Below are 144,179 nucleotides of genomic sequence, written 5' to 3' on the forward strand. Positions count from 1 at the left end.
GGGGATTGAGCCCAAAATCCAGGCATGTGCCCTGAATAAGAATCGAACTGGGACCTTCAGGTTCATAGGGTGATGCTCAACCACACTGGCTGGGCTAAAATCAAATCTAAAAAAAAAGATCCAAGATTTAAAAGTCATTATATTCCAATTCCCTTTAAGTGGAATACTTATTGTTGTTACTATTATTCTGTATGTTTTGCTTTAAAAACATAATTTCTGTAGGGCTTTTTGTTTCCTCTTCATGAAAAAGTCACTTGTCTTCAGTTTTTATGTTTCATAGAGGCAACACCTAACTCATAAAACATGTTGGGGTGTCTGAGTGGCTTTAGTTTTCAAAAGAACTACAGAAAACCAAAGAATACCTTGTATCAATTTTCTTTTGCAATTATTTAAAAAAAAATTTGCTCTATTGTTAAAGTTGTTCGGTTTTCTGTGATAACATTATCTGTTAAGTTGAAGCTGCCAGTAACATCATCAACTAAACTCCCAAAATGAGTCAGCTAATTTTATTTTTACTGCATTTAATTCCCTTCTGAAACTATCAAGAATAATATAAGAACATTTTTAAAGCCTTGATAGCAAAGTTTTGTTATATTAGACCATATAAAAAGGTGGATCAAAGGTTCAGAATTCTCACTCAAGTAATTTCCATGTACTTTTCTTTTAAAACTCAGCTGTAGGGCATGGACAGGTAGTAAAAATTCCTGAGATTTGAGACTTTTCCTAAATTCTTGCTATGACATTCCATGCATATTAAAAGCATTATCTCTGAATTCACAAAGAATCAGTTGGATTTTGGCAACTAATGTGCATAACACTGAAATAGGAAGGAGACCTAGAAGGATTTTGAAAAAATAGTGATTTAGAAATCAGGTATTTGCCTAAGTTAATGTAATTTGTATAGTAACAAAAACCTACCCAGGGGGTTTTGCCAGTGTCAAAGAACAAATATTTCATCCTTGTTTCCAAACATTTTAAGACATTATTTCAATACTTTTTTGAGGTATGTAGGTGGCAAGTCATACCAAGATAAAATTCAAAATGCAGAATAAATACTACTTAGGGAATAAAAGAATTTCTAGTTGATCATGATTTGTTGATTTTTGTGCTTTTCTTGTAAGATACATTGGTGATTTCAGTTTATCATATTTTAAAATATATATATATTTTATTGATTTTTTACAGAGAGGAAGAAAGAAGGATAGAGAGTTAGAAACATCAGTGAGAGAGAAACATTGATCAGCTGCCTCCTGCACACCCCCCACTGGGCATGTGCACACAACCAAGGTAAATGCCCTTGACCAGAATCGAACCTGGGTCCCTTCAGTCAGTAGGCCAACATTCTATCAACTGAACCAAACTGGTTAGGGCAGTTTATCATATTTTGAAGGTTCATCACGCCATACTTGTTTCTTAAAACTTTATGTATATGCTAGAGGCCCAGTGCACCCATGTGTATGGCTGGGGTCCCTCAGAAAGTGTCTACCACTTTCTATTCACACAAGTCTTGGGTAGAGACAACTGAGAGGCTGGCAATCGGGGCTGATTGGGGCCAGCCAGCCAGGGGAAGGGACCACAGGAGGTTGGCCAGCCATGGGAGTTTGGCTGTAGGATGGCAGCTCCTGCATTGAGTGTCTGCCTCCTAGTGGTCAGTGAGTGTCATAGCAACTGGTATTTTGGTCATTTGGTAGCTTAGGCATTTATTTATATATATATATATATTAGAGGCCCAGTGAACGAATTCGTGCATCAGTGGGGTCCCTTTGCCTGGCCTGCGGAATCAGGCCAAAACTAGCTCTCCATCACCCCCCAAGGGTTTCCAGATTGTGAGAGGGCACAGGCCAGGCCGAGGGACCCCACCAGTGCACAATCAGAGCCAGAGAGGGACGAGGGAGGTTGGCCAGTCAGGGAAGGACCATGGGAGGGCTCCAGGGCATGTCTGACATGTCTTGCTCATCCTGATCAGCCAGACCCCAGCAGCAAGCTAACCTACCAGTCATAGCATTGCTCCCTGGTGGCCAGTGCATCTCATAGCAACTGGTAACTGTCCACTGGTGGTCAGTGCATGTGATAGTGAGTGGTTGGGCATCCTTAGCATAGTAATTCTTAGCATATTACACTTTGATTAGTTGAACGGCCAAAGAGCGGACAAGACACTCAGCATATTAAGCTTTTATTATGTAGGAAGATGCATATATATATATATATATATATATATATATATATATGTAGTATTTTTCCATGTATAAGACACCCTCATGCATAAAATGCCCCCCACTTTTCCAACCCAAAATTAAGAAATCAATATTTTAAACATTTTGTTGGTTTTCCTCTTAAGGCCTTCTTCTTTTTTGGCATCTTAAGGAGTTGTTCTTCTTATTTTCTCCACACTCTGAACGCTCTACTCTCTGTTGCATCTGAATACTCTCCACCTCCACTTCCAATTACTGCATCAGCTTATGTAACAATACGGCTCATGATTGCAGGAAGCCTGTTTGACAAGGTATGGGCAGATACATACCTATGATGCTCCCTCCTCGGCTGACTTCTGTATATAAAATGGCCCTCCATTTTCAGTCTAATGGTTTTAGAAAAAAAAAATAGCATCTTATACACACAAAAATTATATATATATATATATATATATATATATATATATATATATATATGTAATTTTTAAATTGATTTTTAGAGAGTGGAAGGGAGAGGGAGACAGAGAGAAGCACTGATGTGAAAATACGTCATTTGGCTGTCTCCTGCACCGAGTCCTCAAGACAGGAATGTGCCCTGACCAGAAATTGAACTGACAGCCTTTTGGTGTACAGGACATCACCCAACCAGCTGAGCCACACTGGCCCGAGCAGGTCATACTTAGAACGGCTACCATGATCTGTAAGAGACTGTGTGTCTACCACTTTCTATTCACACAAGTCTTGGGTAGAGACAACTGAGAGACGAAACTAGTGTTTTTTTCATATCCAGATGGAGGCATTCTACTCTTTTCTCCCCACTCTTTCCCCAGGCCTTCTCAGGCTTCTAATATGACTATGCCTACAATGAAAAGTGAACAGTTAAATCAGGTATCAAATATATAGCTATTAAAGAGGAGAATATATTTGGGCGATTAGCTGAATTTACTCGGTTGTCCTACAAAAGTTGGCATTAATGTTCAACATCTGCTGACTTCCATATCGACGGGGTGTATTGGATGATGTTCAATAGGTCATTAAAACTAGAACATCTCCTGGAAATGGGAAAACACCAAGGAAGATTTCCCTTTAGTGATTCATTGGCAATTTAAACTGCTTCTGGCTGAAAGGAAGGCAGCCTCAGATAAGCTCTTCTGACTAATACTGGTTTCTAGTCTGTGGTTTGTAAAGAAATGGCCTATTCTTCTCTGCAATGTGAAGCTGAAGACAGAACACAGCCTAAACTCTTAGCTAAAGGTAGTTTTATTTGTGCTTTTTATGAAAACTGGGTGCATTCCCATAGTGTTTTTTAAAAGGTGCTTTAAAATATTTCTGATAGCTGAAACCGGTTTGGCTCAATGGATAGAGCGTCAGCCTGTGGACTGAAAGGTCCTGGGTTCGATTCTGGTCAAGGGCATGTACCTTGGTTGCGGGCACATCCCCAGTGGGGAGTGTGCAGGAGGCAGCTAATTGCAGTTTCTCTCTCATTGATGTTTCTAACTCTCTATCCCTCTCTCTCTTCCTCTCTGTAAAAAATCAATAAAATATATTTTTAAAATATTTCTGATATTTGCTGCTCACGTGGTGGTGGAGGAGGAACCTTCAATTCACTTTGAGATAGATTTCAAAATGGAAAGGAGCACAGCATTTTGTTTTGCTTTTAATTTTGTTTATTGTCTCATGAAAGTAAACCTTATAGCGTCAACCAATCCCCGGTAAGTTTAGCAACAGAGCTGGGTTTTAAAAGTACTGCAATAACAACACCCCTGTGAATTGTAAATCTATTAATTTGTTCTAATCTAATTCCAAGCTTCTGAAACTCGGATGAGGAAAGGTTTTTTTAGATAAAAATCTAATGCTAATCACTTTCTTTGATGGGGATAGAGCTCAATAAAGCTGTTGAACTTGATTAGATGTGTCTTTATTCAAGATGAAGGAAGTTTTGGAAAGAGTTCCACATAAGCCAACCATGCTGAAGGGAGGTTGCTCTTACTGCTTAAGATCTGAGGCTGCCAGTTCAAATAATGGCTAATGGCTTGAAATCCCCCACTTCATTTGTTATACAAATGAGAACATCAGCATTATTATTGTTATTTGTGTCCTACCTCTAGACTTCTTTCATTAACATAAACTGAACTGGTTTCAGGCAGAGCTGATTGCTGATATTAATCCTACTTCCCTCAAAAGCTCAAATATCAATTTTCCGGAAAAAAATTGAATCATCAAATTATGTCTGGTTAATTTCTAGTCCTCTAGAAAAATTCCAAATTTAATGGAGGCAGAAAATATAATATTAAATTGAAGATGAGCACTGGATTTTGATAATGGTAACTTCATAATGATTATACTTAGGTATGCTTCTAAGATAAGACTAGGTAAGTTTCTTAGCTCTTTGTGCCTCAGTTTCAATTTCTGTAAAATGTGAATTCTAATGACTCCTAGATTTTTGGGAGTTTTTGGGACTGATTTAGATTGTAACTATATAGTGCTTAGTCTATAGTTACTGTTGAAAAAAACCAACCAGTCATTTTTATTAACAGTGGGCCATAAAGAACTTCAATGTGTATATTCTTATTCTGGGTAAAAAATTATTATTTAGAACTGAAAGCATTTTTTAAACAAGAGATATATATTTATATTTATCAATTTACATGTCATCTTGTTTTAGATGATATATAAATATGGAAAAGTGGAGGAAGGGATCTCACCAAGCCTAGTGTTGGATTGTGGAAAGTTTTTCCAGGTTGGAATCGAGTGCAGGCATGCAAGATAGTTGTCAGAGGTCCTGTTTTCAGTTTGCTGATCAAACACAAAGTTAATTACAGATATGGGAAAATTCAAGTTTTCTTCTAGCACAATGTCAGTGATCAGCTAATTAGAAATTCCATTTTTAAGTGTTAAACCTTAGAATACAGAATATTTCAGTGTGTTTTAAAAGCTGTATTTACCACAAAATAGAAACCTGATATCATGTAAAAACTACTCTCTATTCATCTATGTTTATACTCTCTGACAGTGGACTTTGCATATGGATGGGCCCTGTGAGTCAGCCAAATCTGAAATTTGATAAACTCTTACCTCCTGTTTTTATCCATAACGACACAGGACTGTACCTATCATATTAAAAACACATGTACTCTAACAACACAGTCATTGCCTCCTGTTACTGATTTTTATCAGCAAATGACAAGCAACATGGCTAGTTACTACAAAACGCTAACAGTTTCTTCTTCCTTCATTCTTTCATTACTGAACTCTTAGCGGTTTACAATCACTTTGTACTCCCTTTCCCTAATATAGTATTATGGAAATAGAGTGATTTGATTAAAAAAAAAAACCCACCTGATTAATATTAGTTTTCCAAGTAAATAAAATTCCTTGCTAAACTTCCTTTCTGCCAAAAATGTACTACCATCTGTATTCTACACGGAAGCATTTTTAAGTTTAATACATATGTCCTCCTTTATTGGAAGCATGTGAAGAGCTTCAATATGACATGAAACAGAAATGAAATTGTGAAAACACATCATATTTCAAGCATGGATGGATATTTCAGATTTGTGTCATTCAAAGAATTTGGAATTTCATGTGCCATCCATAAATTTTATAGCAATTCTATGATTCCTTAATGCTAGAAAATATTTAATTGTAATATGTATACAGTTTGGGGTTGCATTATTTTATTGTCTTAAACATAAAGACCTAGTATTTAAAATAGGTTGAATTTTATCAAACCTTCTGAAAAACTCCAGTTAGAAAAGGTAATGTAAAAAGCAATGCAATAGCAGGCAGAGGTTTTCTGAATACCAAGGGGTCTGATTATGATCCCCAGGATCCATTAGCTGAATAGCCTTAAGCAAGCACTTACCAGCGGCTCTATTTTCTTACCTGTACAATGAGGGGGTTTTGTTAGATCAATAACAATCACTCAGATACCAGCACTGTTAACACTTTAGCTAATACCTTACAATCCTTTATGTCATTACAAATGCTTTGTCCACTTTATTTTAAATGACTACATAAGTTTCTATTTTACAGATAAGCCATTATTTATTTAACCATTCTCTATTGTTGGTCATTTAGATGATCTACAAATATATTTTAAAATTCTCATAAAAGACATAGAAGCATGGAACAGACTATTCTATCTCAGAGGGAAGGCAGGAAGAGATTGGGGGAGTTTGGGGGGAGGTTTGTGGGGGGCGGGGAGATTAACCAAAGAACTTGTATGTGCCGAGACCGGTTTGGCTCAAATGGATAGAGCGTCGGCTTGGAGACTGAAGGGTCCCAGGTTCGATTCCGGTCAAGGGCATGTACCTTGGTTGTGGGCACATCCCCAGTAGGAGGTGTGCAAGAGGCAGCTGATGGATGACTCTCTCTCATCGATGTTTCTAACTCTCTATCTCTCTCCCTTCCTCTCTGTACAAAATCAATAAAATATATTAAAAAAAAAAAAAAGAACTTGTATACATATATGCATAACCTCCGAACACAGACAATAGGGTGGTGAAGACCTGGGATGGGGGGTGGGGCTCTGGGGCAGGCTAGAAGGGGTCAATGGGAAGAAAAATGGGACATATGTAATATCTTCAACAATAAAGATTTAAAATAATAATAATAAAATTCCTATAGAGACACACAAGTAGAATCTCACTAACAAAGTGAGGGAAGAGAGTTTATTGAAGCTGAGGAACACTGGCTCTTCGTAACAGAATTGAAAATATTGAATGCCTGAGCCTGGCCGGGTGGCGCAGTTGGTTGGAGCACCCTCCCAACAGGCCAGGGCTGTGGGCTGGATACCTTGGTCAGGGCACATGCAAAAGTCAACCAATGGATCCATGAATGCAAATCAATGTTTCTCTGTTTATCTCTCTGTCCCTCCCACTCTCTCCTTTCTTCTCTAAAATAAAATATTGCATATCTAGTTTATGACTTGCCTAATGCTTCTCCCCAATCACAGATTAGTAAGCATCGTCTTTGTTTGTCATAGACAAATAATATGATGTAGCCTGTGTCTTTTGTCCATTTGGAACAAGATTATCTCAACCCAAGGCTTGGTGGCCAGAGTTCATTCTCCCAATATCTGTGATGACACATTAATTTAGCTTTTTTAAAAAAATATTTTTCTCCAAAATGGTTCAGATGATAATATTTTCCTGTTTTAGCAGCCCTTGTATCCATCCAATTATATATATTTTTATTTCAGAGAGGAAGGGAGAGGGAGAGGGAGAAAGAAGGAGAGAGAGAAACTTTAATGGTAAAAAAGATTCATTGATTGGCTGCCTCCTGCATGCCAGCCACTGGGGATGGAGCCCCCAACAGGGGAGGATCCTTTAGTCTGTAGGTAAACACTCTATCTACTGAGCCAAACCAGCTAGGGCCATTAAATACTTTTTGTGTGTGTAATTCCTTCAAAGAAATATTTCAGTATGTATTGCTGGTCATTTAAGAGCAACATAATCTTAATTCTGACATAAAAGAAAACGAACCTGTTATAACCTCAAGGAATTTACCATCAAAACAATGCACTGCTGGTCCTGGCCAGGTAGCTCAGTTGGTTGGATTGTCATCCCATACACTAAAAGGCTTTGGGTTGAATTTCCATACAGGGCACATATCTAAGTTGCCAGTTCCTTCTCAGAGTTGGGGGTGAGTTTGGCAACAGATCAATGCTTTTCTCTCTTCCTTCTTTCCTCTATAAAAACAAACAAACGTATCTTCAGGTGAGGATTAAAATATACTAAAAAAAACAAAACAAACAAACAAAAACAAACCACAAACACCCCAACAAATGAAAGAACAAAAAACAATGTACTGCCCTGTCCCATGTGGCTCAATTGGTTGGGCATTGTCCCATGCACAAGAGGGTTTAGGATTTAATTCCCAGTTAGGGCACAGGCCTTGTGTCAGTCTTGATTGATGTGTGTGTGTGTGTGTGTGTGTGTGTGTGTGTGTGTGTGTGTTGGGGGGGGGGAGTTTGGGGGGGAAAGGGATGCAGAGGCAGCCTATGGATATTCTGCTCTCATGTCAATGATTCTCTCTCTTTCACTCCCTCTCTCTCAAATCAACAACAAAACATAAAAAAAGAAAAAGTAATGAATACTTCCTTTAAAAAATTTTATGATTGACCGAGTGATTTTAGAGAGAAAGAGGAAAGGGGTAGGAGAGAAACATCGATTTGATGTCCACCTATTTATGCATTCATTGGTTGATTTTATTTTTTAAAATGTTAGAGAGGAAGGTAGAAGGAGAGAGAGATAGAAACATCAATGATGAGAGAGAATTCTTGATTGGCTGCCTCCTGCATGCCACACATTGGGGATAGAGCCTGCAGCCTTGGGATCTCTTAGGAGATTGGGGATATGTGCCCTTGACTGGAATTGAAGCCAGGACTCTTCAGTCTGCAGGCTGATTCTTTATCCACTGAGCCAAACCAGCTAGGGTAAGGCAACTCTTTTTTTTTTTTTTTAAATTTCTTTATTGATTAAGGTATCACATATTTGTCCTCATCCCCCCATTCCCATCCCAAACCCCTCCCCACGAATGCCCCACCCTCCTCTTGTCCGGACCACTGGTTAGGCTTATATGCCTGCATGTAAGTTCTTTGGTTGATCTCTCCCCCTTTTCCCCAAGGGCAACTCTTATGGAGGGCAATTTTGGTACTGTGTTTTAAAATTACAAATGCATTTAACTGCTTTTATAGAAATTCCTTCTATACACTTGGACAGATGCAAACTGAGTTATATAAGGTTATTACAGAATAGCTTGTGCTAGCTAAAGATTGGAAACAAGCACTCCAGAGTTCACCAGCATCCTACAGTTCAATTGATACACACACTCATACACTGGTATGGTAGGCAGCTATAAACAACTTTATATATATATAAAATTTTTTTTTAAACTGTGTGTCAGGGACATTGGTGCTGTAGATATTCTGTGCCTGCTTCAAATCAAAATTTACAAAAGACCAAAATAAAGCAAACTATGACATTCAAAGAAATAATTAGGAAGGATAGCATAGAATGCAAGGATCTGGGCAGTCTATCAGAAAGCTCCCTTAGCCAAACACTCCCAAGACTAAAGCCCTGAAAAACCGGAATTGAAATGAAGGCAAGACCAAATTTGCAGCTGACTTCCTTTGCCAAGAATGATCCCGTAGAGCACAACTGTTTGTAGGGTGTGGCCATCTGGATCCCTGACTGGCTCTGCAGAGTGTAATAGGAAAAAGTTGAGGGTAGCAACAGTTTGACTTTATGACCTTACTTTGAGCTCATCATCAGGATTACTTAGGTCCCCTAGCGGCTGGCAGGGTAGGCCCAGGTGTCCCAATCTGATAGTAAAGGAGAGACCAGAGGAAGAGGGTGTGAACCAACCCTACGCTAAATCCACCGGCCCTTCGTCCCCAGCCCATTTCCCTCAAAATCGGTAAGAAGCTGTGTGATAAGTGGATCATTAAAGAAATAGGAGTCTGTACTAGGGAGATGACAGTGACAATGTAAAGGAAGAAATGAATCTCTAAGACTTTAAACTTTTGTAATAGGCCTAATTTTTTAAAGATGCCATTATTGTGTGTGTGAAAAATAACTATTTAAAAATATTGAGAAGGATGACACTGTTTTATAGATACATATACATTTTAAAATATATTTTTATTGATTTCAGAGAGAAGGGGAGAGGGAGAGAGAAATATCAATGATGAGAATCATTGATTGGCTGCCTCCTGTATGTCCCTTTACTAGAATCAAGTCTGCAACCAGACATGTGCCCCAACAGGGAATCAAACCGTGACCTCCTAGTTCATAGGTCAATGTCCACCAATGAGCTACACTGTCTGGACTGTTTTATATATTTTTAAATTCACTTAATGCTTAATTAATACAGGAGAGCTGAATTTTCCTATCTACTTTTGCATTAAATCTTTTATGACATCACCTATCATGCACTCTGAAAAACTCCACTGCACACTTATGAGAAAATCAGAGTGCAAAAGGTATTGTCTTACTATTGTTATGAGTTATTTTTGCCTTGTGCAGTTTCTGGACCATACTTTGAGAATCATGACCCTATCCTTAGGAATATATAGGGAATTTTCAAAAACCCTCTATGGGAATCTCATTTCCCAAATTTTCTTTTTAACTTTTTTGTTCCACTTTGTTTGCTTCAACTGGTATTGTTCTCAGGCAGTTATGGTGTTATGTTAGACAATAGCCAAGAATTTTTATTTATTTACTAGAGGCCCAGTGTATGAAATTCATGCACTGGGGAGGGGGGTGTCCTCTAGCCCAGCCTGCACCCTCTCCAATCTGGGACTGCTGGCTCTCAGCCACTCACCTGCCTGCCTTCCTGATTGCCCCTAACTGCTTCTGCCTGCCAGCCTGATCACCCCCTAACCACTCCCCTGCCAGCCTGATTGATGCCTAACTGCTCCCCTGCCAGCCTGATTGATGCCTAACTGCTCCCTTGCCAGCCCAATTGCCCCATAGAATGTGTCTTCCCCTGCAGGCCCTGTCATCCTGCCAGTCCAATTGCCCGCAACTGCCCTCCTCTGCAGGAGCTGTCACCCTAACTGTCCTCCCTTGCAGGTCTGATTACCCACAACTGCTCTTCCCTGCAGGCCATCTTGTGCAAGGGCATGATGGTCAATTTGCATATTACCTATTTATTATATGGATTTAATAGAAGCACTAGAGGTAGGGCTTATATAACTGAATGAGCTCTCAAATCTAATAAAGACAAGTGCTGTGAATGGGGCTTTTCTAGGGAACTGCAAGACAAAACAAATAATGACAATTCTCTGAAGATGAGTCCATTTGAGAGCTTCAAATCCATTTTCATCCCTCCAGTGGCTGCTCTACTCCAGGTTTTCACAGCTACCACAGTCGCAAGGTAAGATGTCATTTTTTCAATTGAAGAATTAGCTGTAAGAAAGAGGTTTTATTTATTTATTTTTGTTTGCTTTAGAATTGGGAGCTGTCATTTTGGACAAGACATTTAAAACCCTACTGTCAATCTTCCATCCTAAGAGATCCCATCCCTCTGAAAGGAAATGCCTTCCAATTCCTCCTAAAAAAAAAAAAAAGCAAAGCAAAACAAAACAAAACTTGAAAATTGTTTCTTCTGCTCCGAGACAGAAAGGCCATTGTCTTCCTACATTTGGCCCCACTGACCTCGACAGGACGTCCCGGACCTGGATCCCAGATGGGGAAAGTGGGTGGGTTGATTGACATACTGGCAAGCAGTGTGAATTAGGAATCTGGGGATGGGCAGGGCTGTACCTCAAGACGCTTGAGTTTATACTTCTCAACACCTCATCTCCATTCCAAATAGCAAAGACATCACAGTTAAACTTAACTAGGGGTATGTGATAAAGTGACAAGTTTCTCACTAAATGTTCTCCTCTTCCTTGCCCGCCCTGGACGGACTCCGAAGACCACCTGAAGTCCTTGCCCAGAAGAGGTGTCTGCACAGGGAATGAGGTCTAGGATTTGCGTGTGAAATAGGGGTGTCCTTGCCAGGCCGAGCCCCTTCCCCCGGATTTCTGGCCGTTTAGATCAAGGATGGAGTGAGTGAACATGGCTGGTGGCTGCAGGGCTGGACCACGGCCCCGGCCCAGACGGAGCCGCAGAGGCTCAGCTAGCGGAGCGGACAGGTGTGCTGGGCGGCGGCGGCTGGACGCGCGGGCTCAGCCGTCAGCGCCGGGGGGCGTGCGCGGCCCACTCGCCAGAGGACTTGACAGATCGCGGAGAAAGGAAACAAAAACCAAACCAAAGCCCACCAGCGGCCTCACGTTTCTTTGCAAACAAATCGTGGGTGGAACTCCGAGCTGGATGGTGGAGTAGAATTCCGCGAGCCGCCCCCGCCCACCAGCGCCCCGGCCCCCGGCCCGGCCGGCTTCCCGGCTCTGGGCCGGAGAGGAGGTCCGGGCGAAGCGAGCGCCGTCCGCTCGGCGCTTCCCGGCTCCGCGCCTCCGGAGTAAACAAAGTACCGCCGCCGCCCCACGCGTTAGCCTCCCGCAGCCAGACACCCCGAGGGCAGGGGCGCACAGAACACTCCAGAATCACAGAAAATAACATTCAGAGAGAGAAAAGGAGAGGAGAGGAGGGGAGGGGAGGGAAAGGGAGGGGAGAGGAGGGGAGGGGAGAGGAGAGGAGGGGAGAGAAGGGGAGAAAGGCGAAGAGAGAGGGAGGAAAGGGGGAGAGAGTGAGAAGAGAGAGGAAAGGGAGGAGAAAAAAAAGGGGGGGGTGAGAGCGAAGGGAGGGGAGAGAGAGAGAGAGAGAGAGAGAGAGAGAGAGGGAGAAAGAGAGAGAGAGAGACACCTCACTACCTCCTACCAACCCACTGCCGCCTCTCGGAGGAAAAGCGGCCCCTCCCAGGAGAGAGAGAAAGAGAGAGAGAGAGAAAGAGAGAGAGAAACACCCCATTACCCCCTACCAACCCACTGCCGGCTCCCGGAGGAAAGCCGGCCCCGCCCAGACCGGCGCCCACTGGCTGCCCCGGTGGCGGTGCCGCGCGCTCATTGGCCGCCCTGGTTGTCAGTCATGGGCGGGCCGGCGCGCGCGCCGCCGCGGGAGGGGGAGGCGGCAGATCCCGTAAGTCGGGCGGCCGCGTAGTAGCTGCAGCCGCCGCCGCCGCCGCCGCATTCAACAGGCAGCAGCGCCGCGGCCGCGCCGCCGAGGGGAGCGAGCCGCCCGCGGCGCCCGTCAGCTGTCCGGACCGCGCTTTGTCAGCGGGAGCCCCGCGCCGGCGCTGCCCGAGCCCGGCGACCCTGGCCTGCCGTCCCGTCGGCGCAGCGGACCCGGAGGAGTGTGGTTGTTGATGGACTCGCCAAGTTAAGTTCTGGGCTCGCGCTGCCACTTCGCCGCGCCTTCCTCGCGGTTTCCGTCCGCCCGCGGCAGCGCTCTCGCCCCCAGCCTCGGACCGGCGCCTCGCGCCCCTCCCCCGGGCCCCCGGTCCTGCGCTCTGCCCCTCTCGGCTCTCCCGGCTGGGGGAGGGGCGGGGGTCACCATGGCCGAAGCGCCCCAGGTGGTGGAGATTGACCCGGACTTCGAGCCGCTGCCGCGGCCGCGCTCGTGCACCTGGCCGCTGCCCAGGCCGGAGTTCAGCCAGCCCAGCTCGGCCACCTCCAGCCCGGCGCCGTCGGGCGGCGCGGCCGCCAACTCCGACGCCGCCGCCGGCCTGCCCTCGGCGGCCGCTGTCAGCGCCGACTTCATGGGCAGCCTGAGCCTGCTGGAGGAGCGCGGGGACTTCCCGCCCGCGCCCGGCTCCGTGGCGGCGGCCGCGGCGGCGGCGGCGGCGGTGGCGGCGGCGGCCGCGGCGGCCGCCACCGGGGGGCTGTGCGGGGACTTCCAGGGCCCCGAGGCGGGCTGCCTGCACCCGGCGCCGCCGCAGCCCCCGCCCGCCGGGCCGCTGGCGCAGCACCCGCCCGTGCCCCCCGCCGCGGCCGGGCCGCTGGCCGGGCAGCCGCGCAAGAGCAGCTCGTCCCGGCGCAACGCGTGGGGCAACTTGTCCTACGCCGACCTCATCACCAAGGCCATCGAGAGCTCGGCCGAGAAGCGGCTCACGCTGTCGCAGATCTACGAGTGGATGGTCAAGAGCGTGCCCTACTTCAAGGATAAGGGCGACAGCAACAGTTCGGCGGGCTGGAAGGTGAGCGGCCGCGGGGCGCACGGCGGGACCCGGGGAGGGGGTGGGAAGCCCTCCACCTGCGCCTGAGGTCGCGGGGGGCAGACGAGGCAGTTGTGCGAGTTTGCAGGTCCTGGGAGTGCAGGGCGCGCGTGCCGGGAGCGGACGGAGATGGGCGGATGTGGGTGGCGGACTTGCCCGGGACCTGTGCGGGGACAGGGAGCAGAGTGCGCGCTCCAGGGAGGGCAGGATGGAATAGGGAGCGGGCTGGTTTAAGGGAGTGACTTAAAACTTTAAAAGTGTCCAAGAAGTGGACATCGGAGCAGGGATAAAAGTTTGCCAGTGGAAGGAGAACGGGGTTCCCTGGGAGCTACTCCCTCGCGCACAGCCCGCGCGGACTTTGGGGGCTGCTCTTTCACCCCCAGAATCTCGGGGGCGAGGAAGGCTCCTCACGGGCCTGTGGCGCGCGACCTCCCCGCCCTGGGCCGTGCGGGAGCCGTTTCCGCCGCGCTGGGCGGGCGTGGGCCGGCGAGGGGCTGCGGAGCCCGCCGGCAGGTGGACGGGGGACAGGCAGGCAGGGCGCGAGCCTGTTTCTGAGGATTGGCCCCACACGTTTTTGGAGGATGGTGTGCATGTTGCTTTGTTTTGATTTTATCCGAAATCGCCATGAGTACAGGGAACCGGGCGTGCCGAGCTCGAGGTAGCGCATCCGACGTGTGCAGTGTGTGGGCCGCCGCCTGCGGAGCCGCGGAGCCGGGCCGCACGAGGCGAGTTAAAGTTCAAGTGTGACCCTCGGCGGGGGCGGAGGCGGGAGCCGGCGACAGCCAGGGCGGGGCCGAGAGAGCAGGAAGCGAGAGCCTTTAAAGGGCCAGCGCGGCTTTTGACCCGACTGCGGCCGCGGAATAGCGGGGCCAGCACTTCTCTGTGCGAGGAAGTGCCCGAGGGTCCCGGGCCTTTAAATCGGCTGAAGAGGCTCCCCTGGGTAACCTGCGCTGGGGACTGGGGACGAGTAGACCTTTTCTCTCGCTTTGCCACCTCAGTGTTACCACCAAGCACGGAGGTACAGTTCCGAGGGCCTCATCCCGACTGTGCAGGCACCATAATAAAGAAAAAAATATTTTTTATATACAGCGTAATCCTTGCTGCGTACTTGTTACACCAAGGTGGTTTTACATGCACTGTCACCCCCGTCGTTATTGTGTGTGGTGGTGAAGTTCCTGGAGAAGGAAACAGGATTTTATTTTTTCCAGTGTTTTTTAGAGTAAAACGATCACTTACAACTTCATTATTGGGCACCCATGCAACTTACCAAGTGTTTCAAAAGGTAAAGTGCCTCCCTAAGAGGTTTACATTGTGAGTACGTGAAACACAGAGTTTGTATAATTACTTAATATTTATTGTATTACTTTCTATATGAACAACTGTAAGCCTACTTTTAATCCCTTCCCATTCTTTGAAGTCAGGATTGTCTGCCAAGTCCAATTTTACTTTACATTTGAATCTAACTACTTATCTTGCTCATCTATCTGTTCTACTTGAGCCATGATAAAGCATTTGTCGTTTTTTATTTTATTTTTTGCCATTCGAAGTACAGAATATACTTACACAATTCTTTAACTGGTATGCCCTTGGAAATGGGTACAACCTATTTAAACTTGCTGGAATGCCTTTCTTTAAAGGTAGAGAAAGCCAACATTTTAGGATTATTTTTAGTTTTGTTTCTCAAATGGCCTTAAATCAGGGTGTTATTCTTAAACTAGGAATATAACTTAAAGTTTTAAGATTTAGTGCTTTGTAAAAAAAAATATAGATAATAAAGCCAAATCATCTCTCAACCATTTTTATTAGATTCTTACTTGTTCTATTTTTTTTTCTCAAATGCAATTATAATTTTATTATTTTTAAGAATTTACTTACCCGAGGTAGCGCGTCTATTAATATTAAGTATTAGTTAGGATTATCTGTCTAGACTTGGAGGCCTACTGGTGGGACCTGGTAGAAACCTAGTGGGGCTTTGGAATGAAGCAGGCTGCCATTCTCCAGTAAATGCTTCAGGTGTAATCAAGAGTCAGTTGGTGCAAGTCAGATTACAGCAAGTGCATTTTCACTTTGAGTAAATGGGTATTTTAAGAAGGAAAAAAAACAACATAAGGTGTTCTAACTCATAACTAAGTCTTCTGGTTAGTTTTCATAAAAATGAGTTACTTGTTAAAGCTAAGTTTCACTCAGATCTGAAAGATTTTCCTGTTTTAAAGAATCATAAAAGGAAAAAATTCAGTTGTAAAATGCAAATCAACCCAAACTTAACTGCTTTAGAACTGAAGAGAGGTTGCTTAGGAACACTTAAGTATTTACTGTGATGAATTATTATAAATTAGACTGGTTGTTCAGTTAAATAGTTTCTTGTGTTTTTTCTTCTACGGCCTGCCTGAGAATTTGAAAGTCATTTGCATTGACAAAGTACTTGGGAAGCTGTTAAAGGGCTCAAAAACTTCTAGTTCCTTACATACTGGTTATGTGTTTGGGTCATGCATTTTGTATTTGTAGGGATGGTACCTTAAATCTACTTTACACTAGTTTAACATTTACTAGAACTGTCATAAGTTTACAAAGTAGAAGCTAAACTTTTTGGAAAACTCAAGATCTTTTAAACCATGTACAGTATTTATAAGTAGTAAAACTTCATTCCCATGACCTGTTTTTTTTTTTCCAAATAGAAAGCTTTCTAGAATTTGGGAAGTAGTATTGTGAGTTCTGATTCTTCTTTGTAATGGTAATTTTGAGTTGGCTCTTGTTTTTTTGTTTTGGTATTATTTGCAACACTAAATTTAGGTGAAAAGAACGCGGCAACAAGACTCAACACATACAAAAAATTTAAATTGTTTTATTACTAAGTAGCTCAGATATTCTTTATTTTGGAATGAAGTTTCTTTAATTTGGTTAGTGAACGGAGAGTACATTTTCTTGCATATTAAAATTATATCTACCGGTATTCTGTAATTTGGGTTTTTAAGCTGTAGGTGAGTGATTTATTTAGCTTGGCAGAAGATGGCAGCTTTTTTGCTGCACAGTTACATTTGACGTAAGTAATCCTGGTGAAGCCAACTTCTCGTTGGTTTGCTACTGAAATCCCCGTAAGGAAAATCCTTTTTTACAGTTGGGTGAAAATTGCAATATATGTATTTGAAGAGAGCTTGAGGAAAGAGGATTAAAAGTGGATAATTATGCACTCAAGTATATCTTATTTGCTAAAGATTGAAAATCCTGTGAGACTGATGTAAACATGAACATGTCTTATAACTATTTTGTTCAGAAATTCTAAAATAGATGCCAAGTATACTAGTAAGTATCTTGATTGAGACTCATAGGACTTAATTTTTATTTTACCTATGTTTTTGTGGCAAAAAGGTGAGTTGTGGCAGGAGGGGCTTCTATTTTTGAATGATACTGAGCTTTTAAAAATCTTCCTTTTTAAGTGGCAAACATTTAAATATTGGAAAGGTTTAAAAGTTCTCATGTAAATTTTAAAAAAGGTTAAAGTTTGTGGAGACCTTTTTATAATTACTGAAAGTCTATCACATTGGTGGTGAACACAAATATTGCTAGATAGCATGCACTCTACAGGGAATCTGAGAGTACAGTTGAAGTGAAGATAAGGGGAATAATACTCAGTGGTTAGTTAGAATCCCTAAGAGGCTGGAAAAGTTTTGTCTGTCCTTGAGCTCTTCATCCAGACTCCTAAACTGCAATTCTGCATGACTTACATTCTGTCTATTTGTCTGTCTACCTACCTATCTATCTATCTATCTATCTATCTATCTATCTATATCACGTTGAGAGAGAGAAACATTGATTTATCATTCCACTTATTTCATGCATTCATTAATTGCTTCTTATGTGTATCCTGACCTAGGATACGCCACAACCATGGTGTATTGGGACTGTGCTTTAACCTGGTCAAGGCCTGCATGACTTTCTGAGAGAGCAGCTGTCTGTATTTGTCTGGAATTTCTTTGGGAAATCTGAACTATTTGTATGTTTCTGGAACACTCTGCCCTTGGAAACTACCCAGTACCCTGGCATCATGGGAATTTACTCGGCTGTTTTTTTTTTTTAGCATGTGTGTGCTGTAACTTTGGTGCTTCCTGGAATCCTCTTGGAAAGGCAGTATAAACCCATGGTGACTGGAGAGAGCAAAGGAGTTTGCAAATATAGGGAGCATCAGCGAACACTGTGGTTTTAGTCCTGCTTCTCTGCAGTTTAAAATTTGCCTTGGCCCTCATAGGAACAACTTGCAGAGACTTGCCCAAACCCCTTGGAACCTTTCTTGGGTCAGATAACTATTTTTTTTTTTTTTTCTGTGCATACAAAATTCTGAAGTTGATGTGGTTCTCATTTGTGAAACAGAGGACCAGATGAACTTGAAAAATGTTTATTTTGGTGTTGAAGGGATGCAGGCTTATAATTCAGCGGATATACTGTATACAAATGTGTTAAAAGGTTGGAAGAAGTCTCCCTATTTGCTAATTTGCTAATTCTGATAAAAGTTTGTTAAAAACTTGTCAATGGCACAGAAATTTTTTTGCAGAGAATTACTTGTTATTTGTGGTCTTCTAAGGAACATATGAAACAAGATAATACATTTTTGTATATTGGTGATTTCATATGATTCAACCTTTTAGGAAAACCCTTTTTCCACTGGTACTTCACTTTACTCCATGCAATCTACTTATGGTTTATTAATCTACCTATGGGTTAATGCACTCTAAATACTGAGTCTTGGGTTGAGTTATCTTTGCCACCTGGAAGGTATTGGCTGCCTTCCTTTTTAAAATTTCTTTTTCATCTGTTATATAGCTTTAGTATAGGCTAAAGGAAATTAAAAAAAGTAGTTTTGATGTTAAGGTGAATAAAATTAGGATGCCATATCTGCAACAACTTTTCAAGTTGTTATTTAGTGAATTTTCACCATAATGCATTACTGAAGGACATATATTCAATATGTGTCCTTTACTAGGTGTACCTGTTGATATGGATTTTTTTTTCAATAGATGGAGTTACACACATGTTGAGATATAAATGATTTGATATGTATGCTATTTTGTTGTATTGACAACAAGCTTTGAAACATATGTCAACTTTGCTGAAGGTGTTAACATCATAGATATTTTTATGCTTAAAAATGTCGAATTTCATGCCAAAAGAAGAGCATTTGTGAGAAGTTTTATTTCATTACTTTATTTTGAAGAAAAGTGCTGTTGAAAGTTATATACTTTGGGAAGCTTATGGTGAACATGCTCCATCTCAAGATACTTGTGAACACTGGTTAAAACACTTTAAAAGTGATGATTTTGATTTGAAAGACAAAGAACGTCCAGGTCAACCAAAAAAGTTTGAAGACCAACAATTATAAGCATTTTTGGATGAAGATGCATGTCAAACTCAAAAATAATTTGCAGAAAGATTAAACATTGCTCAGCAAACAATTTCCGATTGTTTACAAGCAATGGGAAAGATTTTAAAGGAAGGAAAATGGGTGCCACGTCAAATGAACGAAAGACTAAGTGAAAACCAACATGTCATCAGTAAATTGTTGCTTCAATGGCATGAAAGAAGGTCTTCTTTTGCATCAAATTGTGACTTGCGTTGAAAAGTGGATTTTTTTGGAGAATCACAAATGCACAAAATCATGGGTTGATGCATAATCCTCAACATCGACTGCAAAGCCAAGTCACTTTGGAAAGAAGACAATGCTTTGGGTTTGGTGGGATCAGGAAGGTGTGGTATATTATGAGCTTCTAAAACCAGGTGAAACCGTTAATACTGATTGCTGCCGACAACAAATAACCCATTTGAACCATGCTTTGATCGTGAAAGGACCAGAATGTGCCAGAAGACAGCAAAGTAATTTTGCTTCATGATAACATATCATCACATACTTCAAAACCAGTTAAAGACATGTTAAAAAGATCTTGCCTGGGAAGTATTAACCCACCCTCCGTATACACCAGGCCTTGCTCCTTCAGATTACCACTTGTTTCAATCCATGACAGCCGCACTTTCTGAGAAGCACTTCAAAACGTACGAATAAGTGGTTTGTGAATGGTTTGCCTCAAAACAAGAAAAGTTCTATTGGGATGGTGTCCACAAATTACCTGGAAGATGGGGAAATGTGTAGCTTTGAATAAAGAACTTCTGATGTTTCTCTTGAAATTATCGTGTTTTCTTTGATTATAAAATCCTCCATCATTAACCGGTACACCTAGTTAGTATTTCAGGCTATATCCATTACTGGGAGAAGGGGGTGGGGGTGAGGGGGTGGGGGTATATATATATATATATTTTCACACACACACAGTGGGACAGAGCTGCGTGATAAGCTTCTGCAGTCTCAGATTCTGTGTTTCAATGATTGTTGAAACCACACATCTTTTTAAAAAAATATATATATTTTTTGACTTTTTTACAGAGAGGAAGGGGAGAGGGATAGAGAATTAGAAACATCGATGAGAGAGAAACACCCATCAGCTGCCTCCTGCACACTCCCTATTGGGCATGTGCCTGCAACCAAGGTACATGCCCTTGACTGGAATCAAACCTGGGACCCTTGAATCCTCAGTCCAACGCTGTAGCCACTGAGCTAAACTGGTCAGGGTGAAGCTATACTCTTTATAGTCAGTAAATACAAAAGGGCTGCCAGTGGAGTTTTTGAGTCTTCCTTTCTCATTTTCTGTTGACCACCCTCTTTGTAGAAATACTTTCTTGTCTTGGACTCTATTACATTGTATTATATTGACCCTCACACTTCATTCTGACTTCTTCAATTGGTTTACTCATGATTTTTCCTTCTCCTATGCTCAGTCATGAGTATATGTTCAGACTAGTTGTGATCTTTTTCTCTGGTTGTTTTCTAGATGACTTACCCCTCTATTGTTCTATGTCTCCACGTACTAAAGGCCATGAATGTCCTACTTTCACCTCAAATTCAACATGACATTATTTCTTCTTCCTCTCAGATGAGGTTCTTGTCTTGAGTTCCCGATTTGGTTCTTGGTCTACTTAGTTCTTTCCCTAGTTTTCAAACCTGTATGTCCTCTTCACTCTTCCTATGGGTTCAGTTTGCCCTACTCTGCTAACTCTTTGTTCTTAAAGTTTTTTTGAGACTTTCCTGTACTAGCTTCTAATCATTCCCCGAGGTTAGCTCTAAATTCAGGCCTAGACCATTTTGTCCCTAGGATTTGGATCATCTGTGCTTCTACTGAAAATTCCACAGATTCTGCTTATAGTCTTCAAGGCTCAAGTTAGTTCCACCAACTTTTCTTGGCTTGTGTTGGAAGGCATTTTTGCTTTGCTTGAGTTTGAACTGAGCTACACCAGCCAGGGCAAGTCCAGCATAATTTTTAAATTTGTTTTTGGAATGATGGACTGGCATTCATAAAGACATGAAAATAGGGGAAATATCAGAGTGATGGATACATGAAATACATAAAGTTTGAAAAGTAGAGGTAGGTTCTGGCTGGTGTGGCTCAGTGGTTCTATTTTTGGTCAGGAAGGTCACCTTTCTAGTCCTGGTCCAGGGATATGCCCTGGTTTTGGGCTTGATCCCCCATGGGGTGTGTGTACAGCAGGTAGCCAATCAATGATTCTCTCTTATCATTGGTGTTTCTAGCTCTATCTCCCTCTCCCTTCCTCTATACATATATATGTATAGATATGATTGTGTGTGTGTGTGTGTATGTGTGTGTGTGTGTGTGTATGTATGTGTGTGTGTATATATATATATATATATATATATATATATATATCAAAGTCTTGTCAGACTGAACTTGGACTTTATTATGAAAGTAATATTGTATTATAAGACCAATTTTTCTATGAAATGGTATTTTTGTTTTTGTAATATAAAAATTTATAAAAATGGGATTACATTTTTAGTTTTTTTATTTTTATTTTTTTTAATTTTTATTTTTTAAAAATATATTTTATTGATTTTGTACAGAGAGGAAGGGAGACAGAGAGTTAGAAATATCAATGAGAGAGTTATCGATCAGCTGCCTCTTACACACCCCCTACTAGGGATATGCCCTCAACCAAGGTACATGCCCTTGACCGGAATCGAACCTGGGACCTTTCAGTCCCCAAGCCGATGCTCTATCCATTGAGCCAAACCGGTTTCGGCACATTTTTAGTTTTTTTAAAAGTGCAACTTAGAAACACTCTCGTGTAAATATCGACCCACAGAATGCAATTTAAAAATATTGCATTTTTAAAAATTTTACATTCAATATTACTTGGTAGTATACTGAATTTGATTTAAAACTGACATACAGAATTTGGTAATACACGGAACAGATTACATAATTGACTTAATATGAAATAGGCATTTTACAAAATATTTAGGTTTTTTGCTTGGTCTGTTTTTGAAAATTAACTTCCATGTTCTAGGTCTAGGAGCAGAGTGATTCACACACAAAAATATCACTATTGAACATAATTCTTGTTTTTTTGAAAAATGAGAATTTCTGAAGTTAAAGTTAGAAATCTCAAAATATACTCAGGGTAGCCGAAACTGGTTTGGCTCAGTGGATAGAGTGTCGGCCTGCGGACTGAAGGGTCCCAGGTTTGATTCTGGTCAAAGGCATGTATCTTGGTTGCGGGCACATCCCCAGTAGGGGGTGTGCAAGAGGCAGCTGATCGATGATTCTCTCTCATCGATGTTTCTAACTCTCTATCCCTCTCTTCCTTTCTGTAAAAAATCAATAAAATATATTTTAAAAAATATATACTCAGGGTAACTGAAAATTATACTGACTTAAAAAGATGTTTTAAAATTTAAATATCAGTTTAAAAATATATTTTGACTTCAGAGAGGTAGGGAGAGGGAGGGAGAGATAGAAACATCAATGATGTGAGAAAATCATTGATCAGCTGCCTCCTACATGTCCCTTACTGGGGATCAAGCCTGCATCTCAGGCATGTGCCCTTAACAGGAATCGAACCCAAGACCCTTCAGCCCGCAGGCCAATGCTCTATCCACGGAGCCAAACCAGCTAGGGCTAAATATCAGTTTTAATATTGTATTAGCTGAATATTGGATATCCTGGATAAACTAGATCTTTATCTACTATCCCAAATATGGGAATAAAGGAGATTATGAGATGCTTCAATGGATCCAGAGGAGGTTAAATTTGGCTAAATCTAAAATTGATGCCAAGCAGAGATAAACTGAACGTGTACAGAATACTTGAGTCTGATTAGTTTATAGTGTACTATTTTACTGTTATGTTTGTACCTATAGTAGCAGACCACATTTTATTAAAACGATACTCTGCCTATGGTCTGGGGACAGTGAAGCAAAGTAGACTGAATAGTTCCCTATTGTAGGGTTTTATTAAATGTGTAAGATATCTTCCACATAGACAAAATTGCTTTCCAAGCACACTTGCATGATTACTAATGATGTCAGGGTAAACTACCCAAACCAACTAGGAAACAGTATGGACTTAGCCAATCTACAATAATTTTTCTTCTTATTGTTTGTAGATCAAGTGAATTTCAAAAAATTGCAGCTCATCTTTTCATTTCTTAAGCAGAGAAATATAAAACATCATCTTTCAACTTACATCTCATCTTGGTTTTAATATTGAAGAGAAGTGTGGGATCATATCTCCCTTTGGAAGGAGAGGCAGAAGTCAATTTGTAGACCGCTGGAAAGATAGGTTATATCTACCAAAGTAGTGTGTTCCTACTGCTATTAAGTCACATGAGTTCTTTCATTCTTAGGGATAGCGGATGGTGTATTTGTCTTCTCAGAAGAGAATGCCACCTCCAAGTGTGTGGCTCATTTGTCTGCACTGCAACATCTGTACCTGGGATGTGCTGTTGCCTCCCGCAAGCCTCATGTATGGAAATCTTGAGGCTTCTACCTTTTTGAGTGTGACTTGGTTTCATCATCTGTGTATGTTGAGACCTAAAACGAAAATACTTTTCTGGAGTGATTATTCTTCCCTCTAGATCACATGTGTCAAACACAAGGCCCTCGGGCCAAATCCAGCCCGCCAGGCCTTGCAATGTGGCCCGCACCGCGCTGTCATCACTGCACTCCGCTGTCAGTTTATGACATTATCAGTTTATGACTGTTCAGTAAACCATTCGGCCCGCGATTTAGGCTGGATTTTAGATTTTGGCCCCTTCTCTGAGTGAGTTCGACACCCCTACTCTAGATGATATTTGTCTTAATTAAAGTGTTGTTTTTTGTGTGGCTTAAGTTAAAGAACTGTTGCCCAGTTCATCTGATTAAAACAAAACTGAGATGAATGAGGAGAGGGGAAATTTGATTAAGCATCAGGATTGAGGGGGAAAATTTTTTTCTTTCCAACCGTCATCCTAAAGTTGTTACACAGTTAGTTGTCTTTGCACTGCTGGTGAGAAGCCTCCTTGTTAGTTTGCTGACTTAAACATTTTAAAAGTAGCTAAGTGAACCTGACATCAGGAAGGGGAGGGGACCTCTCAGTGCTGGCATTTTTGTAACAGCAGTTAAAAAAAGTTTAAAGTTTCTGGGAGCATGCTGGAAGATAAAAATCTTGTCAGTAACTTGTTATTTCCCCAATAGTTATCTGAGGCCTGGAGGCACTTAATTATGCTTGCTCAGTCCCCCCCTCCCTCCCAATAGTTTTCCTTTTTAAAATTTTAAAATTTTTAATTTTTTATTATGTATAATTTTTCTATTTTTTTTATTAAGGTGTTATATGTGTACATATCTTACCATTGCCCCACTCCCATAAATGCCCTCACTCCCCAGTGTTTTGCATTCATTGGTTATGCTTATATGCATGCATACAAGTCCTTCGTAGTTTTTCTTTTTTTAATATAGAAAATTAGTGCCTTTCCTCCACCAGTACCATGCCCCAAAAGCCTGTGTGAGGTGGATTGAGGGAAACTATCTTGTTTGAGAAATCCCTGCAGACATAATCGGAGGGAAGGTCTTTTATCTTCTTAGTGGTGATGAGGGTAAGAGTGAAAAGAAAGGGTTTACCCTTCATTTTGCTTCTGAAAAGAAATGCATTTGGATTTTATTTTATTATTTTTTAAAAATATATTTTATTGATTTTTTACAGAGAGGAAGGGAGAGAGATAGCTAGAAACGTCGATGTGAGAGTAACATCGACCACAGCTGCCTCTTGCACACCCCCTACCGGGGATGTGCCTCCAACCAAGGTACATGCCCTTGACCGGAATCGAACCCGGGACCTTTCAGTCCGCAGACCGACGCTCTACCACTGAGCCAAACTGGTTTCGGCTGCATTTGGATTTTAAATTCACTTTGGAGAGATAAATTATAATTGGATTACATAATTTCTATGCTTGTAAATATTGCGCCCTTCAAAGCTGGAAAACATAACCACATAAATATTTGGAAATGGTCTATACAAGTAAATATCAAATACCTCAGACTGTTAGGTTGCTTGGAAGCAAGGTCAAAGGAAATGATTTACACACGGTTTAGCTAGAGACTTATTTTGGCAGATTCTTGAGGTAGTGAGTATCAAATGTGGGTTTTATTGTACTCTTTTGATAAGAAAGGAATATTTTTCAGCTATTCTCATATAACCTTAAGTGTAGGATTGCATTAAGATAAATGCATCAAGATGCGTGCATTCACTCACCACAATTTGTATCATTGATGATGAATCTTTTTGTCTCTGTGAGGCTTAATTTGCAGAATCACTAATTTGTCACAGCAGTGAGGGTTCGGTGTCAGGTTTCAGCCAGTGGTTCTATAATTTGAATGGAGGAGAAACCCAAGTATTACTTCACCTGTCTGTAGCAGGGGACCTCCCTCTCTGAAGGGGGTTAAGGAAGAGGTAGCCGAGGGGAACTTGTAACTATCAACTGAAGTTGTTTATGTGCTTAGCACCAAGCTGGGAGCATTTCTCTAAATTTTTTCTAAGCCTTTTCTGGATGGGTAGATATGCATGCGTCATATATTTGCATACAGTGAATGTGAAAGCTTCCTTCGAACCGGCCTACTTTTATGTAATCTGACCTAACTGATCTTTCTCCTTCAATCTTTTGCGAATTTAACTTTCTCTTTAGTGGTTCATTATGACATTTGCATACATTGAATATACTCTCATTCTCTTCTGTTATCTGTGCAACTGAAGTTTCTTGAGCCCTTTTAGAAGTCATGAAATAGAATCCTGTAGCGCCTAGATATCTAGTTACTTATATGTGTGTGTACATATGTATTTTAAATATAAGACATTAATGTACAGGGTGGGGCAAAAGGTTTACAGTTATTCATATGGGAAATAACAAAAAAATTAAAAAACTGTAAGAAAACTATTTTGTGTAGTACTCAAAACTGTAAATCTACTTTTGCCCTACCCAATTTATGTGCATTTGCATTAACATGAAGGTTTTGAGATTATGATGTAATACTGATTTTAAACAAAGTATTTGGTGGCTTTGCATTTTAGAAGAGGCCACCAAAATGGTATGATTGCTATTTTTGTTTTCTTCTTAAGTACTTGATAATTTAAAAATTAATGCTAAGGAAATTTATTAGGGTTAAAAATTTCTGTAATTCGGCATGTCTTGATGCTATTTACACTTTTTTTTTTTTTTTTTTTTGCAATGGAGTTACTCCGTAGTAGTTCTGTAACATTATATTCCGGTATTGTTGGGATAGTTCTTCAAGGTGCTTTATATTTTTGAAATGCTATTTTAACACTTTTACTAACTACCGAGGACATACTAAAGAAAAAAAGTAAAAGGAAAGCAGAATTCAGATTATTAAAAAAAGTTAAAAAACAATGTTGTCACAAACTTCAAGAATTACCCTGCCCTCAGTAGTCCCCCACCTCTGTCACTGCCCTTCAGAGATGGTCCTTGTTCGTGATCTGAATTTCCACTATGGTGGTTAACTCAGGAGTATTTTTAAAGCAATTTGTTCATTTAGTTGAGTTTCATACCATTTAATAAGTAGTTTGGATATTAAAGTTTGTGCCATTGCATTGCTTAGTGTGATTGCTTTAAGCTATACATGTGAGAGATATAGAATAAAAATGGAAGTAATTTTATATTGATGTAGCCCGTATTGATGCTGAGTGCTTTTTCTCTACAACCTATGGGCTGGTGAATGTTTGAAGTTAATTTCAGAATTCATTACCTTTTGATTGCATACTTTATACATTGTATTTTTAAGAAAAAAATTAAAAATAATTATTGTGCCATGTGATCCCATTGAACAATGTAAATGATCTTGGGTGATATCAGATGTTGAATATATTCATAAAAAGTCCCTAATTAATTTCTTTTGTGATGAAATTGTGGAGTCATTTTAAAGACAAGCTATTTTTGATGGCTATGATTTTTAGCCTAATCATGACTTCCACCTGTGCTTATATAAAACGCAAGAAGAGAAAAGGAAAATATTAAATAAAGGAAGTCATGAGCTGAGGTCTATTCTACTGCGATTGACAACTCAGGCCTCCAATTAAGCCTTATTTACTCTCTCCACCCTCATTTGTGTTTCAAATAACTTTTAAGACTGGGAGGAAAAAGTAATGAAGTCTGAGGGATAAAATGAAAACTTAAAACAGTTCAGATTCTATGGTAATGAATGCATCTTCTAAAGGATTCCTTTCATGACTAAATTCTTTGTGATCCTTAACTGTGAATACACCCCCTGGGATTTGAAATGGAGACTCCCTCACCTCCTTTAGTTACCTTCTTTATTAAGCTTACTTCTGCCAGTTTCAGGAACTCACTTAAAAATATGATGTTGAATTTTTTAAGCAAACTGCATGACCTGCGTTTAAAACAAAAGTTCACAACTTTTGGTAAGATGTGCTTGCTCTCTCGGACTGCTATCTTGCTGATATGGCTTGAAACAAGTTAGCAGCCACCTTCCTGAAGGACCTGAACAGGCACACGCAGCTTGATCTCACTGATAGGAACATAATGACTTGTTAGATCACATTTATTGTGCAAATGAACGTGAATGTCACCAGGATAGCATACCTGTGTAGAATTAAAAGACTTAAATTTTTTTTGGATTTAATGCCCCTTCTTTTTTTATTAGGGTATAGCTTTTGGATTAATAGCTACTTATTCTGGCTATAAATATTGCAATATTATTATTTTTGGGTTAAAATAGGGCATGACCTTTGACATTTTGCTTGGCTATGCTTGAGCATTTGATACCATTCCATTTAAAAGGAATTCCCTTGCTTTGTTTTCTGTGATAGTGTGGGAAATATACTTTTGGCTGTTTCAACTAGAGGTAGAGGAAGATAGGAAATAAGTAAAATTGAAACATATACAGAGGGTATTAATTATTCCTTTGGGGTGTGGTTTAATTGGCATACTTTTTTATAGGATCTGAAACTACAAAAGTAGTTAGTGCAGAATACTGAGAAAATGCTATAATATTTAGTTTTGTTTTCTTCGATCGGGACTTGACTAGCTTGACATTTTAGTGCCTTTGAAACTGTTTGCATTTAAGTATACATGGTAGAAAGAATTAAACTCCCTATCATGTCTTTTTATGATGCTTTTATTAGTTCTAATTGTGCCAGCAGCAGCACAGAAATGTGCAAAAGGAACCACATTTGCACTTCTCCCAGGAGGAAGGAGAGGATTTTGCTGCTACATTATTTGCTAAAAGTTTACATGTGTGATTCTGTTTCCTGAATCTAATCAGAACCACCATAAAAAATTATCCATATTAGCCCTGACTGGTTTGGCTCATTCGGTAGAGTGTCTGTCTGCGGACTGAAGGGTCCCAGGTTCGATTCTAGTCAAGGGCATGTACCTTGGTTGCAGGCACATCTCCAGTGGAGGGTGTGCAGGAGGCAGCTGATTGATGTTTCTCACTCATCAATGTTTCTAACTCTATCCCTCTCCCTTCCTCTCTGTAAAAATAAAATAAAATAAAAAAAATCAATAAAATATATTTTAAAAATGATCTATTTTATGTTATGTGCATATATACATAACCCCTAGACACAGATAATAGTGTTGAAGGCCTGAGATGGGGTAGAGTTGGGGGCTGAGGTTGCGGGCTGGAAGGGGTCAGTGGGAAGAAAAAGGGGACATCCGTAATACTTTGAACAATAAAGATTTAAAAAAATATCCCTTTTGAATTGTCATGAAATTAAAATATCTAAATTTGATGTAGAACGAAATCTTGAAGCCAGAGTTTTACAATATTTCTCTTTTAAAAGTCATTCAACTTTTGCTTTAACTGCTTTAAACGGAAGATCATGATTCCCCTGCTCCCTTTTTCCTCCATCTTCTAATAGACTTGAGTTTTGTTTATTAGTTTTTTTTTGTTTTTTTTTAATTTTACTTTCCATCTAAGGTCAACACCCAGGTTCACCCAGGGTACATTAGTTAAAATTATAGGTTGCAGTCTTATCTGTTCTGTTCTCAGTTATCTACTAATTGAAGAATGCCACATGTAGCCTTCTGAGCTTTTGAGATACACATCTACATGGCTCCTGTTATAAGGGCACTTATTTTTTTTTTATCATCTCCTACATCCTTCCTTACTTTTTCAACTCCTCCTTTACTTTTTCCTCCTAATTTTTAGCCCCCTCATTCTAATATTTGATTTTAATGTGTTTCTCCCATGTGTTAATGTAAGTTAAGTGAAAAGTTCCTTTAAAGGTCATTGTTGGTTACTGGTGTGTTCTACTTTATTGCAATAACCTTGTTGTGTTTACTACTGCCTTTGGGAATGGTCACTGAATTATTAATAGATCTAATCCCATTCAGAAGTATTTACAAGTAGAAGATTTACTGTTTGACAAGTTGTCTGTATTAGAGTACATGAAGCAAATTCCCATGATTATTCTTTCCCCAGGTAATCAGTCCTAACTCCTTAATGAGCACTTCAGGGGAGTTAGTTTCTCTATATGTTATCAAAACCCAGAACCCCCAAGCAAGTTTGTTGTGGCTGGGAAATGGATGAAGGGCACAGTGGGGTGGTATTGTCCTGTCTAGGCACAGCATGCTTCTGGTAGGGTGGCTTGAAAAAGCCTGTGCTAGTGTTGGGACTCAATCCCTTCATTCTGCTCCACTATACCAATTGTTGGGTCTGAGCCCCTCTGCCAGGGACTGGATCTTTTTGGATGCCAGGTATTCAGCAGAGAAGCCATGAGAAGTTGTGAGCTTTATTGTAGGAACCATTGCTAACAAGGAGCCACTAGAAAAAACAGTTCTTCAAAGCGAAGTCCTATACAGTAGCTGCACCCCCGGTAGGTACCAGTACATCTTTCCCATACAACAGCAGCAGCCTCTGTACCCACAGCAGCAGCCTGGTGGTCAGTAACATCTTCCCCATAATACTGTCCTGTACTGGCTGGTAAAAAACAGCATTTTACTACTTAGATAAAAGAGACTTCTTTCCAAATAGCAACCTCACTATTTGGGTTATAGAAGGGCACACTTGGACAGTGTACATCTTGCTGCATTCTTGCTTTGCATCTGCATGTAGCAACTCAATCTTGAATACTTTTGATTAAGATTCCCATGCTCAGAGTGGCCTTAAACATCCAGTGTACTCTGAAGAAGGCCTTTACACTCCAATTGGACTTAGGCATCCAATGTACCGTATTTTCCGGCGTATAAGACGACTTTATCTACTTGGCACCCCCTGGGTTGAGCTGAGATGGAAGAGGATGAGTGTCCTGTCTTAATCACAGATTGATGGGGATGTGTTTCAATTTCCCCACCTGTAATTTTGGTCAGTGATAATTGGCCAGCCAGTGCCAGTGTCTACAACACATTAGAGATCCTTGGTAGATGTATATGCTCTCACACCCCTGGGAAGATGCCCCTTAGATCATTAGTATGATCCAGAACTGATATTGGGGTCATTTCGGAACTTTCAGACTTGCCTGTAGCATTTGCTTTCTTTAATAACCTTATAAGCTAGCCCAGACCTATAATTTTGCAGTAAGTATTAGGAGTGCTGGATTCCGTTTCTAGATTGGTAACCCAATAATTCATGTTTAGAGAAGTCACATCACTGCTGTACTAGCTTCTTCATCTGTAAAATGGGGTTAATGATACCACTGGGAAGTACTTGCAGGACAAGTTGAGGTGCTCAGAGCAGGCAGCTATATAATTATGCCATGATGTACATTTTAGTATTAGCCAATGCTAAATACTTGGACTTAAATACTTGGACTTAAAATTCAGAGTAGTTGGACCCTGGCCAGTGTAGCTCAGTTGGTTGGAGTGTTGTCCTATACACCAGAAGATGGCTGGTTCAATTCCTGGTCAGGGCACATGCCCAGATTATGGGTTTATGGGTTTGATCCTTGGTCAGGCACTGATTCATGTCTCTCTCTCTCTCTCTCTCTCTCTCTCTCTCTCTCTCCCTCCCTCCCTCCCTCCCTCCCTCCCTCCCTCCCTCCCTCCCTCCCTCCCTCCCTCTCTTTCTCTCTCTCTCTCTCTCTCTCTCTCTCTCTCTCTCTCTCTCTCTCTCTCTCTCTCTCTCTCTCTCTCTCTCTCTCTCTCTCCCCTAATGAATAATAATAAAAAAATTAACAGTAGTTTGGAATCTGGGGCTTTCACTTTTTGGATATGGATTTCTTAATTATATGGAATATTTTTAGATAAAAAAGACCAATGAAAACTGAAGAAAGAGCCAAAACACCAAGCTAGACCTAACTTTTCTATTGATTCTGCAGTAGGTTTGATAGGGCATTCTAGAATACTTATCTTATGTTTTGGAAAAACTTTTCATGATTTGGAAAAATACCTGGCAATATGAAAAAGCAGAATACAGAATTGTATGTGTACAGATCCAGTTGTATGAAATCTCTTTCAATTTCCAATTGTGTGAAATATCTGGAAGAAAATATCTAAGTATTAGTGGTGGATTGTTTTTGGATTCTATAAAAATGAGTAATTTATTTGTTCTTTATAGTTTGCCTTTTTTATGTTTCTAAGTAACAAATACTTTTATTAGAAGATGCACTAAGGTTTTTGAAATGATAAAGAAGTTTGTGGTTTTTCATCTTTCCTTGAGAGAATATTGGATTCAAGTAAGTGTTGATTTGTTATACTATTAAAGGGAAGAGAAGAACTTTATATTTATTACTTCATTGCATAAATGTATAAGGTAAATATAATTACTATACATATTTCTTACATGAGGAAACAGGCACAAAGTTAAATAATTTGCCCAGTGTCATACAGTAAATGAGGGAATTAAGATGCCAGTGGGTTTTATTGTAGATATCAGGATCTTAACCACTTTGCTACGCCGGAGAGATGATTGTCTTTGGAATCTTGGAGAAAAAAATAGGACTTCAAATTTAAGTTGGAAATACAAAGGTAAAATAAAATTAATAGGTAGATGATCAGTTAACAGAATCTAAACAATCAATGCATCCTGAAAATCTTAAGACAGAAGTTTTGCTGGCTTTTCCAGTTAGTTAACTAGACTCTAAAAGATGAAAAATGGCCGAAACCAGTTTGGCTCAGTCGTAGAGCATAGGTCTGCGGACTGAAAGGCCCCATGTTCGATTCCCGTCAGGGGCATGTACATTGATTGTGGGCACATCCCCGGTAGGGAGTGTGCAAGAGGCAGCTGGTCGATGTTTCTCTCTCATCGACGTTTCTAGCTATCTTTCTCCTTTCCTCTCTGCAAAAAAATCAATAAAATATGTTAAAAAAATAAAATAAAAGATGAAAAATGACTTTGATTGTCCTTGGGTTAGTGAATTTGCTTATCTTCTTAGGAAAAATATATTTGTAATGATGATTAATGAGCAGTTGGGAAGAGTTGATTCAAGTGACCCAGTCATGGCTTACAGTGTGGCAAAAGGAGTTGCCCCATGTTTTCCTCACCATGTAGGCTCTATTTTGTTTCACTCTGGGCTCTGTCACCCTGCACATACTGCTTAAAAGGAGGAAAAGTACTTGGTTTCACAGGGAGATGGACTCAGCCTGATGATGCTCTAGGGGTTGGCAAATAGAAAGAACAAATACTGGCCTCGTTTGGACAGAAAAGACTTTGTTCTTGGTGAGTTTAAGCTTCAGGAAGGCTACTAAGCCCTTACTTAAGGGACAAGAATGAGGTAATGTTCTTAAGCCTTCGTCCAAAGTTTATGAAGTACTGTTCAGTCTTCTTGCCATTTGGAAGTATCTGCAGTGTATGAATAGGAAACGGAGGCTAAGGGAGACTGTGTGACTTGCTCAGGCTGCCCTCCTGGAATTGGTGGGAGTTGTGGGATGCCAAAGCTGCCCTTCTTGCTAGAGGATCAGTTGGCCTGGATAACTTCCAGGATACCCCTTGCCAAGAGAAAGGCTTTGGCTTTGCTTTGAAAGAAGCAAAAAGAAGAGAGTAGTGTGGTTTAGAGGCAGTGACAACTCTGGCTTCAGCGGGAGGTGTTGTGTGGCTTTGGATCTTGCTTCCAAATATTATTTATCCTCTCTCTCTCCCCATTTAGCCTTTAAGAAATCACATCAGCCTATAATTTTATTAATTAATGTCATTTCAATAAATTAAAAAAAGGTCACATCAGCCCAGTGATTCTTTCAACTGCTTTTGCATATGTTGCCTGTATGAAGTGGTGGCATGTTAGATTTTTCCTGAACAAGTAGTTCCTAATCGTTGGGACTTGTGCCATTTTAGCATGGGATTATGTACAGGGTTATTTATATTTATTTTATTTTATTAAGTAATGGACTTTCTGTTTACCTACAGGCTTCTTGGGGCGGTAATAGTGTTTAGAACCTAGAATATTGTCACCAAATCTATTCAAGCTTGTTGAATTTAGCAGAACTTTGGGCAAGTTAACATTAAATATAGGTTCTATCACCTGTGAAACGACAATAATCCTTCTGGGATGGTTGTGAGGGCCAACAGGTTGGGTTTTGACACATAATAAGACAAAGCTTACTGTCTTCAGTCCATTTTATGCAGAAAATTTTCAGATAGAAGGCACTGATTAGAGGTGAGAAATCGAGACATGACATCTTCTAGATTTTCATCTATATACAGTTCTCGCCAGAATGTTGTACACATATTTTCATTATAGTCTTCACAAGGTATTTGTTCAAGGATTATAAACCTCCAAAACTTCATTAGTATTTGACAAGCAGATTATGAAGCCTGAGTAAAAACAAAACTGATCATGGTGATTTTCTTTTTTCTTTTTAAAATATACATATCCATATTTATTGCAATGTTATCTTTTTTAAAATAATTTATTGATTTAGAGAGAGAGGGGGAGAGAGAGAAACATCAATGTGAGAGCACAACCCAGGCATATGCCCTTGACTCGGAATAAATTGGCAACGTCCTGGTGCATGGGATGATGCCCAACCAACTGAGTCACACTGGTCAGGGCCCATTTATGTAATGACCTCAAGAATACTATATAAAATGCTTCCTTCTTGTTCCATAGTTTGCAATATTAAACTGTATATTAAGTCTTTGAACGTTGCCTTATGTGTGTTAAAGGACTTTTGATTAGTAACAGTTAAAATTTTCCCTACATATTAAAAGAAACCTGTAATGGTTTTGTGAAGCTGCAGGTATTTAGTAGTTTATAGAAAAATTTCATCATCTTGAATTCACAACTTATTTATCTTTTTTCTAAGAGGAACTGAGAAAACAGAATTTTTCAAAACCTATATTTTTTTTTTAGATATGTGTTACTTCATTTCAGGCAGATAGAAAAATGCCAAGTGCCCCATGTAGTAAGCAGTTTATATACTTAATTGATTATGACTCATAAATATTGTTAGTACCATGTTTCCCCGAAAATAAGACATCCTCCGAAAATAAAACCTAGCGCATGGAAAGATAAGATATCCCCTGAAAATAAGACCTAGCGCAACTTTGGGAGAAAAAAATTAATATAAGACACTGTCTTTGCCGAAACCGGTTTGGCTCAGCGGTAGAGCGTCGGTCTGCGGACTGAAAGGTCCCAGGTTCGATTCCGGTCAAGGGCATGTACCTTGGTTACTGGCACATCCCCGGTAGGGGGTGTGCAAGAAGCAGCTGATCGATGTTTCTCTCTCATCGATGTTTCTAGCTCTCTCCCTCTCTCTCTCTCTCTCTCTCTCCTTCTCTCTCTCTCTCTCTCTCTCTCTCTCTCTCTCTCTCTCTCTCTCTCTCCCTTCCTCTCTGTAAAAAAGAAAAAAGAAAAAGAAAAAAGAAAAAGACACCGTCTTATTTTCGGGGAAACAGGGTAGGTAGAGAGGCTTAGATTGTAGAGAATGATGCTAAATTAATGATGAATTTGTAGTGTGTATGTGTTTTAAAAAATATATTTTATTGATTTTTTATAGAGAGGAAGGGAGAGGGATAGAGAGCTAGAAATATTGATGAGAAAGAAACATTGATCAGTTGCCTCCTGCACACCCCCACCAGGGGATGTGCCCGCAACCAAGGCACATGCCCTTGACTGGAATCGAACCTGGGACTTTTCAGTCCACAGACTGATGCTCTATCCACTGAGCCAAACTGGTTTCGGCTGTGTGTGTTTTAAAGAAATTAAAACCAAAGCCACTTTTCTTAATAATATACTTAGAATGACTTATAAATTGTATGTTTTCCCCTGCAGCTTCTTAGTCTTATATTCAATTTATTGAACATAGACTGCTCATGCCTAAGTATAGCAAAACTATTACATAAGCTTGTATGTGGTTGTATAGACATGAAACAGTTAATTGCTGAGTCTTTTCCTGCAAATTAGTCCAACACAAAGCAAGGCTTTGTGATGTCATTGGGAAAATTCTGAGGGGACTTTGCCATCTGCATTCTTATTAGGAAAGTGAAACAATTTGTAAGTTTCACTGTAAAATTACATATCTATGGAATATCAAGCATTGGTATCTTACCACGTACCTATTTATTATGTGGGCAAACACTTTGATGTTCAAGAGCTATTGTCAGGTCCTAGATTGTAAAGGAAACATTTCATAATTACATTTCCAGCCATAATAATAAATGCTTTACTTGGTGCAGTACTTGGTAACTTTTTCTTTTTTTTTTTTTTTTTAACCTCAAGCGCTTTGCATCATATGTACAATAGGCATGTCTATTGATGTGTGTATGGGTTAGTGTTACCAAGGGAGCTGCTGAGGGAAGTTAGTTCCTATAATTGAAATAAGGAGAGTCGTGAGTTCTTTTCTTTGCCATCCTGAGAGTTACTGTGATTAAGATACCTTTTAGATATGGAATGGATGTCCATATTTGTATTTCTTCATAATAGCTTTATTGAGTTATACTTTAAATAACATGCAATTAACTCATTTAAAGAGTGCAATTCAGTAGTTTTTAGTATCCACAGAATGGTGCAACCATTATCACAATCAGTTTTAGGACATTTTCATCATTCCCCTTCACTCTCCCTAAACTATAACCATTGCCGGTCATTCTTCATTGCTCCTTACCTTCCAGCCCCAGGCCACTAACTCTTTATCTACTTTCTGTATTTATGGATTTGCCTATTCTGGGCATCCTATATAATAAAAGGCTAATATGCAAATCAACCGAATGGCAGAATGACCAGTCGCTATGATGCGCACTGACCACCAGAGGGCAGACGCTCAGTGCAGGAGCTGCCCCCTGGTGGTCAGTGCACTCCCACAGTGGTAGTGCCGCTCAGTGAGAAGCCGGGCTCACAGCTGGTGAGTGCAGTGGCAGTGGCGGGAGCCTCTCCTGCCTGCACAGCAGTGCTAAGGAATTCCACCTGCCAGTTTAGGCCTGCTCCCTGGGCTGGTAGTCAGACATCCCCCGAGGGTTCCAGGACTGCGAGAGGGTGCAGGCTGGGCTCGGGGATCCCCCTGCCCCCCAAGTGCATAAATTTCGTGCACTGGGCCTCTAGTTTCATATAAATGGAATCATATAATCTTTTGTGACTGGCTTTCACTTAGTATAACATTTTTAAGGTCTGTCCATGTTATAATAGCATGAGACAGTACTTCATTCCTATTTGTTGCCAAATAGTATTCCATTGTACGGATATATTACATTTTATTTATTCATTTGTTAGTTGGTAGGCATTTAGGTTTTTTATTTTTAAATATATTTTATTGATTTTGTACAGAGAAGAAGGGAGAGAGATAGAAACATCGATGAGAGAGAGTCATCGATCAGCTGCCTCCTGCACACCCCCCACTGGGGATGTGCCCGCAACCAAGGTACATGCCCTTGACCGGAATCGAACCTGGGACCTTTCAGTCCCCAAGCCGACACTCTATCCATTGAGCCAAACCGGTTTCGGCGGCATTTAGGTTTTTTATACTTTTTGACTCTTATGAATAAAGTTGCTAAGATCATTCACATACAGTGTTGTTTTTTTGGCATGTGTTTGTTTGTGTGTGTGTGTGTGTGTGTACATATTTTCATTTCTCTTGGCTAGGAGTGAAGTTTCTGGGTCATATGGTAACTCCATGATTAATCTTTTGAGGAACTGTTAAACTGTTTGCCACAGTGGTTGTACTATTTTATATTATCAGGAGGGTATGAGGATTCTAATTTCTCCATATCTGTGACGACATTTGTTACTGTCTGTTTTATTTTAGCCATCCAAGTGGTTGTGAAGTGGTATCTCATTGTGGTTTTGTTTTCCATTTTTTTTGATGTCTGATTATCTTGAGCATCTTTTCATGTGTTTTTTGGCCATTTGTATATCTTTGGAAAATATCTTTCAGATTTTTTACCAGTGTGTAATTGTCTTATTTATTTTTTATTATTGAGATTTAAGATCTCTTTATATATTCTAGATACAAATCTCTTGTATACTAGAGGCCCAGTGCATGAAATTCATGCACATGGGGAGGGGTCCATCAGCCGTCTTGCCTGTGTCCTCTTGCAATCAGAGCCATCAGGGGATATCTGACGGCATAGGCCTGCTCTTGTGGGGGAGCAGTGCTCCCCCTGTGGTAGTGCACCGACCACCAGGGGGCAGCTCCTGCATTGAGCGTCTGCCCCCTGATGGTTATTGCACATCATATTGATCGGTTGTTCTGCCGTTCGGTTGATTTACATGTTAGCCTCTTATTATATAGGATGGTTTGCAAATAATTTCTCCCATTCTGTGTTTTTTTTTTCTTTTTTTTTCTTCTTGGTGATGTTTTCTTTTTCTTTTTTTAAGTTGTGGTAAAATACAGATAAATTTACTATCATAACCATTTAAAAATATATGTTTTTATTTTTAGAGAGTTGGGAAGGAGAGAGAGAAAAAAAGAAACAGAAACATTGATGTGTGAGAGAAACATTGATCAGTTGCCCCCTGCATGCACCCTGGTGACCAAATTCTTAATCTAGATATGTGTCCTGATTGGGAATTAAACTGGGGATCTTTCAATGTATGGGATGACTCTCAGCCAACTGAGCAACACTGGGTAGGGCATCTTAACCATTTTTAAGTGTATAGTTCAATAGCATTAAGTATTGTCATTATCTATGTCCAGAATTCCTTTGTCTTGTAAAACTGAAACTCTTTACCATTGAATGATAACTCCCCATATCCCCTATCTCCAACCCCTGGTAATCACCATTCTACTTTTTGTCTCTGGATTTTATTATTTTAGATATATTATGAGACAGTCATATAGGATTTGTCCTTTTGTGACTGTTTTATTTCACTTAGCATAATGTCTTCATGTAGATATAGCATATAACAAAATTCTTTTCCTTTTTAAAGCTGAGTAATATTCCATTGTATGTGTGTGCCACATTTTGTTTATTTATTCATACATTAATGCATTCATGAGTTGCTTCCAGTTTTAGGGTACTGTGTATTTGCTGGTATGAACATGCATATAGAAATGGTGGTGGTATTCTTTGAAGAACAAAAATTTGCAATTTTAGTAAAGTCCAATATACTTTTTTTTCTTTTGTTGCTTGTGCTTTTGATGCAATAGCTGAGACACTGTTGCCTAATCCAAGATTACAAAGATTTATGCTTACATTTTCTTCTAAGAGTTTAATGGCATTAGTTTTCACATTTAGGTCTTTGATCCTTTTGAGTTACTTTTGGCATATAGTGTGAGGTCACATTTAGATTTTGTGGTATGGTGGTTCTAAACTTATCCTTCAGCTGTTAGGTCTGCTTTGGTTATGCTGTGAAGTTGGAGCATAAGTCTTACAGCAGGGAGCCCTTTACCACCACAACCATTATCCACCACAATGCTGCTTCTCCCACCTTTTATAGGATCCCATGCACTCCTTCTCTCGGCCCCACAGGATTAAGAACTCTGGAGCAAAGACTTTGACGGGTTATTTTTGCATTTGCTTCATTTTTCTTTATTCATTATAATGATTTCATTCTTTTTCATTTACCCTAACAACATCATTAAGTCTCTTTGGGACTCGGAAGTCATACCTGTGTGGAGGCATTGCCTCTTCTATTCTCATTCTCAATCACATTTTAGCCTAGTGGTGCCAGGAGGGAATCTTGATGTTGTACTTTAAGGCATATAGTGTGAGGTCACATTTAAGAAATTTAAAAGTTTTAAACAAAGAAAATAACTGTTGTTGCCAAAGCATGTAATCTTTTTTAAAAAAATATATTTTATTGATCTTTTACAGAGAGGAAGGGAGAGAGATAGAGAGCTTGAAATGTCGATGAGAGAGAAACATCGACCAGCTGCCTCCTGCACACCCCCCATCGGGGATGTGCCCGCAACCAAGGTACATGCCCTTGACTGGAATCGAACCCGGGACCTTTCAGTCCACAGACCAACGCTCTACCACTGAGCCAAACCGGTTTCGGCCAAAGCATGTAATCTTCACATAAAAAATAATTAGGCCTTCTCCCCTCTCCTCCTGTCCCTTCTGCTCCCCTCGTCTCTTAACTTCTCCTCTCCCTTCTCCACCTCTCTTCACCCTTCCCCTCTCCTCCTCTACTTTACTTTTAAATTTAAAATTTAAAAGTAAATCAGTAGGGCAGAACTTTTAGTAAACTTTTAAATTTACTTTTAAATTTAAAATATAAAAGTAAATCAGTTCTGCCCTACTGATTTACTTTTAAATTTTAAATCTTTATTGTTGAAAGTATTACAATTCCCCCACCCCCCCATTAACCCCTCTAGCATGCTCCCACTCCCCACCCCAGGCCTTTACCTCCCTATTTGTGTCCATGGGTTATGCATCTATGCATACAAGTTCTTTGATTAATCTCTCCTCCTGCCTTCCCTCTGAGTTTCCACAGTCTGTTCCATGCTTCTATGTCTCTGGATCTATACTTCTCTTCAGTTTATATTGTTCATTATCTTCCACAGAAGAGTGAGATCATGTGATACTTGTCTTTCTCTGACTGGCTTATTTCTCTTAGCATAATACTCTGCAGAGTCTTTTTTTGTTTTCACCACATCAATTATTGAATGGCAAGACTTCCCTGTTTTGTTTTTTCTTTCAGTGCTGACAAATAACTTTTGCTTTTTAGTAGAAACAAAAGCAAAAATTAAATATTGAGCTTAGACTGCTTTTTAAAAAAAACATTTTTTATTGATTTCAGAGAGGAAGAAAGAGGGAGAGAGAGATAGAAACATCAATGATGAGAGAGAACCATTGATTGGCTGCCTCCTGCACGTTCCTTACTGGGGCTTGAGCCCACATCTCAGACATGTGCCCTTGGCCAGAATTGAACCTGGGACCCCTCAGTCTCTATTCACTGGGCCAAACTGGCCAGGGCTAGACTGTTTTTAAAGGATTCCCCCTGACATGCATGTGTATAAACTGTATACAGATTTTCTTTATAATCAGAGATTCTCAGGGTTCCACTTCCCTTTTATGTTTAAATTAACAGTACTTGAATTCCTAGAACAAAATGCCTAGCATTTGGCAGCTCTGGGGTCCCTGGTTTAGCTCATTATATATTAAACTTTCCCCCTTATTTTGGGGGGATAAAGGTAGAAGATATTATGTTTTTAAAAAGTGGTGAGTAGTATTATTTTGTATATTAAAAATACTAAAATACTAAATATGATGTAACTAAAAGTTCTTGTCACACTTTATGTTAATGGATTTGAGTGCTGAGCATGAGGATAGCATAAATTCAGTTACTTGTTCTTTCCAGAGCCTTCTTGACTCCTAGTTCCTGGGCCTACTGGTTTCAGAATGATGTGCTCTCACTCCCCTGGCACTCCTTTAATCACTTGAACCCTATCTCTGTTACTTCCTCTTCAGGAATCCAGTGCTTGAGAAGGGGCACGTGACCCAAATGCTCCTCAGCAAAACTGGACCTCCCTGTGGTCCCCTCCTAGGTTTTAGCTAAGGCCCACAGCCAAGCATGTGAAAGGAGGGCTATCATATATTCATAGGCTGTGAATGAAGTCATAAGCAGGTTCCAAACCTATTGTTTCAAGGCCTCTTCAAGGATTCCAGTCAAATTGTAGTTCAATACCTGTTTAATTCAAATATTGAATTTTTATTGTGTGCAAGGCTGTCATCCTATATAATAAAAGGCTAGTATGCAAATTGTTTCCTAGGAGTTTGATTGGGAGTTCGACTGCTCGTTATGACATGTGCAGACAACCAGGGAGCAGTGCGGAACTGAGGAAGTCCCTGGCTGGCAGCCTGCAGCGGGGGGAAGGAAGGCCCCCGCTGGCAGCCAGAAGGCCCAATCGGCCCTGATTACTGGTCAGGCCTAAGGACCCTATCTGGGCATGAATTTCATGCACTGGGCCTCTAGTATCTTCATATGCCTCATCTTTATGAAGTTGTTACACTTGGGGAAATAGTATAACATAGGTGATTTTTATTAACAAGGTACACTTGTGATGAACATGGTAGACTATAGGTGGCCTCACAAAGAACCTAAATGGCCAGTTTTCTTAGTACTTAGAGTTGGACAAAGGGTCACAAATTTGATTTCTGCTCAGTATGCAAACTGAGTATGCAATTCAGTTTCAGGTTCAACTCCTGGCCCTGGTTGGGGCAAGAGTGAGAAGTAACCAATTCATGTGTCTCTCTCAAGTTGATGGTTGTTTTTTCCCCCCCTCTCTCCTCTTCCCCCCTACTTTTCACTCTCTAAAAATAAATGGAAAAAAATATCCTCACTCCTGGGGTGAGAATTGGGAAAAAAAAAAAAAAGGAATCTATAATTAGTAATCTGAATTCAGAGGAGAGGTGATTCTGTTTTCAAGAAGGCAGCTGGGGTCAACTTTGGGAAGAAGATTGAGCCTGTAGGGCTTTAGATATGTGGAGGTAATGACACTGAACACTGTTTTGTATTATTTCAGTTTACAAAACACTCTCATACTTTCCATCTCACTTAGCTTGTACTTCAGTTACCCTGCTGGTTCCCGTGACCATCTTGTCAGTAGGTGGCCAAAATCCCCATTTTACAGATGAGGAACTGAACTTTTAACTGAGTAGTAACTTCATATAGCTGTAATTTGAGTCTAAATTTCATTTATCCCTTTTCCAGGAAGTTGTTGTAGAATGAACAAAAAAGCAAAAGAAAAACACGCTCATATAATACTAGAAGCCCAGTGTGTGAAATCGACAACCCATGGCTGCCTCCCCGCACCTGCCATGCCATGCCCTGATCCCCGCTGCCAGCCTTGCTGCGAATGGCGCCTTTGGGCTGCGCTGCGTGAGCTGAAATTACGCAAGACCACAAACCCGCCATGTGAGGCAGGACCCCAGACCCTAGACTCTAGACCCCAGACCCTCTGCACGAGGCGGGACCCATCAATGCACCTCTGAGTGACTGGTCGTGTGATCGTTATGGTGTTATGGCGTTAGGGCCACAGGCCTTTTATAATATAGACTAGAGGCCCAGTGCACAAAATTTGTGCCTAGTTAGGGTCCCTAAGCCTGGCCAGCAATCAGGGCTAATCAGGCCTCCGGCTGCCAGCTGGGGCCTCTCTTGCCCATTGCTGGCTGCTGACCGAGGCCTCCTTCATTCCACATCACCCCCTGGTGGTCAGCGCACACCATAGCTAGTGATCAGTCTCGCAGTTAAACTCCTGTGGGGACAATTTGCATATTAGACTTTTATATAGAGAGATGAGTTCTTTAGGATTGTGGGAAGCAACAGTAAAGAATGTATCAATAGAACAGGGACCAGAGGGCCACACAGTTACAAGGTGTGTTGAGACAAGTGGTGAGAGAAATCACAAAGACTAAAACTCTCAAAGGGCTTTGAATGTATGTGTTTTTAAGAAATTATTTTATTGAGGTCTGACATATATAAACTATACATACTTAAAGTACACAATTTGATGTTTTGTTTTTTAAAAAAAATATGTTTTTATTGATTTCAGAGAGATGAAAGGGAGGGAGAGAGAGAGAGAGAGAAACACCTGCTACTATTGGCATGTTCCCTCCTTGGGATTGAGCCCATAACCCAGACATGACTGGGGATCCAACTGTAACCTCCTAGTTCATGGGTTGATGCTCAACAATTGAGGCACATCAGCAGGGCATAATTTGATGTTTTGAGTCATGTATGTATTTGTGAAACATTGCCACAATCAAGATAATGAACATCTATCACCATGAAAAGTTTACTAAAGCTTCTTTTTGGGAAAAAAAGAAAAGGGAAACATTCTTAAAATATTTCAGCAGATAAGGTTAAAGAATAATTAGAAGAACTTCTATCATCCTTTATCCAGATTCACTAGTTTTTATTTTTATTTTTTAATTTAAATCTTTTATTGTTGAAAGTATTACATATGCCCCCTTTTCCCCCTCTGTTGACCCCTTCTAGCCCACCCCTATCCTTTACCCCAGGCCTTCACCACACTACTGTCTGCGTCTGTGGGTTATGCACCTATGCATCTATGCATACAAATTCTTTGGTTAATCTCTTCCCAACCACCTCTGCTTTCCCTCTGAGTTTCCACTGTCTGTTCCATACTTCTATGTCTCTGGACCTGTTTTGTACATCACTTTATTTTGCTCATTAGATTCCACATATGAGTATGATATTTGTTTTCCTCTAATTTATTTTGTATAGGATAATACTTTCCAGGCCCATCTATGCTGTCTCAAAGAGTAAGAGATCCTTCTTTTATACACTTGCATAATAGTCCATGGTTTAAATGTACCACAGTTTTTTTATCCACTTATCTACTGATGGGCATTTGGACTGTTTCCATATCTTAGCTATTGTAAATTGTCCTACTATGAACAAAGGGGTGCATACATTTTTTCTTATTGGTGTTTTAAGTTTCTCAGGATATATTCCTAGAAGTGGGATCACTGGGTCAAATGGAAGTTATAGATTTAATTTTTTGAGGAAACTCCTACTGTACCATTTCATAATGGCTGTACCATTCTACATTCCCACCAGCAGTATACTAGGGTTTCATTTTCTCTACATCCTCGCCTGCACTTGTCATTTGTTGATTTGGTGATGGTTTCCATTCCGACAGATATGAGGTGATAACTCATTGTCGTTTTAATTTGCCTGATGATAAGTGACTTCGAGGATTTTTCATGTCTCTTGGCCATCCATGTGTCTACTTTGGAGAAGTGTCTGTTTAGGACTTTTGCCCATTTTTTTAATTGTATACTTTGTCTTCCTTTTGTTAAGTTATATGAGTTCCTTATATATTTTGAATATCAACCTTTTATCATATATAATAGTATCATTGGCAAATAAGTTCTTTAATACAGTGGGCTGGCTCCCTTTTCATTTTGTTGATGGTTTCTTTTGCTGTGCAGAAGCTTTTTATTTTGATATCCCATTTCTTTACTTTCTTCTTAGTATCCTTTGCCCTAGGACAGAGGTTGCCAACTGGTGGTCCACAGATCACTGGTGGTCTGTGAGGTCTGAAAGGTTGGCGACCGCTGCCCTAGGAGATGTATCTGTAAACATATTGCTACAAGAGATATTTGAGATTTTGCTGTCTATGGTTTCTTCCAGGATTTTTATGGTTTTTCAGCTTACATTTGACTTTTATCCATTTTGAGTTTATTCTTGTGTATGGTGTAAGTTGGTGGTCTAGTTTCATTTTTTGCATGTATCTGTCCAATATTCCCAACACCATTTATTGAAAAGACAATCTAGACTCTATTGTATGTTTGGCCTCCTTGGTCAAATATTGAGTGTAATGGCTAGTTTATTTTGCTTAGGGTAATACTTTCCAGGACCATCTATGCTGTTCCATTGATCGACATGTCTGTTCTTGTGCCAGTACTAGGCATTTTTTTTTTTGAAAAAATATTTTTATTCATCTCAGAGAGGTAGGGAGAAAGATAGAAACAATCAGGAAGGCAGCAGGTGAGCAGTTGGGAGCCAGCCATCCTTGATTGTGAGAGGGATGTCCAACTGCCCGTTTAGGCCTGATCCTACTGGGATCCTATTGGGATTGGGCCTAAACGGGCAGTCAGACATCCCTCGAGGGGTCCCAGATTGGAGAGGGTGCAGGCTGGGCTGCGGGACACTCCATCCCCTTGTGCATGAATTTTGTGCACCAGGCCTCTAGTCCTCTATAATAAAAGGCTCATATACAAATTGTCCCCTCGACTGGGAGTTCGACCAGGGGACGAGGACAGCTGGGCCAACTGCCCGCAGCCCCTCCCCCTGGCTGGTCCAGCCCTATCAGGCCAGGCTTGCTTGACTTCACCCATGCATGAATTCGTGCATTGGTCCTCTAGTATATATATTTCTTAATTTTTCCTGGACATTACCAAATCTCTAATGGTAACTGTTTAGAAAGAGGTTGTGAAATTTTAGAAGTTTTGGATCTATGGCCAGATACAGCTCATTACATTGCACATAGTGAAGTCATACTTGAGCACATATTGATAACTGGGATCCTCCAATTGTAGATGGAGGAAAGTTCTCTGTTTTATTTATTATTTATTTATTTATTTATTTTATTTATTTATTTTTACTATATATATATTTTTTATTTTTATTTTTATTTTTTTATTTATTTACTTTTAACATATATTTTATTGATTTTTTACAGAGAGGAAGAGAAAGGGATAGAGAGTTAGAAACACCGATGAGAGAGAATCATCAATCAGCTGCCTCCTGCACATCCCCTACTGGGGATGTGCCCGCAGTCAAGGTACATACCCTTGACCTGAATCAAACCTGGAACCTTTCAGCCCGCAGGCCAACGCTCCATCCACTGAGCCAAACCAGTTTCGGCTATATTTTATTTTTTTAAAGAAAGGTAGGGAACCGAAGAGAGAGTTAGAAATATCAGTTAGTTGCCTCCTGCAAGCCTCCTACTGGGATCATGACCTTCTGGTTCATAGGTTGATGCTCAACCACTGAACCATACTGGCCAGGCTAAACTCTTTTTTTCAGTGTCAGCATCTATACACTAGAGATGATAATCTGCACTGTTGTGGATTGCTTTTGACAGTCTACATGCTAATGCATGTCTTCAAATGGTAATAGGAAAGTTGTTATCTCTGTAATGTACCTATCACGAGACATGTTTTCCTCTAATTTGCACCTAAGCTATTTTATAAAGGCAGTTGCCTTATGTTCAATTACCACAAAATCATATAAATACTTTCACCCTTTTTGTAAAAAATTTAACTATCTTTTTAATTGAGACAAAGCTAATGGAGAATTAAGTATTATAAACCCTGTCTATAGAATTTTCTATTTGGGGTACACATGTTATTTTTGCTCTTATATGGTTACTTACTGAACTATATTCAGAATTTGCTGGATTTCTTAGAAAAGTAATCCACTAGCTTTGGAGACTACAAACAGTATAAATTATTGATAATCATATTTATTTTATTTAGTGGAAGGAGATTCCTTGAGTTGAGTTTTTTGGATGACACGTTTATACTTAGATTAACATGGTATACTTTGTATTTATTTTAATTCTGTTTGGTAATTTCATTACAGTTAAGCAGTTTTGTCTTTAACAATCCACTTTATCACAATAAATAGTACTTTCATTATTTCTACTCAAATCTATCGAATTAAAACTTTATAACTAGACTTTTTGCTGCTTTCAAATAACATTTGAAACCATGTTTTGTAATTGGTTGGCAAAAGGCTTTAGAATATTAACACAGATCTACAATACTGAAACTGATACCTAATGGATTGGCAGAAGTATTCTTTTTTCTATGTATAAAAAACCTGTATGCATCACTCTCCGTGAGATATTTCCATTACTGAAACATTATCATTGAGAGTTATAATCATATGTTCCTTTACATGTTTACAAAAATATTAGATTGGGATAGTGGATAATTCCACACATTTTGAAAACTTTCAATAAATAATTTTAGAGTGGCATTGATAAACTTTAAAAAGTGTTAAACTCATACACAGTGTCCCCTGCCGTGTGCCAGGCTAACCACAGTTTAATTTATGATGTGATCGGTACTCTGCTCTGTGATTCCCAATCTCCCCCACCCCTCCATCCCCTTTAATCATATTCTCATAACCATATGAATCAGTATTAGAATTTTATAAGTGATAGGATAAGGTGGGAAATACATAGTAAATTATATTTGGTTATTGCTCTTTTATAGTATAATTTTTAGATGTTCTAAAGCAAAGCATTAGTATAGGTTCTGATAAATTTTTATGAAACTCCTGTAGTACAGTATTTCTGTATGGTCTTAGGAAGTTCATTAGTGATATATTTTTGCAGTAGTAGTATTTGCTAGCAGCTTTGATCACACTACTGACCTGTTTTTTTGTTAATGGCACTATTATGCTATGACATAGCAACAATTCTCAGGTATACAAAAATCTTAGAATTGAGATTAAGTCCACACCCCATTTCAGCATCTTCTGCAGGGGATCACCTAGTCCTAGTTTATCTCCATTGATAGGGAACTTCTTTGTAGTTTGCAAACTAGCCATTCTCTTTATGGGATGCACTCTAATTTATCAGTGTTCTTAAAGTGTGCTAATAAATAACTTACCTAGTCCTCTAGCTGTGATGTAGCCAGTTTTAAGCACAGTGGAGCTTTTATTTCGTGTGCTCTGGGAGTTATTCTTTGGCCAATGCAGCCTAGGATCCTAACAGCTTGTTCAGTACCTTTTTACCCTGATGGGTCATATAAAACTTGTAATGAGAAAACATTTTTTTCAATACTTCCAAGCATAGTTTCCTCAGTTTTCCACATCTTTTTTTTTTGTTTTTTTTTTGTTTAAGTAACTTGGAATTTTCAATTTTATATTGAGTTTTAACAGCATTCTAACTTTTCAGGGTAACAACTCCCCCCCCCCCCCCCCCCCCCCCATTTTGCTTCTTTTCATTCACAAGTTTGCTTAGTCTCCTGGTTATTCATGTGCTACATAGAGATATACATACAGAATGAAAAAGATTTGTTAATAACAGCAACAGTAAGAACTAATGCTCCCTGCGATTCCCACTGTCTCTTTTAAAAACGTGTTCATGGAGTAGCCTACCAATGAATTAATGTCTTTATGATTGTATTTTTGATAGTGGAAGAAATATATTTCAATATAATGGTTGTGTTATTTTTCAGAATTCAGTTTCCTCTTTACCCGAGTTTTATTGTTTTTGTTTTCTTCTTAACTTTTCCATTGGAATATTAGAGAAAAGGTGAATAAATGCAAACAAGGTTGTTTTGATTTAGTAGTACTCTTGATTAAAGGTATTCTTTCAGCTGGGAATTTAACTGTATAACTGGTTAATCATTAGCACACTTAAAGCCATATGAAATCATTGGCATAGCCTTAAATCTTGAATGTAACTCTGGAAGCAGATAATGCCCTGGAGAGTTGCCACCTAACTGGAAAGGTTTTTTAATGAGCCCCCTTCATCCTTCATGTTTATTTACAACTCTTGTAATTCTTCAGGAATGAACAAAATAAGAGCACATTAGAAAATGAAAAAAGTAATTTTTAAAGGACTGAAGTTTATCAGTAACAATAATAACCAAGAGTTATTTTTCTAAATCACTTTGTATGCTAGGCACAGAGCTGTATACTTTTCATGTACTATCTTTTTTTCATCATCACAACAATCCTGAAGTAACTATTAACTCTGTTTTACAGTAGTGGGAGTGGGCTCAGGAAATAGTGGAATTGGCAGAAGGCTTGGCTACCCAGGGGTCGGCAACCTTTAAGGCATAAAGAGCCACTTGGACCTGTTTTCGAAGGAAAAAAAAACCTGGGAGCCGCAAAACCATTGCGACATTTAAAACAAATATAACACTGCATATATTGTTTCTTACCTTAATGCTATATACCGGATCGTGCAGTTAGCTGTCAATCTGAAGAAAAAAAGGATTTTTTCACTTAACAAAAAGAGCCACATGCGGCTCCGGAGCCGCAGGTTGCCGACACCTGGTTTAGAGATACCTTTAATTTGGGAAAGGCAGATTCGCCTTCGCCAGAAAAGAAAGAAACTGCCTAGGTGAACTGGCACTGGAAGAAGTGATATATGTTGAAATTCTGGGTAATTCAATGAATATTTTTTCCTTTTTCTTTAAAAAAGATTTTTTATTAAAAATATTTAATTGATTTTTAAAAAATATATTTTATTGATTTTGTACAGAGAAGAAGGGAGAGAGATAGTTAGAAACATCAATGAGAGAGAGTCATCTATCAGCTGCCTCTTGCACACCCCCTACTGGGGATATGCCCGCAACCAAGGTACATGCCCTTGACAGGAATCGAACCCGGGACCTTTCAGTCCCCAAGCTGACGCTCTATCCATTGAGCCAAACCGGTTTCGGCTAATTGATTTTTTACAGAGAGGAAGGGAGAGGGATAGAGAGTTAGAAACAGCAATGAGAGTAAAACATTGATCAGCTGCTTCTTGCATACCCCCTACTGGGGATGTACCCACAACCAAGGTACATGTACTTGACCGGGATCGAACCTGGGACCTTACACTCTGCAGGCCGATGCTCTATCTACTGAGCCAAACTGGTTTCGGCTGTACCACCATTTTTTAATCCACTCATCTGCTGATGGGCGCTTAGGTTGTTTCCAAATATTAGCTATTGTCAATTGTGCTGCTATGAACATAGGGGTGTATATATCCTTTCTGATGGGTGTTTCTGATTTCTTGGGATATATTCTTAGAAGTGGGGTTACTGGGTCAAATGGGAGTTCCATGTTTAATTTTTTGATGAAACTCCATATTGTTTTCCACAGTGGCTGTACCAGTCTGCATTCCTACCAACAATGCACAAGGGTTCCTTTTTCTCCACATTCTTTACAGCACTTGTTTTTTTGTTGATTTGTTGATAGCCATTCTGACAGGTATGAGATGGTACCTCATTGTTTTGGTTTGCATCTCTCAGATGATTAGTGACTTTGAGCATGTTTTCATATGTCTCTTGGCCTTCTTTATGACTACTTTCAAAAAGTATCTATTTAGGTCCTTTGCCCATTTTAATTGGATTGTTTACCTTCCGTTTGTTAAATTCTATGGATTACCTATAAATTTTGGAGATTAAACCCTTATCAGAGATAACATTGTCTGAGTTCTCCCATGCTGTGGGCTTTCTTGTTGTTTTGTTGATGGTTTCTTTTACTGTGCAGAAGCTTTTTACTTTGATGTAGTCCCATTTGTTTATTTTCTCCTTAGTATGTACTGTCCTAGGAGCTGTATCGGTAAAGATATTGCTATGATATATGTCTGATATTTTGCTGGCTGTGGATTCTTAAAAGATTTTTATAGTTTCCCATTTTACGTTTAAGTCCTTTTTCCATTTTGAGTTTATTTTTGTGTATGGTGTAAACTGGTAGTCTAGTTTCATTTTTTTGCATGTATCTGTCCAAATTTTCTCAACACCATTTATTGAAGAGACTATCTTGACATTGTATGCTCTTGCCTCCTTTATCAAATTTTAATTGAGTATAATGGCTTGGGTAGATTTCTGGGTTTATATGTCTGTTCTTGTGCAAGTACCAGGCAGTTTTGAGAACAGTGGCTTTGTAGTATAGCTTGATATCGTATTGTGATCCCTCCAACTTTGTTTTTCTTTCTCAGGATTGCTGTGGCTATTCAAGGTCTTTTTATTCCATATGAATATTTGGAGAGTTTGTTTTAGTGAAATATGTTATTGTATTTTAATGGGGATTGCATTGAATCGGTATATTGCTTTGAGTAGTATGGACACTTTAATGATGTTGATTCTACCAATCCATAAACTGGTATCCATATTTATTTATGTCTTCTTCTATCTCTGTTTTCAACATCCTGTAGTTTCCTGAGCATAAGTCTTTTATCTCCTTAGTTAAGTTTATTCCTAGCTATATTAATTTTTTAGTTAAAATGGTAAATGGGATTTTTTTTAGTTTCTCTTTCTATGAGTTCATTATTGGTGTATAAAAAAGCCATACATTCCTGGGTTTTAATTTTGTGTCCTGCTACATTACCAAATTCATTTATTAAATCTAGTAGTTGTTTTTTTTTTTTTATGGAGTCTTTAGGGTTTTCTATATATAATAGCATGTCATCTTTGAATAATGAAAGTTTTACTTTTCCAATTTGAATGCCTTTTATTCCTTCTTCTTGTGTGATCGCTATGGCTAGCACTTTCAGTACTATGTGGAACAGAAGTGGTGAAAGTGGGCATCCCTGTCTTTTTGAGGGGAAAAAAATTCAACCTGTAATGAAGTCCAGGTCTGTCTCTTTGTTTTCTTGTTTGTTTTAAATATGTATTTTTATTGATTTCAGAGAGGAAGGGAGAGGGAGAGAGAGAGATAGAAACATCAATGATGAGAGAGAACCATGGACTGGCTGCTCCTGCACGCTCCTCACTGGGGTTTGAGCCCGCAACGTGGGCATGTGCCCGGGACTGGAATCGAACCGGGGACCCTTCAGTTCGCAAGCCAATGCTCTATCCAGTGAGCCAAACCTGCTAGGGCTCTTAGTTTTATTTCTATTGTGCTATTTTCAGAATTATAACCCTGCTATTCAATAAAAGGACATTTGCTCTTCTCTCTGCCTTCAGTCACCCATCAAAACATTATCCTATATATGAAATAACAGCTCTTGGGAGTTTGGAAGAATCAAGAGTCTTCATCTTATTATGAATTGTCATTTATACATGTACATTTAAAATTCTTAAATCTTGAACTGTGAAAGGAATATTTAAAGATGAAGATCATGTAGTTTTGACAGGCATGTCACATGTTGGTTTCTATTTTGCCAATGAAAGAATGAAGCTGAATTGGTTTATTATTTGTTCAGTGGCTGAAAGTGTGTGTAAGAATTACACTTCTTGTTCATTCTGATCTTAGACTCACACTCTAGAGCTTTCATTCTCTCCAGAGAATTTCACATATAAAACATCTCATTTGCTGTGCCTATGTATGGCATAGAATACACATGCTTTAATTGCTTAGGAACTCTGAAATTAAATACTATTTTATGTTTTGTCTTTTCTTAAAATTTTTAGAGAGAAAGGGAGGAGAGAGAGAGAGAATAGTTGCCTCCTGCATACCCCTTACTGGGCATTGGGGATCAAGTCCACAACTTGGGCATGTGCCCTGATCTGGAATCAAACCACTGACCTTTTGGTGCATGTGATGGTGCCTAACCAACTGAGACGCACTGGCCAGTATACTTTCTTTGTAGTTATTCTTCAACATTGTTACTTCATTCACTCTTTTTTCCCTATTTTCATACTCTGATCTCTTTCCCCTCTCCCCTTCAAATCATTTGATTTTTTTTTTTTGTTCCTTCACCTACCCTGTTTCCCCGAAAATAAGACAGTGTCTTATATTAATTTTTTCTCCCAAAGTTGCTCTAGGAGTTATTTTCAGGGGATGTCTTGTCTTTCCATGCGCTAGGTCTTATTTTTGGAGGATGTCTTATTTTCGGGGAAACACGGTAGCTATAAGTTAGGATGGAAGTTGACGCCTGTCTTTGGTGGTTCAGTGTCTCCAGAAGCTGAAACTGAATTTCCTGTCTGGCCCTTAGATACCAGGAATATTTTATCTTGGTCGTCTTCTTTTTTTTTTAATTTAAATATATTTTATTGATTTTTTACAGAGAGGAAGAGAGAGGGATAGAGAGTTATAAACATCGATGAGAGAGAATCATCGACAGCTGCCTCTTGCACACCCCCCATAGGGGATGTGCCCGTAACCAATGTACGTGTCCCCGACTGGAACTGAACCTGGGACGTTTCAGTCCGCAGACCGACGCTCTATCCACTGAGCCAAACTGGTTTCGGCTTGGTCTTCTTTTTACCTGTCAAAGGAATCTGATCTCTGTTTCTCTCTCTTTTATTTTTATTGCTTTAATCCTCAATTGAGGACATGCTTAGAGAATGGAAGGAGATAGGATGGGGGGAAAGAGAAACATCAATTGGTTGCCTTCCATACATACCCCAACTTGGAATTGAACCCAATTTAAAGTGGCTTGGATTCACTAAGGTGGGTGGGGAGGAACATTTGTGTATGTGTTTGCATGTTAGGGTAAGGGTTCTAAAGCAGAATGGATTTCACTTAAGAAAACTCACAAACCTGAAAATCTTGGAATTTGTCTAGTGTTTCTTCTAAGAATCTACCACCACCAATGAAATGAAATGGTCATAGGGATTAGTTGCTACTTTCTTGGCCTGTTCTTATTGTCCCTGGCCCTCCATCTAGACTACCATGTAATGCCAGTTTATTCTTTTCATTTTGTGGGTGTCCTTTTTAAATCTTAACTTTTATTGTGTTTCTGTTTCCTGGCACCCACCTTAACTCAGCACAAACAATAGCTTCGTCTTCCCTCTGTATTTCAGTCTGGTTCTGCCCCTGTGCTAGTTTCTAAACGTTTAACCTTCTGTAATAGCATTCTTCTTTACAGCCTTTCTGTGTTACCAAGTGATTTCCCATTAGGTAATGACCTGTTGCTCCTACCTGTGACTTTATTGGTAGACTTCTTTCCTTCCTTAATAAAAAAAAGAAAAAAAAAAAAAAAAGTGTGGCCGAAACGGTTTGGCTCAGTGGATAGAGCGTCGGTCTGCGGACTGAAAGGTCCTGGGTTTGATTCCGGTCAAGGGCATGTACCTTGGTTGCGGGCACATCCCCAGTAAGGGGTGTGCAAGAGGCAGCTGATCGATGATTCTCTCTCATCGATGTTTCTAGCTCTCTGTCCCCCTCTCTTCCTCTCTGTAAAAAATTAATAAAATATATTAAAAAAGTGTGTATATATACACACACATATATATTATTATTATTATTGATTTTTTTTTTTTTTTATAGTGAGTAAGGGAGAGGGATAGAGAGTTAAAAACATCGATGAGAGAGAAACATCCATCAGCTGCCTCCTGCACACCTACTGGGGATGTGCCTGCACCCAAGGTATGTGCCCTTCACTGGAATCGAACCTGTGACCTTTCAGTCCACAGGCTGATGCTCTATACACTGAGCCAAACCTGTTAGGGCTCTTGTCCTTCCTTGCATGAATTTTTCTCGTTTGCTGAGCCTCTTCATCCGAAATTATTTCTCCCAATCTCTTCATCAGGCCTACCATGTCTCATCCTCAATACTCATTTCCTCCATAGAACTTTCTGTAGGTACCTGTTTTGAATTTTGTCTTTTTGTCAATATTTCTATCTTTTCTCCTCCATACTTCTTCAAACATTTGCCCCTCTACAGAGACCTCTGACTTTATTTTTGTTGTGTGTCCAGTATTCTTGTTTTAGTGTGGTCTGTTAGAGATATCTGTGTGCCCCCCCCCCCCCTTTTTTTTAATTTTAGAGAGAGGAAAGGAGAGAGAGAGTCGTCAATGTGAGAGAGAAATATCAGTGTACCTCTATACACCAACTGGGGTTGAAACCATGACCTAAGTATGTGCCTTGACCAGAAATCGAACCCACCACTTTGTGATGTATGGGATTGACACTCCAACGAATTGAATCACACCGGCCAGGGCTGTGTTCCATTTAAGTAAATAGTCCAATAACTTTAAAATTTTTTAAAATTCAGAATGACCTTTTTCTTTTCTTCCCCTCACGCCCCACTATACAACTTAATTTGCAAATTCTTCCCTCTGTACCTTTGAAGTATACCCGGGTTTTCTTCCACTTGTCATCTCTTCTGCTACCCACGGTCGAAGCCACATATTTCTTACCTGTTGTTGCCCTGCCTACTAACTGGTTTCCTGCTTTGGCCTTCTGCTCCTTTTAGCCAGTGTCTGAAGGGCCAGAGAAATTCTTTGCTGAAAACCTTCCCCCATTGCTGACCAGCTTCCTCAGTCTAAAAGCGGAGGTTCCTCTAATGGCACATGAGGCTTCCCTGGCCTGCTCTCCCAGTTATTCCTCTGGCCTCCTTTCCCTCTTTTTCATATATCTCTGGTCACAGTGACCTGCTTGCAGGCCAAGTATCCTCCTGCCTCAGGGCTTTGGCTCTATCATTTGCCTCTGTTTGGAATGCTCTTTTCCAGGTATGTGAATGGCTGACTTTCTTTATCTCTACCTCCCTTAAAAACTGTTGATCATTGTAGCCTTCACCCTCCCCAATACATTCCACCCATCCTCCTTTCTGCTCTATTTTTCTTCATAGCTTTTATTGCCACCTGACCATGTGTTCTGCTTGTCCTCTCTCCTCTAGAACATGCGCTTCATGAAGACAAGCATTCTGTCTATTTTTTTGAACGCAGGACATAGTAGATTGTCAGCAAGTTTGTTGCATGAATGTACTTTTCCTGAACATCTGAGTCCACCTGTGCTTTTGATCTTACTAGGGGGACTGGGAATAGTCATTGGCAACATCCCCCTTTTCTGTTTTATAATGTCTTCTGGAGCTATTGAAATACCTCTTTATAACTGTGTATTGATTGGTCTCTAGCTGCTTAAAAATGGTCTTTAAGCTAGGATGGAATGAGGTTCTCAGGATAACTGTATAAAATAGTGTGTTAAATAACTAACTTTATCTTATACTAGACCAGTGCACAAAATTCATGCATGGGGGGGGGGTTGTTCCTCAGTCCAGCCTGCACCCTCTCCAATCAGGGACCCCTCAAGGGATGTCTGACTGTCCTTTCACAATCTAAGACTGCTGGCTCCCAACTTCTCGCCTGCCTGCCTTCCTGATTGCCCCTAACCACTTTTGTCTGCCAACCTGGTCACCCCCTAACCACTCCCCTGCCAGGCTGATTGATGCCTAACTGCTTCCCTGCCAGCCTGTTTGCCCCTAACTGCCCTTCCCTGCCAGCCTGGTATCCTTCAACTGCCCTTCCCTGCAGGCCCTGTTGCCCCCAACTTCCCTCCTCTGCCGGCCTGGTCACCCCTAACTGCCCTCCCCTGCAGGCTTGATCGCCCCCAACTGCCCTCCCTTGCAGGCCTGGTCACTCCCAACTGCCCTCCCCTGCTAACCATCTTGTGGTGGCCATCTTGTGTCCACATGGGGGCAGCCATCTTTGACCACATGGGGGCAGCCATCTTGGGTGTTGGAGTGATGGTCATTCTGCATATCACTTTTCTGTTATATACGATAGAGGCCTGGTGCATGGGTGGGAGCTGGCTGGTTTGCCCTGAAGGATGTCCTGGATTAGGGTGGGGGTTCCCTTGGGGTGTGGGGTGGCCTGGGCGAAGATCCTGTGGTGGTTTGCAGGCTGGCCACGCACCCTGGCGACCCAAGCGGAGTCCCTGGTATTTGGGATTTATCTATCTTCTATAATTGAAACTTTGTAGCCTTGAGCGGAGGCCCAGGCAGGTCAGGACACTTTGATTTCCTCAGTTGCCAGGGGCAATTCAAGCCTACTGCTCTCTCCATGGCTGCAGCCATTTTGTTTTGGTTAATTTGAATACTCGCTCCTGATTGGCTGGTGGGTGTGGCTTGTGTGCAGTGGTGGTATGGTTAATTTGCATATTACTCTTTTATTCGATAGTATAATAAAATCCTAATATGCTAAGTGTCTGTTCATCTCATCAGCCATTCAGCCAATCAAAGCATAATATGTTAATGATATGTGAAGGACGCTAAACTGCTTGCTATGATGTGTACTCACCACCAGGGAGCAGATACTCGGACTGGTAGGTTAGGTTGCTGCTGGGGTCCAGCTGATCAGGACTGACCGAGACAGGCCAGACATGTTCTGGAGTCCTCCCACGGTCTGTCTCTGGCTGGCCAACCTCCAGCATCCCTCCCTGGTTGGGTCCGTCAGCCTGGTCTATGCCCAATTGCAATCTGGGGGATGTCAGAGAGCCAGTTTTGGCCTGATCCTGCAGGCCAGACTGAGGGGCCCCACTGGTGCACAAATTTGTGCACTGAGCCTCTAATTTTATATAAAGTTTAAATCTATTGGACTCTAGCTTAGGGTCTGAGGCAGGGGTGACTCTGTGCTCTGTGATCAGCACTCTGCTTTTATCATTGTCTTTGGCCCTGACTTTCTGGTTCACTATTTGTTCAAGCAGTTTAAATGTGTACTAAACAGCTGAGGTTGCTGGAAGGCTGGCCACCAGGAAATGGGTATTGCTACATGTGTACGTTTTTTCTGCAGCGTCCAGGGCCTTGGTGTCTGCCCCACTGACTGAATTCTTCCAGCATCATTCTCAGCAACAAAATCCTCTACATTAGGGGTGTCGAACTCAATCAGAGAAGGGACCAAAATCTAAAATCCAGCCTAAATCGCGGGCCGAATGGTTTACTGAACAGTCATAAACTGACAATGTCATAAACTGACAGTGGAGTGCAGTGATGACAGCGCGGTGCGGGCCACATTGCAAGGCCTGGTGGGCTGGATTTGGCCCTCGGGCCTTGTGTTTGACACATGTGCTCTACATGAAGATTTGTCCCTCTATTCTTAGTTTTCCTATATGTAAAATCAAGTGGACTGATTATGTTTTCAAAACTTTTATAAACCCAGTGACTTTGAGTCTTATAGGCTACTTTCTGGGTAGCATGTTCAGATGACTTCAATATGTGCCATCATGTTGCAGGAATGTTCTTTGAAACGTAGGGTTGTATTCCCGGTAGTGCTCTTGCCGTTCTAAAGTGCACTTAGCTCATAGTCAGTACACATCCTGGTGGTTATATGTATCCAGAATCCATATTTTCAGCCACTGCAGGAGACAGGACAGTGTGGACCAAGCATACATCCAACAGTTTGGCTTTTAAAGCATCCTGGCAGGGTTGGGTGAACCTACACATCCCACTGCTGTCAGGTTAGTTCCCTGGGATTTACCAACATTTGTCTCTGTATTGAATTTTGTTCTTATTCCTGAAACAGAGTGGCCACTGAAATCAGGAACTAGAACTGTGGGAAAACACCTTTGGAAAACACTATGGTAGAGAAAAGGTAACTGCCACTTGTTGAAATACTGAGTTGTGTGCTAGTTTATTTCTATTTTTTTCTCTTAAGGGGGAGCTGGGCACACTTTCTCTTCTGCCTGTTAAAGCTCTTAAAAAAAATGACCCATTTAATGGTACCTGCCATGAAGGTCCAACTTGAAATCCCTGTTCCATCAATCCTGTTAGGGGATCCTGATGGAAGGTGATACATCTGGAAAAGCAGGGCTCCCAGGCAGTCACTCAGGTGGTTCTGCAGTGACCCAATGTGCTTTCTCTTTGGGGACCTGTTTTAAATGTTGATGCCTCACTAAACTCAACCTAGGAAGAGGCAGGAAATTCATAGTGTCTGTGACTTGGCCACACTGCCTACACACATATCAAGATCTTAAATCAGACTACCATATACAGTAATACTCATATTGCAGATGGAAGCCACATTGCTGTTGGAACTGCAACTTTGAAGTTGTAGACTTTGATGTTATTAAAGTCTCAGACTTAAAGCCCCTCTGTGTATGGTAACTCTCTATTCTTTAAACACCAAACTGAAAAGAAGAATTGGTTTAGATTGGGAAGGGTTGGAGAAGCAGATCATAAAGGAAGGAGTCCTCTTCACCACATATAACTATGCACATCTTTCTGTATCTGAGGAAGAGAGAGATGACAGGCCACTGACCTTGTATGCTCTCTACTTCTAGCTGTCCCTCACACAGACCCTGCTACCCCCAAGAGAGGATACTTTTCTTTTTTACTGATTTCAGAGAGGAAGGGGGAGAGAGAGAAAAAGTGACTGGGTGCTTCCTGGTGATTGAGCCCACAATCTGGACATGTGTCCTGACTGGAAATCGAATCATGGTTCATAGGTTGACATTCAACCATTAAGCCACACCGGTTAGGCTAGAGGACACTTTGACTTTGTTTCATTGCCCTAGTGATAATCCTATTGGAGAAATAAGAGTTTATGTGCATTAGGTGTTCTTTTTAACCAAGGTCTCAAAAGTTCGAATACTTGGGATCATCCAGCAGATTTCTTAAAATTGTGGCTGGTAAAAATTTAGTTCTTTGCCCTTGTGTTTCTGATGAAAAAGTATGGGGAAAGGGAAAACAAAATTTGTGGGTCATATCCTCTTTAAAATGTTGCCATTAAAATTTGAGATCAGCTGATATACCATTAATGGAATTAAGAAAACAGACAAGAAGTTTTTGTGCCTAGGACTTAAAAATTTCTTGGCCATTGAAATTGTAGGGTCATTTCACTTTTTGAAAGAAATCTCCATAGATATGCTTGCTCTTGTGTATGTGTGTATATTTGTGTGTGTGTATGCATGTGTAACACACACATATATATCAAGAATCCCTTAGACAATGGTAAGATATGTACACAGAAATAATTTATATGTACACAGAAAACCTGAAGTGTGATCCTGATATTTAATTTTAAAGATTCATGGAGACTCTGTAACATCTGTTTCTACATAAATGGAACATTCTTTTGCTATTTTAGTGTCTGTGGTGTGCTGCATGTCTGCCATATTCTGTGCCATTTGATCTTTATAGAACCTTATGGAAGAGGTGGTGAACCTTATGGAAGATTTTGTTCATGAGACTTGGGGTCTCCACTGTGTGACAATTAATAAATGGATGGTGGCAAATTGGAATTTCTAAGTTCAGTGGCTTTTAAGGGCCTAACTAGATGGATCCTGTCCTTGGATAACTCCTGTATTAGGCAGGTTAAAATCTTGCCCCCAGTTTTTTATTTATTAAACGATTGAAAACACTAGCTGTGATGGCAGGAGGGAGATAGCTCTTGAGAATGTAGTTTCTGCCTTTTAAAACTCATTAGTTCTTGAAAATGAAAACACCACCAAATACAACTTCTGTTTGTCTTTATATATTCTTTTTTCATTTCTCCATTTATGCTCAGGGGCAGTAAGAAGATTCAAGTGAGAAAGGAATGGGCAGTAAGTCAGTGGGAACTTCTAGCAGGGTTGTTTTTTTCCCCCTAAGATTTTTTTTTTTTTTTTTTTTTTTTTTTACTGATTTTTAGAGGAGAGGAACAGAGAGAGAAACATTGATGCGAGAGTGAAACAACAATCAACTGCTTCTTGCACTCCCCCAACCAGGGATGAGCCTGAAACCTGGGCATGTGCCCTGACCTGGTATTGAACCCATAACCCTTTGGTGCATGGGATGATGGCCAACCAACTGAGCCACACTGGTTAGGGCTCTAGCAGATTTTATTACCTCTCAGCACCTTTTCATGGAGATAGGATGGAGTGATGGCTTCATTCAGCATAATAATGTCAGCAGAGTTATGGATTTTTTTTTGTTATCAAATTATATATAAGGTTCTCAGTGTATTCTCATAAGAATACACTGAGAACCTTATATATAATTCTAAATTCCTTAGTCATACTCTGACATATATACAATATACTTAATATTGGCTACAGTGATGAAGTCTTGTTCAAACAACTTTTATTTTTAGCCCTGGCTGGTGTGGTTCAGTGGTTAGAGGGTCTGCCTGGCGGCCAAAGGGTTGGGGTTCAATTCCTAGTCAAAAGTGTGTAACTGGGGTGCAGTTTGATGCCTAGCCCCCAGAATGCTTGCAGGAGGCAGCTAATCCGATGGGTTTCTCAACATTAATGTTTCCCTCCCTCCCTTAAAAAAAAAATTAATGGAAAAAAATATCCTCAGGTGAGAATTTCAAAAAATGTCATCACTATCAAACATTTTTATTTTTAAATGTACAGAATCTACTGTTGCACAATTTTGGGTACATTCTGAAGTAGTATAATCAGTGGTTTTTAGAAGCCCTAAGTTCATGCAGAATATGTTTAAATAGCAAGACAGAACAAACTGTTCTCTCTATACTGCTCACTCATTCTAGTTATTTTATCTGCAGACACGATGCATTTTTCAGTCCATATGAAGTACAGATGTCATTGGCTAAGCATTCATTTTTGGTGAAGATGTCACTTTCCCCTCACTTCTGGTTGAGAGCTTGTAATAATTAAGATGTGGGTTTCTGGAATAAATGTGTATATTTCTGTATAAGTAAATGTAATTTTATAAATCCTGGCAACTTTAACAAAAGGTTTGAAAGATTTTGGCTGTCATTAACAACATTATCATGTAGTTGACAGTTTAATTAAGCAGTACTTTATCTTGATGAAGTGAATGCATTTAATTGGTTATCTTGACCAACCTTGTATTTGTTGGTCAAAACTTAATTTCTTTCTGTTTATATTATTTTCCCTTCCAAGTGTTCATGAGGTATTGTTTTTATAGCTTACATTGAAAACATACTTTTTCTTTTCAAAGTGGATTGTAGTATAGAGCTTTGTTGATAAAAAATAAAAATAAAAATGGTAAGGCGGGATGACTTAGTTATTTTTATATTTTCCTGTAAAAACAGCCTCAGTTAAGTAAGCCACAAAGAGCCATGATGTATTTCCTCCATCAGGATGGAAAATAAGCCATTTATTATTTCAGGTCTGACTCACAGTGAACCTGCTGACACTGGGATGTTTTAAAATCATAATCATAAGGAACAGGTTAGGGCAGAAACTTGGATGCTAGACCTAGGATTACCTGCGTATTACAATGTTTAACAACTTGGATACTTTAGGTTTTTCTGGCACAATGTCTTAAACCTCACACACTAAATACCCCCTTGTTGTACAATTATTGCTTGCCAGTTTTAGATGGTGCCAAATAGACAGATGGCTCATCATAATTACCATTTCTTAATTTTGCAGTTATAGACATATATGTTGTTATCTTCTCTCTCTTCCCCCAGTATGCGTGTCTTTCTCCCCACTCTGATAGTTAATAGCTACACATGTGATTGCAAAGAAAACTAGTTATAGTGAAATTTGTCATACAGTAATAGATGTGCTTTTTTTTTTTTAATAAAAATATATTTTATTGATTTTTTACAGAGAGAAAGGGAGAGAGATAGAGAGCTGGAAACGTCGATGAGAGAGAAACATCGACCAGCTGCCTCTTGCACACCCCCTACCGGGGATGTGCCCGCAACCAATGTACATGCCCTTGACTGGAATCGAACCCGGGACCTTTCAGTCCGCAGACCGACGCTCTACCACTGAGCCAAACTGGTTTCGGCGCTTCTTTATCAATACATTAAAATAATAAGATTTAATAGCAAGTCAATTTAATTTTGAGGTAAGTACTCATCACAAGTAAATAATATTTTGTTTTTTATGACAACTGTACTGTGAAGGTATCAGATTTCCATTGGTGTAAGAGTCACAAGTACTGCTAATACTGTATTGCATTAACAGTTTTCATAATTGAAAGAAATGCTAGGTTTCAGCGAGAGATCAGTAAAAATAAAAATATATGATTTTTTACCCTTACAGTCACTAAGTTCTTTGAGTTCTATCCTTTGGCTTCTACGTTAAGAACCCTTGGTCCTGAGGGATTTTTTTCCCCCTGAAGACTATCTTCAGATATCAGTTTCAATATTTGCAAATCCAATCTTCCCTGAAAACATGCTATTCTACTGGTTTTTGGTTCAAAAACAGGGAGGATTGTTTAACTTTGTTTTCCTGTTCAAATGCTGGTTAACTAGAGTCCAAAATGGACAAATTGGCCTTTGTTTTCCTAAGAAGATCACCAGCTGTTTGGGCATCAAAAGATAGATGCCTTCAAACCTGTATTCATGCATAATTTTGTACACACACCAGGCATATAATACTGTGTATACTGATATATAAAAACATGGAAATTGTATACTTTCAAAAATAATGTTATCCTATTCATTTTATAAGACAGAATAAAGAAAGGAAACAAATTAACCTTGCCACAGAAGGCAGAAAGAAAATAAACAGGTTCTCAGTTTGGTTCCATCCTCCAGATGACTTTATTGAATGTGTTTTGTCATCCAAATGTAATTTATTTCAAGTCTACTGAAGTTAAAAAATTACAGGAGATAATGATAATTAATTAAACTAGAGTAGTTTTAACAACATTGAGCTATCTACTGGAATAAGAAAATGGCTAAATGAAGGACATTTACATTTAGTGGACCTTTAAGAAGATTTTTAAAAATCTGTGTTTTGATATTTATTTCAGTTTAGAGTTTTAACAGAGTCTTTTAAAAATCTTTAGTATCTGCATTAAAAAATACACATACTTCTCACCTATCTGTAGGATCCATCACATAAGCTGAAAATTAATCTTTAATAAATTAACAGTGATTGTGACAAATCTTACTGCTTTGAAAGGAGAAGGTGACATTTCATGAGGTGATACCGAAAGGATATATTTTTCTCCCATTTACAAAATACCTTCAGAATCAGGAAAGCACTTGGGTGATATTTTAATTTGGAATCCTATTCTTTTGGGAGGATAATTCAAATAAAATAAGACTTCAAAATTATTAAAACATAAATAAAAAAGAGTAAGCGGATTGCTATTTTAACAGGGAGCTAATACTCTGAGGGGATGCAACAGTGACAGATAACCAGAAGTATGCATTCTTTTTTTTTTTTTTTAATGAGAAGTATGCATTCTTGATTTGAAGGATAAGACATCTGTCAGCCAGCTTTTGCTACATAACAACTGGCTTATACATTTACAAGCATTTATTTTTTGCTCACATGTACTGCACGAAGTTGTCTGGGGCAGCTCACTGGTTCACTAGCATCCCATTGGCCAAAATAAGTCACATAAGTCACAAAATAAGCCTGAAATCAAGGGGTAAGGAAGTACTTCAGCCAGCCAGAGGCCATGGAAAATAAATACATGGGAACAATTGAGACCATTTTTTAATTCTATTTACCACAAATGCTAAAAATATTAGCAGCTGAAGGAAGCATTTGGTTATGAGATTATATGGTACTAACCTGTTGCCTTTGCTTTTGTCATATCCTCTGCCCCAAGAAACACCAGTTCAGCTTTTCATATGACTTTGGACCTAATTGCACACATCATGAGCACCTTACTATCAGGTAATGGCCAAGAGAGAGGGAAAGAGCATGGCGTTGAGATTTAGGAGATCTGGATTTTAAACTTGTTCAGCTGGAAACATGTTGGAAGACCCCAGGCAGTTCACGTAATTTGTCTCTCTGTTTTGGGTCACTTATGAAGGAGTTGGGCTACTCTGTCGCTGTAGTTCCTTCTGCCACTAGAATTTAGATTCCATTTCCTATCTGTAAATATAGGTTTTATTTATTGGCCCTTCCAGTCTACCTTATGTTGCCAAGTGTCAGAATGATGTAAAACATCCAAAGGCAACAGAAATGACTTTAGTAGCCAAAGGAGATCAAATAGTGGATGAGAATAAAAGAATTGGATATATAGAGACTTATGATATATGTGTTATATAAGGGATACTGACTACTGAATGTTGTATTTGGGGTTATAGACTTCTCCAGTAGGCTCTAAATTCCCTGAGAGTGGAGACAATACCTAGCTTTATTTTTCCCCCTCCCTCCTGTTCATCCACCCACCTACCCACCTATCCATTGTGCCTAGAACAGTGCCTATGTGTAGCGGAGCACATTTGGGATAAATGAGGTAAGATGTCTCACGTGGGAAATTAGCGAGGGAATAGCCTAAAAGCATCTCCAGTGAGAATGTGGGTTTTCAAGGGCTCATTTTTAGTGAGTCGGATGTGTAGCTGGGGATTTGCAGTGTTACAGTAGTCCAAAGATTGCAACATTGATATAGATGTCACGTACTCTTGACTCCTTGCTGTGTCTCCAGCATTTTGCTAGGCACTGAGGATGTAAGAAAGGAAAAATGGTCACTGTCCTCCAGTTTTTCATTTCTTGCAGTTGCAGCACCTTGTGTCTCTCTCTGTAACAGAAGTATGGACAAAGCACAAGGGGGACATGCAGGAGGCAACAGTAACCTATGGTCAGGAGGGACAGGGAGATCTCATAAGAAATTTGAAGGATTTATGGTAAGCCTGTAGGAAACATGAAATGACACAGTTTATTTTGGAAGGCTAACAGAGTCATGCAGTGTTTAGATCTGAGGGCCTTGCATAAACTTGATCTTTACCTGATGGAAAAAGAAAGCCACCAAGGAGTTTTAAGCAGGGTCAGGGATGTAATGAGATGTGTTTTTTAGGAAGTGGGGGAGAAGGACCCTAATTTGATTGTATGGCTTGGGAAGGATGGAGGGCCAGGGGGACTCTGGCAAGTAGAGAGTCTAGCATGGACAGTCACTTCCACAGCCTGCATTAGTCTCTTGGTACCCTGTCGTCTTCCCTGTTCTTCCACAAAAAAAAAAAAAAAAAAAAAAAAAAAAAAAAGCATGATATGTGGTCAGTTAAAACTTCCTTTTCATAAGCTGACAGAAGCTGGTGTACTACTTCTGAAATGTTGCTATTCTTTGAAAGAGTCTGTTTTAGGTTAGATAGCTTAAGGATGGGTGGGGGTATAATCTCAGTGTTGAATGGTGATCTAACCTCAATTAGGTAAATAGTCAACTTGCTATGTTTAAAACTAAGAGCATATTTGGAACAAATGAATAAGAAACATCATGTGGGAAATTATTCAGCCCATGTACATATACTATTTTTTTTTTCCTCATGGCACACATAAACTAATCATTGGAATTTGCAGCACAAAATAAACACATTGTATTTTTTGCCAATCTGACAAAAAACAGGTATAATTTTGATTTATAAAAAATAATTATCTACCCCTTTGCTCCATAGTGACTTAAAAAAAAAAGCAGGTGCCAATACTTACATATAAGGATTTCTGGTACCAAGCTTTAACCAAGTAGACACAACCTTATTATGCAACATGACCAATAAGATGCAACTCAACTGTGTGACCTATATAGTAGTATTTATGGTTCAAGACAGGGCATTCACACCAGATGACTATTGTTGTATTATCGGTTGTCCTATTTTTATTTGGTAATCTAAGGGAAAAGAGGTTGGTGCCCCTGACTAAATAATCAGATATTGCATGTTTTAAAAATTCTAGTCCTATATAATAAAAGGCTAATATGCAAATTAACAAATGGGGAAACTACCAGTTGCTATGATGTGCACTGACCACCAGGGGCTGGGCACTCAATGCAGGATCTTCCCTGTGGTGGTCAGTGCGCTTCCACAGAGGGAGCTCCATTCAGCTAGAAGCCAAGGTCATGGCTGGCGAGTGCAGTGGCTGTGGCAGGAACCTCTCCCGCCACTGTGGCAGCAGTAAGGATGTCCGACTGCCGACTGCCACAGCAGTTGGATCCCCTGATGGCTCTTGGACTGTGAGAGGGCACAGGCTGGGCTGAGGGACTCCCCCCGAGTGCACGGATTTCATGCACTGGGCCTCTAGTACTTGTGTAATATCACTATTCAGATTTCCCAGAAGACGTAGGAACAAATAACATTCAACTCTTACACATTTAAAATGTTCCTTGAGTGGCAAGTCTTCATTTTGTTTGTTAGTGGAAATTGGAATAATTTAGTCCTATTCTATCACATTCAACATAAATCATTTTTTAAAATTGTCCTGTGTGTAGTCTTTTCTTTTGAACACAAATACTTAGGATAATCTTGTTGGTAACGCCAGCATCTACTCTAGCAGCGCTCTTAGTTGACATTTGCTTCACCATCACACACCCTTGTCTCTATTCTCTTCATAAAGCACCCTTTGTGGCTCTGACTGCCTAAGCTACCCTCAGTACGTTAATTTAGTCTGTAATTCTCTTGGAAGTCGTGTTTTTTTCAAACATGTTTGTGCAGTTGTATTTGTTTTCCTGATTAATAAAAATTAAATATTAAGTGAATCCATTAAATAGCAATGAAGTAATTATCTATAGGAAAACTAAATCAAACACTTTGGAAAGACTTAAATTGCTGGTAAGTTAGGTGTGATCATACCCAATACAAGATGAAGGGAAAGCAGGAAGAATTCTGTAGTTGGATTGCTGTGCAGTGGTTAGGGAGATTCCTCCACTCTCAAATAAAAATTGTAAATTTTTGGTAACAATGCACTATGGGTTTATAAGAAAGACAAGAAGTCCAGCCATAGGACCTTGCCTAAAATGAAAGGTTTTACCTTATTTCAAGCATGTTTACATGTAAATTTAAAAAAATTAAACATTGATTTTTTTTTTTTTTTTAAGAGACAAAAGAAGAGGGAGAGAGAAATAGAAACATCCATGTGAGAGGAACATCAATTGGCTGCCTCCTGCACCAATTGAGCCCGTAACACAGGCAGGTGCCCTGACCAGAATCAAACCAGTGACCTCTTGGTGCATGGATTGATGCTCAAAACATTGAACCACACTGATTGGGGCTATATGTAAAATTTTAAGGTAAATGGGTAAGGCTTGTATATAATTTAAAAATATTATGTATTTTAATATTTTTACTTGAACAATTGGGATTTTGGTCTGGATTGAATTGGATTGGATTGGATTAAATAGCAAACATGTTTTAACCTCTAATGATAGTAAGAACATTGACTGCCAAAAGGCACATCTAACCTTTATTTGGGATATAGACTATTTCTCCTCATTACCTGATATTGAAATTACAAATTTATCTTAAGCATGTGCTAGGAGAAGTCTAAAATGCAAATAAAAGGCATAGGCATGGTAAGAAGTTGAGAGACTTACAGTGGTGTGGCTATTGAGTGACTGAGGAGGCAGTGAGTGGGTGTTAGTGTGTAGTGTGTGTGTGGTGTTCACATTCATTCTTTACTCATTCCATATAAAGTTCCTCTTGATTGGGACCTTGAACTCTGTACCAATTTCTTGGTAGTGTAAATGACATAAAAGAAAATTTTGCTTATCAAATAGATGTAATATAGCTTGGGAATATGGCTTTTTTTTTGTTTTGCATTTAGGACCAACTTTACATGTTTCAACTAAAAAGGATATTATTATTAATATACTCCCAAATCTCTGGCACAAATCCTGGGAAAGCTTTAAAATGTTTGTTTCTCAGTGGCCAAAGGTAGCTGTGTAAATCATACCTATTGATAGAATGCATTGTGTTGGGATGAAATTAAAAGAACATTTAAAAATAACCCTCACCCAAGGATTTTTTTTTTTAATTAAACAAAAATTTATTTTAGAGAGAAGGGAGAGAGAAAGAGCAAAACATTGGTGTTCACCTCTCATACACCAATCAAGTATTGAACCCACAACTTGGGTATATGCCCTGACCTGGAATTGAACCCCTAACTTCCTGGTTCACTAAACACACAGGCTGGGCTGGAATGATTTTTGGTGTTTGTGATTCTATTGCTTCACATTAGCAGCAGTGCCTGGACCAGGACCAGAACTGTCATCAGTTTGAAAATGTGTTGACAAAAAAAATAAAAAATATTATTAATTCTGTGGATTCTTTAAGTTTTAAAAATGAACTGTATGACTTTTCAATCATTCAAAGTGTGTGTGTGTGTATGGGGGATATTTTCATGTACATTGTTTGTGCATCTTTCCCCATCCTCCACATTTAATCACCAACATCTGTATTAATGAGTTCTATGTTTTGAACTTAAATTTTTTTTTTTTTTTGTCCTCAAAAGTGAGACTGGGGAGAAAGAGAAGGAAAGGTTTTCAAATTTCCTTTGAAAGCTTTTGTTTATCTCATATATATTCCTTTTGAAAGTTTCTCTGTACAACGGGCTTAGTTATTTTGCAAATGACTAATTTAAATGCTAGAGAATATGTTCAAATTCACTGTCCCTTGGTTGTTCATGTCTCTGTTTCTTTTAAGATTCACCTTCAGAAAGTGAGGAGAGGAAGCATAACCTACCTACAATTAAGGCATATGTTGTTTATTTAATTTGTAGCTAATAAAAACAAAGTTTTAAAAATTTGTTCCTTCCATATGAAACTGAAATCCAAAAGAAAATCAGAATGCTTATCTTTTTGCTAAGATTTATATATGAATTTTTGTGTGTGATTTCAGCCAAACACCTCTTGGCTCTGAAAGCTATCCTCTATAATAGGGGTGTCGAACTCAATCAGAGAAGGGGCCAAAATCTAAAATCCAGCCTAAATCGCGGGCTGAATGGTTTACTGAACAGTCATAAACTGACAATGTCATAAACTGACAGCAGAGTGCAGTGATGACAGCGCGGTGCGGGCCACATCGCAAGGCCTGGCGGGCTAGATTTGGCCCGCGGGCCTTGTGTTTGACACATGTGCTCTATAATAAGAGCCTAGATTGCAAATTGACCTAATGGCAAAACGACCAGTTGCTATGATGAGTGCTGACCACCAGAGGGCAGACGCTCAACACAGGAGCTGCCCCCTTGTGGTCAGTATGCTCCCACAGGGAAAGTGCCATTCAGCCAGAAGCTGGCCTCTGCAGTAGCAGTAAGGAGGAGGGAGCTGAGTGGTAAGGAGCGGCAAGCAGGTGGATGGTAAGGAGCAAGGGGTCCCAGACTGTGAGAGGAATGTCCGACTGCCGGCTTACATTCCCTAGAGGACTCCCGGACTGCAAGAGGGTGCAGGCCAGGCTGAGGTACCCCCATGCATGTGCCACTCCCCCCAGTGCATGCACTGGGCCTCTAGTATAAATATAATTTCATTATTAACAATAACATACATACCTCCAGAGAGTTCCAGTTACCTTGTTTTTACATCTCTAATATTTGACAATGTAGATAGATCTTCTATGGTATAATTTTTTTATACCAGATCTGAACTGAAGATCTTTGGTAATATTTCTATTTCATAGTATTTATCAAATGAAGGTATTACTCTTAAAACTTTGTTTATAGAAAGATATACTTAGTTATTGCCCTTTTTCTAAAGAATATCAGAGTAAGAATAACATTTTTGAAAACTTGTACCAAAAGTGCAGTCTGAAAAAAAAAAGCCACTTAACCACTGAGAATTTTAATAGGAATTCCAAAGTCATACTATAGTGAAGTATCAATGTTTAGTGTGTTGGGCAGTTTGGTAGATTGATTTGTTCAGATTTGCTAGGAGATTTGATGAGAGGAAACTTGACTTTAAATTTGTATTTATGTTTTTAATTAAAATATGATCCTTAAAGGAAATTTGAAAAATAGGGAAAACAGTCAGCTGTATTTTTCTTTTCCTTCCAGTTTTATTGAGAAACAATTCATATCACTGTATAAGTTTAAAGAGTACAGGGTGAAGATTTGATTTACATATACTATGAAAAGGTTATCACAGTAGTTCAGTTAACAGCCATATTTTTAGCCATATTTATTTAATGAAACAAAACTACTGCTTTATCAATGCTTCCATGCTTTTTTTTTTGTACTTAAAAAAATCACTCCTGGATGCTATGAATAGAACTTGCCAACTTGCTTTTAACTAGTTAAGCGCCAAGTCTCTTTTGTCTTCTTTTCCGTTTAGCCCGTGATACCCGATTTCACCGATATGCTGGTGGCACCAGCGACTGACCTGTCTGGAGGGAAAGTATAGTGTCAGTCACTGGTGACTGACATGGTGTTTAATGTATTAATTATTAGAGTGAGTTCAATCAGGAAATAATATAAAATATGATGTTTGACAGCACAAGTGGAAGTGACTTGAGCCCGTAAAAACTAGCCTCAAGTTAAAGCTAAATTCCTTTTTAAATATTATCTGTCGTCGGCCTCATTTAGAGAAAACAACGATGCTTCATCTTAAAGGAGTCTCATTTAATATTTCCCCCAAACTCAGTTTTAACAAATTCAATGACTGTCATGTGGTGAAAGTGCTAGTCTGGTGAAGGAGAAAGGTGAATGCAAAGAAGAAAAATGGGGGGTTGTGTTATAATCTCAGTCCGTGGGATACTTGAATACACAGGTGGAACCCATCTCAGGTTCATGTTTCAAAACACCATATTGTCCAGACATGGATCTCAGGTTTTCTGTTTTTCTGTGTTCAGCTTTTGTTTGTAGGGATTTCTTGAGGATGCACCACTGTGGATTGATTGATAATCACCATGATTCGGGAGGCTAAATAAAAATCCATTAGATCCAACTGGGACAGAAATTTTAATACCCAAGTAGTGGATTGCCTTTAAATCATCATTGATGATAGGCAAAATGTATTAGAACCTTGAATATAAAAAGCACTTTTTAGGAGTAAATTAGATAGGTTGGAATTTCCATTAACTATTTCAGAGTACTAGACTACTATTTACTTTACCCAAACTATAATTTACTAAGTTTAGCCTACCCAGACAGTAATTTGCAAAGTAACACCTTGATGATGCTAGAGAAAGTTAATGAAGCTTCTAAAGTTATCTTGTATTTTCTTAGAGAATCTAATTCAACATTTACAATGGTTTTACCTGGAAAAAGTGTCTTTAAATTGCAGGAATTCAATTTATGCTAGGATCTTCTGGTTTTTATATTAATCTTATTCCTGTGTATGTTTTTTCATACTCTTCCCCCCCCCCCCCCCCTTTTATGTGAGTATTCAGCAAGGTTCAGTCCTGTACTTCAGAGCTATTTCTTGTCTCTCTTCCGATTTCAGCCAATTGCTTTGATGCAAACACATGGTTTCTGGAGTTCCATTTAGCTCTTGCTATCTTTTTAACATTTTATTTATTGATTTTAGAGAGAGAGGAAAGGAGAGAGAGAGAGAGAAGCATTGATTTGTTGTTTCACTTATGTGTGCATTCATTGGTTGATTCTTGTATATGCTCTGACAGGAGATTGAACCTGCAGCCTTGGCACATTGGGATGATGGCTCGAACCAACTGAGCTACCTGGCCAGAGCCAGTTCTTGCTGTCTTGTTCTTTGCTTCCCATATCTGTATCTCCACATCTTTTCTTCTGAGCTTTAGTATTAATTTTGTCAACTAGCTATTGACCAAAACAACTATTTCACTGTTGCCTTAACTGTATCTTCCTCCCAAAAACTGGCTTTCCCTCCTGACTTCATTATTTTTTGAATAGCACTACCACTATTCTTTAAGTAGTCTCATCCAGTCAAAAGAACTCCTCAACTCTATCCTTAACAGTGGAGTATCAAATTGAGGCTCCCTCAGAGTTTTGCCTCTCTCCCCTTTCCTGTGGCCCTTTCTATCTCACACCTGGGTCACTCCCTCACTTTGCCTCCAGTTTTTCTTCACTCTACTCTGGGCAAGCTGTGCTGTCAAATTCCTTGACATAACACTTTCATTATATCCTTCATTCCTTCAGACACACTCTACTGGCATTCAAGGCCACCCATCGTCTGAAAAGCCCATCTTTCCAACTTCCTAAAAAGTTCTCTACCAGCCTACCTTTCGTGCCCAAGGCACTCTCCTCTCCTAGTTATTTTACTCATTCTGTTCCTTCCGCAAGGCATTCCCTTTTCTCTGTCCACACTGATCCTCTAACTATTCAGTGAAAGAAGCCAGGCTCAAAAAGGTACATTCTACACAATTCAATTTGTATGAACTTCAGTAAATAAGCAAAACTAGTATATGTGCCAGAAGTCAAGAATAGTGGTTACCTGTGGGGAACAGGCTGCTGACTGGGTGGGGCATGAGAAAGCCTCCTGCTTGGATGCTGGAAATGATCTGGGTGGTGGCTACAGGGATCATGTACAAGTATAAAAATTCATCAAGTTATACATAGAAGATATCAGTGATTGGCTATATGTGAGTTAAACTCCAGTAAAACATAGACTAAAACAGTGTCCACTTACAAATCTTATGGTAAGGCTTAAATGTGATCTATATATATAAAAGCCTAATATGCAAAGTGTCCTCTCGGGAACTACTGGGAGTTCCATCACTCGCTATGATGTCCGCTGACCACCAGGGGCCAGCGAGGAATGAAGGGAGCCCCCAGCTGGCAGCTGCTAGGGACCCTACCTGTGCATGAATTTCATGCACTGGGCCTCTTGTAATATTTATAAAATGCTGAGCACAGACTGGCACATGGGGGAAAATCCCATCTTTCTAAGTTAGATCCGTGGTTGGCAAACTGCAGCTAGCAAGCCACATGCAGCTCTTTGGCCCCTTGAGTGTGGCTCTTCCACAAAATACCATGGCCTGAGTGAGTCTATTTTGAAGAAGTTGGGTTAGAAGAAGTTTAAGTTTAAAAAATTTGGTTCTCAAAAGAAATTCCAATAGTTGTACTGTTGATATTTGGCTCTGTTGACTAATGAGTTTGCCGACCATTGAGTTAGAGTCAGTGTTTCCCAAAGTGTGGTACGCGTACCCCCAGGGGTACGGGAAGAGTTTGGTGGGGGTACGCGTTGCACCGGAGTTTGGTGGGAGTATGCACTGCACCATGCTTAGCTGCGCCTAATTTTACGTTCTCATGAGTACGAGGGGTACTCAGCGTTATGAAAATTATAGAAGGGGTACACATATGTCAAAAGTTTGGGAAATACTGATAGATGAAAGTAGTCTTTCTCATTCTGATTGTATAGTAGATATTCTCTAGCAAGATGAACTTTGCAAATAATTTGGCCTTAGAGATAATTTTTTGTGATATGTTTTACACTTGAATCCTATTGCCATGCTTATTGTTCAGTTGCTATTGTTGACTTAATGTGGGTACCTGCTTTTATTTTTGTTTGTAGTTACATTTCTATCAATAGAAATAGTGGCAGTGTGGCATGTCATAGAATGCTGGTAATGGATTTAAAATTCCTCCCAAACCTTGCACACATCAAAAAAAGAACTTTGAGTTTATTTAAAAAGTATTTACACTATAAGCTTAAGATTGGAGTTATTTCTCGGTGTGTTCTAACAGAGAAGCATTTATAAATGGGACTTAATGGGATAGCATATTACAATTTATTGTAAGGAGGACTTTCTTTGTAGAGCTGTTAAAATGAGCTAACTGATTTTTAAGTAATAAGACATTTTATGAGGTGGTGGTTAGCAAACTTTAATGTATATATGAGTCATGTGGGGATCTTGTAGAAATGTAAGTTCTGACTCAGTAGGTCTGGGTGAATTCTAAGGTTTTGCATTTGTAACCAAATCTTAGGTGGTGGTGCTGGTCCCTGAACCACACTTTGAGTAGCATGGAGTTAGGGGTATATTCAGGTTTAGATATAATGAAGGACAAGACAAGAACTTTGAGTTTATTTAAAAAGTATTTATAAAGGTATTTTAGGGAAGGAACTTTAGAAATAACTCAGAAAGAACCATTTGTGAATGCTCCCCCTTAAAATTTTTTTAAAAAAAGACTAAACTAACACCAGCAAGACACAGTCCTTCCCCATTTGTCACTGTATTCAGTGAGCAGTACTTGCCAGAATAACCACTACTAGGCTGTATAGCTGTCATTTGAAGAACTGATTTCACTATTTCTGTTCTCCCACTTACTGCAGATTTCCATTCCCCTTTCCTGAAACTGCAACCTCTTTTATTCTGCTGTTTCTTTTTACTTGTCATATTCTGGACTCAGAAAAAGATGGTTTTATACCCTGTCAGTCTTTAACCTCTGTCAGTCTGTGACTTGAAACTGAGAAAAATCCAAGTTACAAACTGAAGGTGAGATCCTACAATTTGATGTTGGGGAAGCAGTACCCACCTGCTTCACAGGGTATCAGAAAGAATGTGGCTCTGTCTGCTGGCTCCTTTCTGTTTGGATTTGAAGTACCAGACACACACATCATTAAATTACTTAATGAAGATTTTGTAGCTCACCTCTAATCCCTTTGAAAGGGCCCATTCAGCCTAAGAAGGGCATGTGGGCAGAGATGTGACACTGGTGAACAGGGTCCTCAGATTTTCTTTGGGATGCGTGCTCCAAGTCTGGCTGCATCTAGTCTGCCCTGAATCAGCAGAAGAGACATATGCAAACTCAAGGGAAGGGTCTTCATAGGGCAGGACTGTTCACCAAGAGAAAATGTGGGGTTTCATCTTCAGCCTTGACTCAGTGTTGCCATTTACATTCTTACACGGGAGACCATTTTAAAGCTGTGGTTAAGGGCCTCAAATGTTAGGCTGTAGTTTACAGATCCTAATGACTTAGAGGGGCACAGGCCAGACTGACAAAAGTGGGCTATAGTGGTCTCTGTTAGAAATAGCGTGTGTGAATAGAGTTATGTAAATGGTTCAAATAACAAAAAGATCCTCCCTCTTATTGGGGGAGATCTCTGCTTTAGAGAATGAGGGAACTTGCACAAAGGCTGAGTGGCCATGAAGTTTTCTCTAATATCAAACCCTGTGAGACGTTATCTGTAGTGATAGTAAGAATAGCAATCCTAAACCCTTCAGAGGGTTATTGTTGGGATTGATTGAAATAATACGTATGAAAAGATTATGGACTTCAAGGCATTAATCACACTTATTTGTAAGTAATGGTTTCCCTTCCCCTGTGATCAGTACTTAACTGGCAGAGAAAGGGCAGTGCATTCCTACTTACACGTGTACATGCTGGGGGAGATGAATTACTTTTGGCTCAGGAAGAACACATAGTGGGGAGAAGGAAGTAGGGGATAGGCTCTCTTCCTACTCTTTGAGGTACTGAGCTGGTGCTGTGATATCTTTAGATAAAATGATGATGAGAGCACATAGGGAAGATTAATGATGAAATGGCATGGGACGGTGAAGAGAATGGCTGTACATTCTATAGTTTTTCTTTCCTGAATACCCTAGTGCTTAGAAGAGTATGTAGAAATTGAGAATTAAAAAGTGGGTATGACTTAACATATGCTGCTGGTTTGAAATGTAAGCTTGCTGAAAACACAGCCTAGCCAGTGACACATGTTTAGTACAGTGCAAATTGGGATTGGCTGGCTCAGATAGAGAAAGTGGCCATAATGGTAAAAGTGGTAATTCTGCTCTTGAACTTTAACCTCAGTGGCTGTTGAGGTGGCTGTTGTTCTCACTTTATAGTTGAGGAAACAAACTTAGAAGGCTTAATTTGCCCAAGGTCACATAACTAGTAAATGGCAGGGATTTTAATCAAGATGTCCAAAGCCACATCACATCCTAAGGCTAGTTTTAAAAGTTTTAGTCCTCAAATATAGAATTGCCCACAAGACTGTAAGATAGTGTTCAGAAAGCTTCAATTTCTACCAAGTTACATAAGACCATGAAAATAAATGGTGTCAGGTATTACTACTAATTTTTTGCTTGGGTTAGAGCAGCCCTACTTCATAGGGTATTGGGGGGGTGAGGGGGGGGAGGAGAAAAAGGCCTCAGGACTCCTGAAAAACAACAATACAGTGCCCAATTGAGAGAAAATTGGTGTTAATTTCTTTTATATGGAAGAAAAGATTAGTTTTCTAGCAAATGAACATTTGGTTCATTTGGCCAGGTTCAAGAGGACTTAAATCAGTTTCCATAACTACCAGCCTTTACTGTCTGTCCCTTTGTTGTGACAAATGGGTAGGCTGAAATTTTCCTCCCTAAGCTCCTAGCAAATCCTGTTGTATTATAACCATTATGCCGTATAGTGAATGCCTCTTTACTTATTTATTGGACTTGTAACCTTTCCCCCTCCCCCAAAAGAAATTATGTTGACATTTCCACAGAGACTCTTACTCAGCAGAAGGAAAAACATGCCACTGTTTTGTAGCCAGTAGTCCAAGTTGTGAAATAAACATACCTTGAAATGTGGTTCCTACCTCATGTCTTCTATGGCCTTGCGACTTAAAGCACAGTCTGTGGACGGGGCTGGTGGCACCAGCATCTCCAGAAGCTTGTTGGAAACTCAGGCCTGACCCCCAGGCATACTGAGCCAGAAGATGAACTTGACCAGGCCACGGCAATTTCTGTGCATGTTTAAGTATGCCAAGCACTGGGTTTTTATGGTATATGTTCCTCTCTAAGTTAACCTTATTGAGTGGAAGCTTTTTTTCTTTTCTATAAAGCTTGTTTCAAGGGTAAAATCTTATATTTTTAGAGGTGGGCCCTAAAGAACAGAAGTCTCAAGTGTAGCTCTTTAGCACTGAGGGGCATTTTGCCATTTCTAGCGAAGTCTGACTTATTTATTAAACCCTTAATTACTCTATTTCAATTTTCTTTTTGTGCTGCGTTTATACTCTATTGGTTATGCAAAACTAGTAGGGTGTTCATTTATCTGACCTTTTTAAGAATACAGAAAGCATAACCACATTCCAAGTTTAAAATATATCTCATGTAGGTGCCATTGAAGAGAGAAGCCCACTAACTATTTGTATTATCCTCTTCCTGCTGTGCACCTTTTCTCCTGCCTTCATCTTGTACTCCTTGGTGCTGCTTTAAGTAGAAGGCACTCCTCTATGAAATATTACCTCTCTTTCCCTCCCCATTTTTAGGGAGGAGATTCTCTAAATCCTTTCCAGATTCAGAGAAATTAGGAAATCTTGAATCATTTTACTATTAACTGTGTGTGTGTGTATCAAGTTAGCCCTTGTCTAATGGGACCTCATTAGGCAGTGCTCTGTAATGGGGACAGGGCAGCTTAAAATGTCTAATTAAATGTAAATGATCTCAGCGCCAATTGACTTTCACTTGAAAGCCTGTGAATCATCTAATTAAGCGGCAGAGAAGGATCCAAAATACTGACTTTCGTTATATTATATTGGGATAGATTTTACTGGAATTCAGAGCATTCTTGGATAAAGATTAGCAAACAATGTAAAAACTAAAATTTTCATATATTTTTTTAATCATCACCTGGGGGTGGGGGAGAGAGAAAGAGAGAAACACTGATTGGTTGTCTTCTGCATGTGCCCCAACTGGGGATCGAACCTGAAACCCAGGTATGTTCCCTGACCAGGAATGGAACTGCAGCCTTTGGGTGCATAGGACGACACTCCACCAACTGAGCAGCTAGGCAAAAATTTTTCTGTTTTTTTACCTGTGGTATAAATAGAACCCGCTCTTGGGTTGGGACATTTAGTAGTTTGTATTATTTCTTTCCAGGGTTCAAATTTAAACTTAAAATTTTAAGCACACTATATACAGTGGTAATAGCATTTATTTGCAGCATGTATACTTATCTTGCTAAGCTTTTTCACATAAGTAGAAAACAGTAACATCTTTGAATGATTGCAAACTGCCGCTTGAAATGCTGGGAGTTCACTGCTTTCTAATTACTCTGTTATATGGGTGACCCAAAGTTTAGTACCTCTCCTCTTTGAGTGAGTCTAAGATTTTTAATGGTCTCATTCAAAAATGTTTCCTTTTATCTCACTTCTTCACTAGTAAGACAGATTAGCCTCCCTTTACTGAAATTTGCTTTCTTTTTTATTTTATTTTATTATATTTTATTAATTTTTTACAGAGAAGAATGAAGAGGGATAGTAAGTTAGAAATATCCATGAGAGAGAAACATCGATCAGCTGCCTCCTGCACACTCCCTATTGGGTATGTGCCAGCAACCAAGGTACATGCCCTTGACTGGAATTGGACCTGGGACCCTTGAGTCCGCAGGCCGACACCCTATCCACTGAGCTAAACCAGTTAGGGCTGAAATTTGCTTTCTTTATTGAGGTTTATTTAATGAGGAGGTAGGGTATTCAATGAGGGGAGGAGTATTGAGGATCATCCCAGGAAAGGAGGGGTGGAGATTTCTCAGGAGCTCTGTCTCCATTTAGTGTCCTATGGGCTTTCCATTTCTCGGCCCAGCAGCCTGGGTGTGTTCAACATTATAGTGAGAATAAATGAGGGTACCAATAAGGTAGATGGATCACACTGGTCTCTGCTGGTTTTAAACCATAAATCTGGTGGGGAGTGGCCATCCTTCTTGACTGTTTCTGTAGCTTTTATCAATTGCAGCTGTTCTGCCACATGCCCTATCTCAGATTCAGTAAAATACTAGTCAAGATAAAAAATGTTTCCTTCGATTCTTGAGACATAGTTGATATTTTAGCAGTGTTAAGTTTTGTGTACATAACTGTTCTGTAGGCTGTGAAATTATTACTTATTAGATTGGTAATACCACAAGCCATGTACCTTTTTTATTGTTTAATAATGCGAGACACAGTAATGCTCCCATACTCTTTTTCAATATTTCATGCAAGATAATAGGGACCCGCCAGAAAATGGGAATTGAGATTATGGAAATTGAAAAAAAAAGGGCATATCTTAGATTCTTTACAGTTATTACACTTTCAAGTCCTGAATGTGGTAAATATTACAGAAGACAAACAAGTGTAAGAGTTTTAGTTCATCAGGAGCTTATTTCCAAGGCAGGGTCATTGATGTTATAGTTCTAGTTGTAGAATTGGGACTATTCAGAAAATGTTCCCGAGCAATGTAGTAATCAAACAGTAGTAATTCTTCTTCCATCCTCGCACTGTTGTTAAAAAAGCCAGTGTTCTTTGTTGTGGATCTTTGGAATTGATCTGTTGCTTTTAAAAATTAAGGCAACCCCTTGAAAGATACTGTAGGTCTAGTTTACAAAAGAAGCAACTTTCTCTGTGTCCTAAGGTATTTTTTGTTGTCATTATTGTTTTTAATCTTCACCCAAGGATATGGACAGAGAGACAGAAAGAAATATCTATCGGTTGCTTCCCGCGTGTGCCTGGCTGGAATTGACCTGGCCACTCTTTGGTGTATGGGAGGAAGCTCCAACCTAGTCACCCGGCCAGGGCTATGTCCTGAGTTTTGATATTTTTTTAATTATCACTTGAGGATATTTTTTCCATTGATGTTTAGAGAGAGAGGAAGGGGAGAGGGAGAAACACAGAGAGAAACACCAGTGTGAGAAATGCATTGATTGGTTGCCTCCCACATACTCCTGACCAGGGCCGGGATTCGGCAGGCAAGATAAGTGCTCTTGACCAGATTCAAACCTGGGACCCTTACTCTGTAGGTCTGTGCTCTATCACTGAGCCAAACAGGCTAGTTTTTTTTTTTTTTTTTTTTTTTTTAATGGAGGGCAGAATCACAGGTCCTCAAATTAGTTTGTCTGGAATTTAATAATCTGAGCGCTGTTGAAGGAAGAGGTGAAAGTATCATGAGGATTAAATGAGATAGGGATGCACACTATGGAATACCCAGTTTGGAAGGGTGAAACATGCATAATGTTGAGGGATGAGGATGTCAGTTTGAGAATTCAGCCAGCCTAATAATGACATTTTTCATTTAATCTACTTTCAAAGCGTTAACTTACTTATTAAGCTATAGCAACCAAAAATTTCCAATAGTTTTTGCCATGGTTTTCAGTTACATGCTATCCCTGGGAGATAACATACAACCTGCAGCCCATGGGAATGGTGTAAGGAGTTAAGATCCCATAGAAGACTTTGTTAAACAAAAAAGTGATTGGGAAGATGATGCAGTCACACTGAGAAATATCTGTAATGATTTTAACTTAAGGTTAAATATGTATAGGAACCTCTTATCAAAAGTAGGATTTCACAGATGTCACTGAACGAAAAGGCCTTTCTTATGAGCTGTTTTCATCCGATGTGCACCAGAGCGAGGTTCCGTGTCTTTGCAGAAAAGTTGTCTTTCTTTTGGAGCTCTTAAAGACATCAAATCCAGGATGAAAAGTAATTTACATTTTAAAAAGTAGCCATGTCACGAATATGCAGAGACTTTTCTCGTTATATCTCCTTTTTATTCACCCAGTCAATGTGTACTAAATATTTTGTACATGCGAGGCACCATCCTGGGGACTAGAGACCCAGAAGAAAAGAACATTCACAAAACTGACACCCACGTCAGTCTACAGTCCCAGCAGGAGGGAGATAGAGTAATTAGATATGTATAATGTGAAGTATTTCGTGTTGCTAAGTGCTTTGGAAAAGTTCAGCAGGAAAAGGGGGGATCCTGACTAAGTTCCTGGGTGTCCTTATTGTGGTAACATTTTTGCAAACAACTGAAATTGTTAGTCTTATTTAGAATCTCTTAAATTTTTACCACATACGTGTATTCCCTTGTCAAATATGTTTTTTTAATTAAATTATTATCTGTGTACATATCTTACCATTGCCCCCCCTCCCATACATACGGTCTACATCACGGCCATCTTTGTGTCCATTGGTTGTACTTATATGCATATATACAAGCCCTTCGGTTGGTCTCTTATCTCCCCAAAAGTAAGTATTAAGGAAAAAGAGCCGAAACCGGTTTGGCTCAATGGATAGAGTGTTGGCTTGGGGACTGAAGGAAAAAGAACACATGGTGCCAACTCTTGGGTGGCTATGTTGTGTCACTGTCTCTTGACCCTGAATCCCAATGACATCTTTGAGCCCAAAATGGGAGAAGTAGCTGAATATCCAGTTGGATAACTTTGTATTTAAGGAAATACTAGTTTCAGTTGCTTACATTTTTTATATTGAAGGCATTTATGAAACGGGATATTTTTGTTATCAATTGGTGAATAATGAAGTATTGCAAAACTTATGTGGTTTAAAATAACACATAGTCCTTATTCATAGTTTCTGTGGGTCAGGAATCCTGGACCCAGATTACTAGCTAGGTGTCTGGAGGAGAGGATATGATATAGGGCTTGAAAAATCAGAAATTGATCCTAGGGACATCTTAGAGGATGACTGCTGTTCAGGGTCTTCTTCACACTGACCTTGAGACCCAGGAGATAGAAAGAACTACAATTCTTCCTATCCTCTAAGGAAGGAGAATAAACTATTTCCTGACCTTTCATCCAGATTTTCTATTAGAAAACATTTTTTTTAACATTTATTTCAAGAAAACAATATTAACAAAAATAAGATTACAAAGTGACTAACCTTTAATGGGTTTGTGTTTTCTGTTTATAGGCGTTTCTTGTCAGCATCCACTCTGCTCTCTGTCCTTCCCAATGGTCTTGGGTGCTCTACCTGGCTGGTGTGCTGAGTAAGGATAGCACTAGGCACTAGAATTCCTGTTCTGGGCCTCTGGCTGCCTTGAACAAACATCATAATCACTGCCCCTCCCCCCCCCCCCATTGTCTTAGAAGTCTTTGGGGCTTTAGTTGCTCAAAATTATAGTTTTCCTCCAGCTAGTTTGCAGTTCTGCCGAGTTTGGCCATAGCACATTGCCAGTGGTAGTTTCTTCTTTTTGCCTTCTCCATATGAGCTACTGCCTAGATTCATGGTTGGCAAACTGTGGCTCAAGAGCCACATGCGGCTCTTTGGCCCCTTGAGTGTGGCTCTTCCACAAAATACCATGGCCTGGGCGAATCTATTTTAAAGAAGTGGGGTTAAAAGAAGTTTAAAAAATTTGGCTCTCAAAAGAAATTTCAGTCATTCTACTGTTGATATTTGGCTCTGTTGACTAATGAGTTTGCTGACCACTGGCCTAGACCATGTCTGGACTTAGTCATGGTGCTATATGCCTGGAAGGTGGGAGCCACTAGGAAACGGTCTGCATCACTGCCATCTTGCAGCCGCAAGCTACCAACATGCCTCTTCCAAAGTGTGTGTTCCCCTGTATGATTTCTCAGTGCTTCTCCTTTCAACTTGTAGGCAGAAGGGCCTCTTTGTTTCTCAGTTGATTTGCAGAGCAGAGATGATGAAGTATCGATGAAAGCCTTGAGGGGTCATCGCTTTGCTTGAGATTGCCAGTCCTTTTGGCCTCACTCATCCTACATCCAACAGTCATGTTTCACTCCTCCAGAAGTCTTCCAGAACCTATTGATTGTGCTTTTTGAAATACCTAACTTAAAAACCAGAAGGAAATAAAAAATTAAAAAAAGGAAGAGGAGAGTTGTCATTAAGTAAAAGAGGATTGTGTTGGCCAACTCGTAAAGTGGAATGTTAACTAAAATATTGTTATATGCCAGGTGAAACGTTCAGTTAGCTAAATTAAGTCCATCCCTCCCTCCATCCCTAACAATTTGTGTGTGTGTGTGTGTGTGTGTGTGTGTGTGTGTGTGTTTGTGTGTTTTAAGGGAAAAAAAGCTTCATAGAAGGCATTAGTACAGTTCTTATGTTATTTAAACTGGAATTTCATTTCAGCGTATCTTCATATCCTTGATTTGCTTCCATTCAGAGCAAATCTGAGCCAACCTAAGTTCTGGGGCTTGTGACTGCTGGGATAACATGCTGCAGAGATGAAAAACTAAACTTGGTCTACTGTTCTTGGTTCATTTTTATATTTCCTTAGCTTTGGTTTTGCATTTCCATGTTTTAGTTCTTGCTGGGCTACCACTTGGAATAGTTAGTATCTTATCCTGTAGAGTGTTCTTAGATCCCTCTGTTTCCTCAAACTTGGTTGGATTACTAAAATGGGGTTCTGTTTTCTTAGACTCACAGACTTTTACAGGAAGGAACTCAAGGGTCTTTGAAGGCTATCAGTTTACTAGAGGCATCTGAGTCACAGGGTGAAGCTGTGCCTGAGGTCACCAGGCTAGTGAGTGATACCAGGTAGAGCAGGTTTCTTGGCTGCCCACCCAGTGCCTTCTCTTACACATGGTGTCTTTCCCAGCTGTGCTTCCTGCAAAGCAAACTGAAGGCAATCTCTGTCTCCATTTTCAGCATGGACAGATGAATGTTTCTCTCAAACTTTCTCTCAAACTCCAGAAGAAGTGGGCATTTGGATAATGGTCATTTTGGAAAGAAAGTTCTTTCAAGGGACGGTAACTGCCACGAGTCATTATATATGAAGGAACCCCAAGAGTCTCAGCAAGGAGAGGGTTTCCTTATGTGCTCATTTTAGGCCATGATGTAAATTTCTCTTACGGTGTTTTGTTTGCATTATATGGTTTAGATATATGAGCTATAACTAGTCTAATTCAATGTCTTGTTTTGTAAAAATATATATTTTTGTTTATCCAAGTGCATTTCTTTTTGTCACTGTGTTGGAATAGTCATTCTTGGACAAAAATGATGGCTTCTGAATTTCTCTGTTACATTTCCAGATTTGCTGTAGAGGTTATAAAATAATAGTAACTGGGAGGAGTTGAGTAAGAGCCATAAGCAGCAGGGGAGATATGAGAGAGGCCGCCATAGAAAAAAGATCATAGACTTTGAATTTACTTCTTTATTGCCAGTTATGGCAGAAGAGTAAAACCATTGTAATTCTTCAAGATACTACTATTTGTATTTTCACATTGTTGTTTCCAAGTAGCTCTCAAACATCTGTTTTGGGTTTTTGTTCAGTTATGCTCTGGTGACCAGCCCGAGAAGTCTGACAGCTCTTCCTGTCTCAACTCCTGCCAGTTCAGAACAGCTGAGCTCCCTGCACATAGGAACAATGGGATTCCTGAAGATTGTTTTAGTTTTGATATACAAAAGCACATTTCCTTTTTCTTAAACTTCAGACAGAGATACTGTGGTGGCTTTGAAATTTTTTCTGAAACAGAATAAATTAGAAGATTTTGTTAATCTGTTCTGATTTTTTAAGGAGGCAGCAATGTTCATTATTTGACTTAAGTTCATGGTTAATTAACAAAACTAAAAAAATGTTTCCTTTTTTTTACAAATAGAGTGAGAGAATAACAAAGATCGAGTATTTTACAACACGGATCCTTGAGTTTGACTCTGAAATACAGTAGGTCCTTGGGTTACTTATGTTGGAGATCCATTCCTACTGAGGTCCGTTCCTACCTTGCGATGTAACGCGATTTTCGCCATAAAGTAGGAACCCACCTACATAAGCACCTACGTCACTCACATGGAGCGCATACACAGCAGTAATGAAGTGACACAGTAAAAAAAATGAAAGAAAAAAGAAAAGAAAAGAAAAATAACAATTCCTGACCTTTACTTGTGGTAAATAAAAAATAAAAAACATAAAGCACATATGTACATACGTTGAAATGACGGACATTTAAAAAAAACAAATAAATGGGAGATGGTCCTGTAACCACGAAACGACATACATTGAGTCCGATGTAATCCGAGGACTGCCTGTACTGTGTTTTATTTTACTCCAACTTCCGGCTTTACTAACATTTAAATACTGTTTTTATTGTTAGCAAGTTTTGAATTTTAAGTAAATTGAAATTTTAAGTGAGGTCTTAGGATAACTTTTTGGCTTGGAGTACATTTCCCCCAAAATCTTATACACATATTTCAAGTATAAAGATGAAGATGTATTCCAAAGCTTAATTTTTTTTTCTCTAGCCTTTGGGATTGCTTCTGTTAGTGGAGGGTTTGAGGCCTCATTTTCACTAAGTGTTTTACTAACTCACTGGAAAATGAAAAGGTAGGCAGGGATTTTATTTCACTTGTTACATCACTGGGCTTATTTAGATTCAGGTGAAAGAAGGCATGGTAATAAAATGAAAGTCGAGGTCCATCCTCCAGACACACATGACTTTCCTGAGTAGATCAGGTACCTATTTTTAACTATAGTCTGTTCTAGAACATACTAATCATTTGGAGAGGAAAGGCAGGAGATTAGCCTTCCCTTAATCCTCCACTGTTAGTTTCTTAGGGTAAAATTAACATTTATTTAAATGTATAATTCTGTTTGCCTGAACCCATACCCTTTTTTGTTGTTGCCTTTTGCACCTTCGGAGATACGGGGATGTGGAGCATAATTCTGTACTCTGCATTATGTAATTTGAAGATTATTTGAAAAATTACTGTTGTATCTGAGATAAGTTTGTACATTGGTTCTCTTTTGTATGGAAGACCCCGTGGTTTACTTGGAGGTTGGCTGAGGTAGCACAAAGCAGAAACCCATTTATTTCTACAGTGAAATCCTGGCCATTTTCAAAGGCGGGAAAGGATACTGTGAATGCCAGACAGTACTTTAATTGGATGGGTTTCATAATTAATGTCTCCATAAGTTTATTTGCCTTTTCAGACCATTTGGTAGAAATTGCAGAGGGACAGAGGAAGAGCAGCACATCTCAGTTGGCTGTCAGTAGAGCAGATGTGGAAAGCCAAGTCCTTTGTTTAAAGATGGCTATTTTCTTCAAGCATTTGAAGGAGATTTTTTTTTTTTTTTTTTTTTTTTTTTTTGTCTAGTGAGCTGTGCTGTAGATGCAGGACTGCCTTTGGAACTGTATTAGTAATTATCATGGACGCTTCCATCATTTTTGTATTCCTGCCTCTTGTGGATAATTTACCATTTACTATCTGTTGATGCCTGGAGAACTACTCACTCTGGTCTACTCTCCCTCATTTTCTTCATTGTTCTGAGCCCTTTGTAGGCTGAGGAGGTTCAGGCAGGTACGCGTGCTTTTGGTAAGGAGGTGGTTGAAAAACTATGGAATAATGAGCCCGTGGATTCAGCAGTTTAGCATTGGTGCAGTGGGTGGAGTTATTCTTGGAGCCCCAGTTTTATGATTGCAGTGCAAAAACCCATCTGTGCTGCTGGTTGCCAACATTTCTGGTACAAATATTGTCATTTGCTCTTGAGGCAACCTGCTATTTCAGTCCTAGATGCAGTTTTGTAATATGCTGGGCAAAATAGTAGAGAAAAAATATCTTAAGTGATGGTATAATCTTCAGTTTGAAAACACTTTAGCAATGTTTCCAGTAGAGGATTGTTCAGCGTGTCTTCTTTCCTCTTTTCCTAGGATGTAAACATAATATAAATTCATTTTTACTCACTTGCCTGAGCCATAGTTTCCTTGTGCTGACTCTGCACCCACCCAAGGGAAAGATGGAGTAATAATATTTCTAATTTAATAAAAATATTTTATTGATTTCAGAGAGGAAGGGAGAGGGGGAGAGAGAAAGAGAGAGAAACATCCTATCTAATAAAAGAGTAATATGCAAATTGATCATCACTCCAACACACAAGGTCCTGTCCCCATGTGGACACAAGATGGCTGCCACAAGATGGCCAGCAGAGGAAGGCAGTTGGGAGGGACCAGGCCTGCAAGGGAGGGCGGTTTGGGGTGATCAAGCCTGCAGGGGAAGGCAGTTAGTGGTGACTAGGTCGGCAGAGGAGGGAAATTGGGGGCGACCGGGCCTACAGGGAAGGGTAGTTGGGTGGGGGGATCCAGGTCTGCAGGGGAGGGCAGTTAGGAGTATCCAGGCTGGCAGGGGAGCAGTTAGGCATCAATCAGGCTGGCAGGGGAGTGGTTAGGGGGTAATCAGGCTGGCAGGCAGAAGCGGTTAGGGGCAATCAGGAAGGTAGGCAGGCTAGCAGCTGGGAACCAGCAGTCCTGGATTGTGAGAGGGACTGCACCCAAAACCTGGGCATGTGTCCTTGTTGGGGATCGAACTGCTGACCTCTTGGTGCATGGAAGGAAGCTCCAACCAAGTGAGCCACATCGGCCAGAGCAATAATAATATTTCTTTAAAATCACACTATGTGTGATTTTAAAGAAATATTATTATTGGCTGGTGTGGCTTGGTTGGTTGGAGCGTAGTCCTATGTACTAAGTGGTGGTGGGTTTGATTCCTGATCAGGGCACATGCCAGGTTGCAGTTCAGTTCCTAGTCATGGTGTATGCAGAGGCAACTGATTAACCTCTTTCTCACTCTAAAATTAATTTTAAAAAATCAGGTTTTTAAAAATTGTACCCTGTGAAAATTTAGTATGCCACATTTCATCTGTTGATAAAACAGTAACTTGCTCAGAAATTACTTGGTTTAAAAAGTTGTTAAAGGTGCTACTCAACCTTTCTCATTCATTCCACATACTCCCCTGTTCTACATAGTCAGAGCCACATTTGCCATGCAGTGCACCTATGTTGCCTGTGCAGAAGTTGGAACTCCCTGAAGGTTATGGGATATCTTCAGAAACCCTGGGGATGGAGTTGTGCTCCTTTTATTGGGCTTTGTCATGAAGCCTTTCCTAAAGAAGGGAAAGCTTGTTCTTTAGGAAATCATACATTTCTTTCTGTTTCTGTGGCTTTCTCATTTTTCCGCAGTCTAATGCATAGGAAGAAATTCATTTTAAGTATGACTTATGTACTTGTGCACACAATGCTGGTTTTACAAAATTGTACTGTACTTTTATGTGAAATATGCTCTATTTTATTTTTTAAAAATACTGGTCTCAATTCTGTAGATTGAGTCATTACTTTATGAATTGTGACCCAGAGTTTTTAGCCTGAGGGCTTTCTCACTTTTATTATTTTTAGACATTCATGTCGTGGCAACAGCCTTGGAGTTAGGAGAGAAGAGGTAGGTGCATCCATGTATAGAAGACAAAGCCACAGGCATGAAATAGAGAGGAGGGAATTCACAGTTCACTTGGACACACACTGAAGGATTTGGGCTGAACTAAGAATAAGAAGTAGTCCCCTCTTTGGATTGGTCTCCAACATGGAACTAGTTAAAAGCTGTGTACTAAATTAAATCTCAAAAGATGTTTAATGTGATGTGAGTCCTGATGTGACAGATCAGCTAGGGTAGTTTTGCACTTATCTGGACATCTTTTTCTTTTAGATTTTGCTTTCAACCCTTAAAAAACTTGGCAGCTGCTTGGATCCACTTTGCTGAATGGGGTTTCATGCTCCCTTCTTTCTGTATTAACCTGAGTCAGGCTCACCTGACCTAGGCTGAGCTGTCTGCAGAACCTTTGATCCATAAAAAAGTACATTCTGCTGTTCATTTTCTCAGAGCAAGTTTGAAGTCTCCCTCTACACCAGAGTCAGATAGGTTGTCAGAAATGTAAAGAAATTTTAGGTGATACCAAGAAATTTCATAAGAAAAATTTCCCCTTTCTTTACAAATCAGGAGCAGATGAAGCATTTTTGATTAGGCTGCAGTAGTGTTCCTCCCACTGAGTCTCTGGCCAGTGGTATCTGGAGCAATGATCTTGTAAAGACTCCATTGTGAAGTTGGCTGTGTGTTTGTGTAAAGGAAATACTATATATTAATGGGGAATGCGGGGGAGGAAAATTCCAGGAAATTGAAAGGTGAGGTTGACACGTCCTCATTCACTAATGATGCTTTTGTTTTTCTTTGTGAAAAACAATGATGATTTAAAAATTGATCTCAGAACAAACTGTTTTTCCATAACTTTATAATTATTTTATTTTTTTAAAATGTTTTTCTTGATTTTAAAGAATGAGGGAGATGGGGAGAGAGAGAAACATTGATCAGCCAACTCCCACCCACTGACCTGCCCTGGGACTGTACCCATAAACTAGTCAAGTGCCCTGACCTGGAATCCAGCTGGCAACCCCTCTGTGCAGTGGACAAAATTCAATCAATTGAATAACACAGGCCAGGGCTATAGTTATTTTGAATATCCTTTCTTAACTATCCTTTATAATAAAGAGCTAATATGCAATGGCCGTCACACCATAATGGCTCAGAACACTGGGGAGAGAGGAATGGGGACCAGCCAGGCACAAATGAGCTCGTGAGAGAGAAATGGGGACCAGCCAGGCTATGGCCCAGGAGAGGGACAAGCCTGCGGTCCTAGGCACCAGCGCCTGGGGCCCGGGTGAAGCCAGCCTGGATCCCTGGTGCCTATGACTGGCTGGAGGAGGGAATCCTGAGTCCCAATTGCAGGGCCAGGCAGAGGTGGTTAGGGACAATCAGGCCAGCAGAGGAGCAGTTATGGGCCATCAGGCAGGCAGAGGTGGGTAGGGGTGATCAGGTGGGCAGAGGGGTTAGGGGCAATCAGACAGGCAGGCAGGCAAGACATCCCCGAGGATTAGAGAGGGTGCAGGCTGGGCTGAAGGACTCTTCTCCTCCTCCCCCCCACCCCCCGCACGAATTTCATGCACCGGGCTTCTAGTTTATTAAATAACAGCATCCTACTAAGCTGCCTTTCATTATATGTTGTTAATGACCCAAACTACCATTAACACCGCATTTCTCAAACTTGTCTATTATGTGAGGATATTCTGGGACTTCACATTCCTGTTAAATCAGAATCAACACAAATGAGCTTTTTTTCTTAGAATATTAGAACTAAAAGGAATATTGGACATGAAGCTATTTCAGGTCTTCTGAAACCTGGTGACCCTCACTATCATGACTGTTTCATATGGATCTCTGAGTCCACAACTCCATACCTGTTGAGTACTAATTTCTGAGCAAAGGGCTTTAGTGTTTCTACTTTCAACAAGCTTCCTAGAAGATTCTGGTCATTAGTCTGGAGTAGTAGCCACTCACTTATTCATACTCCTGTAAGAAAGTGAAATTGACTTAATGTGCATAGTTTTTGGGCTAGGTTAGCAGCAGGTCAAGAAATCCTCTTCTGATATCTATTGATTTATTCAAATAATATTTATGTCTCAGGTACTGACTAGGTAGGTGAGCGTGGGCAGTTTTGAGATGAGTGAGCAGGGTTGCTCTTGAGGAATATGAATAGCTACTCAGCCTTTCTCAAAGGGTGAGGGTTTTTTTGGGGGGGGCTGGGGGGGGGTCGGGGTTGACATGAGAACCATTTGGCGAGCTTTTTTAACCTGTATACAACTTTTGTTAATTAAGTCAACATTATGTTTTTGAGATTTTTTTTTTTTATATGGTGGGACATGGTCCCATATTTAACAGTAAAATCAGGAAATTGAAGCCAGACAGCTTGAAAACCTTCTAAATGGGGGTGGGGGGATAGGTGGGGGGGAATGCAAGAAGATGTGGGTAGGAGAGAGTTTCTGTTGAATTTTTAATATAGGACATTCATTTTTGAGAAAATAGCTGATTTGAATCACATTATTTTAAAATAGTCCATTATCAGCTTACTGCAAATTAATTGCATATTGTTTGAAAGAAAAGTTATTTGTTTTTATTTACTACTAGAGGCCCAGTGCATGCAAATTCATGCACTGGAGGAGGGGGTCCCTCAGCCCGGGCCTGCCCCCTCTCATAGTCCAGAAGCCCTCAGGGGTGGGAGGCAACCCAGCGATCAAGGGAAAGCGACACCCCATCACACCTCTGCTGCTGACACTGCCGGCAGTGCAAGCCTTGGGCCTGCCCTAGGTGGCTGGGGGGCTGAGGGGCCTGGGGGACTCTGAAGGCAGGTGTGCAGTGTGGCCAGGCCTGCCTGAGGATGGGCCCGACCTTGCCACATGCCTGCTGCCCAGCAGGCTGAGGAGACTGGGCGCCACCATCTTGTGGCTGTGGGTGTCGCCATATTTGAGGGAGTGACAGTCAGTTAGCATATTCCCTCCTTTTTGGCTGAGGGTGCCACCATCTTTGATGGTGGAGCAGTCAACATATTCCCTCCTTATTGGATGTGGGCATCACCATCTTTGTGATGGTGTGAGGGTCAGTTAGCATATTCCCTCTTTATTAGATAGGAATAGGGGCCCAGTGCACAAATTTGTGCATCTTGAAAGGAACTGTGGGTTGCAAGGCTGCAGTGGGCACAGGGGTGGGTTTCAGCCCATCCTCTGCGCCCCAAACAGGCCCCTCCAGCTGTGGTCCCCAGTCCCCTGTCTTCTGGCAGCCCTGCTCCCACCACCACCACTCCCGCACACTGATGGTGTGGAGCGATTGGGGCTGGCGTCAGCAGCTGGTGTGTGTGTCGGCTACTGCCCTAATCGCTCCTCAAGAGCAGAGGGAGGTAGCGAAGCGCTGAGTGATGATCAGGGCCAGCAGCCGACACTTGCACCTGCTGATAGTGCCGAGTGATGGACCAGTGGCAGTGGGTGTGAGCACCGGGTGGACCGCGGTGCTCAGGAGCAAAGAATTTTCAGTAACTACCAGAGGCTCGCCCTGATAACAGCGACCAGTGCCCCACCTTGGTCTGGTGCTTACCTGCTCCACCATCCCGCTGCAGCTGATGCCCACCCTGTTCCTCAGGTGCCCCCTGGTGGTCATTGTACGTCCTAGTGATTGGTTGTTCCACTGTTCAGTCTATTTGCATAATTAGGAATATATATATGTAGTTTATTGCAGTTTGGTCCAAACAGATGAAAGTTAAAATTTGTGACATAAAACAGGAAACAGATGGGGGCTAATTAAAGTTCTGTTGATGATAAAAGGATGACTGATCAAGGAGCAGGTGGTTTCCCAATTTAAACACAATTTGTACTATGTATGAGGACAGCCCTCTGCAATTTTTTATACTTATCTTTCAAAGGTGAAGGAATGTGTTTTAACAACAGTGTGAAGGCTGTTGTGCTCTATTTTTGTTCACCTTTTTGCCTTCAAGCAGTGTCTCTTCAGGGTTTATTCAAGATAAGGGAAGGAGGGATCACAAAACCAGCTAAAATTTCCGATGGTACTCTATCCACTTTAGACACTTCTTATGTCCTGTGAAAACCTAAATCTCTTTCTGCATTCTTCCAAGAAACATTTGATTTTTTTTTTTTTTTTTTTTTTTTGTAACTTTCCTATTTCTCCCAACACTTCCTAATGGATTTAAAAATATTGATGCTCAGGTCATAACCCAGCAGGCTCATGTCTACCTGATTGAAGTGTTTTGTACATGTGGGTAGGTGAGTACTCAGAGGCACTATGGAAACGACCTGAAATGAAGTGTCTTTGAGCTTCTGGCTGAACAACTAGATTGTGCCCTGGATGACTTTCACCTTCAAATGACAGCATCTTTTGTTGCTACTGCTAATAATGGTTGGATAAACATTAAGACTAAGTGCCCTGAATGTGTTTTGCCTAAAGAACATACCAGCACTGGGTTCTTTAGGAATTTGTGCAGGGAGGTGACATGAGGTTTGCCTTGCCTATAGTCAGAGGCAAGACATTTCCTTCACATTTTGAATGGTATAAAGATTTTGGGTGATAATATCTTATTTTATCCTTATAAAAGCCCTTTGAAGTGGCAGCTATTACCCCATTTTGCAGATGAAGCGATTAAAGCATGGGCGGGTAAGTAACCCAGCCAACGTCACACATTTCCTAAGTGTTAGGCCTGGGTTTGAAGTCAGGTTTGTCTGAAAACAAGCCCATGTTCCTTGGCTGCTGTGCTCCACTGTTTTGCATAAAACTGTTTTAAAACTATTGGTATTTTGGGTTTTTTTGCTTCTTTACTAAGAAAAGTGCTATCATTTTCTGGAAAAATAAAAATCTTAGGATATAGTTTGAACTTCATCTGATTTGATTATGCACATATTTATATGTGTATACAATAATGTATGTATGTGTATCATATAGTACAGGTCCTGGCACTGTAGAAAATCAATTTTATTATTATTTTTAATAAATATATAAAAGAGGAACAAGTGTAGATTTTTTTGTTTGTTCCCCCATAGAAAGTACCTTCATTCTGGTGTAAAAGTTATACATGTTCTTTTTCTCAACAACTGCAGAAAGGACAACATTCAAAGATGAACTAGAAACTGAAAATTCCCATTACCTTCACCACTCAAAAACAACATCATTATATTCATTAGGGTTGTCTTGTAAAAGAAAAAACTGACTATAAAGACCACTTGTAGCTGGTCATAAAGGGCACCATTTATATCAGTTACAAATAGAGTACACCAAAGGTTTTAAGGACAACAAAATTGACACTCATTGTCAGATGTTATATAGAAACTTCCCAATCCTAGATGCTGGTTTTGCCCAATCTGGTTCTATACTAGTTGTATTCTTTATGCTAATGGGGAGAACCTACCTGTGTGTAGGTTCCTCATCCCCTAGGCTCTATTTCCTTGACCCTAGAACCTGTTCCTCTGCTGCTTACATTGTGGTTCTTACAGTGTGAGGAGTGGAGTCACGGCCAAAGCTAGCTTATTTTCCTGACCTAGGAGAAGTCTCAGGATTCTAAATAATTTTTTTCATCCAGTTGTCTTCTAAGCAAATCAACCCACAACGCTTTTCTGTCTTCCCATTCTCTACTCCTTGTTTGCCTTCCTCCCTCTCAAAAGCATTTAGGGAGGTGGCCATGGGGAATCCATGTCATCATGTCATTGTCAGCAATTCAACAGGAGCTTTATGAGGTAGGAATTTTAATCAGGACACAGGAAAGTTCTCAACCAACAGGATCCACATTTAGAACCAGTTGCTAGTGGTGTTAGGTAAATATCCATGAACTGTAGTCTGAGTGACAGCTGCAGGATGATTGAAGAAATTTGGACGCAGAACAGCTTGCTGCCACATTTTTGCAAGTGTTTGACCAGGCACATTCCCTGAGTGAGGCCATCTGCATCAATACCCTTCTTCCCAACTTTTCTTTAATATTAAACATTCAATTTTGCTTGCATTTGTTGTTCTCAGTAGATTGTCTGATGATGGAGTGTGGGGTAGGGAGGTTGGGGGTAAAGGTACAATTGGCAGATTTGGAATTCATTCCACGCCTTACTTCTTTTTCTTTTATCTTTATTGTTGAAAGTATTACATTCCCCCCCCGCCATTCCCCAATTAGCCCCTCTGTCTCTCTCCTAGGCCTCCACTACCCACGGTCTCTGTCCATTGGTTATGCATATAAATTCTCGGGTTAATCTCTTCCACCTGCCCTAGAATTTCTTAACAAAACTTTTTTTTTATTTTGAAGTAAATTGTTCCAACTAGCCAGAAATGATAGATTATATTTTGCATTGAAATCTCAAACCAAGTAAGCAAGTTCAACTTTTTAGAATTGAGATTTCGACATTATACTTCATGATTTCTGGTTTTCTTTCTTTCCTTCTCCTTCTTTACCTCCATTCCAAAGCATCTACATGCTTTCCTCCTTACCTGAGCTAAGCTGTTCCAAGAGTTGACTATAGATCCAAAGTTCACATACAGCATTTTAAAACCCAGAAGATAGAAACTGAGTTAATGGAAATACTTTGGTTTTGTGTACTTGGGTGAAAGAATACAATGATCCCCATAGGAAAAAGTGCTATGAAATAGATGGGAAAGTTAATGACCTAATATGTGATTTCTCTTAGCAAGTGTTTCTCAGTTGTCCTCCAGAATAGTGATCAAAGTAGTAGACTTTGTGACCTATTATTTACAAAATTTTCAAACCACCTGCTATTCTTTCTTTATTTGCTAGTAACTTGTGACTTTTAAACTTTTTTAAAAAATATTTTTTATTGATTTTTTATAGAGAGGAAGAGAGAGGGATAGAGAGTTAGAAACATCGATGAGAGAGAGTTATCAATCAGTTGCCTCTTGCACACCCCCCACTGGGGATGTGCCCGCAACCAAGGTGCATGTCCTTGACCGGAATCAAACCTAGGATTTTTTAATCTGCAGGCCGACGCGCTATCCACTGAGTCAAACTGGTTTCGGTGTGACTTTTAAACTTGGTTGTAAGTTGCATAGCACTAACTTATTTTGTGACAGGAAGGAAAGAAGGTAGTCAGGGCATCTGGACTATAGAAAAAGAAAGGTGTAAGAGTAGGGTTTATACTCACAATCATGTGTTTATTTATAATCAAATTCTGGTGGGAAAATCAACCATTAAAAATTAAGTTCCCGCTGAAACCGGTTTGGCTCAGTGGATAGAGCGTCGGCCTGCAGACTTAAAGGTCCCGGGTTCGATTCCTGTCAAGGGCATTTACCTTGGTTGCAGGCACATCCCCAGGAGGGGGTGTGCAAGAGGCAGCTGATCGATGATTCTCTCTCATCGACATTTTAACTCTCTATCCCTCTCAATTCCTCTCTTTGTAAAATCAATAAAATCTATTAAAAAAAAAATTAAGTTCCCAAGATATAGACCTGTTTCTTTGTGTGTGTATTGCCTTTCATGATTGTGTGTGTGTGTGTGTGTGTGTGTGTGTGTGTGTGTGTGTGTGGTGGAGGGAGTGTTACATGTGGAATTATGGGGGAGCCAAATATCATCTCAGTTTATCCTCACAGTAATGAAGTCGACCCGTGGGTCAGTCTTGGTTCAGGATCTCATAAACACCTACCGCAGTACTAACTCAGGAGTAATTTGTTGTAGCTTTATCCATGTTTCTGTTGAACAGTGTATGGCTACATTTGTAAGGCATTATTTCCTTTAATTTCCTGTTAGCTGTTTTAAAAGAACAACCTGAAAGATATTAATGGATGAGCCTAGACAATGACCTCAAGAAACAAAAATAAACCTTTCAAGAAGTAAGAACTGAATTTGTTTGCCAAATGTTGACTATGGGTAAAGTATGAAAAACACACTAGACTGCATGAAGGGAGAATATTAAAATTTGTTTAGAAACAAATGGTCACTGTTTCAGTATCCTGCCCTCCTCTAACTATGAAAAAAAAAAGTCACAGATTAAGCATGAGTTTCAAAACAACCAAGTAGTATTCCAGTCATAAGACAAAAGCAAACAGCTGCTTTAATAGAAAACCCTATGATTTTCAGAGGGGTAGATAAACATTTCTCAAGGCTGCCCTTGCCACATCAAGCTCTCCACAAAAGCTGCAGCAGCATCCTGTTGAGGATGGAATAAGGCCACCTTTCTGGGTTGGCAAGAACCAGACCAAAAGATAGCACCTCCCTCAGATACTTTAGCTTATCAACAAAAATGTATTTGCACAATAATACAGACACCCCCACATTAACATTTTTGAATAATCAAAAATATCTGCTTTCCAAGTAGAGCACAGACTCTCCTCTCCCATCATCTCATGGGAAGACAGGCAGGCCCTTTCCTCTAGGTTCCAGGCTATAACTTGATTCTGATCTTTCAGTTGCTCTCCTGTGGGTGGCATGCAGGAAATAAATACATGCTCCCACATTGCTTTCTCAAGTTCCCTCCTACCTTATTTCCCCCTTTCTCTGTCTGAATTCAAATACAGTCACATTTACCTCTCCATTCTCCTCCAGACATGTCTTATTAGTACTTTTAAAGCATTGTTTTCACAAATACTAACTTACTGGGCACTCCACACATTGAGCATTTATTTAGTTTAGTGATTCAATAAGATAAATATTCTAAAATTACATACTACTCCAGCTTACTGATAATTTATAGCTACTTTGAGGACTAAAATGGTTATCCATTATATTTAATATATTGTCTTAATGAATTGTTTGATGAAAATGTGTCATGGACTTTTAAAAAAATGGTTAAAATATAAAACATCTTGCGGGGGGGGGGGGGGGTTAGGATTGCCCTAGAGAATGATTTTTTTCAAACTTTGTTCAACCACTAACAGTTCTCCAATACAATCTTATCTAGGTTTTCAGAATTCAACTAAATTTCTTTTCTTAGTAATAAAAAATAAAGACAGCAAATTAATATTAAACACTGCTCATAGTTGTTTATGTATCTTCAGTAATGGGGCTAACAACTTCTAGAAAACCTTGCTTTTTTTGTTGCGGTTTTTCCAGAATATCAGGAATTTCTAGAATTCTCTAATATATTTGAAATTGTTAGCATCTTTTACATTTTTAATATGCATGTGCAGTTTTCAAACATATTCTCATTTAATCTTCACAGTGTTTCTTTGGGTTATGGTGATAAGGCAGACCAGACATCATCTAACTTGTTCATTGCAAATTGAATAAATGACCTAATTTGGACAGAATACAAGCCCTTGACTTTTGGGAAGACCCTTAATACTGAAGTGCATTAACAGAAGTATAATATTAAGAAATTGGAGAAAAGGCACCTGTGAATATACTAATGCACATATTGTGGTAAAAATTGTAGCTGTACTGAAACCGGTTTGGCTCAGTGGATGGAGCGTCAGCCTGTGGACTGAGGGTCTTGGTTCTATTCCCATCAAGGGCATGTACCTTGGTTGCGGGCACATCCCCAGTGGGGGGCATGCAGGAGGCAGCTGACCAATGTTTCTCTCTCATCAATGTTTCTAACTATCTCTCTCCCTTCCTCTCTGTAAAAAATCAATAAAGTATATTTTTAAAAAATTGTAGCTGTGGTTCAATGTATCCTCGAATGTAGTAGTTTGGAAGGGATACAAAACATTTGTACTGCTTGCAAAAATCCAGCCACAATGGTTGCTATTCATAATTCCTTTTTGGAGTAAGTCAGAGTGATAACACTGAAAACAGTGAGCTCGGAAGGAATTTAATGTATACCGTCACTAATGACGGGCTTGAGTGAGAATGTCTAACTTTGTCTTTGTTTGAATCCTAAAAAATGGTTTATTTAGTAATTTATTCAACCTTCCTTGCTAGTTTTCCTCTAAAAATTTAAGATAGAGCTAGCTATGCAAATTTCTCTGTTGTTTTTTTTTTAACCCAAAACAACAAATGTGTTTGTGTGCAATCAGTGCATTTATAATGATATTCATAACTACCAAAGTAGCTATGGGATTATTGTCTTTGGAGATTAATAAACATAGTCTTGTACTTTTAATTCTTGGCTACACTATTGTTGATGTTTCCAAAGAAGTTATGAATTCAAACTACAGCATTACAGTAAAAAGTTTAATACAAAGAAAATATTCCAGATGGTAAGATTTGCTAATCACTCAAATGAGGATTCTTCTTATTCTGACTTTGTCTCTTCTCTCTGGAATATAGGCTAGCCTCGCCCTGAGGCTGAGCTAAAAAATAATGGAACCCAAAGGATTCGTAGTGGCATATACCCAGGGAATCTAAATCTGGTTTCAAGGCCAATTCCTCCCAACATCCTCTGAGCCCAGGAATGATCTTGGCATGAAGCACATTCTCCCAGGCTAGCTTCGGTCTTGATTAGAGACCTGACTTGTGTTGCAAGTCCTTGTGGGCAACATTGGCATAAATATGCTTCCTTCTGGCCGAGTGTCAGTGACCACCGAGGGGTGAGGAGGCACTTCTCAGGCTCCTTTCCTGTTCAGTTGATGCAGAGTTTTCAAGCAGGTGAAAATACTGCGCACAGTGTTTGCTTTGGGGAGGAAACATGGGGTCTTACAAATAGGCATAGCACCATAGTGTTGTGAGAGGCTGTGGACAAATGGTGCCTGTAACCTAAGTGTAGGCCTCAGATTCAGACAGTCTTTGATGGTAGGGACGAGTGGTTTTAGGGAGGACACATATGGAAGATCTAATGCTATTTTATACTTAATAGTATAGTGTAAATGTAATTTTTAACTTTCATATGCACTGGGAAGCAAAAAGTATGACTTTATTGCTATATTTGCTTTATTGTGGTGGTTTGAGTTGCCAAGTGATTTTTTCTAGCTATTTGACATGGGGACCAGGTCTTAAGAATTTTTAGGAGGTTGCCCCAAAGCAATGTATAATTAATTAACTAATCACAAATCATTGTTTCATTAGGCTCCTTATTCAGAATAAAGGACAAACCAGGATAAACTGGTTTCAATATTCTGTATAACTAAGAAAACTACATTGCAAATAATATGTCATTTAGAGTGTTGTGTTTTCATTGCAACTTGTTCTTTTTGTAATCTGGATTTATTGTATATGAGTTCCAAAACAGAAAAACACATAAACCTAGAATTTGTACTTTTAAATTCTATTTACTAAGAGTAACAGTTCTTGGTAAATAGATTATGCATTTGGTAGATTCATTTTCCCCAGGTTTTCCAGACAGCAAGCATATTCAGGATAAAAAACAATCCTAGATAGTACATCCTCTAGGTAGGATATTAGTCTAAAATTTTTACTCTAAGTTTCTGTATTCTTGCCTTTGAATTTATATTCATGAGAGCTTTTCCTTGACTCATATCTTTACTAATAAAGGGTAATATGCTAATAAAACTGGGTTGACAGAATGTATTCTGGTCATCCAGTCCTCTTTCTGAACAAAGCCACAGTGGCGGGGGCCTAGGCAGAGACAGTTAGGGGTGATCAGGCAGGCAGGCAGAGGGATTAGGGGTGGGCAAGCAGGCAGGCAGGTGAGTGGTTAGGAGCTAGTGGTCCCAGATTGCGAGAAGGATGTCCAAATGCCAGTTTAGGTTCGATCCCGTTGGAGTAAAATGGCTTGATCCCAAGAGTAAACTGGCATTTGGACATCCCCCAAGGGTTCCCAGATTGGTGAGTGTACAGGCCAGGCTGAGTGTTCCCCTCTTCCTCTCCTTCTTCCTTCCCCCTCATGTGCTCTGTGTTTTCTAATACTACAGACCATTCACTTGTAACTCATCTCTTTTCCAATATGTTCTTGGAATCCCCTACCTCTTGAGGTTTGTTCTTTGTGAAGTAAAGGGTGGTGGGTAACTAATGTGTGAGAAGAAATGAGAAAGAGTATCAAGAGTATCATCCTATATGATAAAAGGCTAATATGCAAATTGACCAAACAGCAGAATGATCAGTCGCTATGACACTCACTGACCCCCAGGGGGCAAATGCTCAATGCAGGAGCTGTCCCTGGTGGTTAGTATGCTCCACTAGGGGGAGTGCCGCTCAGCCAGAAGCCAGGCTCATGGCTGGCTAGTGCAGCAGTGGTGGTGGGAGCCTCTCCCGTCTCAGTGGCAGTGCTAAGGATTTCTGACTCATAGCTTAGGCCTGCTCCCTATGGAATTTCATGCACCGAGCCTCTCGTCTATAATAATAAAAGCGCAATATGCAAATTGGACCGGACGTCCTTCTGAATGAAGCTGCAGCTGTGAGGGCCAAACTCCTTGCACAAATTTTGTGCATTGGGCCTCTAGTTCTAATAATAATTGCCATTCTGGATAAAATCATCAGTCAGTTGGTATATCTCCTTCTTGAATAACTTTTTGGACATACATGTATTCTTGCATAGGTCACCCAAAAAGTTAATTAGAACACACTAGTTAAATGATGAAATTTTTAAATTTGATATCTTCTTAAGAGGAGAAAACAATTTTTGTGTAAAAGAGTTTGCAGCTCAGTTAGGAGGACACACAACAAGCCTGAGGGAGACTAGCTGCCTATTAAACAGGAAGTTTGTGAGGAACAGTGTTTATTCAAGTTGTAACCATTCATGATGGCTTAAAAATTCCTGTTTATATACCCCTTTACTGTCTGTCAGTAAATAACCAACCTTTATTTCCTCAGTTTGTGCCAGGTGACGGGGCACTTTCCATGTACATTATGCCTATTAGTCTTTAGCAATCCTTTGTAACACTCATTTCTGGTTTACAGATGTCAAAACTAAGGCTGAGTGAGAACAGGTGATTTACTCAGAGTGACCCTGAAGTCAGTGTGACCTTGGCTTCCACCTCTCTATGCCCATCCCCCAGAGAACAAGTTTCATGGCACTTAAGTGTTCTTACATTTGTTATTGTTTTACATAGTGCATATTCTCCCACATGATTGTTTGTTTTTATGTTAAGTAAAAGCTACTTTAATGTAGTCATATTTTCCTTTCTTTGGAATGATCTGAGTCAGAGATAAAGCTTTTTAGGGTAAGTGTGTATCTTTACCCATTTGAGAACCTATTGCTAAGAATTTGTTTGGTAGGGGGAGGGACACTGCATGTTCTTAATTCTTGTTTTATATTCTTCTAGGAATAAAGCCCCATTCGGTTCTGCTTTTTTTTTTTTTTTTTTTGCTTTTTTTGTAAATGAACACACACAAGCTTTTCATCTGCATTTTCATCTTTCTGAACTCTGTCTTTCCTAATATAAAATGAGGGTGTAAGGCCAGATGACCTCCAGCTCGAAAATGTTACAAGGCTGCAAGTCCTCTGTCTACAGCCCTGGGATTACTGGAGGAGCCCGAGTCCTCAGGATTAGTAGGGCGTGTGAGGGCCTTTGGGATCATTGATGTTTAGGCAAGAAGGACAGGTTTTTGGGAAATTAAATCAACCTTAAGAAAGGAAAGCTGAATGTCGGGGCCTGATGCATAAGCTTGTGGTTAGCTATTTATAGCAGATCTTACTGCACTTCTTAAAGTTTAATTTATCTGTTGTCTATTGATAATATGTCCATTGACATCACTTGTAAAAAGAACTACTGGCAAAAGGTCATTTTCTTTGTTTGCAAGCAAAATGGATTATTTTGCAGTTGTTTTATTAGCAACTCTATTGGGAACTGTTGAGTAGAGATTATTCCTACTTTCTCCTTAGTTTGTTTTCACTTGTAGAAGTTCAGGAAGAGATGGTGTGAAAGAAAGGAAGCAGGAGGACGGAGTAAAAAGTTCATACCAGGAGTACACAAAACAATACACACATTGACAAAGCTCACAGAAATTCGATAAAATGTTCATGGAGAAATTTAGTTTAGTATTTTGAAAAAATTTCTAGAACTTCAAATTCATTTAGTCATGTAGTGTCTGGAAAATTCTTTTGTTTGGCTTGATGAGTGTTGCTCATACCTAGCACCTCTCAGGTCACGGGCAGCTCTAGGCTGTGGTGGACCCTGAGGACCTTCCCTTTCCTTGGTGGGTTCCCACAACCTCTTTATCAGACTTTCCCCAGGGCTGTGTGCCTATCTGAAATGCACACTTCAGCTGCTGCCCACAAAGAGTAACCATTGGAATTAAAAGCAAGTTATGTTTTTAAAATTTATTACCCATGGAGGCAGAAAACAAGTTTTGTAAACTAGTATTTGTAAACAGTATCATTTCCCCTCCCATAAGATGTAACCTCAGTCTTCTTAATGATGGTGAAGCCAAAGAGCTGATTTTCCAGCTGGCAGTGGTTACATGCAAAGTCTTAAAACCTTGGCCTGAGTTTTAGCTGGGCAGCTCATTTTTTGAGCCTCAGTTTTCCCTTTCCTGAAACTGGGCCAATAATACCTGAGTTATATGGTACTCCTCAAGGATGGTGTACTGAAAGCAGTTTGTAAACTCTATAAGGTAATACAGATATAAAGTATGAAGATCAGGGTTTCATGAGCAGGATGTGTTGAGGGTAAGGGCTGGTATTATTTTAGTTTTGTTAAACACAGAAACCAGAGAAGTCTTAGTACTGCTGAGAAGAAAGAAAAGTGGAGCTTAGCAGTGATGGGAAGACCCATGGCTGAGGGGTGGTGTCTCCACATACAGCAATGGGCAGGCTAAATGGATCCCTAGCTGTAGCTCATGCCAAAAGATTTGATTCAGGAGGGTCAGCATGTAGGGAAAACCAGGGTACTGTGTGTCAGAGCAGGGCAGGAGAGGAGAGGTGCAGTCCCAGGGCTGGGCCAGGACATTTCTACAACCCAGGCCTCGGGGGCCAAAGAGTTTGCTAGACTTGACTCTAGGACTAGTTCTGTCCCCTTGGTTTTCTTTGTTGGAGTTTCTAGTCTACTGGAAGTCTCTTCTAATAAGCCTGGTGGTCCTAAATGTGTTTGTAAAAATTGTATACCCTTTTGATACTACATTTATTTATTTATACTATACCAGTTATCATGTATATTATCGAACACATTTGCAAATATAAATTTTTAAAAATGAGGTAAAAAAAAAACAAGTAAAAGAAAGGTATAAAGATTTCTAACACTTTAATGGCTGGCTGATTATTGCTTTAGATAGTGATGGTTGCTAAGAGCCTGGGGGTGGGGGAGGAGGGGCAGTTCCTATCCAGTTCCTTAGGGTCTCTGGGGGCCAGATTCTCTAGCCCGGCAGGTGATGGACTAACGGAGCTCAGTTGTAACCGTTCTCCACAGAGTTGCCAGATTGTGACCTGTTCAAGTAGCCCTGCTCTGATACCAGACACTTCCCTGTCACACACTGGCTGCATTCAGAGAGCCCACAGCTGTATGTGATGCTCACACACAAGACTAGGCAGCAACACTTTAAAAAGAATCCTGATGACACTGACCAGCAAGTGTGTTTACAGAGGAGCTTTAGTATCTGAAGTACTATTCTTAACGCTTAGCTGCAAACTGGTCTATTTTTCTAGTCACTACATGTAAAAGCCTCATGTTATTAGAAAGAATGCAAGATGTGGTTAAAGAAATGAGACTGATGTTTATAATCTAGATAAGTCTCTAAAATGTAGACATGTTATTTTATAGATGTCATCAGCTAATTTTGATTGAGGTGAGCACTTAATGTGTGTTATCTCATTTAATCTTCACAATAGCCCTGAAAATGTAGGAACTGTTCAACAGATACTTGAGTGCCTTCTTGGTGATGGAGCTGTGAGGATAGTGTTACATCAAGTCAGACCCTTAGCTCATGCAGCTTATAGTATAGTGGGGTGCCAGACATGCCTCCAAGGGACCTGGCATAGTAGAATCATGGTGAGTAAACCAGGTCCTGTGTTAGAGAGCTGCATGATGGGTGGGGTTATCGGGAAATGCTTCTGGAAAGGGGACACTGGGCAGAGATGGGGGTGACCTCTGATGGGAAAAAGTCGATGCTCCTGAACAGTTCTTTTTGTGCATCAATTTCTGTCTTGAGTGTGTATGTAGGGGGACTTCTTCTTTCCCTAGGTAGATCATAAAACCTAGCGGGCAGAATCTGCATCTAATTCCTTCTTTTGTCCTTTGCTGCATGTAGCAGAAAATAGGTCCCAGTAAATAACTGGTGTGAATTGGCACATTGATAGATGGATAAAAGGTGTGTTAGACTACACTTCCTTATAATGTTTTGGGGATGAAAATAAACAATAACCATTGACTGTATCTTGTGTAGGGGACATATTAGGGGATTTGAGATTAGGAAATAAAAATAAACTTTAGCCCTGTACCCTTAAGGAGCCTGGAATCCAGTCTGTAGAGCACATAAAACCGAACACCTGAAACTTAGAAACAGCCAGCAGAGCAGGTTAAGCAAGCAAGAGCATATCTTGTCCACGATACCCATTCACCACGTGACCCATGGAGTTTATTTGGTCTGGCTTCCCTGCTTGGAGGGCCAGGCATGCAGATGGCAGGGTAGAGTCAGGGAGCAGGTTGCAGAGGGAGATATTTTCAGAGAAAAGAAAGCTCTGCATTATCAGAAAGCCATGGCTGCAGAGAAATACAGCTAGTGGAGAGGAAATATGCTGATTTGCCTTTTTCTTTAGTGGTGTTATGCAGAAACTCAGGTTCTGGGTAAGTGGTTTGCAGTGCATGGGCTTTTTGTCCTCACACCCTGCCTCTTTCCTTACAAAGTAGTTGTCATAGTTCAAGAACTGACTATCTCAGGGCACTGACAGTGCATGTGGTCTGCTTCATGGCTCCATGGATGAACTACACTTTCCTCTGGCCTTGGCCACTTCCGGTAGACATAACATCATTAAATAGCAACGCAGTTTTTACAAGATTTACCTATTCAACACCCCCAGCCCTATCCCCCTGGAAATCATAGCTTCTTTAATGTCCTGCTGGCTATGTGAAAAACAGGAATTTATGTAACAAGCCCTGCACAGAAAACCTTTTCCTGTTCGGAAAATTTTTTTTTAATTGTTGGCAAAGTTAGGAGACAGCTACGTTACTCAAAGAGCGACCTCAAATGTCCTCTTAGAAAAATATGTAGCATAATGTTTTGATAAGTAAGGGATTTCTATGGGACCTTTTTTTTTTTAATAAGTCTAATTAGTGAGTTAATGTATGTCCCATCTGAATTAGTGAATGCTTCCTGAAATTTTTTAAATATTTCACCATCATGTATTCTGCAGTCTTATTTTAAAAGCCCCCCCAATTGCAGTTGCAAATGATCTGATCTAATGTTGTGGAGCCGCAGGGCTACCCACCTCCTCACCCTCCTTGCCAGTCAGCAAAGATAGCCAGGAAGATACTATTGAATATTTAGGAAGATCTTCCCCCTTTATCATTAACTAAATGACAAGCTTCCTTTTCTCTAGAAATTTCTTCATTGTAGTTTATGTATGTGACTGTTGTGTTCAAAGAACACAGTTATCATGATGGAATATTGTGCAAATGTCCAGACTTTGAGCATGTGGAACATGTCACAGGGTCAGAGTACTTACCTCCATTCTGGTCTACCCCAGGCACAGGCTTGCTGCTTTAAGGAGGAATTTGGAAGTTGGTTTGCGGGTGTTGGTCAGCCCAGCATATGAGGCTGTGGCTGTGGGAGCGTGTGTGTATGTGTAAAACCTTCCCGTAAGGGAGTGTCATGGGAGTGAAATCGGGGATTGGGGAAACAGTTCTTGGCCTCTTTTAGAAAGTACTGAGTTTGGGGACAGATCCATAGGTGGGAAGGCAGAGGGAAGTCTTGGGAACAAAGAACGCTCCCTGTCATTCACTTGACACACCTGCCCACCATCCAGGCTGAAGACCCTGTTCAGGGCCATTTCTGACCCACACTTTCGTGTGCCCTGGCAGAAGGGCTTGTCAGTTGCTTCTGTGTTGCAGCCCTTGGGTGGAATGTAGTACAGAGGATCAGAGGGCATTCTGAGCTGTGGATTTCTCAGCCCTGGGTGTTGGGCCTGACTCGGACTTTTTAAAAAAAAATATTTTTATTTATTTCATAGATGAAGGAAGAGGGAGAGAGAGATAGAACATCAATAATGAGAGAGAATCATTGATTGGCTGCCTCCTGCACACCTCCTCCTGGGCATCGAGCCCACAACCTGGGCATATGCCCTTGACCAGAATCGAACCTGGGACTCTTCAGTCCACAAGCCAACACTCTATCCATTCAGCCAAAACAACTAAGGCCTCATTGACTTTTAAATCTTCTTTAAGAAAGTGGGGGGCGGGAAAAATCCCCACTTTGTTTTCTAATTTCTTTCAATGAGAAAAAAGGTTGAGCTTATGGTTTGTGTTGGAGCTCCAGCCTTGTCCTGCCTTTGTTCTGGCGCAATGAGTGGCATGTCGATGGCATGAGGATGTGGCATTGTGGCTGCACCCTGGGGTGACCACAAATCCAGCCCCAGCGCCTTTTCATGGTCAAGGAGAGGGGTGATGGGTCTAGGGAGCTCAGTCCCCGGCCATGTGCTCAGCCCTGCTCCCAGGGTTCAGGGATACTTGGGGAATCTCGTCCTGGATTTGGGATTGGGGACTTGATGACAGACACTGCTCAATGACCAGGTAGTGAGAGTTTACTGTCCCCTGTCCTATGCTAGGGACAAAAAGATGTAAGTCTAAGTCCTCTGGTTTAGGAGCCCACTTTTCCTTTTCCATGTGTCCCAGGAGCTCTCTGGATGCTGGCAATCTCTCTGTGAGCCAGTAGGGGAGTCAAATTGGGGCTTCCTTGATTGTAGCTCAGCTTCGCTGCTTTTACTGTAACTTGAGACTGTCTCTAGCTCCCTTCACTGTGTGTCTGGAGTTGTGGGTTTGTGTTTGTAATACCTCCTACCCGCACCCTAGTGAATAAGAGGAAGGAAATAGCTTAGCCTGGTGAAAACTTGTGTCTTCAAAGATGGGATCTAGTATATTCATCTTGGTGACTCTTACTGTGTACCAGACACCCTTGAGCATTTTATATACCACTAGGGGCCCAGTGGATGAATTTGTGCACCTTGAAAGAAACTGTGGGCTGTGAGGCTGCGGTGGGCACAGAGGCGCATCTTGGCCCATCCTCCACGTCCCCGCCCAGCCCCTCCCACGGCCCCCGATTCCCTGATTGCCAGCAGCCCACTCCTGCCACTGCTGCTCCCACATGCTGATGGTGCTGGCCCCGCTCACACCCGCTTATGGCACAGAGTGATTGTGGCCAGTGCCAGCAGCAGGTGCAAGTGCCTGGCGGGACCGCAGTGCGCAGGAGCAAAGAATTTTCAATAACCACCAGAGGCTCGCCCCAATGACAGTGACTGATGCCCCACTTTGGTCTGGTGCCCCAGCTCACCTACTCCATCATCCCACTGCAGCCATGTTCCATGCATGCCCCTGGTGGTCAGCACGTTGTTCCTCTGTTTGATCTATTTGCATATTAGAGTTTTATATGTATAGATAAGGGCCAAGGAATTTTATGCGGTTATGTAGCCAGTAAGTAGCAGAGCTTCCTAAATGATCAAAAAAGGTTGATTTCTCTCTACTAATTGTCCCAGGAGTATACATGGCACAGTTCAGTCATGGAGCTGTTCCTAGCAGGTTGAAACTTCAAGCTATTTGTACTCTCCATGCCATCCACTTCTCCAAGATTATCCTTTTGGACAGAGAATAACTTCTGATGCAGTGTCCTTGGATTAGTTGGTGCATATTGCTGGATATTTTGGGAAAAAAGGGGTGACAAATAACACTTGAATTTAAATTTTTCTTTGGGGGATGGGGTGCAGTTCAACTTTCTAAAATTAAAAAAAAGGGGGGACCCCCATTTTTTTTCTTATATTCACCTATATTTGCCTAATGGATATTACGGGCTTAAATGAATCTAAATCTTAGGGTTTTCAGGGTTTTAATTTTTGACTAATAATATATGCTGCTTCGTTTATTTCTTTTCCATAATCATGTAAGCCCAGTAATGCAAAACTTCTCACTTTGAGTAAATGACATATGTGCAACCTTATGAAATTGGCAGTAGTTTTAGGGATAATAGAGTGGAAAAAGTTTTTATAGCACTTAGTTTGGAAGTACTATTTGCATAGCACTGACTGTAAACAAAATGTAAGTGGTTTTAAAACCAGTTTCTGTAATTCCCCTATAAAATATACTTATATAAAAGGAAGTATTTATAATAATGAGTATTTAATTTTGTTCCCTCATTAAGATACAGATTTTATTTTTAAGATAATATTTTTCTTCTATGGTGTGAACTCTTTTATAGTGGGGTTCAGAACCACTCTGAGCATATGGGCTGAAATCAGTACTCTATGTAGTTGGAGAAGGACTATATTTCTAACATGATGTTTTTGCTTTACAGAATTCAATTCGTCATAATCTGTCTCTGCACAGCAAGTTCATCCGTGTGCAGAATGAAGGAACTGGAAAAAGCTCTTGGTGGATGCTCAACCCGGAAGGAGGCAAGAGTGGAAAATCCCCCAGAAGAAGAGCTGCGTCCATGGACAACAACAGTAAATTCTCTAAGAGCCGAGGTCGAGCCGCCAAGAAAAAAGCATCCCTCCAGTCTGGTCCAGAGGGTGCCGGAGACAGCCCGGGGTCTCAATTCTCTAAGTGGCCTGCCAGCCCTGGCTCTCACAGCAATGACGACTTTGATAACTGGAATACATTTCGCCCTCGAACTAGCTCAAATGCTAGTACTATTAGTGGGAGACTCTCTCCCATTATGACTGAACAGGATGATCTTGGAGATGGTGACGTGCATTCAATGGTGTACCCACCCTCCGCTGCAAAGATGGCTTCTACTCTGCCCAGTCTGTCAGAGATAAGCAATCCTGAAAACATGGAAAACCTTTTGGATAATCTCAACCTCCTGTCATCACCACCGTCATTAACTGTTTCAACCCAGTCTTCACCTGGTGCCATGATGCAGCAGACACCGTGCTACTCGTTTGCACCGCCAAACACCAGCCTGAATTCACCCAGTCCAAACTACCAAAAATATACCTACGGCCAATCCAGCATGAGCCCCTTGCCCCAGATGTCAATGCAAACCCTTCAGGACAATAAATCGAGCTATGGAGGAATAAGTCAGTATAATTGTGCACCAGGACTCTTGAAGGAGTTACTTACTTCTGACTCTCCTCCCCATAATGACATTATGGCACCAGTTGATCCTGGGGTGGCTCAACCTAACAGTAGGGTCCTGGGCCAAAATGTGTTGATGGGCCCTAATTCGGTCATGCCAAGCTATGGCAGCCAGGCATCTCATAACAAAATGCTGACTCCCAGCTCCCATTCCCACCCTGGGCATGCCCAGCCAACCTCTGTAGTTAATGGGCGTGCCTTGCCCCACGCAGTGAACACCATGCCCCACACTTCGGGTATGAGCCGCCTGGCCCCAGTGAAGACGGCTTTGCCAGGGCCTCCACCTCACCCCATGCAGATGAACGCCCTTGGGGGCTACTCCTCCATGAGCAGCTGCAACGGCTACGGCAGGATGGGCATCCTCCACCAGGAGAAGCTCCCGAGTGACTTGGACGGCATGTTTATTGAGCGCCTGGACTGTGACATGGAGTCCATCATTCGGAACGACCTCATGGATGGAGATACTTTGGATTTTAATTTTGACAATGTGTTGCCTAACCAAAGCTTCCCGCACAGTGTCAAGACGACAACACACAGCTGGGTGTCAGGCTGAGAGTGAGTTCCCGAGCAGGTAAGATTGCCCCATTATCAAAATACCTGCAAACAGAACTCAAAGGAGAGGAATACTGTAACTGCCATCCATCGCCCATGGTTAAGACTTTTTAAAGGTCAACTAGCTACCTCTTGCAGAGAGGTATCTTTTATTATTCATTCTCCACCCTTTTTATAGCTTACAAATTTTCCTTTTGAGTTTAAACACAGAACGTTCCTCTAACTGCTGTAAAGATTTTAACAGTTAGATGGCTGCATCTTTTCAGTAGCTCTTCAATAAATGAATACATTTAATATAAATTAAATGCTGAAGGGCTTTTAAAGTGCAATTTCCCCCATTGAATGATTTCAGAGCTGTTTGAGAAAGCTCTAGCTATTTCCCCTTCCCCCAGTATGTCTGTCACTCCAACATGTTAAGTTGCATTGATTTTAATTTGGATATTTTTTATTTTGTGTGTGTTTGTTTTTTCCTTAGGCTATACTTAAAAGTACTTCAGATTGTCTGACAGCAGGAACTGAGAAGAAGTCCAAAGATGTCCTTCATCCCATCTTTTCATTTTCTTGATTAAAAAAAAATACACACCAAAAACCTTTTTTATTTTATTTTTCTTTCGTCAGACTTGGCAGCAAAGACACTTTTCCTGTACAGGATGTTTGCCCAACGTTTGCAGGTTATGTGCTGCTGTAGATAAGGACTGTGCCATTGGAAATTTCATTACAATCAAGTGCCAAACTCACTACACCATATAACTGCAGAAAAGACTTTCAGATCCTGGTGTGCTTTCAAGTTTTGTATATAAGCAGTAGCTACAGAATTATATTTGTGTGTGTTTTGTTTTGTTAAATATCCATTTGGTCCAAGGAAAGTTTATACTTTTTGTAATACTGTGATGGTCTCCTGTCCTTGATAAGTTAAACTTCTGTTTGTACTACCTGTGTTCCGCTGAACTGATGAATCACAGAGAACCAGGCTCTCCATTCTGCACCTTCGTGAACAGCTTTGAACCTGTTCATTTTGCCACATAATTCACGTGAGAACCAGTAATCTGTCATCAATCTGCTGAATTAATGGACTTGTCAAACTCTTTTGGAAAAAAAAAAAAAAGTAAACACCAGCCTTGTACAGTCTTTTCTATTCTTCTGTTGTCTGTTTTGTTTTTTGCAAATTTGTACAAACATATAAATGGTTCTAATTTCCAGATAAGTGATTTTTGATGTTATTATTGGGACTTGAGATCATTTTTGGAATAGATATTGAACTGTAATGTTTTCTTAAACCTAGAGTATACTTTGTTACAGTATGCTTGTAAATTTGTAGAATTCCAGATATTTGAGACAGCATCCATAATTTTCATTTTGTATTCTAACTGGATTAGTACTAATTTTTGTACGTGCTTAACTGGTTTGTACACTTTGGGATGCTGCTTGGTGATGTTTCTGACTAATCGTAAAATCATTGTATTATAATTAGTACTTGCATACTCAATGTTTCTGGCCCTATTTTGGCAGGAGAGTGATGTACAGTTTAAGGACATTTTACGTTTCATGTTTAGGAGAACTTGATATGTTTTTATGTATGTATTTTAAAGAAATTACATCTGCTATTGCTCTGCGAACTAAGCGTACTGCATAGCTTTGAGTCTTCTACAGATACCTGTCTAGTCGTGGCAGTGGTTCCTGGGAGGCCTAGTAATGTTTGTAGGTCAGAAAGGGAGACCTGCATCTAACACAGTACTCCTTTTTCAAACGGGGGCTTTTAATCAACAGCCATTTTAGGTTGGGCTTCAACAAAGGTTTCCCCTCAGAATTCTGTGCTTCTGTGTTGGTCTGGGTGGAGGTTGGTTTGTAGTTCTATGTTAACACTCACACTTCGTGGTTCTTTCCCTCTGTCTTGCAGATTACATGGCACCCTATGGAGAGAGTAAGTCAAAGGGGGGATTTAGAAATGTGACGTCAGTGATTTGTAGAATGCTTTGTGTTCATGAATACAGATGGCTACCAAATAGGAAAGAACCTGTTTAAAAACTGGGGCAATTAATTTGAAAATCAACCAACCAGATATACGTTGTATATTTGAATGCTTTTAAAAGGCATAAGATAAGGATTTCTTTAGCCTTTAGCAACCTAAATTATAATTCTGATCATTAGGTTTTAGTATTTTCCAATTACCTTTCACTGACAGACAACTCAATTGACTTTGTGTCCCACCTAGAGTGTTGGTATTTTCAAGCCGTGTGGATGCCTGTGGTCCGCAAAATAAAGTGAACAGCTGAACAGCAATGTCCCTCTTGCCTGCCGGAGAAGGCTCTGCTTTCTCTGTACTTAGCCCAAATCACATTTGCTTCGTTTGTCTGTGGGTTGCATCTCTGTTGGCTTGGTTTTTCCTACAGTTTAACAAGAATATAAGTGTCCCTGATAGATTTCTTACAGGAGGCCAGCTCTATGGTAAGCCGCCCACTGTAACTTCTACTGTTTTGGGAATTCATTGAACAACCACCTCTCTAGCCATCTTCATTGTTGGACACTCCAAAACATGTCTGGTTTTAGGCATCCTGGTGCCTCTCAGCAGAGCCTCCTGCATATGGAACAGGACCCTTTGGTGCAGAGTACTCGTGTTTCTGTTACCACTGCTGCCACTTCTCCTCCCACGCCATTACACAGGAGCCTCAGCGAGTGACCGCTAGCATCGCTGTTAGCATCTTAACTGCTTCACAGCGTGACTTTAAATATGTTTCTTCCTCCCACGTCTGTGTAAATACCTTTTTTTCCTTTCAACTTTTTCTTTATGTTGAAATTCTGACATGAATCTTGGGTAGCTAGCTCTCTGGGGTACAACGAACTCCAGTGAAAGGCACCTTGTCTATTTTGAAAACATTATGTGACCTCTGGTGATTCTTTTTCTGTCCGAATACTGACTTTCTAGAGTAATTAGTCTATCAGTTACTGTACATGATTGCTTTGTGAAATGTGCAAATGATATCACCTATGCAGCCTTGTTTGATTTATTTTCCTTGGTTTGTACTGTTATTAAAAGCATATTGTACTATAGAGCTATTCAGATAATTTTAAATATAAAGTATTGTTTCTGTAATATAGGTGTATGCAATATATTTAGGTAATAGATATATTACATGGAAAGTTCTGCTTTGACAAACTGACAGTCTAAATTAATTAGCAAATGTTATATCCCAGCAAGCAGTGAATCAGGGGGACGTCCCAAGAAGAGAAGACACTTAAAATGGAACCGGTTCTCCAAAGGTAGACATTTAGACTTGCTCAGCTGTTGATACATGCTACCACCCCCCACGAGATTTTTACACTCAGCTCTTAAGAGTTCTTAATTTCTAACTGATTTTTAAATGAGAAGTTTCTCTTTTGATTTTAGTCTGGGAGTAATCACTCAGAAGAACACAGTGTGGTTTATGCAAACAGCTGCTGGGCGGGACTCCTGCCGCCTCCCTGAGGGTGGTGCCCAGCCTGGCGGCGTGGCCAGGTGTGGCCATGTGAGTCCTGTGGGACGTAGTCATGCTCTCCTGCGTTTTGCTACTTGAGTTAGTAACAGTGCAGATTCCATGGATTCCATGTTCCTGTTCCAATATGAGAAGTGCCTAATGATGCTGATATACTACAGACACAAGAACAATCTTTGCTGTTACTGTATAAAGCCATAAATGTACATACATGTGTTTAAATGGTTTGGTGTCTTTCTTTCCTAATTGTGCAGAATAAGCTCTTTATTAGTATTAAAAATTTTTTTTGCTATCATTTGAGTTAAATCTTTTCAGCCACAGTGCTATGGTTTATTCAAATCCGGTATTTCCTTTGGAGGGTGGGGAAACAGTCTCTGATCAGACAATAGCCCCCTACAGTGAAGAATAAGTAAAATCCCTGATAATCCTAGAGTGTAGGTACCTCATCATTGGAAAGTCTGAAGCCACACTCTGGTACAATAGTTACTGGGCAGTTGAGTCTCGGGTCAGAGCAGACCGTGGTGAAGGTAAAGCGCATAAAGGGCACGTAAGGAGGGTCCTGGCAGGAGGGCACTGAGCAGGCACCGGGGGTTGGGGGTGGGAAGGAATGGCTGTCCAAGGCCACACACCTTTCTGGAGGAGGAGTGGCTTTTAAGTGGCTGCAGATGGGAGGTTTTATAAAATTGCTGTTTTCACAAATGTTCTGAGGAATGAGCTAAGATTAGATAAATGTTGATTAAAATGCTTTTTTAAACCAGGACGAAGGCCAGTCTCTTGGCTTCTCTCACCAGGCAAGTAAATGTCCAAATGAGTCGGAGTAGCAACAAGGAAATAGGTTATTCTCATGTTTATCTGTTTAGACACCAGAAGATCAGTTCAGCCTTCAGGTGCTTCCACACCTTCCAGCAATGTAACCCTTTCTTTCAAAGAGTAGAGTGTAGAACTGATGAAAACCATCAACTCCCAAACCCTGGCTCGGGCACAGATCACTTTGAAAACTGCTGATGTAGTCCAAGTGCAGAAAAACACGATTGCATTGCCAGAACTCAAAACCAGCAGCTCCTTTTATAGCCCTCTTTGCATATACATAAAATCATGCATCCAATGTCACTGAGATCAATTTACAAGTTTTACATCATTTGATAAGAGGAAGCAACACAGAGGAAGGCTCTCCTAGCAGATTCCATGGGTGGAGCTTACTGGAGAGGGAGAGATTTCCTTCCTTGGACAGTATCTAAGCCCCTGCTGTAATCAGGATGTGAACCTACGGTTATTTCTTGACCTGTGAACCAGCCACACCCAAGGACTTTGCCCTGGCTATTGTTTTTCATGTTTGAGCTGACCTGACAACGATGCTAGTTAAACTTAGACTATTGGTGTGGTTAGGTAAGTGGAAGTATGTTCCAAGATAAAATCACATGAAGTGGCAGTTGAAGTAGTCGGTGTCACATACACATTGAATCTGTATCTGTTCCTGCTCCTGCGGGGGCCGTGAGCCGGTATCTGGGCTGGGCCTCTAAAATGAGGTGTTCCTGGAAGTTTCCTTATTCCAATTTTTTATTTTATTGTAAAAAGAATGATACTGGTGATAACTGAAATACATGGCTCAGTTTAACTGGCAAGTGGGTGAAGTTTCTGGGAATGGGAATGGAGGTGCATGCTGGCATGAAGGAAGCAGGAAGGCAGGCAGTGCTGGGTGGTGGTAGGAAATCAGATGTGAAATAGAGACGGCTGAGGTACCTTTTGACTGGAGGAAGCTACAGAGTGGCCAGGCCATGAAGAAGTTCAAAAGCAAGCTGTAAGTTGTCGCAGGTGCCTGGGAGAGACAGCTTTCTGTGCAGCCAGTCCCCTTGCTTTGGCAACATGGCAGTGAGAGGAGGAAGCTCCACAATGAAAAGATATTCATTCACCTGTTACAGGAAGAAGGGAAAAAGAGATTGGGCCAACTTTTCTTTGGTGGCAGGACACTGTCTTCCCCTCCTCGCCATCCCCCCGGAACTGAAAGGGTAAATGAAATATCTTGGCTTTAGTACCTTTATCAAGCTCATGTCTTCCAAAAGTAAAAGTCTTATTTGCACTTGGAGCCACTGGTGTTAAGTAGAGATTTACATCCTCTAGGGAGAAAGAATGCAACGTTATGAGGGTTTGTTATTCATCATTTACATCTCATTCTTTCCATGAGCTCCAATCCCAGACAAATCAACTTACAGAATTCATATTAAAGCTTACCTAGGATAGTAGCCGAGGAGCCATGTGAGATTCTTATATTTGCTAGAGTTTCTGTAAGCATTCTTGGGGTTGTAACAGACCTGAAATTGCCCCAGGAAGATGATCTGAGAAGAGAGAACTGCTTAGAATAGAGCCTGCAGTGGGCCACTTTAAACTAGATTTGTCCTCTCTGATGAATTGAGATAGAGGTGAGGTCCATTTTGCATTTTAGTGTTTGGTTCCAGAACAGGCCAGAGATGCCGACTGCTGATCCATGCTGGTGGCATGGACACTTGGGTTTCAGCAAAGCCATGAGTTGTTCTGATGCTTGGGCCATGATCTCCTCACAAGGGAAGTCGAGGAGAGGATAACTTCTGTTACTTGGTTAAATGTGAGATTAGAAGATGAGGTAATGTCTGCAAATGGCTTCCTGTGTACAGATTAATAGTGCCAGCATAGGTAATAGCAGCCCTTGGAGATTTGTTTCCTTCATGGGGCTTCTGGACAGTCAGCCTTTCCCTGCAGCATAAGTGGGAGAGCTGCTTGGTTCACTTTCATCATTTTTCTGTATTCTCATGTGCAGCCTTTAGCTCTTAAGCCTGGGAGTATGTAGACAGTTGACCAGGCCTAAACTCCAAGGCAGATGGTAGGCCTCTCTTTTCTTGGTATCTACAGGTATTTAGCAAGTATTAAACCTATTATACAGAGGTGGGCAAAAGTAGGTTTATAGTTGTAATACAAATAAATAATACAGCCATCTATCTGTTATATCTATATATATCTATATGCCTAAGCGACTGTTAGGAGAGAACAACGATTTTACCATAGGCTAGTTATATAAGACTTAAGTTCCTACAGCATCTCATCAGCATTATAACAAAACATTATAAAGGACCTGTTGTATAATGGTGCGCTACTGTTAGTACTGAAACTAAACAATTTCAGTTTGATGTAGTTAAGATGAGGGAGATGTCAGTTAAATTTGTTGAAAAATAAATGTGTTGAGAAAAAAAGAAAGTGGGTTGGGATATATAAGTCCATTTGTTAAATCCTGGCTGAATTGCCACCACTACCATATGTTGGCTACAGATAAAAGAGTTTGGCAAAAATCAATGAAAGCATCTATGAGAATCAATTGGCCAGGTTGAATTAATAGAATATTGTATATTATTGTCACATCCCTTATATCAATAAATGTGTAATAAATGTTTGTACGTATATACAGGATGCATTACTTTCCCACAGAGCATGTAAAACTTTACCAGCACAGCATGGCATTAAAGGACTGGTGGTTTGAGTGATGTAGAGCAGGTGGAATAGAAATAAAGGAGTGAGAACAGGAAGTGGCAAGGTCCAGACTGTGGCCACAGCAGCAGGTGACTGGGAAGTAGTGAGGTTTGGAGAGGAAGTCTCAAATTCAATGTCAAAGCCTTAATTCGGGGAGAACTAGGAGGCAGGCTGCAGGTAGGTGTGACTGGGAACGTATACAGTGAAGTAGCTGATGTCCTAAGCAGGATCAGATGGTTGTTTTTTTTTTTTTTAAACATGAGTGTGGAAGAGGAAGATTCTGGAGTTGAAAAAGAATGCAAAAGGATGCCCATCCTACTTTCAATACTCATCATGGTTTGTCAAATGGAAATACACTTAGTTAATGGAGTTATTGGGGGAATTAATGACCTGAGTTAAGACCCTATTGCAATGCCTAGGACATAGAAAGGGCTGAAGAAAATGGGTGACCGAACATTTTGTTGTGACCAAGAGAGGCTTGGACAGATTGTGTCCAGCATAACTATTAATGACAAGAATGACATCTTGTCATTCTGAAGTGTTTGGGTTTGAGGGGTCAATTAATTAGAAGTTTCCCCTACCGGCAAATGACTACTTTTCAGTTAATTACTTCTCAGATCCCTCCCCTCTCAGTGGACATACCAAGAACCCCCAGTGGGTAATAGAGCCCGAGCCCCTCTGGAAGAAGCTATCTCTTTCTGGAGTGTCATTCTTTTTTAAAAAAATATTTTATTGATTTTTCACAGAGAGGAAGAGAGAGGGATAGATAGTTAGAAATATTGATGAGAGAGATACATCGATCAGCTGCCTCCTGCACACCCCCATAGGGGATGTGCCCACAACCAAGTTACATGCTCTTGACCGGAATCAAACCTGAGACCTTTCAGTCCGCAGACCGATGCTCTATCCACTGAGCCAAACCGGTTTCGGCTGGAGTGTTATTCTTCTAAAGAAATATTAGCCTGGTGTCTAAATAACATAGGTTAAAGGTTTATCTGTGGCATACAAAGTCCTTTCCAACCTTCCATTACATTCTTGTCTCCTCCACCTTACGTCACACACTTTTATGACTCCAGCCTTTTTATGTGCTGGAAGTTTTATTTGTCTGGAATGCCTTTCTCCTCTTCTTCCTCCTCTTTTTATCAACAAGGTACAGCTCAAAACCTTCCTCTATTCTTCAAACTTGTACCAGGCCCTGGTATTGGAGTAGTAATTTGCACATGTGGACAAGATGAGTTTCAGGCCTCCTTTTCCAAATACAGGCATGTAGCCAAATAATAATAATTCTCAATAGTCCTCCCAAGGCCGCCCTATGGCCATCCTGCTTGAGAAGTTCAGAGCCAGGCCTGACTAATTTGGGTCATCACCAAACTCCCAGTGAGCATAAAGCAACTGGCCAGTGCCCTTGACCACTGGCTACAGCCAAAGGCATTCTTCTTTGGTGAGCCAGTCTGCGCCTGCCAACATTCCAACAAATTAAAAGCACCAAGAAGTCCAAGGTATTTTGACAAGTCTGGAGCTGCACTTCTGTTTATTCAAGCAAGGAAAGTTCAAAGGCAAGAGGGGCTAGGGCCGGTGATGAAATGCCTAAAAGAAATTATTGGCTTTCCTTAGCCATCCCCACAGGCCACAGAATCCTCCTTCCATATAGCTTCTCTGGGCTCAGAGGCCAGAACCAGCTCCGCTGGCTTAGCTCCTATCTCCCAAATTAACAAGACTGAAATGCCAGTTTATTAGCTCACCTGAAGGGTTGCATGCCTATAGAAACAGGCTGTGCCAACCTGTAAATAGTTTAAAAAGGGGGTGGGGGGCAGTTTTTAAGAAAAGGCAGTTTGAACCCTTAGATAGTTGCTGATTTGCTTTCACAGAATATTAATCAGAGAAAGGCATAGACGTTGCCATTTGTAACTGCTTTAATGCTGTGCCATTGGGTTGTCTCCAAATGGGATTGGATAAAATATGTGGATTTTGCATTCTGGTTTTTAAACATTATTTTGAAATTAATTTGAAATATTTTAATTTTTTAAATTAAATATTATTTTGAAAGGAAGTAATTATTCTCCTTCACAAGACAAATTTTTTCCCTCCTAGTTCAAGTCACCATACCTACCAAAACAATGATTTGGTAAATAGAAGACATTGTCTTAAGTCAGGCAATTTTGTTTAGACATTCTTGTGAAGTTGTGATAAAATGTACCCTGACTAGAAAATTTTATTTATTCTTTTAAATGTCTTATGAGATCTCAAAAGTTCTAAGTTCTATATTTTAAATTAGTATTATCTTCAAGGTTCCAGCACTCCTACAACTCCCTTTTTCTGTCTTAATTGATATTTTATAAGCATGAATAATTTTCAAAACCCTAGATGGCTGGAAGCATTTAACAGCTGTATGGAATCTCATGTGCCTTTTTTTGGGGAGACAACAGTTGTCCTTGTCTTTTGAAGAAAATCACATGATTAAAAAAATAGATGACTAGCAGTAATTCTGTTGTCACATGGTTACTGGCAGGAAAGGACTAGGGAGGAAGACATAAAAATGCATTCTTGGATCCCTCAGCCACACCAATCTGCAAGCCTTCCTGGTGTAAATAATTTCCTTTGTCATTTCTGGGGAGCTAACAAAAAGACTTCAGAATATTTCCAGGATTGGGTATTATATTGTGTAATGCTTTTGGATTTGAGTTACCTTTCTTTGCTCAAAGCATTGGCTCAAAACCCAGTGAGTTTTCCCTTGCTGGATCTGAGTGTCAGAGAAACTGATGTGAGTTGAATGAATGAAAATTCAGTCTTTAATATGGACAATAATACTCCCTCTGGGATTAGGATTTCTTAACATACTTAACAGCAAAAAGAAGTTTGAATAAGTGTTGGATCTCAGAGATTTAAGCAACTTGAGATGAAGCGTGCCTCTGTCTCAGATATCCCCACTTGGGAAGAGAGCCCAGGCTTGCCATGGAGGATGAGCCTACCTACGTGGGTGAGAAGGCGTTCTGTCCCCTTTTAGAGTCCAGAGAGCAAACGTCCCAAATATGAGAAGTTTGAAAGCAGCAGGCCTGGGCATTGACCAGTACATAGTGTTGGAATAGAGTATTTCTCTGTGAAATGAGCCGATGTTTTTTTCCAGGGCAGTTCTAAGTAAGACCTGTGGAGGGAAAAGCTATGATTAAGAAAAGTGGATGGGTTATTAGGAAAGGCTTTTTATTCAAAAGGTTCTCTGATTATAGCAGCACTGTTAAAGGATACCAGGTCTCTGCCAGTGCTAGTTCCTCGGTCTCCCTTGGAATAAAAAGAGAGAAGCAGACCCGCTCTCTGAGGGGAAATGTCCTCAGGGTGGCAGATTGCTTCCTGGAGGCTGAGGAAATGGGACACAGCATTTCTCAAAGTGTGAGCTACTGATGGGGGGAACAGAATTATTTGGGAGGACTTGTAAAAATACCAGTTTTAGGTCTCCTCCCTAGAATTTGGGGTGGGGTGTGACAGCTGAGATATTCACATTTTAACTATTCCAGCTGATTTTTTTTTTAATTTTAAAATTTTTACTGATTTTAGAGAGGAAGGGAGAGGGAGAGAGAGATAGAAACATCAATGAGGAGACTCACTGGCTACCTCCTGCATGCCTCCCACTGGGGACTGAGCCTGCAAACAGGGCATGTGCCCTTGACCGGAATCGAACCTGGAACCTGGGACTCCAGTCCTCAGGCCGAAGCTCTGTCCTCTGAGTCAAACTAGCTAGGGCTCAGCTGATTTTTATGGCCACAAGTTTGAAAACCACCACCAGTTTGTGGAGATGCTGTAACTTTTGCTGCTATTCATTCATCCTATCCACCCATTCATTTCATTTACTCATTCAACAATTGAGCATCTACTGAGCACTTACTGTATACCAGGTCCTCTGCAGAGTGCAAGGGCTTCTTGGTGACAGACACATTACCATCCTTGAGAGGCTTTTGATCTCCTCTCTTCAGACCTGTAGTGAGGTTTACCAGAGAGGTGCTGGGAGTATTCTTTAAAAATAGCTGCTTGGATCAGAAAAACACTGGGCTGAGAACTGGCTCTGAAACTCCAGAATTTCCATCATTCATCAGAACCTTTACCTGCCTAACCTGCTGTGACTGCTGAGTGAACTGGTTACACAGACTCGCCTCCTGTCCTCTGGGTGCTTACAAACTGAGGCCTGGTTTGGCCTCTCCGGCACGAGGGTCAATCCCTGAATAACACGTGGGGCGCCACGAGGCAGCTTGAGCCAAGAGGCAGACCGGAACACAGTGGACTTCACCATAGTGACCACATGGCTGAGATAAATGCACCCAGGTCTGAGGAAAATAACTCGGTCCCTGATGGGTCTGTTTTCCACTGGAAATGAGCCTTTTTATTATTATTATTATTATTATTATTATTATTATTATTATTATTTTTTTAATAGCTGTGGGAGAGAAGCAGTTCATCTTGTAAGATCTTTGAGGAAACATAAGCTGGACCCAGTATTCCACTGAGATGAGCTTACCATATGGGGAGCTCTACGTCCAGGCTGGGCAGGCACCGCCTTGCTCCCGGGCCAAACCCGTTGCAGCTTCAGGGTAGGGAGCCTCTTCCAACCCAGCTGAGGAGTGGCAGTGGTCTGAACTGCCTGGGGCAGGTCACACACTCCATGATGCGAATGCATTGACACTTCATTTGGGTGGCGTCCTCAGGCCAGGCTTGGTCCCACAATAGGAAACTTTCTGGATCGTTGGAAGTAGCTGCTCCTGTGGCTGTCTGGATTTTTTCTATTTTGTTTGATAAGTGACCTCAAAAGTAGGACATTAATATCTTTTGCAAAAAACCCCCCAAAAACATCCAACAAATAAACAAAAAGCATATCCAGTTCCACCTGACCTTTTCTGATGACTCAGGGTCATCACAGGAATATCTGTGGCTGAGCCAAGTTGTTATCCAGAGATGTCCTCAGGGCTGTATCTCTGTTGTTGAACACTTTGTCCCTTTCTCTTTCCCTCCTTCCCTCCTTTCCTCCCCCCCTTTTCTTCCTCACTAGCTCTTTATCATGCAAAATTTTAAACATAAGGAAAGTAGGAAGAATAAAAAGTATAATGGGCTCATCACCCAGGTTAAATAACTATCAACTCATGGTCAAACTCGTTTCATATATATTTACCCTTAACACTGTTATTTAAAGAAAACCCCAGATATCATAACTTCATCTGTTAAAAATATATTTCAGAGAGGAAGGGGGAGAGATAGAGAAAGAGAAACATCAATGATGAGAGAGAATCATTGGTTGGTTGCCTCCTGCATGCTCGCCACTAGGGACCGAGCCCAAAACTTGGGCATGTACCCTGACCGGAAATTGAACCATGACTTCCTGGTTCATAGGTCAGTGCTCAACCAGTGAGCCACCCCAGCTTGGCTATTACAATTTTTAATATGTATCTAAGAATCTTTTTATTTTGTATTCTTTTGAAGAAACTGGGTTTGTCTCGTAGAATGCCCCACAGTTTGAATTGTGCAAATTGTATTGTCTTTTTAAAAAATTTATCTTTATTGTTAATAGTATGACAGATATTTCCTTTGTTTTTTCTCCTCCATGACACCCTCTACCGGCACCCTCTCCCCCCAGGTCTTCACCACACTAATGTCTGTGTCTATGGGCTATGCATATACGCATATATATTCCCCATTTAATCTCTCCTCTTTATCCTCCCACCCCTACCTTCCCTCTGAAATTCATCAGTCTGTTTCATGGTTCTGTGTGTCTGGATTTATTTTGTTCATCAGTTTAATTTTGCTCATTAGATTCCACCTATGAGTGAGATCATGTGATACTTATCTTCCTCTGACTCGCTTATTTCCCTTAGCATGATACTCTCCAGGTCCATCCATGCTTGCAAATGGTAAGAGTTCCTGCTTTTTGTATTTTCTTTAAAAATATTTTATTGATTTTAGAGAGAAAGAGAGGAAGAGCGAGAGAGAGTGAGTGAGAAAGAAACATCGATTTGTTGCTCCACCTATCATGCATTCATTAGTTGCTTCCTGCATGTGCCCTGTCCAGGGATTGAACCTGCAACCTTCGTGCATGTGGACGACACGCTTAACTAACTGAGCTACCCAGTCAGATTGTATTTTCTTGGTGTCATTTAATATATTTCCAAACCCTTATACCTCATGAAAACTAATAGTTAAATCTAGAGGCATGATCATATTTGGGTTCAATTTTTGTTGAGAATACTTCATAATATTCTGTAAAAACATAGTGAAGAAGTACATGATATTCCATTGTCTCTCTTTTGTTTGATGTTAGCAGACACTGATAATCATTATTGCCATTGTTTTATTAGGATGATAAAATGGTGATATTCTAATCTTATTATTTCTTTTAAATTCATTAGCTGAAAACTTATATGAAATATCTTCTCTGAAACAATTATTTGGATATCCTGAAGACTTTATCTTAAATAGTCCCAGAAATGCCAATGTTTTTAGAGTTTTTAATCTGCTTTGTATCACTAATTTTTAAATTTTCTCCACAGCATTAGGCTAAAGTGGTTGCTTATTAAAATTTACAGCACAACAATCATTCTGTGCTGAATACTTTGGGGGCAAGTCCTAATCTAAGTACTCCATGTATTTCACTAATCAGATACTCTGAGGTACAGATTATTATTCTTAGATCCTCTTGGCTTTCACCATAAGATAACAGATTTATCTAATGATCTCTGATCTACCTCTGCATGGGTTTCTTTCAGGCCACTGTCTCCATTATGGATATGTGGAAGACTTTCCTCCTCTAATTTTTTAGGTTTGATAAGATTAATACTATTAGTCTTTCCCTGTATGAAAAATATGAACTCAAGATAAACACCTAATAATAGCGTGTTGACTATTCCCATTAAAGTTGGGTACAGCATGAGTAATCCCAACTCTGGGTGCTTACTGATTCTAGCCAAAATTTAAATAGATCTTTTGCTCCTTACAAAGGCTCCCTGTCCTCCTTGGTAGAATGGAAAAAACAATAGTGGATCATGACTTGTTGCCAAAGAGGTATTTCCCACTATAGACCAACTGGAGACAGCTTGGGTAGATGGTAGGAGTCTGTAACGGCTTCCAAATAAACACAGGAGAACACCATCCCAGAGGACACACCCTTCTGGTGAGAGTCCTCATTTTTTCTTCTTCGTGGCTTTGTGTCCTTTAACAGGAAATGATCTAATTGGATGTTTGAAGGAAATTATTAAGCAGGATACTTAAAATTGGCTTTGACTTGAAAGAAGAAAGTGTTTAAGAGTTGAAAGACAATTGAGCACACGCTGCATAACAGTCCTTTCTGCAGGGATACACACCACACAGCTGGCTAGTGGGCAGAGAGGTACGCATTGGCTTTCTCGGTTGGAGGAGGGGGATTATTTCATGCGTATCAGGCTGCTTATGACTCCTTCTACGTCCTGGCCCTTGAATCCATTTTACAAAAATATGTTCCACATGCCCAGTGCCTGCTATGCCTTTGCCCATATAACTCAGCTATAAGATGATCTATTTTCTTTCAAAAGCTTACTGAGCATTGCTATTGGCTTTCCTAAAGGTACATATATGTTTAGTAAAAGTTGACCTGTCTACATTGTTTTAAGCTTGGAATTCTGTTTTCCATAGAATAATTATACATTTAAGTTTTCCCAGGATAACCTCAATTTATGCTTGTTGCTCGTTGTAATTATTAATGGTAAAGTTAATAGTTAATAATTTACTTTCAAAAGTGCTCTACTTTGGACATACATCACGTGGTCACCCTTTTATACACAGACCCGGCATGACGTGGTGGAATGTGCTCCAGGGGGGAATGATGAGCGAGTTAGTAGGTTGAACAAAGGCTCCTAGCTCCTCCTGGATACATTCGTGACTATCCCCTATGATATGCTCAATGAGACTGAGAATGCCACCTTATTTCTTTCCAGACTTGTTACTTTTGATAACTAAGAACATTGTTTTTCATATGAAGTCACTCCAAGTCAATTGTGATACAACCTGTTGCAAGCTATTTGAGCAAGAACAGCCATCATGTCTCACGTTAGTCTCTCCACACGGATCTGCATTGTGGTCCTGCAGAAGGAGGCCAGATGTTCATGGCCGGGCATAATACTCCAAAGCTTTTGTCTGGCAACTGAAAACAATATTAAGAGTGCATGATGGCTGAGGCATAGGTCGATGCTTGAACACTGATCAGCCAGGCTATGTTTTTTTATAATAAATACTAGAGGCCAAGTGCATGAAATTTGTGCATGGTAGGGTCCTTAGCGGCTTCTAGCTGCCAGCCACCAGCTAAGGCCTCTTTTCCCTGGACAGAGCCTCCCTTTGATCCACACCACACACTGTGGTCAGTGTAGGTCATAGCGGTCAGTCAAACTCTACAGGGGACACTTTGCATATTAGGCTTTTATATATATATATATATATATATATATATATATATATATATATATATATATTTAACATTAATTTTTATATAACTTAAATGCCCTTGAGTTCCTAATAATAAGTATAAATGATTGAAAATAAACATGTGGCCTGGCCAGTGTGGCTTAGTGGTTGAGTGTCGACCTATGAACCAGGAGGTTACAGTTCGATTCCTGGTCAGAGCACATGCTTAGATCCCAAGGAGCCGGTATGCAGGAGGCAGCTGACGAATGATACTCTCATCATTGATGTTTCTGTCTCTTTCTTCCTCTCCCTTTCTCTCTGAAATCAATAAAAGAAAATTTAAAAAGAAATATGTGAAGAGGGGGAACAACTCTTATTTATGAAAAAAAAATTTTTTTTCAATTATGGTTGACATACAATGTATTAGTTTAAGTACAACTTAGTGATTAAACATTTAGAAAAAAATTTAATGAATAAATTCAGAAGAATGAGGGAAATAAAGGTCACCATCAGAATATCATAGTAATAATTGCTGCAGGAAGATCCACTGATGAATGGTAAATTAGATGGTAAAAGTTTAAGCAGAAACAATATTTGCATAGGCTCAAACTTATCTTCCCCCAAATATTTTCTAATTATAAAAGAAAAATGAGATCATAGTGAGGATTCCTGGCAGATACCACCTTAGCAAGGTTGACACCACTAGTAATAAGACGTATTGACATCAGATACTTGTGGGTTTTTAAAAATATTTTTACTGATTTTGCCTCCCACCACTCCTTCCTGCTGCCTCCTAGCTCCCCACCCGGACACAGAGAGGCTGAGACTGTATTTGTGTCAGGACACGATTGCTAAGATCTCTATGAACACCCATGATTTCATGAATTCCTCTCACAGTTACAAAGAGTCGGAGAGCAGAGCTTCTTTAGTTTTGTTGCCGACTCTCCAGGAAGGATTTAGCTTTATTGTGCATAATGGGCCCAAGTAAAAACATTAGGCCACGGGAGATCAAGGGGATATTAATCTGGCATCTTGGGGTTAACTCCTGGAAAGAGAACTATGGCAATACCTCTAAAGTCCGTTCCTTCAGAAAATTAGTGAGTGGAAGGAGTGCTCTCAGCAGTCTCCAGAACTGAATATGCGGACAGTTTACATGTTTACTTTTCTAAGTGCTCTTATTGCTTGAATTCTTTAAAGCTGAAGTTCTAGTCTTGAGACCCCAGGGAAACCTAAGTCCAAAAGGCCTGCGGTACCTGCTAAACTTCACAGCTGCTGAGCTTTATAGCTGTTGTCAGACAGTTCACACTCGCTGAGCCAAACACCCTCTGAGCCAGCACTGCCCTGCACCCAGAATCTAATTTCCATGACATTCAGCTACCAAGTCCCATGGAGCTTGTCATCCCAGGGCCTGCCAGCTCCTACTTGGCTACCTTCATCTCTTCCCCAGAGACAGGGCTTCTCAGTAGAAAGACCAGAGTCACTAGCTAAGATGAGTTCCCCAAATCTCCTGACACCACTTGGGAGTAAAGGAAAAGGGAGAGTAAACAGGCCCAGCAAGGCCTTCCTAACCATAACAGAGGAATCCAGCACGTTTCTTCAGAGGAGCTTTCTTGCCCAAATCTCAGCCTGCTTAACAGATGCCAGGGTAGCGCCCTACATCCGTGTAGAATACTCCAGATGTTCAATGTTCCCTCAGAAGTTTCCCTGACCACCTGTGGCCCAGTGGCCCTGTTGGGCTAAGGAGCTGGTTCCAAGAAAGTGAAAGAGTCTGACGAGAAGGTGATTTTCTCTCTGAGCAGGTAAGGCTCCATGTCAAAACAGGAACCCATGTCACCACAAGAACGGCACGGAGCACACAGGCAGGGCGGCTACACCTGCTTCCCCCCAAAAATCCCCTTGTCACCTTGTTTTCCAAAACCGTGGAACCATTTTACACTTCCACCAGCAATGTATGCAAATTTCCATTTTTCCACATCTTTGCTAACACTTGCTTTACCTTGTTCCCAAACTGTCTTTTTGATTATGGCCATTTTGGTTTAAAGTGCTTTCTCATTTTAGTTTTTTTTAAAAAAATCTTTATTGTTGACAGTATTACAGATGTTTCCTTTCCTCCCCCATTGCCCCCTTCCACCGGGTTCCCACCCCACCCCACCCTAAGCCTTCACCACTCAATTGTCTGTGTCCATGGGTAATGCATATATGCAAATAAATTCCTCAGTCTATTCCATGTTTCCATGCCTCTGGTTCTATTTTATTCATTAGTATTTGTTCATTAGATTCCTTGTTCATTTATTTTGATTTTTAGATTCAATTATTGATAGATATGTATTAATTGCCATTTTAGTGTTCATATTTTTTAAATCTTTATTGTTCAGATTATTATAGTTGTTCCTCTTTTTTCCCTCCATAGCTCCCCTCCACTCGTTTCCCACCCCAGCCTCTACCATTATCCTCCCCCTCCCAACACTGTCCTCATCCATAGGTGTATGATTTTTTTGGCCAGTCTCTTCCCACACCCTCCTCACAGGCTTTTCCCCTCGAGGATTGTCAGTCCACTCTCTTTCTATACCCCTGATTCTATTATATTCACCATATTATTCTGTTCATCAGATTTTTTTATTCACTTAATTTTTAGATTCACTTGTTGATAGATATATATTTGTTGGTCATATTTTTATCTTTACCTTTTTCTTTTTCTCCCTCTTCTTAAAGAATACCCTTCAGCATTTCATATAATACTGGTTTGGTGGTGATTAACTCCTTTAGCTTGTTCTTATCTGTGAAGCTCTTTATCTGACCTTCAATTCTGAATGTCAGCTTGGCTGGGTAGAGTAATCTTGGTTGTAGGTTCTTGCTAATCATCACTGTGAATATTTTTTGCCACTCCCTTCTGGCCTGCATAGTTTCTGTTGAGAAATCAGCTGACAATTGTATGGGTGCTCCCTTGTATTATAGTAACTAACTGTTTTTCTCTTGCTGCTTTTAATATTCTCTCTTTGTCTTTTGAAGTTGGCATTTTAATTATGATGTGTCTTGGTGTGGTCTTCTTTGGACTCATCTTGTTTGGGGCTGTGTGAGCTTCCTGGACTTGTAAGACTATTTCTTTCACCAGGTGGGAGAAGTTTTCTGTCATTTTTTCTTCAAATAGGTCTTCAGTATCTTGTTCTCTCTCTTCTTCTGACACCCCTATAATTCGGATGTTGGTATGTTTAAAGTTGTCCCAGAGGTTCCTTACACTATCTTCATATTTTTGGATTCTTTTTTCTTTTTGCTTTTCTGGTTTTTTGCTTCTTTGTATTTCAAATTTTTGACTTGATTCTTGTGATCCTCTAGTCTGCTATTGGATCTCTGTATACTATTTTTTATTTTGTCAGTGTATGCTTAATTTCTAATTGGCCTTTTTCATATCTCTAAGGTCTCACTAAATTTATCGGCCTTTTCTAGAAAATTCTTGAAATACCTTATAACTGTGGTTTTGAACTCTATATCCAATAGTTTGCTTTCCTCCATTTCTTTCATTTGTGACATGTTTCTGTGTCTCCACATTTTGGCTGCTTCCCTGAGTTGATAGAGTGATATATTGCTCATTATATCCCATATATGAGTAAGATAATGTGATATTTATCTTTCTCAGACTGGCTTATTTCACTTAGCATAATGCTCTCCACTTCCATCCATGCTGTTGCAAATGGTTAAAGTTCCTTCTTTTGTATAGTGGCATAGTATTCCACTGTGTAGATGTATCACCATTTTTTAACCTATTCATCTGCTGATGGGAATTTAGGTTGTTTGGGGTCTCTGTTCTATTCCCTTGATCTATATGCCTGTTCTCATGCCAGTACAAGGTACTTTGATTATTGTGGCTTTGTCATATAACTTGATATCTGGTACTGTGATCCTTCCAACTTTGTTCTTCTTTCTCAAGATTGCTGTGGTTATTGAAGGTCTTTTTTGGTTCCATATAAGTTTTTGTTCTAATTAGATATGTAAAATATGCCATTGGTATTTTAATAGGGGCTGCACTGAATCTATAGATTGCTTTGGGTAGTATGGACATTTTAATTATATTAATTCTACCAATCCATGAACACAGTGTATTCTTCTAATTTATTACATTTTCCTCTACCTCTTTTTCCAATATCCTGTAGTTTTTATTTCTAAGTATCTTAATTTAATATATATATATATATATATATATATATATATATATATATATATATATATATATTTAATGAGAGGAAGGGAGAGGAATAGAGAATTAGAAACATTGATGAGAGAGAAACATCAATTAGCTGTCTCCTGCACCTCCTCTAATGGGTACATGCCCTTGACTGGAATCGAAACTGGGACCCTTCAGTCTGCAGGCCAGTACTCTAGCCACTGAGCCAAACCAGTTAGTGCATATCTTAATTTTTTGTTGCAATGGTAAATGTTTCTCCCTTCTTTCTCCTTCCTTCCTTCCTTCCTTCCTTCCTTCCTTCCTTCCTTCCTTCCTTCCTTCCTTCCTTCCTTCCTTCCTTCTCCAAAAGTTAGGATCCAATGAGATTATTTGCATTCTTGAGTAGGCCCAAGCATTTCTGAAGCTTGACGGGATTTACATATCATAGTCACACTCCCCGACACCTGGGCTGAAATGAAGGCCAAACTGATAACACTCTTACCTTTTTGGCAAAGCATGTTCCCAGGGCGCAGCTCTGCCTATCACCCTGAGTTCAGCTGACAGTAATTAAAGAAATGTTCATGTGCCTTCCTAGGCAGCCCTCTACAGTCATTGTGAATGATCTTTTTAACATATTGCTGGATCCGATTTGTTAATATTTTGTTAAGGATTTTAGCATCTATGTTCATCAGGGATATTGTCCTGTAATTCTCTTTCTCTGTAGTGTCTTTATCTGGTTTTGGAGTTAGGATAATGCTGGCCTCATAAAAAGAGCTTGGAAGTGTTCCTTCCTCTTGAATTTTTGGAATAGTTTGAGGATAGGTGTTAGCTCTTCTTTGGATGTTTGGTTGGTTATCCATTCATCTATTAATGACACTTAGATTGCTTCTACAACTTGACTATTATAAATAATGCTGTATATACCTTTTAGAATTAATGTTTTGGGTTTCTTCAGCTAAATACTCAGAAGTGGAATTAATGAGGCATATAGTAGTTGAATTTTTAATTTTTTGAGGTACATCCATACTGTTTTCCATAGTGGTAGCACCAATTTACAATCCCACCAACAGTGCATGAGGATTCTCTTTTCTCTGCTTCTCACCAACACTTGTTTTATTGACTTAATGATGGTAGCCATTCTGACAGGTATGAGTTGATAAATCATTGTATTTTTATTTTGCATTTCCCTGATGTTTAGTGATGTTGAGTATCTTTTCATATATCTGTTGACCATCAGAATTTCCTTTTTCCCTTGTAGTTGTTTTTCCAGTTCAGAATTTTATCTTATTCTAATATATTTTTATGCTTGAAAACCTTAATACTTTTTTATAATATAAGAGCAAAATTTTCATGGTAAATACATCTTGTTTTTAAATAGTTCAAATACCATGGCTGAATATTACCTAACTATATAAGATTGAACATTAATTCTGTTACTATTTTTTATTTTTATAGATGCAAATGCTAAGAAATCTTGTGTGCATACATAAATACATAAATAAGGGAGGTTCTGGTAGAGTAATTCCACTCAGTTTTCTGAACTTTTTCTGAGGTAAATGCCAAAGTGATTTTTCACCAAAAGTTGTTTTTAGATAACTATAGTGAATAATAACTGTATTATGAACTCCTGCCATTTTGATAAAGGTAATGAATTAAAACTATGAGGAGATATTTTATTTAGTCACTTGTGTCTTGCACTTTTTCAAACACAGCCTCAACATTTCAAATAAACCTTTGCCCAACAACCTAGAGGTTTTGCACTGACATTCCATCATTATAAGACAGAATGAGAGAGAGGTAAATATTTATTTTGTAAATTGGGAGAAAGATCTCTTTTGAAAGAGGAGGTGAAAAGAGGGAACTTGTAAAATACTTGAACCTAATCATACTCAAGTTGAACAAATTTAGAAAAGAATGCAGGCAGAACATGAGGCAGGTTCTTAAAAAAAAAAAAACTTCCTTGTAGCATTATATAAGTGCCTAGGAAGTTCTTGGAAAGATTTTGTGTATCTGGGGTCATATACCTAATTTTGAAGACCATTCTATGGAAAAGATAGGAAGACATCCCCTTAATAAAATGGCATTGGATAAGAGACCTGAATGAAGTGAGAGTGAACTCTCTGCACAAAAAAAAAAACATGTAACTCTCACGTCAGGCACAAAAAACTGCAAAGGCAAAGGGCTTAAGGTAGGAGTGAGTTTGGGATGGTCTGGAAAGAGCAAGTTCAGGGTTGGTTGTTACAGTATGAATGAGGGAGAAGGTGGTAAGATAATATGTCAGAGAAGCAATCAGCAGTATTTAGGTCTTAGAGTACAAGGTAGGAATTTGATTATATTTTGAGTGAGATGTGAAGAATGGTTCCCCAGTGGAGGGTTTTGAGCCTGAGTTGTGTGACATGACCTTGTTTTAAAAGGCTTATTCTAGCTGCTATGTTAATTATTACATAGAAATTTATTGCCTTTGTCATTCCTGGATAGTTTTGCTAACAACTCTTTTTGAGTTCACATCTGTGGATGACAACTTTAACTGCATATGTTTGTAAAAATGATCTGACTCAAGAAATTTTGGCTGCAAACTTGGTCTGAGTGTGATTTTCTTAGATTTATTAGCCTCGGAACTCTTGTAATCAAAAGGGAGCTACCTCCTTCTAGCTGACACCTTGTTGCACTTGAATAATAAATGTTGGGGTTTGGAAGGCAGGTCAGTGCACTGGGGGTCCCACTGATGGCTTGCAGATCATAGAGTCACAGTCCTCAGGAAACAGACTCTGAAACTCAGGTTGGTGTGAGGGAACTTTGTTGGGGAACACTCTTACAGACATTACCTGGTAAGAGTAAGTGGATCAGGACTGGATAGAAGAAAGTGCTGGTCTGTGATGCATTCCAACTGAACTCTCAGCCATCCTAAAAAAGGATGGTCCTTTAGAGTTTTCTCAAATGAGGTGTGAGTCACAGGTTTTAATACTATCCATATCAACCAGTCAACAGTTGTGGGTATACCCTAGAAAAGAGAAGTGAACTTGGAAAGATTTTGTGTATCTGGGGTATATACCTTATTTTCAAGATTAATTTCTGGGAAGGGACTTAGCTGTGAGACGTCAGCAGCCAAACTTTAAGCAACCTGGGGAATGTATTCCAATGAAGGGAGAATCTGGTGGCACAACACAGTAGCCACTAAAGATGAATAACTTGAAGCGCCCTTTAAAAATCATTATCCACCATTTTGAATCTAAAGAAACTGAGGCCCAAAGGGAGTACAGATATAATTTATCTATTACTCATTTTCTCTTGTGTTAATTATAGTACAAACAAATAACTTCAACACTTAAGCTTTATTTTCTAAAGTAGGCAGAATAGAAAACTTATTCTTCAAAAAATATTGTATTTTTATTGATTTTCAGAAAGAGAGTAAGGGAAAGAGAGAGATGAACATTATTCTTAATTTTAAAAAGTATCTGCAGACTTCCTTTCAGATGTGGAGTAGGTAAATTTTGTGGTCGCCTCCTCCCATGCATAACATAAAACTTGCGACTAAATAATGGAACAACTATCATTGAGAGCCACTTGAAGACTAGCTGGACAGAATGTCTATAACTAAGGATATAAAGGAGACTGATAGGAGGGGAGGAGACTTGGAATGGGCAGGTTTCACACCCACGTGTGGCGACTAAGAGTCAGGAAGACTATCTCAGCTGCAGAGGTCCTCCTGAAGAGCAAGGGGCCAAGCCCCACACCAGGTCCCCATCCCAGGATACCTGTGCTGGGAAAAGGAGGCCTCATAAGATCAGGCTTGTCAACCACTGGAGATTGCGTACCAAGAAAGACCAAGGGCTTCAGGAGAATGAGACGTGCTGCTCCTAAAGAGTCAGCACACAAGCTCACTTGCTCTGAGCCCCATTGTAGGGGAAGCAGCCCCCAAAGCACTAGGACATACAGGGAGGAGCTAAAATGACTAAATCCAGGGCAATGGCTGGAATTGTAGGAATTGGGGAAACTCTCTCTAAGGATGGAAGCACTGGCAGATGCTATTTTTCCTTTGTGGAGCTCTTCTCCCACACAGCTGGCCTACCAAGATGGTCACCAAATCTGTGCTCTCCATTAGCCTGGCTAACACTATTAACCCAAACCTGGCGATTCCCTGAGACCCTGCCTAACCCAACTCACTCGCCAGCCTGAGTCTCTCCTGGTAGCTCCTCTAAACCAGCAGCCTATCCTGGCTCATGCTTGTACTTCCCAAATCTCTCAAAGGTCTAAAATTCCAAACAAGCAGTGGCAAGCCTCGGTGTACCTTGTTGTTCTTGCTAAGTGGCCTCAAGCAGCACAGAGGGAGAATGATCTCAACGTGCATTGGAAGTCCCATAAGGTGGTCCTATGCCAGGCATCAGTAGTGGCCAGCTTAGCCTGCAATGTAGCTTCAACAAAATCCCAGCACAAGTGGTAGCTGGCCTTGCCTTACCTCATGGTGCCCACCAAAGGATTCCAAGCCTGGCAAAAGTGCTAGCTAGCCTCAGTGCACAGCATGGCCTCCCTCATGTGCCTCAGTATATGTGGAACCAACTGCAGATCACTTTGTAGCTGCTACCACATAATGCCAAGCCCAGAGTAAACAGCAGCTGACATTGGCCTCCACTGGAGACCCTTCTGAGAGGCTCTAAACCCAAGACACCTGTGGCAGTTTCAAACCACACTAGAGTACCACCCAACCAGTTCCACAAGCAATACACCCGAAGGGCAGATTTGGTTGGCACGAGAGCCTCACTAAAGTTACTCTTGCTTCATGAGGTCAACCCTCACACAACAGCTTATGGAGGTCCAACTATAATAGGAAGCCAAAAGTAACCCACCCAGCTCAGGTGACAAGGGATACTGTGCCATTTGGGACACCTACATAATGCCAGTCTATCATGACCAAGAAATGTAACATATCTACCCAATTATAGACAGGGAGACAGCCAAAATGAGGAGACAAAGAAACATATCCCAAATGAAAGAACAAGACAAAACTCCATAGAAAGAAGTAAATGAAAGATAAGCAACCTACCAGTTAAAGAGTTCAAAACATTGGTTGGAAGGATGCCCAATGAATTTAGGGAAATAATAGATAAACTCAGTGGGAACTTCAAGAAAGACATAGAAAACACAAAAAAGGAGATAGGAACTATAAAAAAGAACAGTCAGAAATGAAGAATCAAATAACATTAATAAATAACATGAGGTCAACACTCACACAACAGCTTAATGAAGAATAAAGTAACGTAAGTGATATTAGAGGGGGAAAAAGAAGAAAAATATACATTAGAGGGAATAAACAGCAGGTTAGATGAATAAAAGAAATATTTCTGAATTAGGCCAATCTATACTTGAAATCACATGGAAAGCTTTACCAAATAAAAATTAATAAGTGTATTTTATTTATATACATATATTTTAAAAGTTTCAAAGGTTTTAACCTCTAAGGGAAAGCAAGGCAAGATTGCTGAATATTTCCTAAGCAGAGCCGGATGGTTCAGCAGTGGAATTTTAAAAACAAAAGCAAACAGGAGCCCTCAGGCAGCCTGCCTTTTGAATGGGTTGGGGTATAGGGTGGCATCTGTACTTCACTGGTCAAACATATAAGTTTGCTTGCTCTGTTTTTTTCAATAAGAGATGCTTATTTTAATTACTTAATAAATTAGCTTTTTAAAATATAATCAAGGTCTCATATAATTTCAGTTATATGAGAAGCCAAAATATTAAACAATTAATTCTAGTAAAGTCCTCTTAAATAGTTTCTGAGACCTCCCATGATCCCTCTGTGGATGCAAGTAATAATAGCCAGAAATAATGCTGTTTAAAAGTACATTTTAAGCTTAATAGATAGGAGAAATTTTAAAAAATTAAATCTCTTCCATTAATATTTACAGGGTAAACTAAAGGTTATTATTCAAGCATTAAATCTGATCATTAATAAAGTAACCATAAATAGAAAAGAGAGTCACTTAAAATGTTGGCATGGGAATATTGGTCAGCATCTCAAAAGCAACCACATTTGTTGCTCGGTGTAAAAGAAAGAAAAAGGCTTTTAAAAGGAACCTCTCTAAAGGTGGCCTAGAAATTACTCTGGTAGGAAATGAGGGTAAAATTCCTTTCAAATATCTAGAAAACTGTAATTTAAAGTCAGTGTATTAGGCCTCAAAAAGAAAAGTTAGTAATTTGCATTTGCCTCCCTAAACAAAGCTTATGTAAATAAGCTCAAAGACTGATATCAGAAATCCAATTAGTGTCATTCACTGTCCACACCCAAGGGCAAATAAAGTTAGAAAATAAGCCTTATTTCAGACTGATTTTAATTAGTAAGTTGAAATAAGTGAATATTCAGAGGAACTTAGTTGTACTAGTTAGGGACATATTTCTGAAGCATTAACTATTTTTTACTTGTAGTTTATCTCATAGTAAAAGCTGATTATCATGCAATGAATTCAGAGCAGTTATACTTCTGTGCAAAGAATTAAATTAAAAGCTATCAAGACTACATTGCAGGATTTCCAAAAGCCTCTTGATATTATTTAAAACAAAAAGGGGGAGATAGTGGAGTAATCTCCTATAAGTAAACTACATCAAACCTTAATTACTTTAAATTTTTTCACTTTGAATTTTTTCACTTATAATACTGATAGAGTCACAAATGATGTCAGAATAAACCAAAGGAAAATAGTTTGGAAAAAAGAAAAGATCCCAAGTCTGGTTTACAAAAGGGTCCCTTTATTAACCTTTGGTTGAGAATATGCTTGTATGTTTCCAGAAAACTCCTGCAAGCCCATGTGGATTCCTGCAACAATGGATCCAAGAGAGGAGCTGACCACACTACTTCAGCCACAGATGGTAGTGGCCCCAAGCAACATGCTGAAGAGATTGAGGAGAAACAGTCCAGAGATGGGGGATGGTAAAGACGCCTTGCCATGCTAGCAGTCAGCACCTGTGTATCACTGCAGGTTGCCTGGGACTAACCGAAGAAGGTTGGACCTGCATAGCCATTGCTCACTGTTTGTCCACCATCCAGAACTGGAATATCATTACTGTCTTGTCACAGGGGACAGTGATTGAGAAGGGAACCCATAAAAAACTTGGACAGTGACTGGAAAGGGGACTCAAAGAACTGTTGGCCCAGAAAGGAGCTTACTGCAGACTAGTTCCTTTGATGCCTGGCAGCAATTTAAAAGGACATGAAAGAACTCAATCCTTTCCATTGAATTTAAAAATCTTAAAAGAATCCAAGCTCTGCAAATGGCATATATTCTTATTAAATTTATTAAATTAAAAAGGAGGATATGTTGGATGCAAATTCCAGCAGGTCATAATTATGCAAGAAGTTCTTCAGAAGGCAGATGGACTTTGAGGCTTCAGCAGGGCTGAAAATATGCATATTATTACCTGCTGAACCGCTGTAAGCAATTCCCCTAACCTGATGGTCCTTTATTGTTCACCAAGCCTTACCTTGGATATGTATATTTGCTTTGCTAAAGGGAAAATATGGGACTAAAAAGCGTGGGTCCAGACATTGAGACCCCACTTCACTAGAAATTGGAGCCTTTGTTTGGCTCCCTGAAAATGTCTTCCAAATTTATATTTCTTGTCTAGTCTCTCTAGTATATCCATTTATGTCACAGTCCCTTCTCCAGATTCTTGAACCCTTGCAGCTGTGGAAAGATACTAGCACATACAATCTTCAAATCTGAATCAGGAAGAAACAAAAATTGAACACACTGGTAACTACTAACCAAATCAAATCAGTAATCAAAAAGCTCTCAGCAAACAAAGTCTTGTGTCAGATGGCTTCACAGGTGAATTTTAGCAAACATTCAAAGAAGAATTAATACCTATTCTTCTCAAACTAGTCCTAAAAAATTGTAGAGGAGGGAAAACTCATTTTATGAGATAGGCGTTACCCTGATAACAAAACCAAAGACAACACGCGTGTGCGCGTGCGCGCGCGCACACACACACACACACACACACACACACACACACACACAACAGCATAGTATGGCTGTTAAAAATCAAAGATTCTGGGTTCAGATCCTAACTCTACTACTTACTAGTTGGGCTGTTATTTAAACTCTATATCTTAGTTTATCCACTAATACACACTCCTCTTATGGTTATTGTCAGGATAAAATGAATTAGTAATGTCCTTACAATAGTGGCTGACACATAGTTAATTGCTGTTGTTATTTCTGGCCTGAGCCAATAATGCTTCATGGCAGTGCTGGAGTCAGATGGACCTGGATTCAGAGGCCAGAACCATTGGTTATTAGCAGTGGCCCATTGGACAAGGTTCTTAACCTCTAAATATTTCATATATAAAATGGGAAAAGTCATAACATACCTCAAAGAATTTTTGTGAGGATTAAATGAGATAATGATTTGACAGGCCTAGCACAATGTAGCTACCATAAATCATTAGTGTCCAGGATTCATCAAGAAATTTCTCTGTAATTTCTTAGTTTCTCATTGTTTTTTTTATTTTTTTCTCCATGCTATAAAATATAGCAATGTGTGCCAAGACATTTCAATGAGGAAAGAATAGTTTTTCAACAATGGTGCTGGGAAAATTGTATATCCACAGGAAAAAAGAATCAAGTTGGACCCCTTTTTCACACCATATTCAGGAATTAACTCACAATGTACCAAAGACCTAAATGGATTAAACAGTGTTTTCTTAGCTATGAAACAAAAAAGCACAAGCAACAACAACAAAAAAACCCCCAGATGTATTGGATCTCAAAATCAACAACTTTTGCACTTAAACTTATTCAAGAAGGTAAAAAACAAACCATGTAAAGGAAGAAAATAATTACAAATCACATAACTGATAAGGGACTTGTAGCTATGATACATATGGAACTTATATAATCTATAATAATAAAAGTATAATATGTAAATTGACTGGATGGCTAAAACAGAGGAATGATGGTCCAGATGACCACACTATGACACCCACTGGCCAAGGTGGGTGTAATGTGGTTTTTTGGGGGCCCAGCCATTGCCCACAATCACCCTGCAGAAGGAGGCCCAGACCACCAGCCAGTGAGGAGATCAATCATGGGGCTCCTGGACTGCAAGAGGGCACAGGCCAGGCTGAGGGACATCCCCTTCCCCTATGAGTGCACAAATTTTGTGCACTGGGCCTCTAGTTCTATAATAAAAAGACAAGAAAGAATCTGAATATACATTTGTGCAAAGAAGATATACAAATGATCAATGAGCACATGAAAAGATTCTCAACATCACTAACCATCAGGGAAATGGGAATCAAAACCATGATCAAATATGCATTTCATGTGCAATAAAATGAATATGGTTCAAAATGGTAGAAATAAGTGTTGGTGAGAATACAGAGACATTAGAACCCCCATTTACACTGCTGGTGGGAATGTAACATGTGGCAGCCACTCCAGAAAATAGTTTGGCTGCTCCTGAAAGGGTTAAAAATAGTTACCAGCCGAAACCGGTTTGGCTCAGTGGATAGAGCGTCAGCCTGCGGACTGAAGGGTCCCAGGTTCGAGTCTGGTCAAGGGCATGTACCTTAGTTGCGGGCACATCCCCAGTAGGGGGTGTGCAGGAAGCAGCTGATCAATGTTTCTCTCTGATTGATGTTTCTAACTATCTCTTTCCCTTCCTCTCTGTAAAAAATTCAATAAAATATATTTAAAAAAAAAAAAAAAAAAATAGTTACCATATGATCCAGAAATTCTATGCCAGCACTTTTACTCAAGAGAAATAAAAGCATGCCCACACAAAAGCTTGTACACTTAATGGTCAGAGATCATTATTCATAATAGTAAAAAAGTATATATTAATGTCCATTAACTGATGATTTGGTTAACAGAATGTGCTATTTCTATAAAAATTGAATAGTATTATAATCAAAAGAATGAAGTGCTAATAAATGCCACAACATGGAAGAAACTTCAAAACAGCCAATCACAAAAGACCACAGGTTTTATACATGGATTCCATCATATATAATAAAACTGTAGTATGCAAATCGACCAAACAGCAAAACGACCAGTTGTTATGGTGCACACTGACCACCAGGGGACAGACCCTCAATACAGGAGCTGCCCCCTGGTGGCCAGAAGCCAGGCTCACAGCTAGTGAGTGCAGTGGTGGTGGCAGGAGCCTCTCCCACCTCCACTCTAGGTGGGTGGTAAGGAGCGAGGGGTCCTGGACTGAGAGAGCCTGGACTGTGAAAGGAATGTCTGACTGCTGGCTTAGGCCCGATTTCCCTGGGACATACCCCGAGGGATCCCTGACTGCGAGAGGGTGCAAGCTGGGCTGAGAGACTGCCCCCCCCCCCCCGCCCCCGCCTTCACCCACCATGCACAAAGTTTGTGTACGGGCTGCTAGTATTTAAGAAAAGTCCAGAATAGCAATAGATCCATTTGTGATAAATCATGGTTTCCTGAAAGTGCAGTTGTGGAGGTTAGGGAGAAATGGAGAGTGAATGCTAAGTGTATGACGTGTGAGTTTAACCTCAATTAAAACTGTTATAAAAAATAACAATGGGGATTTCAGGAGCCTCCTCATCTTGGAGGACCAATTCTATAGAACTTCAGGAGGGTCCCAGACTCATCCAGCAAAAGCTGTCAGGGCTGGCAATGGAACTGCCTTCATGACCGCAGAAATAGAGAGCCGGGAAGACACTCCTGAACCCACTGCTGAATGTATGTGAATTCCCTGTTCCACTTACCTTCTTTAGTTGCACAGTCAGAAGTTCTTTGGAGATCAACAGAACACCAGCCCTCTTCCCCCAATAAAATAGAACAGTGTCACACTGCCAAGAAGGAGTTCCTTTTCCTTGTTTAAGCCCAATCACATGAATCTGGTCTACTTGTAAGAACCCCCAAAAGAGGAGCCACAAGGTAGACTGTGTTTTGGAGGATGGTGTCCCAAGAAGTTGAAACTAAGGAAACTAGAGAATGACCAATAGTGTGCTAAGTGTGAGGATTCTGGGGTGGTATTTGAGGCTTTACCTCAAAAAGGAGACCTGAGGCTTTGAGTTTTTTGTACAAACAACATTGTTTTATTGTCTTCACACAGTATTATTACAGATTCCTCTGAGAAATTAGTAGTTAAATTTTTTGGTGATGAGATTGAGAGGGAAGAGTTCAAAAGTTATATTGGAACAGAAAAATGGAAACTTAGACTGAAAGAAAATATTTTTAAAATTCTTCTTCCCATACTTTTTATTTCTCCTTTATTTAATCTTATCTTTTCTCCATTTTTCCTTTGCCCCTCTTTCCCTTTTCTTATTTCTTATCACCTTGCTTTCTTTCATCTGGTCACCAGATTTTTTATAAGCAGCTGGCAAGCATATCAGAACATGTACTATCTTTGTATGCTGGTACCTACCATGGCACTGCCCAAGAAACAGGAGCTCAAAAATAATTCTTGTTAGAATTAAATGCTACTGTTCAGTGATTTACTGGTTACACAAGTTAGGCCCGATTTCTGTGGGTCAATGTCATTTGTTTGTTTGTTTCCGAAACAGGAGAGATGTACCTTAGGCCGAGACCCGTATGTCTCCTAGTTATTTTCTAGGTCATTAATCTTCATATGCATATTTCTACTCCTTCTCAAGAATCTCTTGTGAAAACACATCAAGGCACTTCATTTTTCTAAGTCAGAGTCTTAGAAATACAGTGGCAGACTCTATTTTTCAAAGACAGCCAACACCATTGTGTTCCATCCTTAGAATGTGGTTTAACATTCCCCTATTAAGAGATGGGGTCAGCGTTCCCTCTCCTTAAAATGAGTGGATCTTTGAAACTTTTCTGCCCATAGACTATGGCTATGTGACTTCTGAAGCTAAGTCATAAAAGACACTTCAGCTTCCAGCAGGCTCTCTTTCCTTGGGAACACATGCATTAGTATCCAGGAACCACCACATGAAGTTTGACTCACTATGGTAGGTTTTGCTCAATGTTTAGAGTGTCAGCCTGCAGACAGAAGAGTTTCAGGTTCAATTCCTAGTCATGGGCATGTACCTAGGTTGCAAGTTCCCTGGCCCCAGAGGGGGTGCATGTGGGAGGTGACCAATGGATGTGTTTCTTTTAGGTCCATTTTTCTCTTTATCTCTTCCTCCCTTATAACTCTCTTCCTCTTTCTCTAGAAATCAATGGGGAAAACAAACAAATATTATAAGATATAAAGAATTTTAAAATAAAAAGTTTGGCCCTTCACATCAGCTATGGTGGAAAGACAATGCAGAGAGACCACATAGAGAGGAAGCTGCCTGAGGAGTCCCAGCTGTCCCAGCCTTCAACTGTTTGAGTCTTCCCAGCCCTGGCATCAGGACGTGAATGAATGAGCCTGCAGATGAATTCAGCCTTCTTTAACGCAGAGTGGAACAGAGATGAACTATCCTTGCCCAGATTGAATATCTGTGAGCAAAATAAATGTTGTTTTTAAGTCATCAAGTTCTCTTTATGAAGCCTTCTGGTACAGAATGTGTTGCTGTGGTGCCTGCCCTTCCATGACCGTTAAGCAGAAGCTGCTCTTCAGGGCAGGGCTGGAACAGAGAGAAGGGTAAGCCAGCTCTTCTGAAATGCTTTGTAGGGTAGCACCCAAGGAACTAGACATCTTCCTCCCTAGAAGTCTCCAGCCAGAGACATGGAAATGGAAATGTCCAAATAACACTCCCGCTCTTTTCCTTGAAAAGCAAAACCATCCACCCTGGATAAATTACAGAAACAGACTGTAATTTGAATTAAATATATAAAAATCAACAAGACAAAATGATATTTTACAGATACAAACAGGTATGATAAATTTATGAGAAAAAGAAAAAGTAGTCAACACAAAATGAAGGATGAAATGGGAATGAGATCAGGCACACAGGTGTGATAACTGATAGATTCAAGGGTGATTATTTGACTTTTATACTTCATAACTTGCATATATATTACCTATATTCCTTTGTATGTGTAAAATACTGCATAACAAAAAACATGATTTTAGAAAATGAATGTTAGAGTAATGTTTCCAACTTAAAACAATAACAACAAAAAACATTTGGCATCATCCAACAAGTTGCCTAGTCCTGCCCTAATTATATATTCTCTCATGTTATTTACTCACTTTCTTGCCCCATTCACATGGACTCTGTCTAGATTCCAGTCCTGGTTCCACGACCTTTACTGTGGCTCCCAAACTTTCTATCCATCATTTCCTCCCATTATACCCACTGCTGTCCAGTGAGCCTTTAAAAAAAATAATCTTTTAAATTTATTTTTTAAATTGATTTTTAGAGAAGAGAGGAAGGGAGAGATAGAGAAAGAGAGAAATATTGATGTGAGAGAGAAACATTGATTGGTTGCCTCCCATACATACCCCAACCCAGGATCAAACCTACAACCTGCGCTTGTGCGCTGACCTGGAATCGAACCTGTCACCTTTTGGCGTAATGGAATGGTATGCCAACTAACTGAAGCACACCTGCCAGAGCCCAGTGAGCTTCCTCGAAGTATAACTCTGGTCCTGTTTTTCACAGCCCTAGTACCCGTCAGTGACTCCTCATGGCCCTTGAATTAAAATCTAGAGCCTGACTTTCTTAGCCTGGCTTTCAAGGCCCCTGCAACTCAGTTGCTGAATGCTCTCAAAGCTTAAGCAAAACTAGACAATTCCCATTTATGCCTGAGACCCACCACTTTGGTGGCTTTGTCCAGTTCCCCTGGCCGCTCTCCTACTTCTCCACCTCTGTATCTTTCAAAACCTAGTTCCATTACCGCCCCTGTCATGAGGCCTTTCCTGACCCACCCAGGGGATAGACACGCACGTGTATTCCCACTTCTCAGTTCTGCCGGGCTCTCAGTGCTCTCGGGTGGGACAGTCATCACTCTCTACCTGTGGTACTGGTCTGCTGGACCTGCTCACATCCCCTGTGGGTCAGGGGTCATATGTGATTCCTTTTTTTGTCCTCACAATTCCTTACACTTATAAAAATAGAATGAAGATATCACCAAACAAATGAATTCTACATCAAGACCTATCCCAAGCAAAACTATAAATAAAGAAAAGGTGTCTTTGGTGTCTCCAGGCTACCTAGTCAAGTTGTCAGGAGCAACCCCAACCTCAACTACCCAGAAACTTCACGCCTACTTGTGTAAACAGAACCAGCTTTTGGAAAAAGACCTGATAAATGCATTCACACTAGGACACATATAAATTACTGAGAAAGCTTCTGATGCTACAGCTCTTTTACTGAGAAGTACTTATTTTGTTAGCAAAAGACAAAAGACACAGAATATATCTGTGCTGGATTAATTAGTGTGTCCCCAAAATTCATGTCCCCCTAGAACCTCAAATTGTGACCTAATTTGGAAATGGGGTCTTTGCAGATATAACTGTTAAGACAAAGTAATACTGGATTAGGGTGGGCCCTAAATCCAATGATGCTGTCCTTAATAGAAGTCCATGAGTGACAGAGACAGAGGAAAACAGCTATGCGAAGCAGCAGAAATCGGAGGGATGTGGCTCTAAGCCAAGGAATACCAAAGATTGCCAAAGACGACCTAGGAACAAGCAAGGAAGGATTCTTCCTTAGAGCCTTCAGATGAATCATGGCTCCCAACACCTTGATTTCAGACTTCCGGCCTCCAGAATTGTGAGAAACTATATTTCTGTTGTTTTAAGCCTCTCAGATTGTATAGGTGCTTTGTTAGGACAGCCCAGGAAACTAAAACGATATCTGAAATTATCAGGCAGCAACGAACCTAGGAGAGGTATATTGGGAAATTTCTCAGTGCCCCAAGAGGGACCTACACCATCGATTCTACCTGTCCCAACCACAAGGCTCAGCAGGTAAGGGAAAGAGCAAGACTGAGACATATATGAACTCTAGATCATCACTAGTGATACCTTGAAAAATGTGGGACCAATGAACATCCATCTCTTTTGGCACTGGGCTTGTTTAGCTGCCTGCTGGGTGGACTGAGACCAAGGTGAGGAGCAGAGCTAGGAATACATGAATTAATTCAATGGTTATTATACTTTCGGTGTCATTGATCTCTTTGAGAATGTGGTTATGATCTAGGGAGTCTCCCAAGAATAAATGCACATATCTCCTAAAATTTGCATAGAGTCCAATTTTTCACAGGTCCCTTGAAAGCGCTCCATAGGGCAAAACCTTGGATGTTTTATGTTCTAATACAGCAATTTTCAGCTTTTTTTTTTTTCATCTCATGGCACATATAAAGTAATTACTGAAATTCTACAGCAAACCAAAAGAAAGAAAATTTTTGGCCGATTGAACAAAAAAATAGCTAGAATT

At 40.2% G+C, this 144,179-nt stretch overlaps 1 protein-coding gene across 1 annotated transcript; it reads left to right on the forward strand.

Annotated features, from left to right (window-relative positions):
- The first annotated feature begins 13,064 nt into the window (after positions 1 to 13,064).
- FOXO1 (forkhead box O1) lies at positions 13,065 to 113,101 on the forward strand. Its single transcript, XM_084879387.1, has 3 exons — positions 13,065 to 13,835; positions 108,000 to 109,355; positions 109,812 to 113,101. Exons 1-2 carry the CDS (start codon positions 13,194 to 13,196, stop codon positions 109,335 to 109,337), a joined length of 1,980 nt encoding a protein of 659 aa, XP_084735513.1. The 5' UTR covers positions 13,065 to 13,193; the 3' UTR covers positions 109,338 to 109,355; positions 109,812 to 113,101.
- Positions 113,102 to 144,179: the final 31,078 nt, after the last annotated feature.

The sequence above is a fragment of the Pipistrellus hanaki genome (genome assembly GCF_964339955.1).
Source record: "Pipistrellus hanaki genome assembly, chromosome: 3".
In the NCBI taxonomy this organism is placed as follows: domain Eukaryota; kingdom Metazoa; phylum Chordata; class Mammalia; order Chiroptera; family Vespertilionidae; genus Pipistrellus; species Pipistrellus hanaki.

Bases quoted from the DNA above. Each gene is read 5' to 3' on its own strand.
- FOXO1 (XM_084879387.1), top strand. From the start codon at position 13,194: ATGGCCGAAGCGCCCCAGGTGGTGGAGATTGACCCGGACTTCGAGCCG. The intron at 13,836-107,999 runs GTGAGCGGCCGC...TTTGCTTTACAG, and splicing joins ACAGTTCGGCGGGCTGGAAG to AATTCAATTCGTCATAATCT.